Consider the following 143,009-nt stretch of genomic DNA (forward strand, 5'->3'; position numbering starts at 1 on the left):
CTTGTCTGCTGAAGCCTTTCTCTTCCCTCGATAGCCATAAAGGTTCTAAGTAAAGGATGCAGCAAGGCAAGTAAATACAAAGGAGGCGCTGTTGGATGTGGTGAAAGCCATTACTTTACCAGTGTAGCGTACAATCCCTTCAGCGAGCTTTAATTCTACAGGTGATTCTTAAAGGTGATATTTGAATTTGCCGTGCCAGCCTGTGAAAATGTAGCCTTTTAAGGCCAGGAAGATAACTTTTTTCAGTTTGTGTTCTTCAGGTTATTCTTAATTTGAAAAGGTACTCGTCTTTTTGGAATAGAAGATGAGTTTTTTGTGGCCTTATATCTGAAATTTCTCTCCTCCTTCTGCTTTAGATCCAAAAATTATTTAATAAGGAATTTGGAGAAGTGTGCAATATTGAGTTGCCTGGTAGGGCAGAGAGAGCATCTTTTTTTGAGGACCTAATTCTAAATGAAGTGGCTAAGCCTCCTGTAAAGAAAAGAGGTGAGGAGGATAGGAGAAGTACATCTAAAACTTTCCTATCGAAGTTACTAGCTCTTTGGGCTTTGCTTTGGTGGTCATTTTCTGTCAGTAATTTGTCGTATGCTTGTATTTGAGTACTGTAAATTGGCTAATTTTTCCTGATGAATTGAAGTTGATTGGACATTGGAAGTCGTGCCTGTAGCACCACCAGCTGAGCCTCAGAAGCCACAAGAGGAAGAAGTAGGGATGCTGGAGGAGGAAGAGGAGGATACCTTGCGTGACCTTAGAATTTTCTTGAGGGACGTTACTCACAGACTTGCCACTGACAGACGTTTCAGGGAATTTGCAAAGCCCTTTGACCCACAGAAGGTAAAGTAGTGCTGATCTGTGTGTGTCTGTAACTTCTCAGTGTTCGTACTTCTCAGCGTTTTGGGGAAGGTTCAACTTTGTTTTTAGGGCTGCACTGTTAGGATTTTGCAAGAAGCAGAGGCAGTGCTTTTACTTCTGCTGACTCTCAAATGTGTCTTATGGGATTATTCGCTGAAAGCCCTGGTTTCATTCTAAAAAGCCAGTCCAAATGCCAACACAGTTTGCTCGTGAAAAAGCTTTGATATGTAGGCGTGTCACAGCACTGAAAAGCACAGAGATCTTTCCTTATAATTACAAACAGTATTTACAGGACTACTTGAGTGAAGTCTGAAGCCCTTTCTTGGACTGTCAGTTCCTGTGGGAACAGGAATGGGAGCAGCAGTTTGTAAAAATAAGTTTTGAGATCCTGTTCTCTGTTTCATCTGGAACTCCTCAATAGGAATCAACCATAAGTGCAGTGTGTTTTCTTTTTCCTCCAATTGGCTGCTTAGATGCCTTTTTCTCCTTAATTGATGAGATAAGCCTAAACTAGGGGCGTATATTTCAAAGACAGATGTAACTTGAATATACCTGCGGATCAGCAAAGTCGTCTTCATGTGGGCCTCCACTGGCTTTTCTTCCCCTTTTTTCCTAGGTTCTTGAGCTGTGAAAAATCTAGACAGATACATATGTCCTCATCTGAACTGGTCATTAGTGTCCTCTTCTGGTCTGAGGGAAGAAATGAGCACCTCAGGGCCCAGTTATCTCATTCTAAAGTAGATGCCTGCAATAGGTACTTCACAGGTGCAATTCATGCACCTTTTCCTCAATGTCGACAACAAAGAGAATGCCGGATGGCTTGCTCAGCTTGCACTGTTGTGATTTTCTGAAGCAAAGTGAAATGAATCTCCCACCCTCAGTGTTTCTTCTCTACCATGCACGTGCTTCTGACCTCCCTACTTCTTGTTGTCCTCTCGTGGCCGCGCTAATGAAAAATGAAAAAGCCCTTCCATTTTTGAGAAGCAAACTGGTTAATTTCAGCATCTTCTGATGCATCGCAAATGTTCAGAGTTTTTAGGAAGTCGTTTATTTAAAGTCTTCAGAATAATTTTGGTAGACAGTGTGCAAGGTTAAGAAAACCTCTGAATGCTTGTATTTGATCTGCAGGTACCTGACTATGCCACAAGGATTAAAGAGCCGATGGATCTTTCAACAGTTCTGACTCAAATTGACTCGCGCCAGTACCTCGCTGCCGGAGACTAGCTGAAGGACATCGATCTAATCTGTAACAATGCCTCAGAGTACTACCCGGATCAAAGATCTACAGGTGAGGATGTGCTTTTTAGCCCTAGTTTAAAAAATCTGTCGAACGTATAGATGGATAAATGCTGTGTGCGGACAATAGACTTCGGATGGATTAGATGATTTTGGACGTCCACAGAGTACATCTCTTACCACATTGTAAATATTTTATCATTTTGCTACTTGGGCATGGAATTGTGATATAAGTGTTCCCCAGGAACTTGTGTTTTTGTTTTAATTAACTTCGATGTTGTTATGCTGAAAATATTCACTGAGAGAACCTTTCGGAACCAAGCTATGAAGAAAGCAATTTTCTTCTGTGATCAAAACAGTTTCATTGGTTGGTAGACAACATTCAGTTAAAGTGTGTAAAATTTCAGATCGTCACAGCGCCTATGTTTTGCAAGACACTGCATATTCAATGGTGAGGAACGAAATGGATACAGAGTTTAGACGACTTTGTGAACAAATTAAAGAATCTCGTGAGAAAAGAGGTACGTGCTTTAACGCTAAGGATTTGAAGACTTGTCTCTGCATTTGTAACTGAAAATGCACGACGAAGATCTTTGGTATCTATTCTTTCTTGCAAGGTCGCACCTCTGCAGCGCGTGCTCCATGCGACAACTCCAAGTCACCACAGCAGAACCCTGCTACTGAAGACGAGAAACCAGATGAAGAGAGTAATGAAAATGAGGAGATGCCAGCGGCACCTGTAGATGCCAGTACACCCATTTCTAATGGCAAGTTGCATTTTATTCAGCTGCTCTTGTCATTCATACCTTCTCCGTTCTTGAGGCGCAACAGGTGTCTCTGATGCCTGGCTCTTTATGGCAGAGGTAGTTTGTTTTCAAATCGACTTCCAAATGGGAGAGAGAAATCCAGAGGTCATTCATTCAATATAGTGATGAATTAAAGTTCAAAGAAAGTTGGTTCATTTGATGTACTCTTACTGGAACTTCATTTTGTAAACAGAACGACCCCCCACTCAAGGATATCACAGCTTCCCACCCATACTAAAAATGATAGTACTCACCCTTGTAGGAGCAGCAATGTGAAGAAGGTCAAGGGCAGTAAGAAGGGTTCGAAACTTTGATATAACAAGCCTTTCACTTTTTTTGACAGAGCTCCTAATAAGCATCTTTAGCAAGGTCTGGAGATGGGAGAAAAACTCAAACTAGATTTTAATTCTAGGATGTATAATGTCAAGCTTGACTGTTCCTCTGAACAGTCAATTGAATTTAATTTTTTTTAATTTAAATTAATTAGTTTAGTTTTTTTAATTTAAATTCAACTGAATTTAAAGTTTTGAATTTAAATTCCAATTGAATTTATTGAAAAAATTCCAATTGAATTTAATGTTTTGTTGTTGTAGTTTTTCACGAAACACTAAGTTTATGTGAAAGGTTTTGCTGCAATATCTTTTTGCAAAGGATATTAAGCTTAAGTTATCCACAAGAAAACGGTGGGGAGAGGGAAGCTTTAGTTTTGAAAGCTTTTTTTTTTTTTTTTTTTTTTTTTTCTCTCCAGGTTTTTCTTGAGCACAGCAGCGTTTCAGTGTCTGCCTGCCATTAGTTGCCCCACTACCAAGTCAGGAGGGTCAATTAAACTTGCGTGAGGCAGAATTTCTTTATCTGAATCTACGTGGTTCACATAAATATATTCTTGTTTCCTTCTTTCCCTAGGATTATTCTTCTCCCAGTATTGAATGTTTCAACGGACACTGTTTAAGATCAATGAGCAAAAGCATCCTGCGGTGTTCAGTCTCCAGCTTTGAAGAAAGTATGGCGATACTGAGGGGAAATGTCAAGAGAAGACGCTTTTCAAGGTACTGTATTTCTATATGTTCAATCTCTGTTCGATTTGTAGATTGAAAAGCAAGAGAGAAAGCATGTGCAGTGAGTTGTGGCCTGATAAACCTCCGGCTAAAATCAGCAGAGGCCTAAGAGCATGCTGATGGTGTACCAGTACCTTAAAACTAGAATCCCTCTTCTCAGTGAAAGTCTTCCGCTTTTCTAAAAAAAACATGTTTTTTTCCCCAACCCCTTTGAGGTGTTGTTGTGGTTTAACCCGGCCGGCAGCTAAACACCACACAGCCCTTCTCCAACCCTCCCACCTCCCTCTCTGGGATGGGGGAGAGAAACGGGACAGTGAAGCCTGCGAGTTGAGATAAAGGCAGTTTATTAAGACAGGAAAATAATGATGATGATGATGATGATGATAGTACTGCTACTAGTAATGTGTACAAAACAAGTGATGTACAATGCAGTTGCTCACTACCCGCTGACCAGTGCCCAGCGTAACCCCTAGCAGCCCGGCTGCCCCGCCCTATCCATGGTGCAGCGTGTTGCCATAAGGCATAGAATTCTTTGGCCAGTTGGGGTCGGCCATCCTGAGTCTGTCCCCTCGCAGCTGTTGCTGTGCGCCGATTCTGATCGCTAGTAGGACAGTGAGACACCGAAAGGTCCTTGGCTTGTTGTAAGTACTGCTCTGCAGCAATCGAAACATCGGGGTGGTATCAGCACTCTTCTAAACATCCTTTCACACATTCTAAGCCAAAACATAGCAACCTACCCGCTACTAGGAGGAGAACTAACTCTGTCCTAACTGAAACCAGGACATGTATCTTTTCCACTTGGGTGCTATTGCTCATAATTTTGAGAATTCAACATGAGCAAGCTAGGAAATGTGGGTACATACAGAACCGCGTGTATATGGTACGCAACAGACTTGGGATGTGGATTCTGCGTGAGGCCTACAGGCTTCTCTTTGTATACCATGGAGCACTGGCTTGTAAACATGGTGAAATTTCCCATCCTTGATGGGTCTAATACAACAAGTCTTTTCTCCCTTCTCTGCCCGGTCCTCTTTCTTAATGTAGGCAGTTGAGAAAGCCAAAATTGGAACGAAAAAAAGAATATAACACAGGTAAGTGGCTGTAAGTCCCTGGGATACCTATTTGCGCTGGTTACTGAAGAGGATGGCACTTGGTCACTCCATGGCTTTCATTTGGCCCCAAAGCCTTCTGTAGTCAGCTGAATTCACTCCTCAGTGACTTTTCTGTGAAGAGAGGTAGGTGCAAATAGGAGATTTTATGAATTCCTTGGGGAGGGAGCAGTGTGAATTGCAGCTTGGTAGGCACAAAGCAAACTGTTCTAATTGTGCAAAGGAGATCGATACTTGATAAGTTCAAACTTAGTTTTATAGCTGGCAAGCACAAAAGTAAACCTTAGCTGTGATCCTAGCAGCACAGTGGTGTAGCTCTTCCCTTCCCCTTGTCCTCTTGGCTCTTTTAATGACAGTGCAAGCAACAAACCTGTGCCAAAGGGTGCTGTATGGCAAACAATGGGCAGGCTTTTTTCTAAAAAGCACGAGTTTGAGTTGTCTGGTGTTTGGGTGTTTCTCTTGAAACGATTCTTCCCTCCTTGAGCTGTTAGATCCTAATGCAGGAAATGGAAGTGCTGCATGCATAAACAGAGTAATCAAACATACACCTCTTAGGAAGAGGCTTGCAATGTCATAGTGTTTGTTTTGAGCACTGTTAGATACAGTTTGACATGACTGGAGTGAAAACACCTTAGAGAAAGGTGTTGATTGTTCTCACTTTTCCAAGACAGAAATAACCGGAGTAGATTTCCCTCCTGCATGGAACAAAAGTTGCACGTTTGTTTTTGTCTGGCTAGCTTTCAGTCTCTTTAAAAATTTCCCTACAGGTCCCAGTTTTAAGTAGACAGTTTAAACGTGCAGAGCGATGAAGAAGTGGAATGCAGTGGTTGTGACACCAACTTCTGATCTGAAATGTAAAGAAAACTCAATCCACTTCAGGGTGCCTTTTTTGTTTGTCTGTTTCCATTTTACAAGAGCAACAGTGAAATAAGGAGAATCCCATCTTCACTGTTTCAAAATCCTTTGTTTCTGCGTTTCAGTCACCAGAACATTGAGGAGTAGAGCTGGTGCAAAAACTGTGAGACGAGTCCACGGAGAAAACAGGGACGTGGAGCTGCGCCGCAGCTGTAGAGTCGGACACAGTCGGTACTCGACTACTAACTCGTCCATTCTATTTGACAAACTTATGACAAAGTAAGTCATCTTTTCTTGCAGACCTCTTAGAATGATCTTTCTTAGCAAGCCTTTGCACTATGGCATGATGTTGGCCTCGACTTGTTCTTTATTTTGACAGCAAAGAGGTATGGCTGCTCCTGGCATTTCCTTCATGTTTACAGGGAGACACCGTTACCTGGCTAGATAAACAGATTTTCTTGAAGGTGCTATTTCAGCATATAAGAATTGATTTAAAAAACAACAACAAAAGTGCTTCATGGCTTGCTAGTTTTGTAATCTCACGTTTCTCCAGGAATACTTGATTTGCTGCATTTCACCATTACACTCGTCAGCGCCGCTGATTCTGGTTTATCACTATTTGCATTGCAAATCTCCTTGTCCAAAGCTTAAACTGATGTATGCACTGCTTGAAAACAAAACCTGAAGTTGCAGAGCAGTAGACTCAAGTCATTATGTTAGCCGCTGTGTAACCATACTGCTTTCCAAACATAAGATGTCCAGCTTATTTTGTTTCTATGAAGAGTTTAAACGGCTCCCGTTAAGCAAAGATGTCCCCACACTGATACTATTAAGCAAGGATTCCACCTCCTTTGGCTGAGGTCTGCTCCCTTACTCACATTCGAACATTCATCCAAGTAGCCTGCAATTCCACACTCTCGGGGGAAAGTCCATAGAATAGAAAAGGTTCCTCCAGTCTCTTCCTCAGCCTTTTTTTGAAGCATGCAATAAAGCAAAACATTCACAGGCTGCCCTTCCATGCAAAACAAGGCAAATTAGTAAGACAGGAGCCACAAAACTGATTGTCCTTTAAAGTTAAAATGAGATTTGAAATAGATCGAGTTAGCAAGTGTTGTAAGTCTGTAGCTAAGTCTGGTTTTGCCAATGCAGCACAATTCCCTATCACGTCGCCAGAGCTGCTTCTGTAGCTCCAAGAAGCAAAACTGCTTTGAAAAAATACAGTGTCATCAAAGCATTCGTTGGCTCAGTAGGCACGGCTCAGGTTCAACAAGTTTGTGAAAAAATGAGTACTAACAGAAGCAGCAGGGTCCAAAGAAACACTTTATGTCCCCACTGCGAAATGAGGGGCTTTACCTTGAGTGTTATGCACACTGTCAATAGAAAAGCACTGTAACAGAATCTGCCACGGCAGTTTGCATGTTACTGAAAGACCATCAGAGTGGGACTGCAGCAAGATCATTGCGAAGTTGCAAAAAAAACATGTGGGGGTGGGAGTTTAGTTGCGTTAGATAACACAATCTTAGATAAAGATTTTGGTCTTAACGTAAAAGTAAGGATGTCTACTGATCTCTTCAACTCCAACAACTGAAGCCCAAGTCTGAAAAATCGCCTTTAAGAATGCAAAGAAAATATTTAACTCTTCTGTATGTTCATACTTTGCTATCAAGCAAAGGAATGAATGCTGATGCCTTAACTATGTAGGGCTGTAGCTTACAGAGAGACTACACCTTCCTGTTTTTTTCCCTTTAAAAACGTTAAATGCATGTGAAATTATTTGGGGGTGTTTTCACATGCAAAGCCGAATGCAGTGCATGCAAGCCCTGTCATCTTCTTCCTCTAGTAGTGTCGCGTTAAGGGGTGTAGCCGATTGACCGTCATGGGTCCCGTCGGATTCAGGGTGCTGAACTATCACGGTCACGGATTCACCAACAACGCAGTACGGCCTCGCTCTAGTCGCATTCAAGGAGAACTCTCACAGCTAGGAAGAATGCAATTAAGTGCAATTTCTTACGGCGACAGGTACACAGGTTCTTTGGATTGTCAGTGATAAATTCACCGTCTGCAAAAGCAAGCTAGCATGCATGAAATGCACAGGTACACAGCCTAGGTATTAAGACATTAAAAAGCATCAAAACTCTAGAGATTTCTAAGATTCCACAGAGACGCCTGGTATAAGCAAGCGTTCAGATCTTACCCCACGGCGTCCCAATGGAGTGGGGGTGGGGGAGTGAGAGGCTCAGCCTGTCGAGTGATGTCAGAAGGAATCCTTCCTGATAGTATCTTCCCTAACATCCCCTTTCTCTTAAAGCAAGTGATATTATTTTCTATCTTTAAGGTGGAGCTTGAGTGACTCTAGTCATGCATATCTTGGTTGTGCTTGGTAGAAATGATCTCACTTGCGTTTAAAGGTACAGGCTCTGAGAAATTCCGAGGGCGTGCTCAGTGAGGGGTGGTTGCACCTTGGAGGCGGGTAGCTTTTGGGATGGAGGTGTGCTTATGATGCCTAGTCGCTTAAGGCAATTACTCCACAAGTAGTAACTTAGTGTTGATTTAACTACAGCATATCTAAAACACAAGAAGGATGTTAGTATGGAAGAAGCCGATGAAACCAGTCCTTAAATCTTACTACTTATTGTGCGTGAGCAGACTGGCGTGAGTTTTAGCTATACTGGCAAATATCAAACCACACCTGTGTCGTCCCAAAGCTGGGAAAAAAAACAAAAACAAAAACAAGGAAATGTTGAAGCAAATAGGGAGGCCTGTAGCTTGTGCAGTCTTTTAGCTGAGAAAATAAAGAAGGAGAGAGACAGGTAGCCTTGAGCTAGCAGAAGCAAGGAAGAGAAGGGCTAAAAGGGAAAAAACAGGAAGGAGAACACCAGCTCCAGACTGACCTATAGTAACCTTTTTCTCATTAAGTGTCATTAGCACATTAAAAATCACACCTGTCAAAATGCTAATCTATGCTAATGTGGGATTCGGTGTGTGTCCCCCCTCTCCTGTTCCCCCTCCCCCCCGGTATTCCTCTGTAATGCACAAGCTCAGTGGAGATAAGTTAGGTGAGCTGTAATAACCAATCCAAAGGAGCCAAAGAGAGAGTTTTCACAAGTTTCCTGTGTATAAATGACGGTGATTCGAGTCAGAGGTGTGCTTGCTTTGCGAAAGATGGCCAAGTGCCTGACTCTGCAGAGTTCTATAAGTAATTATACAATTAAAAGACCTTCGTGTGCATTCCGACTCTGGGTGCTTATTGGCGCGGTGCACTCTGCACGAACCTGCAGACAACATCTGTACTCAGTGTCATGCCTACAGACAACCCTCTGCTGTTTATTTATTCCTGCATATTTTTCTGTGCATTCAACACAACCCCTTTGGCACAACTAGTTAACCACGTAGCTGCCAGTCCACCACTCAGTTGCACTTGTGAAGAGGAAAAGCTATTTCCATTTACTGTAGGAGCACATCCTCTAAATGCAAGCTTCACTCAGCTGGTCATTTACTGCAGGACAAGATTTGAAAACTGTTGTTGAGTTCTGGGTTTCCTGCTTACAGGAAAAATTAAGTGCTAGATCGCCCTCTACTCCGCTTTGTCTGCTGCATTTAATGGAGATTAAACTGATTTCGTTTGCTCCTCCGTTTATGGACAATGAGCTGAAGGAACAGGTACAGCACATTAGCCTGGAATGCCTTCCCTCCCAACCAAAGTAAACTGGAGCTGTAACTAAAACAAGCAGAAGCAAGGCTTCTGTGTTTTCAGCTGAATAAAGTTCCAACAAAATCATCCTCTGGGATTTGAAGCTTACTTCACATGACATGCCAACGACTCTTTTCCCTCTATTGTAAAGCGGATCCCTGCTGTTAGTTGCTCTAGAAGCAAAGGAATCGTCGGTTTGGTTAACAAATAGCCGCTTCTGCAAACGAGAAGTGTTGTGCTCTCTCTTCCCTTTGAATGACTCCACACTTCTCATCAGCTACTGGATTGCTGACCTAGAATCAGAGAACATCCCAAGGTGGAAAGGACTCCCAATAATCACCAAGTCCAACTCGTGGCTCCACACAGGACCACCCCAAACTGAGACCCGATGTCTGAGAGCACTGTTCAACACTTGTTGACCTCCGTCAGGCTCGGTGCCATGAGCAGTGCCCTGGGCAGCTGTCTCAGTAGCCAGCCACCCCCTCAGCGCAGCACCTGAGGCGCACGGGGCTCGGCGGGGCGGCCCGGGAGGGGAGGACGGCGGGGCGAAGTGGCAGCTCCCTCAGAGCCGTCTCCCCGCCGCCTCGGCCGCATGTCGGGGCTTTTTTGTGTCGGGGCTTTTTCGTGTTGCGCCCTCGGGCTCTCGCCGTGGGTGAGATGCTGCTCCCCAGCGCGGACCCCTTGCGCACGGGGCCTGCCCGCGGCGGCGGCGGGAGGGAAACCCCAACCCCAAAGCCCTCCCGGCAGGCCGATCCGGCACCGACAGTAAACACACGCCGGAGGAAACGCTCTGGTTTTAGCCATGAGCAGCGCGGCCAGGTTCAAAAGGCGTCACGCTGGAGCTCCGAGTTCGGCGGCGTTCCTCCGAGTTCGGCGGCGTTCCGAGGCCGTTGTGGCGGTTGTGGAGACGGCCCCGGCTGAGGTGGCTGCTGCTGTCGCTGCTGTCCCCTCTGTCCCTGCTGTTGCCGCTGTTGCTGCTGTTCCCGGACCTTGGAGACCCCCGGCGGCTCCCTGTGCCAGGCCCTGTGGCCCCGGGGAGCTGCCCGCCGCCTCGTCGGCCAGCCCGGCAGCAATCCTGCCAGCACAGAATAGCCCACTGCGTTTCAGGGTAAAGTGACGATTAATTTCTATTTCCTGGCCTGGGTGCTGCTTTCTTCTTTAAGGAAGCTTCAAGGTTAAAGGTTCAACTCAGTTATGTCAGGGTTCAACTCCGTTTCGTGAAGGGGCTCTTGTACGAAAGCTTAAGCTGGGATTGACTCTCTGCTAAGCGGAGGCCAAACGTGGACCTACTGAGAAGCAGGTCCTAAGTGATAACATTTTCTAAAGAGACTGCTAAACACATCTGAACAGTGCTGCTGCAGAACTCTGAATGGGGGGATAGCAACTGTCTTAACTGATCTGGAATCTTGAATTTACTTTTCAATGGACAAGAGGTGTGTCTCTCAAGGCAAACAAAGAGAGGAGTAACACCCTCTCTTGTCACTCATGTCAACATAAATTTATGCTCAGAGCGTAGGTGTAGGAACAGCATCGGTATGTATATGGAACATCGGGAGAGGAAGCTCTATCGGTATTTACAGTTTTTCTACTACCTTGCCAGAGAGACGTCATCTCCAAATGAGAAATGGATGTATTTTGAAACAGTGGTGGTGGATCGGATTTCTTCTTTCTAGTGTTAATATTTGCTCTTGAATCGTACTTAATACCTGGTAACACCTCAATCAGTTGTCAAAAATAAACTTAAAAATGTGTAAGGCTTATCTCATTGGTCAGTATAAAGATCAAGGTCTTCCCTTCCCTTCCCTTCCCTTCCCTTCCCTTCCCTTCCCTTCCCTTCCCTTCCCTTCCCTTCCCTTCCCTTCCCTTCCCTTCCCTTCCCTTCCCTTCCCTTCCCTTCCCTTCCCTTCCCTTCCCTTCCCTTCCCTTCCCTTCCCTTCCCTTCCCTTCCCTTCCCTTCCCTTCCCTTCCCTTTTTTTCTTCTTTCCTTTCCTTTCCTTTCCTTTCCTTTCCTTTCCTTTCCTTTCCTTTCCTTTCCTTTCCTTTCCTTTCCTTTCCTTTCCTTTCCTTTCCTTTCCTTTCCTTTCCTTTCCTTTCCTTTCCTTTCCTTTCCTTTCCTTTCCTTTCCTTTCCTTTCCTTTCCTTTCCTTTCCTTTCCTTTCCTTTCCTTTCCTTTCCTTTCCTTTCCCCCCAGTATTGTTTTTCTGTTCTCCTTCTCACTGCAGTCTTGATTTTGTTTCTTGTCCCTTAAGTATGTTTCCAATGTGTTGCTGAAACATTTTCCCTTTCAATCCTAAAAAAGGAGCTGTCACTGGTGAAGATCGGAGCTTATCCCTGAGCCCAGGAGCTGTCACCTTAGTCTTCCAATCGGACAAGGACGACTTCATTTCTCATGTAAATGCATTTGTCAGGTTTGCGTATTGTTTTTTCAGGAATGGAAAGTGTGTATAGAATGGATTTAAAATCAATTTTAAATGTAAAACGTCAGGGCAAAAAAGTTCTAATTACAACCTCTGCACACAATTTGCCAGCTGTGGGACTAGGAGTTTTCTTATTTACTGTGTTTTGTTTAACGTGTCTGAAGTTTAATGGACAGCAATCAAGGCGTGCTAGAAATCTGAAAGCACTTTATGCTTTGTTCTCTCCGTCATTTTGGTATAACAAACTAGCTTATGTTTTAAACCCTCCATGAGGTTAGTGGTTTCCCTGAAGGTAACAAGTCCCTGTGTGCTACAGTAAGACAGTAACAAAACATGAAGTATAGAAGTTCATCCTGTCATTATTCAGCTTCTGCCTATGGACACACAACTACGCTTATTTAAAGCGGTATCACCTTGAAACCTAATCAGCATTTTAAAAAGGACTTTGTAGCAGTTACTGGCCTTTGTCCTGGAGGGCTGAGGTTTGTTTTGTTTTGTTTTACATTCAGCATTTCCGTTTCTAGCTTACATTCCCCTGTTGTTTTGCATGAGGAAAACATGCAACTTTAGAAAGTAGAACGGAAAGAGCTGCTTTTTAGTCTAACTTTTCAGTTTGTCGTAGGAGTTTTAAATGTGGTAGGAGTAAAACACCAGAAGTACTGCTGCCAAAGTTATATTCAAACTCGTCTTTCTTGGAGAAGCAGAAGAAGCCCAGGGAGAAATAAATTTGCAAACATGCTCTTCATGCTCTCCTTTCCCAAGATTTCTCTGAGATATAGCCCATCCTCTGTGGGTTTTGAGGTATATGGTTCCCGGGAGTGAAAAGGAGGGCCAAACATCTCTCCTCTTGGATCTCAACATGCCAGGGCTTTAGTGTACTGCCACTTACGGCTCCGCTTTTTCACCTGGAAAAAGCAACCGCATGATGTAGACTGAGGAGCCCTCACAAATTAACTTGCCATCACCAAGTGACGCCCAGAAAAGGTGTATTTAAAAGCTAGGCTCATTATAGAATCACAACAAACCCCTCATGACTGGTGCAGTAGACAGTGAGGTAGAGGGCGAGCCCTGGAAAGACGGAAGAAAAGTAGCAGTGAGTTCTGGGTACCTTTGTGTAGACGAAACAGAAAAACGCAGGCAGTGAAGTAATAGTGTTCCGTTACTAATGCCAGCAATAGATAATTGCAACAATTATCTATTAGATCATAGGTACTAATTAACAGAAAATTGTGCAACTCCGGAAATCAATAAATAACTGATTCCCCTCAGAGAATGTCTTCTACATTTTTATATTAAAAAGACTCCAGAGTTGTAATGGATTAAAATCCTACGGAAGGGAAAGAAATGGCATCAGCCACTAGTTCTGCAGAAGCGAAAAGTAATACTGATAGAGTTTAGATGGAAATTTTCACTTTGTGTGTTTAGTTTGGGGATTCTTTTTAAATCATTCATACCAGCGATTTAGTTCTTAAGGCTGTTTCTTTGAGATTAAGTGACAGGACTTCTGTTACTCTTTTCTTCTTGGAATTCTTCTTGATAGTCTTACGTCAACCAGAACTTCTGTCTCTGTTGCAGATGTGAACAATGACCGTAGCTAAGAAGCCCAAATCTTCAAAGCCTAAAAAGCCCTCTTCAAGGCGGTCTGGCAAATCCAAGAAACCAAGTACTAAAATACTGATGTCACGCACCGCCAACTGGGGCCGGATAGTGCCTGCAGAAGATTCAAGCCAAGTCTCTGTGGCCCAAGGACATGGAGGTGCTATTTACTGTAGATCATCTGAAAAATCTAAGGCTTTTGCCCCAAGAGATCTAAGTAAGTGTGCGTTTTATCCTGCCTCCATTGTCTTCAAAGCAAAAGTAGAAAATGCAGTTCTTACTTGTTGCACTGATAGAGAAGGGGACTACTGTGAACAAAGACTTCAAAAGCGAATCCCCTAAGGCAACTGAAGTGACTGATGTTACAGAAATTAATTTTGATATATTTACAGTCAACAGAGAAATATGGGGAGCTTTTTGTAATGCACAGATTCCTCCATGTCTTTTCTGTTTTGCAAAGAAAAGTGTTTGATTGTTGCTATTCACAGCTTCCATTTTTCACAGGTTTTTTGAATGATAACATTGCTCAGGAAAAGATCTGGTATCTGTAGGGGTACTGTCATTCCTAGTTCCTAGTTTTTACGTTTTTACCATATAATTTCAAGTCTAAGTTTGTGGTTTAAGTTATAATAAGGAAAAAAACAGTAGTTGAGTTAATCAGGTTAAAGATTATAGATGGAGAGGAACTTGGCATTAGGTGCTACAAACAGAATGGCAGTTAGCCTTGCCTTAGAAAAATTAAAATGGTTGACTAAAGTTGTTTTTTTTTTTTTTTTTTTTTTTCCCCAAAACATTGTGTTGACCAGCCAATTTGAATTTGGTGGTATTAAAGCTGTCTGCAATAAGTTTTTCTGGTTTGGATTGTAGCTAGCCCCTCTAGGTGCTCCTGCAGAATAGCATTTTTTTAAATACCTTTCTTAGAAACAAACAAACAAGATCTCTTTTTAAATTTAACTTTCTTGCAGTCGTTAATGATGGAATTGCTCCGCCACAGAGCATTCTTTTTCCACCTGAGAAGATTTGTATGGATTGGCGAGAAACACAAAGTGTTGGAGTTGGCCTGTACAATCTTGGCAACACATGTTTTCTTAATGCTACTCTACAGTGTTTGACCTACACACCCCCACTTGCCAATTACATGCTTTCTCTTGAGCACAGCCAGTCATGTGAGTACTTTCTAACAGTATTTTGAATCTGTTGGATAGCTCTGAAGGTGAAAGAACAGCAGTGATTCTGTGAGATAAGCTTATTTGCCTGATTTTACCTGTAGAAGCTGGCTTTGAGCACTGTATTAGCAGTGGGCTCCGAATAGCATATGGAGTGCAATTAATGCACCATGGTTTATTTATTTATTTGATTGTTTGTTTGTTTGTTTATTAAAGGATCATTTATTGCTTCATGGGAATAATGAAGTGCATTGGACAGTAATGCATTTAGTAGTAATTTTAGAGAGTAATACATTTTGCAGGCTGTGGAGTTCACATTCCTGTCAGCCTTTACAACTGCGACTTTGCAGTAGTCTTTTAGATTTCTCATCACAACATGCATTTGAATACAGGCTTAGTGGATATTTTTATTCTGTAAAGTTGTGTGAAATGAAATGTTACAAGACTGTTGGGACATTGGCATCTTGGGAGAATAGAATGTAGCAAGGAGAGTGGATATTGTATCTATAGTTTAAATTGTACTTAGATGTTTGTAGTTATGGATATTTCGCTGGACTGGGATGCTTTGTTCTTTCACTCTTCAGGTCGTGAACAAGATTTTTGCATGATGTGCACGATGGAGACTCACATTAACCAGGCCCTGCGTTGCACTGTTGATGCCATCGAGCCCACGCATGTTATCAGTAATCTCAGTCGTAAGTGGCTTCAGATGTGTTTCTTTTCGATAGCTTGTAATCTTCAAATAATTATTTGATGTGTCTAAGTGGTTTTAACACTCAAATGAAGAGAGATTTTAGAAATACAAGAATGATTTCATTTTTAAATGAGGTCAATACTATCATCTTCTTGTTTAGGAATAGGACAACATTTCCGTTTTGGCAGTCAAGAAGACGCACACGAGTTCTTGCGCTATACTGTTGATGCTATGCAGGAAGCGTGCTTGAACGGAAGCACCGAGTAAGCATAAACAAGTTCACTTTCATACATTCTCTAGCACCTTCTAGTCCTTTATTTACTCTCAGAAATGATCTCTAGCACCTTTTAGCGCCTTATTTACTATCAGCAACGAAAGTCTACATCATCCTTGGTTTTCATCAAACTCTTTGAAGAGTTAACTCTGTGCCTTAAATCTTCTGAGGTCTGATTATAATTTATTTCCAGATTGGACAGATCTTCTCAAGCTACCACCATCATTCATCAAATATTTGGAGGATTTCTAAGATCGAGAGGTACTTGAAAAAATATTCCTGTCCTTAGAACTGATCTGTGTCTTTTGTCGGTAGTAAAGCAGTCCGTAGTTTGTCTAAAGTAGTATCTGTCAACAACTTGAATTTGGACAGTTAGTCTCCTTCACATAATGTTAAGCATTTATATTTTGTTTCCAGTGAAGTGCTTGAATTGCAAAGCAGTTTCGGATACGTATGAGGCATTTCTTGATATCACTTTGGATATAAAGGTAAGATGTTTTCTAAATATAATTCATGATGTTTAAGTACATGCATGACTTTCTAAATTAAACTTGTTTAACTTAAAAAAACAAACCACATATAATGTTAAAACGTAAGAGCTTGGTGGTGCTAAGGAAGTGGATTGGACTTTGTCCTTCCGTGGAACCCATGTAAATAGTCTCCACATTTGCATTGGGTTTAAGGGGAAAGAATTCTCTTTCTGCAAAAATTATAATGCTGTCATACTTCTTTGTTGTTCTACCTCAATATACATCTAATTGTTAGACTGATGAATTTGTCCCCAGTATTGATGACAAAGCACATTATAGATGCTGTCTAGGCTACTGGAAAAGTATTTGTTCCAAAGTCAAATGCCTTCCAGGTGAGGTCAATGCTGAGCATGCTCTTTCTGCCTCCTTCGTCACAGTAGATCGCTTGAGTATGTTAGTAAGATTCTCTTATAAACTACTAGTATGTCTGTGGAATTCTGAATTACGGTGACTTTACGCTCTTCTTTCTCACTGCTCTAGGCGGTTTCATCTGTTAGCAGAGCTCTGGAACTCTTTGTGAAACCTGAAGAGCTGGATGGAGAGAATTGCTATAAATGTAGCGAGTAAGATTTTGACGTCAGTTTTCTATGTTGCATGACTCTGTTGGACTACCTCTAAACTTTGGATCTACTTACAAGTTTTGTGGAAGTTTATAAAAGACTTGGATTTTTGTTTCTTTGGAGGGGGGAAGTCTTGTTCATAGGCATTCCCTATGGGTTTGCAATTCTCTGGCTTGTATTTTGCCATCAGAATTCAAAAAGAGCTACTTTTGTTCTTTCTATTTATTAGCTCTCGACAGTACTTTTCTTGATGTAAACTGCCCAGTTTCCGTTGTTCTCTGGGCTAGTGGCTGATTTTCACTGCTTACACCGTAGGTCCTACCTTGGAGCGGGCAATGTGTCAAACTGAACTATTTTGTTTCAAAGGATGGCAGATGGTTTCAGTGTCTTTCCAGACAAGCTCAGTACATGAAGACTTCCTACTGTTAAATGTTTCCCTCCTGTAGAATGACCATGTGCTTCTGTTGTATTTTTGATGTTGATAGTCGACCTATGTTGGAGATTATTTGCAATTTCTAGTCCTGGGGACCAAGGCTCTCTCGTTCCGCTTTCAGTATTTGTATTTCCCTTGAAAGCTGAAAGAATGTATCCAGGACTGGAGTTCAAATAGCCACTTTTGTAGACCAAGAAATGGTACCTTGCCATCCAACCTGGTAATACCCTTTCGTGAGAGATTCCTGTTCCCCCTATGCTCTGAGTTGTTGGGAAAATTTACCTTCTTCTGTGTATTAACAAACCTGACACGCAGTGCGTGGGTTTATGAAAAGAAAAAAGACCAACCTATTATGCAAGTAAATATCATTCAAATAGCATAGGCATGCGTGAGACATTAAAACGAGTTTGTTTGGGGGGCGAAAAAAGAAGATGCCTTCAAACACTTATCTCTGCTTGTTTTTAAGGTGTAAAAAGATGGTTCCTGCGTCCAAGAGATTTACCATACACCGTTCTTCCAAGGTTCTCACAATATCACTGAAAAGATTTGCAGATTTCACAGGTGGAAAGATCAACAAGGTATATTTACCACTGTAATGCAACTATATCATTGTGTAATGGGACATCCCCCAAAGCTGAAAGTTGTTAATATTTTCAGACAATAATTGTAGACTAACGACTATGGCTTATTCTTTCTCTTAATATCAATAAAGTTCCCGCTTGACAAGAAGCATATGCTTTCCTCTGAGAAGGCTGATTCATCAGGAAACAGTTCTCTGCAACTTCTAGTCTTAACCGTTGTTTATGGGAAGACTTATTTGTAGTGAATCAAGAAATATATTCTAGAAATATATTCTAGAAATATATTCTAGAAATAAATTCTAGTCTGTGTTTTTTGGAAGTGTTTTTCTCTGGCTAGTCCACGAAGTACTCTGGGATAATTTTTCTATCTTCTTGGTGTCTCTTTAGGAGGTGAAATATCCGGAGTATTTGGACCTGAGAGCCTACATGTCGCAGTCAATGGGAGAACCACTGCTCTATGCCTTATATGCGGTGCTGGTACATCACGGTGTCAGCTGTCACTCAGGACACTATATATGCTATGTAAAGGTAGAAGTCAACAGCATTTCTAACAGGGTAAAGGTTGTGCTGGCAAACCAATTAAAGCATGACTAGCAGCTACTGTTTCTAGGGAAAAAGATTTCATTATATTTTTATTTGACATGTGTGTATTTTGTTCCTATCCGTGATTTCAATTGGAAAACGTGCAATTCACCTAAAGAAATCGTTGTCTTTATTTGCAGGCTGGTAATGGACTTTGGTATCAGATGAATGATGCTAAAGTAGTGCGTACTGACATTAAAAGAGTTCTTGGTCAGCAAGCTTACGTACTTTTTTATATCAGGTAATAACAAATCTTAAAATGTGTTCAGAAGAGATTTACTTTCCTGTTATTGATATTTTTCTGTTTTGCAAGTGTTTTTCTTGCTATCCCAGGAGAAGATTATTATTTGTCTAATTCAGTTCTGTCTAACCTGAAATTCTCTGTGTCGTTTATTATCTTTTGTTGCTTGGCCTTAAACTGCAGCACTTGTGTAAATTGCTATCTATGTGTTATCTGTAGCTGGCTAATTTAGAGAAGGAGAGAAATGAAGGTCATCTGTGGTGTAAGAATGAATTCTTGCTGTGCAAGTGATAGTCTTAGTAGGAAGACTGTTCTCTACTTTTCAGTCTGTACTCTTGGCGAAGCCTTCTGTAGAGAAGGCTTCCATATCGTATGAGCTGTTCCTCTAAAATGATAGGATGGGATTTAATCCAAGAGTAGGCTGAAAGAAAAACTAAACTACGATCACTGCTCTTTTCTGAAGGCGCTATGATTTGACACTTGGAGAATGTGCGTTTTACTTGCCAGCACCATCTTATCCCTGTTCATTCCCTCCGGGTCAGCAGGGGGCTAATAGTAAGCAGGCTGGATTTATGGGACCACGACTTCTTCCTCATATGATTAAGGTAATTCAGGGAAGCGGGAGGGCAGATAACGGCACCAAACTGCTAGTGGGTTTGGGGTTTGGTGTGGGGTTTTTTGTTTGGTTTTCGGCATCTTAGTTTTGTTTTCCTTCCCACGCTGCAGCTTTCTTCACAGCCCTCATGCTACAGCCAGAGTCATTCAAACAGTGGTTACTGCTAAATTGTGCAGCCATGCGACTCCATTACTTTATAGCTCCAAGATAGCTTTCTAAAGCACAGAGAGCTACGCTCTTTGACTATTTAAGCAGAGTGTACTAATCCTCAAATCATTTAAAAGAGGACTTGTTTTTCCTATCCTCGTCACTTTAGCTAAGACAGGGAAAACTCATTGTCTTATTCCTGAGCACCAGAACGATTACTTCAGGCTTTTCAGGGTATGTTCAAAGGGGAAAATAAATATATTTGGGAATAGCAGCAGGTAATGTTAAGTTGCTTGGCTGGTTTTCAAAGATGATGTTAATTTGATACCAATCTGCAGTAAACCAAAAGCAGGAATTGAATACGCTTATTGGACTTGCATTTATCCTTAAAGGGCAGTGTGTTTTTCTTTTTAGGTGTTAAGACCATTTGTAGAAACACTCAGTAGGAGAGTTTTGTGTTTCAAAATGTTACATGCAGTGTTTGCGTTAATCCATCTTGCAATTTCTTCTTTTTAAATACAGAATTCAAGCCGTTTAAATGGAAATGGATCCATAAAAGAGGACGCAAAGACCACTGGTATCACCCTAAAAAGGCCATCTTCAGCACCACCAATGGCCTGTGTTCAAAACCAGGCAATTACCAGGCCTTCAATGACTGATACGTCAAGAAAACAGAAGATCACCATCAGTATTCACAATAAATTGCCTGCTCGTCAGACTGTGTCACAGCCTAACTTTCTTAGCAGTGCTGTGGAGGATGAAGATCTCTACCAGGCTGTTCCTTCATCCACAATTACAAATTTGGTAATGCAAATGAAGCAAATGCAAACAAACAAAAAAGTTTCTGATGAAATTTTTGTGGAGCCAACAGTGAATGAAAATCCTAAACTCAGCTCTGATAACACAGTCCCTTATGGTGCAGAATCTTCAGGAAAATCTGAGGAGGAGTCAAAGGGCTTATTTCAAAGGAATTTGAAATGCAATGCAATGTCCTCTAATGGAATTTTGGTTGGAAAGGTAGTCCGTACATTGCAGCATTCCGATTCTTCCTGTCAGAATGCTGACAAAGGAAGATCCCAGCATGAGCTGCCAAAAACAGATTCACTAAATGGTGCTATTAGGCTAGTTAATGAATCTAAAGAAAACGGACTGAAACTTGATGATTCCACTTGCCGAGTTGAACCTGTTAAACCTTCTGAGATGTTCTTTTCTAAAACAAATGGATTGCTTGAAACATAGATTTGCTCCATCGAGAATTTCTCACCTACGATGTATTCGGGAGTGTTTATTGTGTTCCTAATTCAGGTGAAATACTGAGAAAACACAGCACACATGTGATCGTAAGACTTTGTGGTATTATCCCCTTAGAATTTGCAGACCTGAGCTTATATTAGAACTTGTCAACTTAAGCTCAGCTGAGATAAAAATTCCTAAGTTTCATAAAGTAGATTTTGGGGGGTGAGTCGGGGTTATCTTTGAAGTGTAGATAATGCATACAACTCACAGCGGTCTTGCTTACCATTTAATGGAGAAATTCTGACAAGACTAGTCCTCAGTACTACTACAAATAGTATTTTTTTGTCTGCTGACTTGTGCGTTTTAATTGCAGATGCCTGGAGCTATGCCTTCAGTCAATCGAGAAGTCATCACGGAGTCCTTCACAGCCAGCCAGCTGAACAGCTTGTCAGAGGAAATGAGGTAAAATGAGCACAGTCTGATTAAGACAAGACTTTATGGAAGTTCGTTACAGTTTTATCTGTCTACTAATAGTATTTAATGGAAGGATTTAAATTAGTACAATTCCATACTGTGTGTCCAGTGTCACGAACAGAACTAATGATCAGCACTGAGCATATCACTCTGATGCAGGTTGGTGCCTCAAGGAGAACTTGTGTTCCTTTATAGAATGTTTTTCCGTTTTTCTCCACTGTCTGGAGAAACACTGGCTGTTCCCCGCTCGCCCCTATGCCTTTTTTCTCAGAGCAGCAGGTGGAAGGAGACAGATGCGTTTGCTTTTTTAGTGCAATGGCTTCAGAAGCAAGAGGGGAAAAAGCACTTTCTCTGGGAGCTGAAGAAGGTGTCCTAATCACAGGAGAGGTTTCTAAATGGCATATCTTTGCGAGCGTTCCTGTAGTCCGGAGGTTTTTGTTTGTTTGTTTGCCTTTGGAAGGTTTTACTCTTAATATTCACGTCCTTCAGCAGAAGTGAGAAATGGGTTTTTATTTTATGCAGTGTTGCGGAACCTCCGAAATCTCCTGGGAATGATGAATACCTCGCCCAGTACCAATGTGATGACCGTGGAGACAAGGAGAAACCAAGAAGATCAAAAGAATGTGACCTCATTTCAAAAGAAAATGTTTTGTACGGCAAAGACTCTTCTGAGCCTGGTGAGAAATTGCGGCAAACTTCCTCTCTCAAGTCTGACACTGAATGTAGCTCTAACAATCTTTCTTCCTTAGCTATTGCAGATAGACGCCGAGATACAAAGGACAAGACTAAAACCACTGACAAAGAGCATTACCGAAGAAAGAGGGAACATGCTCCTAGTGAAGAGAAGGAGAGTCAAAAAGCAGGTCCTTCCAGCAAGAGGAGGTGTTCTCAGAGCGTGGAATTTGTTGAGCAAAAGAGTCACAAGCAGGAGTACTGGGAGGGAAGCAGGTACAGATCTTTCCCTCGTGAAAGAAACAGCCCTGAGAATGGCAGAAGAGCAGTCAAATATTCAAAGTACAGATCTGGCAGCGGAGGAAGATCAGAACAAGGTAGCAATAGGTACTACCGATCCAAAGGGGAAAGAAGTTGGAGCAGAGAAAGATACTATCGAGACGAAGCACGGAGATGGGAAAGATGTAGCTATTACAAGGATTACTATTCACCTCATGCGACAGGAGACAGTAGAGAGAGAAAGTTCTCTCACGGCGATGCAGCCTTTGACAGATTGACTGCAACTTACTACAGCAGGTCACATAAGCATTATCATTACAAAAGCGGATGGCCTCACGGTTCCCTCTTGAGAGAGGAAGATGTACGTCGCTTTAGCACACCCCGAGCAGACTTGCATCGTTGCTCGGTACCTCAGCAACATTCCGGAAGACATTCTCGTGAAAGACATGCGCTTCCACCTGTGTCAGCTCATTTGGAGAACTGTCGCCAGAAAAATGAAACAGAAGGAAACAGAAAAAGAAAATATACCCGTGCAGAAGGTAGTGAAAGTGAAATAGAAAGGAAAGACAGAAAGATAGAAAAGGAGCTTGTAGGTGGTGAAAAAAATGCAAAAATATCACAAGTTCTGGAAGAAAAAGAAGTCTAAGGATAAACATGGAGAGAAGGATTCCAAGTAAGCAAGGATTCCAGCATACTCCGCATTTTTTATCCTAAGTCTTTTCTGGGTGCTTCTCATGTCTTCCTTTTTTTTTTTTTTTTTTTTTTTTTTTTTTTTTCTGGTAGTTTCTAAGTTATTTAGATAGCATCAGCTGGCTGGGGATCATGTTGTTAGGTTGATCAGTGAAGACAGGAAAGCTCTTGCTGAATTGTGTCAGAGCACTAGCTTTGGACCACATAGTTTGAATCACATCCGTACACCATTCCAGATTAGGTTAAAAGATTTTTTCTGCTTGCACATATTCCAGAGCTAGCCGTTGTTAATGATCTGTGTACAAACCAGGACCTATGGTCCTTCAATCTGACGGCTTAAGTTTGCTGCATCTAAAGTAAGTTGCGTGTGCACAAAGCACCACAAAATAGCTGACATGCTGCAAATCATCACCTGTGGTAAAATAAATCAAGTTTCACATAGGCAACAAGTGCCACATCTTTTTTTCCCTTTTTAACTTGCATGTTTCTTTCAGACTTCATGATTTGTGTTTCTGTGCGCTTCACTTTGACAATGCCAATCGCAAGCGTAAGAAAAAGAAGAAAAAGGAGAAGAAAAAGAAGAAAAAGGAGAAACACCAGGAAAACGAAAGGCTCCTTGGAACAGTTAGATCCTCGTTTCCAGAAGATAACGCGGGAGAAGAAGGAAGAATCCCATCCTCCAGATGGCTCTTCATGTCAGTAATGCAGAAGTGAGAGCAGTAAACAACCTTACAAGGAAGGGAAGACTTCCAGTGCAGGCGAAAGCAAGAAATACTGCTCCATCGCATCCAACGACTATACTAAAGGTAAGCGGCCGCAGCGTGTGTGAGGAATTCCTTTTATATTAATCTCGAGATTATTTCAAACAGTCTTGAAGTGCTTGATGACTTAACAGTCTGCAGATTTATTATCAAATCAAAAAAAAACCCCACTTGGTAGACTATTTTTTTCCCAGTTTTGAATGACCACTAGGAAAGAAGGCCTGAAATAAAGAGGTTAAAGGCAAATGGTTTTCATTTGGTTTGATGATGAAGTGGCAAACAAGATGAAGAGTTGCAAGCTCCCTTCTTAAATTCAGTCCAGCCAAGTAGGAAAAGTAAATGTGGACAGCTGTATCTTGGCAAAGAAGACAGTAGGGAGCAAGGAGGTTTAGCAGTCAAGATGGAAGGTGATGCCATGAGGCTTAGAGGCTAGTAATGTTCTAATGAACATGGCCAAGTCTTGCGCTGGGCAGCCTGCTTGGGTCCAAAGCCTGCAGTCCTCCCCAAGATGTCGGCGAGGGGCTGGTGAGCCGTTGGGACGGAACCCCCGTTGCCCGGGTTCCCCAAGCAACCGCCCCACTCTCCAGCCACCATGGCAGGTCCAGCAGCCGGCTCCCGCTCCTCCCGGGGCTGCGGCCCTGCTGGCGAGCCCAGCGCCCCAGAGCTCAGCCCAGCGGCCTTTTTCCCACAGAGGGTTTCCCCAGACGGCTTCCGCGGCTTGCGCAGACGCAAAACTCCCCCTTCGTCGTCCCAGCCGTGCCGCCAACGGTGGCTGCCTGGCTGCTGCCCTCCCTCCCCGGAGCGACGGCGCTGCCCTTGCAGCCCCCGCAGGTACCCACCCTCCCCTCCGCGCTGCCCCAGGCCACCGTCTGGCACGTGGTGCCAGGGGTCCAGGGGCAGGTGCTGCAGCTCCCCGCCGGGGTGCAGCTGCCACCTGGGGGGCACCTCCCAGCCCAGGGGCACCACCTGCAGCTTGGGCAGCTCCCCGCCGGGGGGCAGCTCCCTGCTGTGGGGCAGCTCCCCGCCGTGGGGCATAACCTGCAGCTGGTGCAGCTCCCCGCTGTGGGGCAAAACCTGCAGCTGGTGCAGCTCCCCGCTGTGGGGCAAAACCTGCAGCTGGTGCAGCTCCCAACCATGGGGCACCAGCTGCAGCTGGTGCAGCTCCCCGCCGGGGGGCAGCTCCCCCACACCGCTCCTCCCTGTGCCCCCGTCCATCAGTGGGGACAGCCCATGGTGACGGGGACACTGGTACCCCACCATGCGCTGGGGCTGGGGCCCAGGGCCGTGCTCCATGGGGAGCTCCTGCACCCCGCAGGCACCTGCCTGTTGCAGGCCCCCGCCCAGCGCAACCCCCCGCCACCCCTCGTCCCGGGGCCTCCGCTGCGGGGACAGGCGCTCCCCACGCCCCGCACCCTGAGCAGCAGCCGGGGGCAGCTGCCGGAGCCCTGCTTGCACGCCGTGGGGCTCAGCAAGGACCAGGGGACCCCGCTGCCCGGCCCCACTGCCCCCGAGCCTGCCCAGGCTCCAAGGACCGCCAGCACCCAGACGGCGACGCCTGACGGTGAGTTTGGGGCTGGCACAGCCGGCCACTGGGCGCCCCACACCCAGGGGCCATGGGAAAGCTGACATCGCCCGTCTTGGGGGATTTTCTTGCTTCGTCCTCAGCGGCGACAGCCCCGCAGGTGCCTGAGGAGCCCCCGCAGCTGCCCGAGCTGGGCCCTGATGCCTTTGCCGAGGCCTTTCCAGAGCTGGCAGGGGACAGCCAGCAGCTGCAGCACATGCAGGACGAGCTCCTGGCTGACCTGGACATCCCCATCCCCGGCATGGAGGAGCTGCTCAGCTGGCTCGATGCCGTGGAGCCCCAGGACGCCTTCCCCGATTTGCCCAGCAGTCCTGCCCTCAGCCGCTTCCTCTCGCAGCTGCCCGACCTCTGCGAGGACATCGAGGAGCCGAGCACGCAGGGACTGGAAGCCACAGGAGCCCTCGGTGAGGTCCCCTCAACCCCTGGGCTGCGCCCCGAGAAGCTTGAGGGTGGGCTGTCGCTGCAGTCCCCCGTCATGCCAGCAGTGAGCCCCCCGCTCAGCCCTGCAGCCAGTCCCCTGCCCAGTGCGCTTAGGAGCCCCCTACCCAGTCCACCCCTGAGTCCCCCCAGGAGCCTCCCTGACACCCAGCTCCTCAGTGCCCTTAGTAGACCCCAGCCCCAACCCCCCCAGCGTTCCCTCAAGACCCGCTCCAACCCCAAGGTCCCCAGTGCCCTTAGTAGACCCCAGCCCCAACCCCCCCAGCGTTCCCTCAAGACCCGCCCCAACCCCAAGGTCCCCAGTGCCCTTAGTAGACCCCAGCCCAAATCCCCCCCGAGTTCCCCCAAGAAACGCCCCAACCCCAAGGGCCGCAGTGACCATGGGAGACCCCTGCCCAAACGCCCCCTGGGTCCCCTCAAGAGCCCCCCGCCTGCCCCTGCGTCCACCGGCACCAAGCGGGGGGCCAAGCGCCCTGCGCCCAGCAGCACCCCCGGGACAGCGCAGAGCTGCCAGCACAGGAGGCCGACGACAGAGAACCCCCCCGGCAAGGAGAGGAAGACGCTGCTGGGCCAGGCTGGCCAAGGCCGCAAGAGACCGTGCCAGGGGAAGACGGGTGGCAGCAGCACGGTGGCTGGCAGCAGCAGGGAAGCAGGCAGCAGCGGGCAGCAGCTGGCGATCAACAGCACCACGGCACCCAGCAAGAGAGCGCGAAGCCCGGGGGCTGCAGGGGGGCAAGGAGCAGCGGCACCACCTCCCCGCAGAGCGCGGCTGCTGCCGGAGACTCCGAGTGGGGAGCCCCGTGCCGTGCGGCCCCAGGACAGGCTCTGTCCCCAGGCCAGCGGGGCCAAGACGCTGCAGCGCCAGCAGCCGGGGACAAAGACCCCCAGCGAGACTTTGCAGCCGCTGGGGGCCAGGGCCAAGGCGCTGGGGCCAGCGTGCCAGCTGGCCTGTGTGCAGCCGCAGCCCACCTCCAGCAGCCCCAGCAGCATGCCCAGCGCCCCGCCGACAGTGCCAGGCTCCAGCGCTGTGCCCGCTGCCCCCCGGCCCCCAGCTGGCGGCAAGGAAAAGGAGGTGCCAGCACCACCAGGCAGCACAGCATGAACAGGGGACGCTGCCATAGAGCCGGCGCCCAGAGAGCTGGGCCTGCCAGCCGCGGGGGGCCAAGCGCAGCGTCCAGCTCTGCCCATGCAGCCGCGCACGCTGCAGCGTCCGGCGCAGCCCCGCGTGGACTACGTGCCCTGCGTGGGGCCTTGGGCGGGCCGCGACGCAGCGCCCACGCCGCTGGAGGAGCAGGAGGAGTCGGTGCCCATCACGCCGCAGCAGCGTCCCGAGCGGGAGCGCCTGAAGAAGCTGGCCCAGGAGGAGCGGCAGCGGGCGGCCCACCAGACCAAGATCGGCCCCGTGCAATTCTTCGTGCAGCGGCAGAAGGACCACGCCATAGCCTACTATTACGGCTACCCGTGACCGACCTCGGGCTTCTCCTCGACGGCCCCTGCGGCACCCAGGCAGGCACAGAGACCTCTGCAGGCACCTGCTCCAGCTTCAGCCACGCTCCTCAGCCCTTGCCCCTCTCGCTTGCCCTCTCCCCTCTCTCGTGCTGGAGCTAGGGGATGGGCTTGCCACTCACAGGGATGGCAACAGCGCCAATGGCAAATGCGCGCGCGCCTCACCCAGGAAGGTGGCAATGGCAAGCTGGGGAGATGCTGGCAGCAGCTGGGCTGGGAAAGCTTGGCCATGGCAACTGCTGCTTGGGACACCAAAGGGCTGAGAGACAAGACTTGGTTCTTCTTTCGGGGCATTGCTCTTCTTTCCTGCCTTCTGGATTAAATTCCTCTCCTTAGGTGGTCACTCAGCAAGGCCTCTGCCTGCAGCTCTTCTTGCACTGGCATGCCAAGGGGATAAGAACTGGGAGGTCTTTGGGATAGCAAATGATCAGTGGGATGGGAAGTGATGATGGGGATAGCAATTCACTGGAATGGGAAAAATGGGTTTTATTTGTATTAAATTTAAATTTTTAAATTTTCATTTAATTTATTGGTTTTCTTATTTAATTAAATCCACTTTATTGACTGTGTTGTACAGTATGGCATTGTTTTATTTTTATAAAATTATAAGTATTTAATAGTATTAAATATTTTTATATATTAATATAAATTATAAATATCTTTATTTATTATTTTGTTGGGTTTTATTCCTTTTCTACCCTATTAAACTCTCTTTATCACAACGCACTGGTTTGGACTTTATTTTTCCTTCCGAGTCATTCTGGATTCACTCCGGATGGGGGGACACTAGCGAACGCCTATGTGCTTCAGATCCAAGGTCACCTTTGCCCTCAACTCAAGATACATATTTGCATCTGTTGTTGTGAAACAAAATTAACAACAGGAACAATAAAGTTACCTACTTGCTAGCAGCAGCTCTACATTTGCTGGGGTCTGCTCTATGCATTTTGAAGACCATTCCATGCTCTTCAGCCCCTCCAGGAGGAAATGTATGGTTCTAGGAAAATGCGTCTTGACCTGATGCAAAGCTGTGACGCAGCCTGCAGCCCCTGCAAGCCCTGGCATTTTACCTGCAACCCCTCCAACAACTCTGATGTTCCCTGCATCGACTTCAACCACTGCAGCGGGACCTGAGGCCCCTCAAAGCCTTGTCACTCACCCTGCAGACCCTCGAGCCCCTGGCATGTTCCCTGCAGCCCCTCCAGCCCCTGGCATGTTCCCTGCAGCCACTCCAAGCCTGGCACAGGCCCTACAGCTGGCTCCGGGGACGACCCCGTTGCTGTCTCAGGCGCCAATACACACAAGGGGAAGGAATGCATGCAGAAGTCATCTCGTTTCGGCAGGGCAGAAAGTCCTCCCAAGAAGGGGAAGGAGCAAGAGGAAGGCGAGGCAGCCAACCTCAAGGTAGGGCCATCCCAGGGCACAGGAGGCTGTTGGAAAGGAGAGCAGAGAGAAAAGCAGCTGGAAGCAGGTGATCCCCATCCCTGGGCGACCTGCGAGCCATGGGACAAGATTGCAGCTGTCCTCCAGGCAAGCACATTGTCAGCTGGCTGCTGCGCTGCTGGGATAGCAGCTGCGGGAGCCTGGCAGCAGAGGGCAGGGAAGCCAAGCAGCTGGGATCCTTCTCTGGGGAAGGGGGCACTGAGAAAGCGCTTGCAAACGGGGCACAAGCCCTCAGCCTCTGGAGGCGGCGCCTGTCAGGCGTGAAGGAAAGGGATCCCTTCTGGGAAGATGCTGTGGGGTTGCTGAGGCTCGAAGAACAGACGGTGCTGGCTGCTACCAGCGTGCTGCAGCAGCGGCAAGACAGAGCCGTGGTGGTTTTCCTCAGCTGGGCAGCTGAGCTCCAGCACAAGCGCTCTCTCCCTGCCCCTCCTCCAACGCCAAGGGGAGAAAAGAGGCTGGCAAGGGCTCAAGGGCTGCCAGAAGGACAGGGAGATCACTCCACAAGGAGCGTCACGGGCAAAGCAGGCTCAGCACAGCCTGTTCCAGTCCAGCCCGGGGCCTGCTCCTGCGGGGGCTCTCCACAGGCCGCGGCCTCCTCCAGGCCACAGCCACCTGCTCCACCGGGGGCTCCTCCAGCCACAGGGGGGCTGCAGCGTGGAGATCTGCTCCACGGGGGACCCATGGGCTGCAGGGGGACAGCCTGCTCCACCAGGGGCCTCTCCCTGCACAGGCCGCAGGGGAACTGCTGCTGTGAGCCTGGAGCACCTCCTGCCTCCTGCTGCACGGACCTTGGGGGCTGCACAGAGCTTTCTCACTCCTCCCTGAGCCAGACGCTGCTGGGCAGCAGCTTTTGTTCCCTTTCTTAGATGGGCTCTCCCCCAGGCGCAAACATCATCCTTTTGCTCTGCGTTCTGGGCAGCAGCGGGTGGGTCCCTCCTGGAAGGAGCCTCCTGGCAGCGGCCCTGAGCTCCCATGGGGCAGCTGCTGCATTCTCCTCACAGAGGACACCCCTGCAGCCCCCCGCTCCCACAGCCTGGCCACGCAAACCCAAGCCAAGACACCGAGCGAGCCTCCCTGATTGCCAGCCAGCAGCTGGCTCAGCCTGGGACCCCAGGCCAGTGCCCACAAGACTCTCCTGGGCCTTGAAAAGCAAGCCTTGTGGGGACGGAGCACCCGCAAAGAACAGACTCACACAACAGGACTCCTTGCCAACACTGCCTCACAGACACCTGGGCCTTGAGCGGGTAGCTCACCTTGAGCGAGCTCATTTCCTTCCCAGTAGCTGAAATGTGCCCTTTCGGGGGCATTTGGGGGCTACAGCGTGCTGCTGAGAGGGATGTTGGAGCTCCTGCAGGGCAGTGCTTCCACTAAGGCAAGGCCTTTTCTGCATCTTCTACTGCCCTGCAAGAGAGGATGCTTGGGGCACACAAGAAGCTGGCAGGGGACACAGCTGCAGGGATTGCAGGGATTCCTAAAGTCATAGCCAAATACAAGAAAGACAGGAGGACGTGATGCTTTTGATAGAAAGGAGCTGGGTTTTGGGTCAAAATCCATCCCTTTTTCTATCCTGGAGACCCCCAAGGGCGTAGGACAGCAGCACTGCAGGGCAGCAAGAGATGCTGTGCATTTCTCTCATCCCCCTGAGACAGCCACTGGGTGACGATGGTGCCAAGTGTCTGGAAAGAGACCTTGCTTTCTCAGGCCCAGGTGTCCAGCTGCACACCAAGGCTGTCCCTGGCTTCCAGGCGCAGTTGCCAGGCCCAAGGCCGAGCTCCCCTGCGAACCCCCAGCCCAGCAGACCTTGCTCCTGGCATTGTGGAGCAGCCATTTCACGGCAGCCTTTTCTCCTGGCAGTCAGCTTAGCGCCGAAAGCTCTGTCACCGGGACAGCCGAGAGCCGTGGTAGCTCAGCAGAGAGTCACTGTCAGCCTTGGAGCTCACAAAGGTGGGTGGCCACAAGTGCCCTGAGCGTCCAGCTCGCAATGAGGACTGCTGTGGCACTCAAATTGTCACCTGTTTGCTGCGATGCTGGGATACCTGCTCCGGTAGCCTGGCATCAGAGGCCAGGGAAGCCAAGCAGCTGGGATCCTTCTCTGAGGCAGGGGACACTGAGAGTGGAAATGGAAATGGGGCACAAGCCCTCCGCCTCTCAAAGGAACCCCTCAGATGTTTAGGTATAGTAAACTTATGTATATCTGTGTGACTCTAGACCACAACATGTTAGTGTTCTGGTTTGTCCACTGCTTTGTTGTGGGGGCTTTGAGTTGGCCTCTACTCTTTAGGGGAATGCTGACTTCATATCTATGGTGCACTTTATTCTTAAAATGGGAAGTTTCTACCAATTTCCTGTCCAAAGTTCCTCATAAGCCAACTGCAATCATCATTTCAGATGTATCTCCCAACTTACACATTTCCTAATTCTCCTTGATATTTACTCAAGAAATGCATTTTCACAGAGACATCATATTTTTCTCTCAGCTGGCATCTAGCTGAGCAGAATGATGTCCTTTAATTCCCTTCCACACAATAGGCAACTTGTTCCTTCTGTCTTGTGAACACTTCCTCCTAAGTTCAATGTGAATACAAGTGGCAGAATTTTGCCTCATGTCTTAAATGTGTGGCAGGGCTGCCCTGTCAGGTATATTTATACTGGAGAAAAAAAAAAAAAAAAAAAAAAGAATAGCCATACATACCATATAACCACTTAACTTTTTCAGTTCTTCTGTTAACAGTGCATGAACATGGGGTTTTGTTGTTTTATTGTTTGTTTTAAACTCCTGACTGCCATATAGCAAACATGACAAAAAAAAAAAAAAAAAAAAAAAAAAAAAAAAAACCACCCTTTGTTGAGAATCTCTGAGCCTGGCTCTGCTTTGTATTATCAAATGTCACTTCACCTGAACCATTTCAATCACAAGGGATATCCTTCTGTCAGGCTCAGTAGTACTTCCCAGCTTTATGTCACCTGGAAATCTCAAAGCTCATATGTAATTTTTAGTCTTCGGCCACCACGTCCATACTGAACATACCTAAATTTGAAGTCATCTCTGCTCTGAATAGGAGGTTGGGTTTTCAGAGCTCCCTTCCAGCCTACATTTCTCCATGAGTCTTTGCCTCCTTAGCAGCTGCAGTTTCAGAACTGTCTCTGAGAATCACTACAGGGAACCTCTCCTTTGCCGGTAATTCCCTCTTCGAACAATGTGAACAATTGCAAACTCCCTTGATTCACTTGCAGCCCCAAAGCCCAAATCCATAGATAAGGTATCAGAAGCTCACAGAAAGTGAAATAGATGTAGTTCATCCCCTGTGTAGGGGAGCACTGGTCCTACAAAGGCAAGCTACTAAATTCTCTGGAAACAAATTAGCTTTAATAAATTATCTTGTAAATTCCACATTACCCGCTACTTCCCTAGTCTTATCTCTTCTTGCTACAAAACTTTGCCCAGCGTTGATGTCAAACTAACAGGCCTGCACTTGTCTGGATCACTCTTTACATTCTCCTGGACAGAAGTATATTTGTTACTCTCCCATTCTGGGGACTATCCCTGATTTGCACAATTGTGATGTATTTTTCCTACTTGAGTTGTTGTTCTGTGTGCCAATGCTGTTAATAGGCTAGGTAGATATCAGCTTGTCATTTTTCACTTGAATCACTGTAGATTTTTATTTCACCTCAGATGATGTTGTGCCTAGTGCCCTACCCTCATTTGCAATGGGAATCCTGTCACTGCCCTTAATATCACATTGTTGTTGCTGTTAGATGCAGGAAATAAGATTTGCAGCATTTGAGACATCATTAACTTTTGATCTATTTTTGCCTCGAGTATGCAACTGTCCTAATTTGTTCTCTTTGTTCCCCCTGGCTTCTGTGGCTTAAGTATCATTTACTATTATTGTTTAATTTCCTATGTGAAGGAGGTTTTGGGTCATTCGTACTTTATTTTTGCGGTTTTTAACCTCTGAAATGTACCTTTTCTCATTGCTTTTTTCCCATCTGAATTTTGAATTTTAACTCTGCCTTCTCTGCACTCCAGTCCCAGAGATGCTTAGTCAGACTCAATTATTCATTTCCTTAGATTTCAAAGTTTGCATTTGTAAGCCTCAAAAATTTCATTCTAAGCCTGGTTTTGTTTTATGTTTTGTTTTATCAGTTTTATGGTATGATAAGCTTTTGCTTCCACTGAAGGGTAGAAGTCATTATGAATAGTGCCAACAAAACAGAAACATAACAATGAAAATGATATTTGAATTCAGAATAGGTATTTAAAAAGTTCACCTTCTCCAGCACAAATGGGGAAAGTAAAATAAATAAATAAATAAATAGAGCAGTCCTAAATCATCAAAACTGGCCAAAGAATTAGAAGAAGCACTATTTTTCCAAGGCTGCAATGTTTTCCATTCATCTCACTGGGCCAGCAGAGCACTAGAGAGCTGGATGCACTGAACTCCTGGCTGATACCCTAAATGACCTGCAGGAAGATCTTCTTATCTCTGTCCCCCCGTTTCTCCTTTCAATCTCTGTTTTGTCTGTTTGTATCACTAGCTATCAAAGCGCTACTGAGATATGCACGTGCAGCACCCAGCACAACCTTGTTTCAGGCTCCAGTGGGACCTTTAGGCATTACCATCCTATAAACAAGTCACAGTGATAGTGAGTGTAATTACAGTCGTCAAACTATTCCAGCTCCACATCATTAGCCATGCCCTGAGCTAAATAACATTTTAATCAGTTTGATATGTCATCTGTGGCTTTCTTCACTGTCACTTGCAATCCAGCAAACTCCTTCCTTCATGTTTCTAGATTAGACAGAGGGTTCTTAACTGCAGACATCCACTTCCCTGTTCAGGAAGCAGTGAGACCTTTCATCTTCACCCAGAATTAAGATGATATCCAAGCATCATGAGACACAGCGCGTATGTCTCCCAGGCCCATCCCATAAGAGCAGGACATTTACCTCACATGAGAAGAAGACTTAATGCAGAGGCAAAGCAAGATACTCGGTGTCAAAGCCATGTCTGGATGATCATTAAAGACAGATCAAAATTACCCAGTACAGGAGGAAAATCTATCATTCGAAGAAGATTATGGTCTCTGATTATTAGTTTCAAAATTAGTTTTTTCTTTGGATTTCCTCTGAACTTAAACTTAGTTTGGAATGCCTTTGGTTTTGAATAGTTCTGAAATTGTATTACTTCTCCTAAGTAAGTTGATAGTCTGTTCTATTTACGTGAAATTCAAATAATATTGTGAAGGATCTGCCATCAGTTTTACTGTGTGCGAGGCTGAGAGCCTTCCTGTACTTAAAGGCAACCTATAGGAAAGCTGGGGAGGGGGTCTTTATGAGGGCCTGGAGTGACAGGACATGGAGTAATAGCTTTACACTGAAAAGTTAGATTTCTGATATATGTTAGGAAGAAATTCTTTACTGATAGTACTTCACATCCAGGCACTCCAGCCCCTGGCATGTTCCCTGCAGCCCCTCCAAGCCTGGCACAGGCCCTACAGCTGGCTCCGGGGACGACCCCGTTGCTGTCTCAGGCACCAATACACACAAGGGGAAGGAATGCATGCAGAAGTCATCTCGTTTCGGCAGGGCAGAAAGTCCTCCCAAGAAGGGGAAGGAGCAAGAGGAAGGCGAGGCAGCCAACCTCAAGGTAGGGCCATCCCAGGGCACAGGAGGCTGTTGGAAAGGAGAGCAGAGAGAAAAGCAGCAGGAAGCAGGTGATCCCCATCCCTGGGCGACCTGCGAGCCATGGGACAAGATTGCAGCTGTCCTCCAGGCGAGCACATTGTCAGCTGGCTGCTGCGCTGCTGGGATAGCAGCTGCGGGAGCCTGGCAGCAGAGGGCAGGGAAGCCAAGCAGCTGGGATCCTTCTCTGGGGAAGGGGGCACTGAGAAAGCGCTTGCAAACGGGGCACAAGCCCTCAGCCTCTAGAGGCGGCGCCTGTCAGGCGTGAAGGAAAGGGATCCCTTCTGGGAAGATGCTGTGGGGTTGCTGAGGCTCGAAGAACAGACGGTGCTGGCTGCTACCAGCGTGCTGCAGCAGCGGCAAGACAGAGCCGTGGTGGTTTTCCTCAGCTGGGCAGCTGAGCTCCAGCACAAGCGCTCTCTCCCTGCCCCTCCTCCAACGCCAAGGGGAGAAAAGAGGCTGGCAAGGGCTCAAGGGCTGCCAGAAGGACAGGGAGATCACTCCACAAGGAGCGTCACGGGCAAAGCAGGCTCAGCACAGCCTGTTCCAGTCCAGCCCGGGGCCTGCTCCTGAGGGGGCTCTCCACAGGCCGCGGCCTCCTCCAGGCCACAGCCACCTGCTCCACCGGGGGCTCCTCCAGCCACAGGGGGGCTGCAGCATGGAGATCTGCTCCACGGGGGACCCATGGGCTGCAGGGGGACAGCCTGCTCCACCAGGGGCACAGCCTGCTCCACCAGGGGCCTCTCCCTGCACAGGCCGCAGGGGAACTGCTGCTGTGAGCCTGGAGCACCTCCTGCCTCCTGCTGCACGGACCTTGGGGGCTGCACAGAGCTTTCTCACTCCTCCCTGAGCCAGACGCTGCTGGGCAGCAGCTTTTGTTCCCTTTCTTAGATGGGCTCTCCCCCAGGCGCAAACATCATCCTTTTGCTCTGCGTTCTGGGCAGCAGCGGGTGGGTCCCTCCTGGAAGGAGCCTCCTGGCAGCGGCCCTGAGCTCCCATGGGGCAGCTGCTGCATTCTCCTCACAGAGGACACCCCTGCAGCCCCCCGCTCCCACAGCCTGGCCACGCAAACCCAAGCCAAGACACCAAGCGAGCCTCCCTGATTGCCAGCCAGCAGCTGGCTCAGCCTGGGACCCCAGGCCAGTGCCCACAAGACTCTCCTGGGCCTTGAAAAGCAAGCCTTGTGGGGACGAAGCACCCGCAAAGAACAGACTCACACAACAGGACTCCTTGCCAACACTGCCTCACAGACACCTGGGCCTTGAGCGGGTAGCTCACCTTGAGCGAGCTCATTTCCTTCCCAGTAGCTGAAATGTGCCCTTTCGGGGGCATTTGGGGGCTACAGCGTGCTGCTGAGAGGGATGTTGGAGCTCCTGCAGGGCAGTGCTTCCACTAAGGCAAGGCCTTTTCTGCATCTTCTACTGCCCTGCAAGAGAGGATGCTTGGGGCACACAAGAAGCTGGCAGGGGACACAGCTGCAGGGATTGCAGGGATTCCTAAAGTCATAGCCAAATACAAGAAAGACAGGAGGACGTGATGCTTTTGATAGAAAGGAGCTGGGTTTTGGGTCAAAATCCATCCCTTTTTCTATCCTGGAGACCCCCAAGGGCGTAGGACAGCAGCACTGCAGGGCAGCAAGAGATGCTGTGCATTTCTCTCATCCCCCTGAGACAGCCACTGGGTGACGATGGTGCCAAGTGTCTGGAAAGAGACCTTGCTTTCTCAGGCCCAGGTGTCCAGCTGCACACCAAGGCCGTCCCTGGCTTCCAGGCGCAGTTGCCAGGCCCAAGGCCGAGCTCCCCTGCGAACCCCCAGCCCAGCAGACCTTGCTCCTGGCATTGTGGAGCAGCCATTTCACGGCAGCCTTTTCTCCTGGCAGTCAGCTTAGCGCCGAAAGCTCTGTCACCGGGACAGCCGAGAGCCGTGGTAGCTCAGCAGAGAGTCACTGTCAGCCTTGGAGCTCACAAAGGTGGGTGGCCACAAGTGCCCTGAGCGTCCAGCTCGCAATGAGGACTGCTGTGGCACTCAAATTGTCACCTGTTTGCTGCGATGCTGGGATACCTGCTCCGGTAGCCTGGCATCAGAGGCCAGGGAAGCCAAGCAGCTGGGATCCTTCTCTGAGGCAGGGGACACTGAGAGTGGAAATGGAAATGGGGCACAAGCCCTCCGCCTCTCAAAGGAACCCCTCAGATGTTTAGGTATAGTAAACTTATGTATATCTGTGTGACTCTAGACCACAACATGTTAGTGTTCTGGTTTGTCCACTGCTTTGTTGTGGGGGCTTTGAGTTGGCCTCTACTCTTTAGGGGAATGCTGACTTCATATCTATGGTGCACTTTATTCTTAAAATGGGAAGTTTCTACCAATTTCCTGTCCAAAGTTCCTCATAAGCCAACCGCAATCATCATTTCAGATGTATCTCCCAACTTACACATTTCCTAATTCTCCTTGATATTTACTCAAGAAATGCATTTTCACAGAGACATCATATTTTTCTCTCAGCTGGCATCTGGCTGAGCAGAATGATGTCCTTTAATTCCCTTCCACACAATAGGCAACTTGTTCCTTCTGTCTTGTGAACACTTCCTCCTAAGTTCAATGTGAATACAAGTGGCAGAATTTTGCCTCATGTCTTAAATGTGTGGCAGGGCTGCCCTGTCAGGTATATTTATACTGGAGAAAAAAAAAAAAAAAAAAAAAGAATAGCCATACATACCATATAACCACTTAACTTCTTCAGTTCTTCTGTTAACAGTGCATGAACATGGGGTTTTGTTGTTTTATTGTTTGTTTTAAACTCCTGACTGCCATATAGCAAACATGACAAAAAACAAAAAACAAACAAAAAAAAAAAACACCCTTTGTTGAGAATCTCTGAGCCTGGCTCTGCTTTGTATTATCAAATGTCACTTCACCTGAACCATTTCAATCACAAGGGATATCCTTCTGTCAGGCTCAGTAGTACTTCCCAACTTTATGTCACCTGGAAATCTCAAAGCTCATATGTAATTTTTAGTCTTCGGCCACCATGTCCATACTGAACATACCTAAATTTGAAGTCATCTCTGCTCTGAATAGGAGGTTGGGTTTTCAGAGCTCCCTTCCAGCCTACATTTCTCCATGAGTCTTTGCCTCCTTAGCAGCTGCAGTTTCAGAACTGTCTCTGAGAATCACTACAGGGAACCTCTCCTTTGCTGCTAATTCCCTCTTCGAACAGTGTGAACAATTGCAAACTCCCTTGATTCACTTGCAGCCCCAAAGCCCAAATCCATAGATAAGGTATCAGAAGCTCACAGAAAGTGAAATAGATGTAGTTCATCCCCTGTGTAGGGGAGCACTGGTCCTACAAAGGCAAGCTACTAAATTCTCTGGAAACAAATTAGCTTTAATAAATTATCTTGTAAATTCCACATTACCCGCTACTTCCCTAGTCTTATCTCTTCTTGCTACAAAACTTTGCCCAGCGTTGATGTCAAACTAACAGGCCTGCACTTGTCTGGATCACTCTTTACATTCTCCTGGACAGAAGTATATTTGTTACTCTCCCATTCTGGGGACTATCCCTGATTTGCACAATTGTGATGTATTTTTCCTACTTGAGTTGTTGTTCTGTGTGCCAATGCTGTTAATAGGCTAGGTAGATATCAGCTTGTCATTTTTCACTTGAATCACTGTAGATTTTTATTTCACCTCAGATGATGTTGTGCCTAGTGCCCTACCCTCATTTGCAATGGGAATCCTGTCACTGCCCTTAATATCACATTGTTGTTGCTGTTAGATGCAGGAAATAAGATTTGCAGCATTTGAGACATCATTAACTTTTGATCTATTTTTGCCTCGAGTATGCAACTGTCCTAATTTGTTCTCTTTGTTCCCCCTGGTTTCTGTGGCTTAAGTATCATTTACTATTATTGTTTAATTTCCTATGTGAAGGAGGTTTTGGGTCATTCGTACTTTATTTCTGCAGTTTTTAACCTCTGAAATGTACCTTTTCTCATTGCTTTTTTCCCATCTGAATTTTGAATTTTAACTCTGCCTTCTCTGCACTCCAGTCCCAGAGATGCTTAGTCAGACTCAATTATTCATTTCCTTAGATTTCAAAGTTTGCATTTGTAAGCCTCAAAAATTTCATTCTAAGCCTGGTTTTGTTTTATGTTTTGTTTTATCAGTTTTATGGTATGATAAGCTTTTGCTTCCACTGAAGGGTAGAAGTCATTATGAATAGTGCCAACAAAACAGAAACATAACAATGAAAATGATATTTGAATTCAGAATAGGTATTTAAAAAGTTCACCTTCTCCAGCACAAATGGGGAAAGTAAAATAAATAAATAAATAAATAGAGCAGTCCTAAATCATCAAAACTGGCCAAAGAATTAGAAGAAGCACTATTTTTCCAAGGCTGCAATGTTTTCCATTCATCTCACTGGGCCAGCAGAGCACTAGAGAGCTGGATGCACTGAACTCCTGGCTCATACCCTAAATGACCTGCAGGAAGATCTTCTTATCTCTGTCCCCCCGTTTCTCCTTTCAATCTCTGTTTTGTCTGTTTGTATCACTAGCTATCAAAGCGCTACTGAGATATGCACGTGCAGCACCCAGCACAACCTTGTTTCAGGCTCCAGTGGGACCTTTAGGCATTACCATCCTATAAACAAGTCACAGTGATAGTGAGTGTAATTACAGTCGTCAAACTATTCCAGCTCCACATCATTAGCCATGCCCTGAGCTAAATAACATTTTAATCAGTTTGATATGTCATCTGTGGCTTTCTTCACTGTCACTTGCAATCCAGCAAACTCCTTCCTTCATGTTTCTAGATTAGACAGAGGGTTCTTAACTGCAGACATCCACTTCCCTGTTCAGGAAGCAGTGAGACCTTTCATCTTCACCCAGAATTAAGATGATATCCAAGCATCATGAGACACAGCGCGTATGTCTCCCAGGCCCATCCCATAAGAGCAGGACATTTACCTCACATGAGAAGAAGACTTAATGCAGAGGCAAAGCAAGATACTCGGTGTCAAAGCCATGTCTGGATGATCATTAAAGACAGACCAAAATTACCCAGTACAGGAGGAAAATCTATCATTCGAAGAAGATTATGGTCTCTGATTATTAGTTTCAAAATTAGTTTTTTCTTTGGATTTCCTCTGAACTTAAACTTAGTTTGGAATGCCTTTGGTTTTGAATAGTTCTGAAATTGTATTACTTCACAGAATCACAGAATCACAGAATCACAGAATTTCTAGGTTGGAAGAGACCTCAAGGTCATCGAGTCCAACCTCCAACCTAACGCTAACAGCCCTCCACTAAACCATATCCCTAAGCTCTACATCTAAACGTCTTTTGAAGACTTCCAGGGATGGTGACTCCACCACTTCCCTGGGCAGCCTGTTCCAATGTCTAACAACCCTTTCAGTGAAGAAGTTCTTCCTAACATCTAACCTAAAACTCCCCTGGCTCAACTTAAGCCCATTCCCCCTCGTCCTGTCACCAGGCACGTGGGAGAACAGGCCAACCCCCACCTCGCTACAGCCTCCCTTGAGGTACCTATAGAGAGCGATAAGGTCACCCCTGAGCCTCCTCTTCTCCAGGCTGAACAAGCCCAGCTCCCTCAGCCGCTCCTCGTAGGACTTGTTCTCCAGGCCCCTCACCAGCTTCGTCGCCCTTCTCTGCACCCGCTCAAGCACCTCGATGTCCTTCTTGTAGCGAGGGGCCCAAAACTGAACACAGTACTCGAGGTGCGGCCTCACCAGAGCTGAGTACAGGGGGACGATCACCTCCCTCGCCCTGCTGGTCACGCTGTTCCTGATACAAGCCAGGATGCCGTTGGCCTTCTTGGCCACCTGAGCACACTGCTGGCTCATATTCAGCTGACTATCCACCATCACTCCCAGGTCCTTCTCTGCCTGGCAGCTCTCCAACCATTCCTCTCCCAGCCTGTAGCTCTGCTTGGGGTTATTGCGCCCCAGGTGCAGGACCCGGCACTTGGCCTTGTTGAACTTCATGCAGTTGACCTCAGCCCATTGGTGCAGCCTATCCAGATCCTCCTGCAGAGCTTTCCTACCCTCGAGCAGATCGACACACGCACCTAACTTGGTGTCATCTGCGAACTTACTGAGGGTGCACTCGATGCCCTCGTCCAGATCATCAATGAAGATATTAAAGAGGACCGGCCCCAGCACCGAGCCCTGGGGGACGCCACTAGTGACTGGCCTCCAACTGGACTTGGCTCCATTCACCACGACTCTTTGGGCCCGGCTATCCAGCCAGTTTCTAACCCAGCGAAGCGTGCGCCAGTCCAAGCCAAGAGCAGCCAGTTTCTTGAGGAGAATGCTGTGGGAGACGGTGTCAAAAGCCTTGCTGAAGTCAAGGTAGACCACATCCACAGCCTTTCCCTCATCCACCCAGCGCGTCACTCTGTCATAGAAGGAGATCAGGTTCGTCAGGCATGACCTGCCTTTCATAAACCCATGCTGACTGGGCCTGATCGCCTGCTTCCCCTGCAATTGCTGCATGATGACTCTCAGGAGGATCTGCTCCCTGAGCTTTCCTGGCACTGAGGTCAAACTGACAGGCCTGTAGTTTCCCGGGTCTGTCCTCCGGCCCTTCTTGTAGATGGGCGTCACGTTTGCTAGCCGCCAGTCAATTGGAACCTCCCCTGATAGCCAGGACTGTTGATAAATGATGGAAAGTGGCTTGGCCAGCTCCTCTGCCAGTTCCCTCAGTACCCTTGGGTGGATCCCATCCGGCCCCATCGACTTGTGCACATCTAAGTGCCGTAGCAGGTCACCAACCAGTTCTTCATGGATAATGAGGGCCACATCCTGCTCCCCATCGCCTTCCACCAGCTCAGGGTACTGAGTATCCAGAGAACATCCGGTATTGCCGCTAAAGACTGAGGCAAAGAAGGCATTGAGCACCTCCGCCTTTTCCTCATCTCTTGTAACTAAGTTTCCCCCCGCATCCAGTAAAGGATGGAGATTCTCCTTAGTCCTCCTTTTTGTGTTGATGTATTTATAGAAACGTTTTTTGTTATCTTTAACGGCAGTAGCCAGATTGAGCTCCAGATGAGCTTTGGCCTTCCTAATTTTGTCCCTGCACAGCCTCGCTACTTCTTTAAAGTCCTCCTTAGTGGCCTGCCCACTTTTCCAAAGCTTATAAACCCTCTTTTTCCTCCTAAGATCAAGCCACAATTCTCTGTTGAGCCAGGCCGGTCTTCTTCCCCGCCAGCTCGTCTTTGGGCACGTGGGGACAGACCGTTCCTGCGCCATTAAGACTTCCCTCTTGAAGAGCGCCCAGCCTTCCTGGACCCCTCTGCCCTTCAGAACCACCTCCCAAGGGACTCCACCAACCAGTGTCCTGAGCAGCTCAAAGTCAGCCCTTCGAAAGTCCAATACAGCGGTTACTTCTCCTAAGTAAGTTGATAGTCTGTTCTATTTACGTGAAATTCAAATAATATAGTGAAGGATCTGCCATCAGTTTTACTGTGTGCCAGGCTGAGAGCCTTCCTGTACTTAAAGGCAACCTATAGGAAAGCTGGGGAGGGGGTCTTTATGAGGGCCTGGAGTGACAGGACATGGACTAATAGCTTTACACTGAAAAGTTAGATTTCTGATATATGTTAGGAAGAAATTCTTTACTGATTTCGGCAGGGCAGAAAGTCCTCCCAAGAAGGGGAAGGAGCAAGAGGAAGGCGAGGCAGCCTACCCCAAGGTAGGGCCATCCCAGGGCACAGGAGGCTGTTGGAAAGGAGAGCAGAGAGAAAAGCAGCTGGAAGCAGGTGATCCCCATCCCTGGGCGACCTGCGAGCCATGGGACAAGATTGCAGCTGTCCTCCAGGCGAGCACATTGTCAGCTGGCTGCTGCGCTGCTGGGATAGCAGCTGCGGGAGCCTGGCAGCAGAGGGCAGGGAAGCCAAGCAGCTGGGATCCTTCTCTGGGGAAGGGGGCACTGAGAAAGCGCTTGCAAACGGGGCACAAGCCCTCAGCCTCTAGAGGCGGCGCCTGTCAGGCGTGAAGGAAAGGGATCCCTTCTGGGAAGATGCTGTGGGGTTGCTGAGGCTCGAAGAACAGACGGTGCTGGCTGCTACCAGCGTGCTGCAGCAGCGGCAAGACAGAGCCGTGGTGGTTTTCCTCAGCTGGGCAGCTGAGCTCCAGCACAAGCGCTCTCTCCCTGCCCCTCCTCCAACGCCAAGGGGAGAAAAGAGGCTGGCAAGGGCTCAAGGGCTGCCAGAAGGACAGGGAGATCACTCCACAAGGAGCGTCACGGGCAAAGCAGGCTCAGCACAGCCTGTTCCAGTCCAGCCCGGGGCCTGCTCCTGCGGGGGCTCTCCACAGGCCGCGGCCTCCTCCAGGCCACAGCCACCTGCTCCACCGGGGGCTCCTCCAGCCACAGGGGGGCTGCAGCGTGGAGATCTGCTCCACGGGGGACCCATGGGCTGCAGGGGGACAGCCTGCTCCACCAGGGGCCTCTCCCTGCACAGGCCGCAGGGGAACTGCTGCTGTGAGCCTGGAGCACCTCCTGCCTCCTGCTGCACGGACCTTGGGGGCTGCACAGAGCTTTCTCACTCCTCCCTGAGCCAGACGCTGCTGGGCAGCAGCTTTTGTTCCCTTTCTTAGATGCAAGACACCTTCTTAAATTCAGTCCAGCCAAGTAGGAAAAGTAAATGTGGACAGCTGTATCTTGGCAAAGAAGATAGTAGGGAGCAAGGAGGTTCAGCAGTCAAGATGGAAGGTGATGCCATGAGGCTTACAGGCTAGTAATGTTCTAGTGAAACCCAGCCTGAAGAAGAAGAAACCTGCCTGACTACTTGATGTGAATAACAGACTCTGTTCAGCTCTTTCCTAACATAGAAACGGTGCTGACTGCTTCTTCAGAGTAACAGAAGTTCGTGATACTACTGAAATAGTTGTGGTTCAGATGTAGATCTGATTTCTCCTAAGCACACTGAATTCACAACTGTTGATCCTCCAGAGGAGGCTTTGCAATTGAACACCTGGAGAATAGGTAAATTTCCCGCTGTTGTTCTCCTCTCCTCTTGTTTTGTTTTGTTTTGTTTTGTTCCTAGTAGCATAGGCTTAAGACTCTGAAGAAACAGGCTGCTTTTTTTCATTTCCAGCACTGGCTGTTCCTCCTGAGCCCCGCCTTCTATTTTTGCAGTCATAGGATATGTGAATGTAAATTCGTGGAGAGAGGTAGAAAACTCTTTCAACTGGTGTTTTTTCGGCTATGTGGGGAGAACAAATAGAGTGGCTTTGAATATTCTGGCTTTTATTCAGAGCAGCAGGTGGAGGGAGACAGATGCGTTTGCTTTTTTAGTGCAATGGCTTCAGAAGCAAGAGGGGAAAAAGCACTTTCTCTGGGAGCTGAAGAAGGTGTCCTAATCACAGGAGAGGTTTCTAAATGGCATATCTTTGCGAGGGTTCCTGTAGTCCAGAGGTTTTTGTTTGTTTGTTTGACGTTGGAAGGTTTTACTCTTAATATTCACGTCCTTCAGCAGAAGTGAGAAATGTGATTTTATTTTGTGCAGTGTCGTGGACCCTCCGAAATCTCCTGGGAATGATGAATACCTTGCATCGTACCAATGTGATGACGGTGGAGACAAGGAGAAAGCAAGAAGATCAAAAGAACGTGACCTCATTTCAAAAGAAACCGTTTTGTACGGCAAAGAGTCTTGTGAGCCTGGTGAGAAATTGCGGCATACTTCCTCTCTCAAGTCTGACACTGAATGTAGCTCTAAAAACCTTTCCTCCTCAGCTGTTACAGAGAGATGCCAAGATACAAAGGACAAGACTAAAACCACTGAGAAAGAGCATTACCAAAGCAAGAGGGAACATGCTCCTAGTGAAGAGAAGGAGAGTCAAAAAGCAGGTCCTTCCAGCAAGAGAAGGATAAAGTTGAATACAAAGAATACAAACGTGAGCTCCTGATTGGCTTCATGCTGAACTCTGTGCTGTTCTTGTCCTAATCTTGGTCTCTCCATAGATAATATGGTTTAAATCCAAATAGAATCGTGCGGTGAGGAAGATCTCACTGCAACAAATTCAACATCTAAAATCAAAGTTGACATTTTCCGTGATTTTCTTCCTGAGCAGAAGATTGCAGTACTCCTTTTATATTAACGTAGAGATTATTTCAAACTGTCTTGAAGTGCTTGATGACTTAACAGTCTGCAGATTTATTATCAAATCAAAAAAACCCCGACTTGGTAGACTATTTTTTTCCCAGTTTTGAATGACCACTAGGAAGAAGGTTATTCCGGCATCAAGAAAGTCATGTGGAATGTAACAAAATTTACTGAACCAGTAAGTAAAACTTATATTTTTCTATTAGTTCCATTGTTTCAACTCTTCAGACACTTATGGATGGCATAGATAACAGAGGGGAGATCGTGGTAATCGGAGCTACCAACAGACTGGATTCTATAGATCCTGCTTTACGAAGACCAGGACGCTTTGGCAGACAGTTCCTCTTCAACTTGCCAAATAAAGAGGTGAGAATTTAAATTCAACGTTAGTGGTACCATGGCAAAGTCCAACTTTATAGGAAAAAAAAATAATTGACAACTTGAACAAAAGAGTGATACGTGGAGACACTGCGTTGTTCCATGGAGGGCAAATCTGGTACTGGATATATATGGTCAGGATGATACCACCAAGTAGTTAGTTCTATAATCAAACCTTTCATTCCCAAAGTTGTACCTGTTTGCTTAATTATTTAGTCCACTTGGGTGTTTTCATCATGAAGTTGTGTTTTTGGTCTCAATCCTTCACTTATGAATGAATAGGGGACGTGTTTGCATTTGATTGTGCCCCTGCTCAGTGGTAGTAGTTTGAGTCATAATTCTTTTCTTCTTTATAGTAATTGTAGCAATTGGAAGCATTGTGCCAGAAGTGCTTTCTGTGAATTTACTGACTGGAAAGCAAATGTGATGAAGTAATGAGACTGTTCCAATGAAAGCTTGCTAAGCTTTAGAGAAGTTTTTTGGACAGCAAAGAAATGTTTCTGGATAAATTTTTCATTGCAGTATTTTCCTCTGGGTCCTTAGGTCTCGTAGTTTGGAAACTTGTTATTGAAGCTATAAATGCCTTTTCTTTCACTGTAGGTTCCTAGAAAAAGTTCAGTATAACAAATAAGAAATATTCAATTTCCTGGTTGACAATGCAGAGTGTATATTAAATAACTGTAAAATACTTGAAAGTTGAGCAAGTAAGAAAAGTGTATTAGTAGATGAGGGGTTTTGAGGGAGGACTGTTTTGTTTTTTTGTTGTTTGTTTGTTTGCCTTTTGGTTTGTTTGTTTCTTGCTGGTATTTTTAAGGAAAACTTGGGACAAGCTAAAATGCAATGATTTTGCCTCCAGGCTAGAAAAGAAATTTTCAAGATTCATACTCGTGACTGGACCCCTCAGCCACCGGACATGTTGCTTGATGAACTAGCTGAGAAATGCATTGGTAAGACTGAAACAGAAACGGATTCTTGCTTGTGACCAAGTTGTAAAGAACCTTAGCTTGTACCAGGCAGTACCCATGCTCTTGTGCCTTGTTGCACAAGTAGTCAACGAGGCAGCTGGCACGCCTTCATAGCAATCTGAGTGAGATGCTTTCATCTATTTACTCTTTGTTGTCGTTCCTCTTGTTGTCTGAGAACATTAAATGGTTCTGGGGCATCTTCCTCAAGAGTATAGTTTTTGATGAGGAGTCTGCTTCAGCTGCATAAGCGCAGGATATCAGGCAGTGAGCAACATGAAACATCCTTGCAGAGCGGTAGCACTTTGAATTCCCTGTTAAGCTGTTTGGTTTTGGCATTACAAATTCCTTAAATGTTGCATGTTGTAAACCTGGGCCTTGACTGATGTAACGTTTGAATTTTGTTTGTTAGGAGACTGTGGTGCAGATATCAAATCCCTCTGTACTGAAGCTGCGCTGTGCTCTCTACGCCGATGCTATCCTCAGATTTATGCAAGTAGGGAGAAGTTGCTACTAGACGTTAATTCTATTAAAATAAAAGCAAAGGACTTTTTCATGGCTATGAAGAAGGTTGTTCCAGCTTCAAACCGGATCAAGGCTTCACCCGTACAAGCACTATCACCCATTTTCAAGCCACTTTTTCAAAGATCAGTAGAGAATATTTTACAAGTTGTGCAGAAGATCTTCCCGCATGCACAGCTTGCACTAAAGGAGGACCGACAGCAAGGTATAACCACAGCATCCACTTCTTTATAATTCTGCTAAAGCAAAAACTTGTGGTTTGTGCAATCAACTTAAACCTTTCAGACGTAATGGTGGTAGAATTTTATTATTTGCATGTGCATGTCTTTCTTTTGGGCAAGTCTGGAATACAACACATAGGTTTTATTGTGGATTCGAAACTGAAATGCCAAATGGAAGTTCTGAATGACTCAATACACAGTAAAGGACGATGCGTTCTCTACTGAAGCATCCTGCTTCTGACGGCAGCTAAGATAATTAGCATTTGTAGAGGTTGACTTGAGGTTTGAAGTATAAGGCACCTATTTTTCTTTAAAAAATCAAAACTCAGATCTTTGGAGGGGAAGCATTTCTAGGTCAATGTTTCTAATTCCTTTCTGAAGAATGTCAGGACCAGGATACAAGTATACCTGGTCTAAGCTAAATATTGTTTTAGCTATCGTCATTTTTAACCAGTCTCCTAATTTAAATGTTTGTGGATCGTACTATACACGTGAGATCAATTAGCATTGATACTTACTAGATGAATGGAATTCTGTGGCCATCACATCCTTTATCCCCGTGCTTTCATTGTGGGAACCTCCTCCAGAAAGAAATGGTCTTGTTTGTTTTTGTTTTTTTTTTTTTTTTTTTTTTATCTATTTAGCAACTGCAGAAATTGTTCGTAATCTCCTTTATTCTAAGGGGGAGAAAAAAATCACCAAGAGTAGCGTACCTTATACGTACACATCAGTGGGACTTAGTACAGCTTTGTAGGGCCTTGTGCCATCTCCTTAGATCTGTGGTGGGCTGAACTCTAGGAAATAGCTTTCAGTGTGTGCTCTCAAATGAAGAAAGGGTTTTGGCACTGATTTAGAAGCTGTATTAATGGAAGAGAAAGAGACAAAGGCTATTCAGGAAAGTTAACAAACCTCTTTTGCCTTTCAGAGCATTTCAATCCTATTTTGCAAGATGATATGTTTGACAGTGATGACGATGCATCCTTGGTTTCTGGAGATGAATTAAAAGATGGAATGCCTGACAGACCAGAGAAAAAACGCCTCTGTTTCAGCAGGTAAAGAAAGATAGATCCCTGTTACGTTTAAATTCTCAGGTCTGCTGAGTCTTTGTAAACAGTTCCAGCTGTTGAAAGTGCGAGGGGTGGTAGACGAAGGGGCAACATCAAGTTTGTGTGTTGAAGGGGTGCTTGGTATTCACAAGAAGAAAGGGTGGAGGGACTAAAGTTGTAATGAAGTTGCTCTGAATGACCAAATTGAAAAGCCCAGGCTTCTCTTCGTAAGCCAAAGTGATCCGTAGACTACCAGAACACATTGACTTAATCCATGGCATTCTTTGAAAGACTCAAGACCACATAAATGTGCTGTCTGTCCTTTTAGCTAAAAATACCCCAACTTTATGGGTTTGTGTTGCCACCTTTTGCCCTTCTGTTTTCCAGGATTGTTAAACCAGTAGTGAATTATGTAGCAGAAAGAAAACTGAGAAAGGGCTTGTTAAAACACCTTGAGAAAAAATTGAATGGTGTCTTTATTTGTTAAGCCACCAAGTTGTGTTAATCTTGTGATATTTTAGTATGGAAGTCATGCAAGCCCACAGTTGGAAAGTTAGATCATGTTGTCACAGCTGGATCAGTTATTTTTCTCAGTTTCTATTGCTGTGCTGTCCAGAAGATTTTCTGTCCTCTAGAGCAAGGCTAAGTCTCTAGCATCTTTGATTTAAGCCAGCAGAGGTACAGCCTGATTGTAGTGGGGAAACAAATGCTCCTCACCAATTTATTTCCTAGTAGTAAAGCAAGATTGCAGGGATATTAATTTGCAGTCTTGGTTTAGTAAAGAATAGGAAACACAAGGGAAGAAGATGAAACAAAGGGAAGAAGGTGAAACAATTGGAATGACTGAATAACTTAACTGGAAATCTTACATGTATTTAATGTACCGCTGCCATTTGGATTATTTGGGGAGGGAAAAGAAAGTCTATAGGAAAATTACTTGGAACATCTGTGTGTCTATTCAGCACCTCATTTATAAGCTTGTTTTCTTAACTCTTGTTCTAGGAGTGCTTTCTGTGAACCAACATCATGCCAGCCCCGTCTGCTAATAGTAGGAAAAGAAGGGTACGGCCAGGTTTCTTACGTGGCACCCGTGGTGTTGCACGCTTTGGAGAAGTTTCCTGTTCACACCCTGGACCTTTCTGTTCTGCTTACAAACGTTGCACCGCCAGAAGAAATCTGCGGACAGGTACCTTTTTTCTTTTTCTTCTCATCGGATTCACTGACTGTATGTAAAGGATCAATCGAGTTGCAAGTAAGGTGAGCAAAATTAATTGGTAATGGAGGTGGCCTTGTTTTAATGTGCCCGGATGTTTGCTTCTGTCTGAAAATCCCCTTTTCTTTTAGACAGCACCACAAACAATCTGGATGTTGTACATGTCGACATTTTCCATACCCAGTTTTACAGTGAGGCTGTTGCTAGCAGCTCAGGAAGCTGGGCGGTGTTGCTAATAAACATCTCTTTGTGGAAAGAAATGCTGCTCATGTCACTGGGATCCAGAAAGTAGTTCTCATTGCCTCCTAAGACTGTGTGCTCCCAGTAGATGGCTCTGTATCAGACTGCATGTCGGCTACTTTTTGTAGCCTTCTTCTAAATTATATTAGTAAGGCAACCAAGGTTTGGGGCTTCTGTTTGTTTTGTTTTCACATGGACATACACAACTTGTGCTGTTGCAGTATGTGCAATAAAAGCATTAACATTCAGAAAACACTTCATTTGCACGGTGATGTGGTTTTAACTAGAAAAAATGAACAGATTTGGTGTTTTTACTTTTAGGCAGGAAATCCATTTTCTTGTTTGGCATCACTATCTTAAAATATTTTTACCTTTAGTGGAAACGTTTGAGAGCCATACAAGTAAGGACAGACATGTTACACGACTGAATACTGATGTGTCCCTTAAGAGGGACTTTTCCTTTCTTTGTTATGCGATGATTGTGGCTGTGGCCATATAGCTACGGTGTCTAGCCACTGCCTGAATATATCCTTCCCATCTTCTGACTAGAGTTCTCCGAATACTGATAATCTGAAAGGGTGCACAGAGAAATTCCTTATGTGAAAGGATGCTTGCCACTCTGTTCACGCAGTTTCATTTCATGGGGCAGTCAGATGGCTATGTAGCTATGTATTAAGAGGTTATTGTACGTGTTTTAGTTTTCTTACCCAAGCTTTCCTTTTCACTAGCTGATCCGAAATGCTCAGAAGACAGCACCAAGCACAATTTATGTCCCAGATATCCATTTATGGTGGGACAACGCTGGACCTACCTTGAAACTTACTTTTCTAACTCTACTACGTAACATTCCAGCATTTTCGCCAGTTTTGCTGCTTGCTCCATCTGATGTACGTCACTCAGATCTCCCAGAAGAGGTATTTGTCAATACTTTCCTTACTATTTCTTCAGTGTCTTGTAATTTATGAATGCTTTCAGCATCAAAATGCTGTGCTTTCTTAAATGCATGCTGTTATTACTCAGGCACCCTAACAAATCACTTAAAATTTGCTTAGAGAAAAAGATACTGTGAAAGCATCTGCTTAAGGTTTTTTCTGAGTCAAGCAAGTGACTTTCACCCCCCTTCTCACACATGCAAATAATAAATTAATACAATAATTCTGGTGGCTACAAAGTGGTTCAGTCAAGAATATGCAGTGCTTGAAATGACAAGAGGATGTTTTTACTGAAGAGATTTCTTCTGACAGTCTGCCATTCCATGCTATGTTGGGTAAACTGCTAATAATGCAATTTAGTAGAGAATTGAAACACTTTGATTAAAAAAAAATAAGTAAATCAGTTTCTTTCTTCATATAGGCCAAAGCTTTCCAAGCTGGAAATCTGAGTTCCAATTTCTGCTAAAGTAACTTTGGAATCAAATTCTAGTTGTATTCCTAAATAAACTGTAGTAAAAGTAGGTGCAGAACTTCATTGACTTCTGAGAGTTTACATTAAGGGAAGGTGCCCAAAACAGGACCACGCTGTTCTCATTCTGATGATTTGGTCTCAGTCACTGGGGGAAGAGAACGGGTCTTACCTAGACGTGTTTATTATCAACTGCTTTGAAAGTGCTTGAGTTCCCACAGAAGTTTTTGTACAGGCTGTAAATTCCTTCTAAAATAAGTAGTGAAATTCCTCACCTACCTTTTAATACTAGAACTTGAAAATGGAGGAAGACGTAGAGGTACTAGCTACTTCAGACACCTTTTGGTAGAGAAATAAAAACTCAGCAAAAAGCCCTCACTTGTCTGCTGAAGCCTTTCTCTTCCCTCGATAGCCATAAAGGTTCTAAGTAAAGGATGCAGCAAGGCAAGTAAATACAAAGGAGGCGCTGTTGGATGTGGTGAAAGCCATTACTTTACCAGTGTAGCGTACAATCCCTTCAGCGAGCTTTAATTCTACAGGTGATTCTTAAAGGTGATATTTGAATTTGCCGTGCCAGCCTGTGAAAATGTAGCCTTTTAAGGCCAGGAAGATAACTTTTTTCAGTTTGTGTTCTTCAGGTTATTCTTAATTTGAAAAGGTACTCGTCTTTTTGGAATAGAAGATGAGTTTTTTGTGGCCTTATATCTGAAATTTCTCTCCTCCTTCTGCTTTAGATCCAAAAATTATTTAATAAGGAATTTGGAGAAGTGTGCAATATTGAGTTGCCTGGTAGGGCAGAGAGAGCATCTTTTTTTGAGGACCTAATTCTAAATGAAGTGGCTAAGCCTCCTGTAAAGAAAAGAGGTGAGGAGGATAGAAGAAGTACATCTAAAACTTTCCTATCGAAGTTACTAGCTCTTTGGGCTTTGCTTTGGTGGTCATTTTCTGTCAGTAATTTGTCGTATGCTTGTATTTGAGTACTGTAAATTGGCTAATTCTTCCTGATGAATTGAAGTTGATTGGACATTGGAAGTCGTGCCTGTAGCACCACCAGCTGAGCCTCAGAAGCCACAAGAGGAAGAAGTAGGGATGCTGGAGGAGGAAGAGGAGGATACCTTGCGTGACCTTAGAATTTTCTTGAGGGACGTTACTCACAGACTTGCCACTGACAGACGTTTCAGGGAATTTGCAAAGCCCTTTGACCCACAGAAGGTAAAGTAGTGCTGATCTGTGTGTGTCTGTAACTTCTCAGTGTTCGTACTTCTCAGCGTTTTGGGGAAGGTTCAACTTTGTTTTTAGGGCTGCACTGTTAGGATTTTGCAAGAAGCAGAGGCAGTGCTTTTACTTCTGCTGACTCTCAAATGTGTCTTATGGGATTATTCGCTGAAAGCCCTGGTTTCATTCTAAAAAGCCAGTCCAAATGCCAACACAGTTTGCTCGTGAAAAAGCTTTGATATGTAGGCGTGTCACAGCACTGAAAAGCACAGAGATCTTTCCTTATAATTACAAACAGTATTTACAGGACTACTTGAGTGAAGTCTGAAGCCCTTTCTTGGACTGTCGGTTCCTGTGGGAACAGGAATGGGAGCAGCAGTTTGTAAAAATAAGTTTTGAGATCCTGTTCTCTGTTTCATCTGGAACTCCTCAATAGGAATCAACCATAAGTGCAGTGTGTTTTCTTTTTCCTCCAATTGGCTGCTTAGATGCCTTTTTCTCCTTAATTGATGAGATAAGCCTAAACTAGGGGCGTATATTTCAAAGACAGATGTAACTTGAATATACCTGCGGATCAGCAAAGTCGTCTTCATGTGGGCCTCCACTGGCTTTTCTTCCCCTTTTTTCCTAGGTTCTTGAGCTGTGAAAAATCTAGACAGATACATATGTCCTCATCTGAACTGGTCATTAGTCTCCTCTTCTGGTCTGAGGGAAGAAATGAGCACCTCAGGGCCCAGTTATCTCATTCTAAAGTAGATGCCTGCAATAGGTACTTCACAGGTGCAATTCATGCACCTTTTCCTCAATGTCGACAACAAAGAGAATGCCGGATGGCTTGCTCAGCTTGCACTGTTGTGATTTTCTGAAGCAAAGTGAAATGAATCTCCCACCCTCAGTGTTTCTTCTCTACCATGCACGTGCTTCTGACCTCCCTACTTCTTGTTGTCCTCTCGTGGCCGCGCTAATGAAAAATGAAAAAGCCCTTCCATTTTTGAGAAGCAAACTGGTAAATTTCAGCATCTTCTGATGCATCGCAAATGTTCAGAGTTTTTAGGAAGTCGTTTATTTAAAGTCTTCAGAATAATTTTGGTAGACAGTGTGCAAGGTTAAGAAAACCTCTGAATGCTTGTATTTGATCTGCAGGTACCTGACTATGCCACAAGGATTAAAGAGCCGATGGATCTTTCAACAGTTCTGACTCAAATTGACTCGCGCCAGTACCTCGCTGCCGGAGACTAGCTGAAGGACATCGATCTAATCTGTAACAATGCCTTAGAGTACTACCCGGATCAAAGATCTACAGGTGAGGATGTGCTTTTTAGCCCTAGTTTAAAAAATCTGTCGAACGTATAGATGGATAAATGCTGTGTGCGGACAATAGACTTCGGATGGATTAGATGATTTTGGACGTCCACAGAGTACATCTCTTACCACATTGTAAATATTTTATCATTTTGCTACTTGGGCATGGAATTGTGATATAAGTGTTCCCCAGGAACTTGTGTTTTTGTTTTAATTAACTTCGATGTTGTTATGCTGAAAATATTCACTGAGAGAACCTTTCGGAACCAAGCTATGAAGAAAGCAATTTTCTTCTGTGATCAAAACAGTTTCATTGGTTGGTAGACAACATTCAGTTAAAGTGTGTAAAATTTCAGATCGTCACAGCGCCTATGTTTTGCAAGACACTGCATATTCAATGGTGAGGAACGAAATGGATACAGAGTTTAGACGACTTTGTGAACAAATTAAAGAATCTCGTGAGAAAAGAGGTACGTGCTTTAACGCTAAGGATTTGAAGACTTGTCTCTGCATTTGTAACTGAAAATGCACGACGAAGATCTTTGGTATCTATTCTTTCTTGCAAGGTCGCACCTCTGCAGCGCGTGCTCCATGCGACAACTCCAAGTCACCACAGCAGAACCCTGCTACTGAAGACGAGAAACCAGATGAAGAGAGTAATGAAAATGAGGAGATGCCAGCGGCACCTGTAGATGCCAGTACACCCATTTCTAATGGCAAGTTGCATTTTATTCAGCTGCTCTTGTCATTCATACCTTCTCCGTTCTTGAGGCGCAACAGGTGTCTCTGATGCCTGGCTCTTTATGGCAGAGGTAGTTTGTTTTCAAATCGACTTCCAAATGGGAGAGAGAAATCCAGAGGTCATTCATTCAATATAGTGATGAATTAAAGTTCAAAGAAAGTTGGTTCATTTGATGTACTCTTACTGGAACTTCATTTTGTAAACAGAACGACCCCCCACTCAAGGATATCACAGCTTCCCTCCCGTACTAAAAATGATAGTACTCACCCTTGTAGGAGCAGCAATGTGAAGAAGGTCAAGGGCAGTAAGAAGGGTTCGAAACTTTGATATAACAAGCCTTTCACTTTTTTTGACAGAGCTCCTAATAAGCATCTTTAGCAAGGTCTGGAGATGGGAGAAAAACTCAAACTAGATTTTAATTCTAGGATGTATAATGTCAAGCTTGACTGTTCCTCTGAACAGTCAATTGAATTTAATTTTTTTTAATTTAAATTAATTAGTTTAGTTTTTTTAATTTAAATTCAACTGAATTTAAAGTTTTGAATTTAAATTCCAATTGAATTTATTGAAAAAATTCCAATTGAATTTAATGTTTTGTTGTTGTAGTTTTTCACGAAACACTAAGTTTATGTGAAAGGTTTTGCTGCAATATCTTTTTGCCAAGGATATTAAGCTTAAGTTATCCACAAGAAAACGGTGGGGAGAGGGAAGCTTTAGTTTTGAAAGCTTTTTTTTTTTTTTTTTTTTTTTTCTCTCCAGGTTTTTCTTGAGCACAGCAGCGTTTCAGTGTCTGCCTGCCATTAGTTGCCCCACTACCAAGTCAGGAGGGTCAATTAAACTTGCGTGAGGCAGAATTTCTTTATCTGAATCTACGTGGTTCACATAAATATATTCTTGTTTCCTTCTTTCCCTAGGATTATTCTTCTCCCAGTATTGAATGTTTCAACGGACACTGTTTAAGATCAATGAGCAAAAGCATCCTGCGGTGTTCAGTCTCCAGCTTTGAAGAAAGTATGGCGATACTGAGGGGAAATGTCAAGAGAAGACGCTTTTCAAGGTACTGTATTTCTATATGTTCAATCTCTGTTCGATTTGTAGATTGAAAAGCAAGAGAGAAAGCATGTGCAGTGAGTTGTGGCCTGATAAACCTCCGGCTAAAATCAGCAGAGGCCTAAGAGCATGCTGATGGTGTACCAGTACCTTAAAACTAGAATCCCTCTTCTCAGTGAAAGTCTTCCGCTTTTCTAAAAAAAACATGTTTTTTTCCCCAACCCCTTTGAGGTGTTGTTGTGGTTTAACCCGGCCGGCAGCTAAACACCACACAGCCCTTCTCCAACCCTCCCACCTCCCTCTCTGGGATGGGGGAGAGAAACGGGACAGTGAAGCCTGCGAGTTGAGATAAAGGCAGTTTATTAAGACAGGAAAATAATGATGATGATGATGATGATGATAGTACTGCTACTAGTAATGTGTACAAAACAAGTGATGTACAATGCAGTTGCTCACTACCCGCTGACCAGTGCCCAGCGTAACCCCTAGCAGCCCGGCTGCCCCGCCCTATCCATGGTGCAGCGTGTTGCCATAAGGCATAGAATTCTTTGGCCAGTTGGGGTCGGCCATCCTGAGTCTGTCCCCTCGCAGCTGTTGCTGTGCGCCGATTCTGATCGCTAGTAGGACAGTGAGACACCGAAAGGTCCTTGGCTTGTTGTAAGTACTGCTCTGCAGCAATCGAAACATCGGGGTGGTATCAGCACTCTTCTAAACATCCTTTCACACATTCTAAGCCAAAACATAGCAACCTACCCGCTACTAGGAGGAGAACTAACTCTGCCCTAACTGAAACCAGGACATGTATCTTTTCCACTTGGGTGCTATTGCTCATAATTTTGAGAATTCAACATGAGCAAGCTAGGAAATGTGGGTACATACAGAACCGCGTGTATATGGTACGCAACAGACTTGGGATGTGGATTCTGCGTGAGGCCTACAGGCTTCTCTTTGTATACCATGGAGCATTGGCTTGTAAACATGGTGAAATTTCCCATCCTTGATGGGTCTAATACAACAAGTCTTTTCTCCCTTCTCTGCCCGGTCCTCTTTCTTAATGTAGGCAGTTGAGAAAGCCAAAATTGGAACGAAAAAAAGAATATAACACAGGTAAGTGGCTGTAAGTCCCCGGGATACCTATTTGCGCTGGTTACTGAAGAGGATGGCACTTGGTCACTCCATGGCTTTCATTTGGCCCCAAAGCCTTCTGTAGTCAGCTGAATTCACTCCTCAGTGACTTTTCTGTGAAGAGAGGTAGGTGCAAATAGGAGATTTTATGAATTCCTTGGGGAGGGAGCAGTGTGAATTGCAGCTTGGTAGGCACAAAGCAAACTGTTCTAATTGTGCAAAGGAGATCGATACTTGATAAGTTCAAACTTAGTTTTATAGCTGGCAAGCACAAAAGTAAACCTTAGCTGTGATCCTAGCAGCACAGTGGTGTAGCTCTTCCCTTCCCCTTGTCCTCTTGGCTCTTTTAATGACAGTGCAAGCAACAAACCTGTGCCAAAGGGTGCTGTATGGCAAACAATGGGCAGGCTTTTTTCTAAAAAGCACGAGTTTGAGTTGTCTGGTGTTTGGGTGTTTCTCTTGAAACGATTCTTCCCTCCTTGAGCTGTTAGATCCTAATGCAGGAAATGGAAGTGCTGCATGCATAAACAGAGTAATCAAACATACACCTCTTAGGAAGAGGCTTGCAATGTCATAGTGTTTGTTTTGAGCACTGTTAGATACAGTTTGACATGACTGGAGTGAAAACACCTTAGAGAAAGGTGTTGATTGTTCTCACTTTTCCAAGACAGAAATAACCGGAGTAGATTTCCCTCCTGCATGGAACAAAAGTTGCACGTTTGTTTTTGTCTGGCTAGCTTTCAGTCTCTTTAAAAATTTCCCTACAGGTCCCAGTTTTAAGTAGACAGTTTAAACGTGCAGAGCGATGAAGAAGTGGAATGCAGTGGTTGTGACACCAACTTCTGATCTGAAATGTAAAGAAAACTCAATCCACTTCAGGGTGCCTTTTTTGTTTGTCTGTTTCCATTTTACAAGAGCAACGGTGAAATAAGGAGAATCCCATCTTCACTGTTTCAAAATCCTTTGTTTCTGCGTTTCAGTCACCAGAACATTGAGGAGTAGAGCTGGTGCAAAAACTGTGAGACGAGTCCACGGAGAAAACAGGGACGTGGAGCTGCGCCGCAGCTGTAGAGTCGGACACAGTCGGTACTCGACTACTAACTCGTCCATTCTATTTGACAAACTTATGACAAAGTAAGTCATCTTTTCTTGCAGACCTCTTAGAATGATCTTTCTTAGCAAGCCTTTGCACTATGGCATGATGTTGGCCTCGACTTGTTCTTTATTTTGACAGCAAAGAGGTATGGCTGCTCCTGGCATTTCCTTCATGTTTACAGGGAGACACCGTTACCTGGCTAGATAAACAGATTTTCTTGAAGGTGCTATTTCAGCATATAAGAATTGATTTAAAAAACAACAACAAAAGTGCTTCATGGCTTGCTAGTTTTGTAATCTCACGTTTCTCCAGGAATACTTGATTTGCTGCATTTCACCATTACACTCGTCAGCGCCGCTGATTCTGGTTTATCACTATTTGCATTGCAAATCTCCTTGTCCAAAGCTTAAACTGATGTATGCACTGCTTGAAAACAAAACCTGAAGTTGCAGAGCAGTAGACTCAAGTCATTATGCTAGCCGCTGTGTAACCATACTGCTTTCCAAACATAAGATGTCCAGCTTATTTTGTTTCTATGAAGAGTTTAAACGGCTCCCGTTAAGCAAAGATGTCCGCACACTGATACTATTAAGCAAGGATTCCACCTCCTTTGGCTGAGGTCTGCTCCCTTACTTGCATTCGAACATTCATCCAAGTAGCCTGCAATTCCACACTCTCGGGGGAAAGTCCATAGAATAGAAAAGGTTCCTCCAGTCTCTTCCTCAGCCTTTTTTTGAAGCATGCAATAAAGCAAAACATTCACAGGCTGCCCTTCCATGCAAAACAAGGCAAATTAGTAAGACAGGAGCCACAAAACTGATTGTCCTTTAAAGTTAAAATGAGATTTGAAATAGATCGAGTTAGCAAGTGTTGTAAGTCTGTAGCTAAGTCTGGTTTTGCCAATGCAGCACAATTCCCTATCACGTCGCCAGAGCTGCTTCTGTAGCTCCAAGAAGCAAAACTGCTTTGAAAAAATACAGTGTCATCAAAGCATTCGTTGGCTCAGTAGGCACGGCTCAGGTTCAACAAGTTTGTGAAAAAATGAGTACTAACAGAAGCAGCAGGGTCCAAAGAAACACTTTATGTCCCCACTGCGAAATGAGGGGCTTTACCTTGAGTGTTATGCACACTGTCAATAGAAAAGCACTGTAACAGAATCTGCCACGGCAGTTTGCATGTTACTGAAAGACCATCAGAGTGGGACTGCAGCAAGATCATTGCGAAGTTGCAAAAAAAACATGTGGGGGTGGGAGTTTAGTTGCGTTAGATAACACAATCTTAGATAAAGATTTTGGTCTTAACGTAAAAGTAAGGATGTCTACTGATCTCTTCAACTCCAACAACTGAAGCCCAAGTCTGAAAAATCGCCTTTAAGAATGCAAAGAAAATATTTAACTCTTCTGTATGTTCATACTTTGCTATCAAGCAAAGGAATGAATGCTGATGCCTTAACTATGTAGGGCTGTAGCTTACAGAGAGACTACACCTTCCTGTTTTTTTCCCTTTAAAAACGTTAAATGCATGTGAAATTATTTGGGGGTGTTTTCACATGCAAAGCCGAATGCAGTGCATGCAAGCCCTGTCATCTTCTTCCTCTAGTAGTGTCGCGTTAAGGGGTGTAGCCGATCGACCGTCATGGGTCCCGTCGGATTCAGGGTGCTGAACTATCACGGTCACGGATTCACCAACAACGCAGTACGGCCTCGCTCTAGTCGCATTCAAGGAGAACTCTCACAGCTAGGAAGAATGCAATTAAGTGCAATTTCTTACGGCGACAGGTACACAGGTTCTTTGGATTGTCAGTGATAAATTCACCGTCTGCAAAAGCAAGCTAGCATGCATGAAATGCACAGGTACACAGCCTAGGTATTAAGACATTAAAAAGCATCAAAACTCTAGAGATTTCTAAGATTCCACAGAGACGCCTGGTATAAGCAAGCGTTCAGATCTTACCCCACGGCGTCCCAATGGAGTGGGGGTGGGGGAGTGAGAGGCTCAGCCTGTCGAGTGATGTCAGAAGGAATCCTTCCTGATAGTATCTTCCCTAACATCCCCTTTCTCTTAAAGCAAGTGATATTATTTTCTATCTTTAAGGTGGAGCTTGAGTGACTCTAGTCATGCATATCTTGGTTGTGCTTGGTAGAAATGATCTCACTTGCGTTTAAAGGTACAGGCTCTGAGAAATTCCGAGGGCGTGCTCAGTGAGGGGTGGTTGCACCTTGGAGGCGGGTAGCTTTTGGGATGGAGGTGTGCTTATGATGCCTAGTCGCTTAAGGCAATTACTCCACAAGTAGTAACTTAGTGTTGATTTAACTACAGCATATCTAAAACACAAGAAGGATGTTAGTATGGAAGAAGCCGATGAAACCAGTCCTTAAATCTTACTACTTATTGTGCGTGAGCAGACTGGCGTGAGTTTTAGCTATACTGGCAAATATCAAACCACACCTGTGTCGTCCCAAAGCTGGGAAAAAAAACAAAAACAAAAACAAAAACAAAAACAAGGAAATGTTGAAGCAAATAGGGAGGCCTGTAGCTTGTGCAGTCTTTTAGCTGAGAAAATAAAGAAGGAGAGAGACAGGTAGCCTTGAGCTAGCAGAAGCAAGGAAGAGAAGGGCTAAAAGGGAAAAAACAGGAAGGAGAACACCAGCTCCAGACTGACCTATAGTAACCTTTTTCTCATTAAGGGTCATTAGCACATTAAAAATCACACCTGTCAAAATGCTAATCTATGCTAATGTGGGATTCGGTGTGTGTCCCCCCTCTCCTGTTCCCCCTCCCCCCCGGTATTCCTCTGTAATGCACAAGCTCAGTGGAGATAAGTTAGGTGAGCTGTAATAACCAATCCAAAGGAGCCAAAGAGAGAGTTTTCACAAGTTTCCTGTGTATAAATGACGGTGATTCGAGTCAGAGGTGTGCTTGCTTTGCGAAAGATGGCCAAGTACCTGACTCTGCAGAGTTCTATAAGTAATTATACAATTAAAAGACCTTCGTGTGCATTCCGACTCTGGGTGCTTATTGGCGCGGTGCACTCTGCACGAACCTGCGGACAACATCTGTACTCAGTGTCATGCCTACAGACAACCCTCTGCTGTTTATTTATTCCTGCATATTTTTCTGTGCATTCAACACAACCCCTTTGGCACAACTAGTTAACCACGTAGCTGCCAGTCCACCACTCAGTTGCACTTGTGAAGAGGAAAAGCTATTTCCATCTACTGTAGGAGCACATCCTCTAAATGCAAGCTTCACTCAGCTGGTCATTTACTGCAGGACAAGATTTGAAAACTGTTGTTGAGTTCTGGGTTTCCTGCTTACAGGAAAAATTAAGTGCTAGATCGCCCTCTACTCCGCTTTGTCTGCTGCATTTAATGGAGATTAAACTGATTTCGTTTGCTCCTCCGTTTATGGACAATGAGCTGAAGGAACAGGTACAGCACATTAGCCTGGAATGCCTTCCCTCCCAACCAAAGTAAACTGGAGCTGTAACTAAAACAAGCAGAAGCAAGGCTTCTGTGTTTTCAGCTGAATAAAGTTCCAACAAAATCATCCTCTGGGATTTGAAGCTTACTTCACATGACATGCCAACGACTCTTTTCCCTCTATTGTAAAGCGGATCCCTGCTGTTAGTTGCTCTAGAAGCAAAGGAATCGTCGGTTTGGTTAACAAATAGCCGCTTCTGCAAACGAGAAGTGTTGTGCTCTCTCTTCCCTTTGAATGACTCCACACTTCTCATCAGCTACTGGATTGCTGACCTAGAATCAGAGAACATCCCAAGGTGGAAAGGACTCCCAATAATCACCAAGTCCTACTCGTGGCTCCACACAGGACCACCCCAAACTGAGACCCGATGTCTGAGAGCATTGTTCAACACTTGTTGACCTCCGTCAGGCTCGGTGCCATGAGCAGTGCCCTGGGCAGCTGTCTCAGTAGCCAGCCACCCCCTCAGCGCAGCACCTGAGGCGCACGGGGCTCGGCGGGGCGGCCCGGGAGGGGAGGACGGCGGGGCGAAGTGGCAGCTCCCTCAGAGCCGTCTCCCCGCCGCCTCGGCCGCATGTCGGGGCTTTTTCGTGTCGGGGCTTTTTCGTGTTGCGCCCTCGGGCTCTCGCCGTGGGTGAGATGCTGCTCCCCAGCGCGGACCCCTTGCGCGTGGGGCCTGCCCGCGGCGGCGGCGGGAGGGAAACCCCAACCCCAAAGCCCTCCCGGCAGGCCGATCCGGCACCGACAGTAAACACACGCCGGAGGAAACGCTCTGGTTTTAGCCATGAGCAGCGCGGCCAGGTTCAAAAGGCGTCACGCTGGAGCTCCAGTTCGGCGGCGTTCCGAGGCCGTTGTGGCGGTTGTGGAGACGGCCCCGGCTGAGGTGGCTGCTGCTGTCGCTGCTGTCCCCTCTGTCCCTGCTGTTGCCGCTGTTGCTGCTGTTCCCGGACCTTGGAGACCCCCGGCGGCTCCCTGTGCCAGGCCCTGTGGCCCCGGGGAGCTGCCCGCCGCCTCGTCGGCCAGCCCGGCAGCAATCCTGCCAGCACAGAATAGCCCACTGCGTTTCAGGGTAAAGTGACGATTAATTTCTATTTCCTGGCCTGGGTGCTGCTTTCTTCTTTAAGGAAGCTTCAAGGTTAAAGGTTCAACTCAGTTATGTCAGGGTTCAACTCCGTTTCGTGAAGGGGCTCTTGTACGAAAGCTTAAGCTGGGATTGACTCTCTGCTAAGCGGAGGCCAAACGTGGACCTACTGAGAAGCAGGTCCTAAGTGATAACATTTTCTAAAGAGACTGCTAAACACATCTGAACAGTGCTGCTGCAGAACTCTGAATGGGGGGATAGCAACTGTCTTAACTGATCTGGAATCTTGAATTTACTTTTCAATGGACAAGAGGTGTGTCTCTCAAGGCAAACAAAGAGAGGAGTAACACCCTCTCTTGTCACTCATGTCAACATAAATTTATGCTCAGAGCGTAGGTGTAGGAACAGCATCGGTATGTATATGGAACATCGGGAGAGGAAGCTCTATCGGTATTTACAGTTTTTCTACTACCTTGCCAGAGAGACGTCATCTCCAAATGAGAAATGGATGTATTTTGAAACAGTGGTGGTGGATCGGATTTCTTCTTTCTAGTGTTAATATTTGCTCTTGAATCGTACTTAATACCTGGTAACACCTCAATCAGTTGTCAAAAATAAACTTAAAAATGTGTAAGGCTTATCTCATTGGTCAGTATAAAGATCAAGGTCTTCCCTTCCCTTCCCTTCCCCTTCCCTTCCCTTCCCTTCCCTTCCCTTCCCTTCCCTTCCCTTCCCTTCCCTTCCCTTCCCTTCCCTTCCCTTCCCTTCCCTTCCCTTCCCTTCCCTTCCCTTCCCTTCCCTTTTTTTCTTCTTTCCTTTCCTTTCCTTTCCTTTCCTTTCCTTTCCTTTCCTTTCCTTTCCTTTCCTTTCCTTTCCTTTCCTTTCCTTTCCTTTCCTTTCCTTTCCTTTCCTTTCCTTTCCTTTCCTTTCCTTTCCTTTCCTTTCCTTTCCTTTCCTTTCCTTTCCTTTTCCTTTCCTTTCCTTTCCTTTCCCCCCAGTATTGTTTTTCTGTTCTCCTTCTCACTGCAGTCTTGATTTTGTTTCTTGTCCCTTAAGTATGTTTCCAATGTGTTGCTGAAACATTTTCCCTTTCAATCCTAAAAAAGGAGCTGTCACTGGTGAAGATCGGAGCTTATCCCTGAGCCCAGGAGCTGTCACCTTAGTCTTCCAATCGGACAAGGACGACTTCATTTCTCATGTAAATGCATTTGTCAGGTTTGCGTATTGTTTTTTCAGGAATGGAAAGTGTGTATAGAATGGATTTAAAATCAATTTTAAATGTAAAACGTCAGGGCAAAAAAGTTCTAATTACAACCTCTGCACACAATTTGCCAGCTGTGGGACTAGGAGTTTTCTTATTTACTGTGTTTTGTTTAACGTGTCTGAAGTTTAATGGACAGCAATCAAGGCGTGCTAGAAATCTGAAAGCACTTTATGCTTTGTTCTCTCCGTCATTTTGGTATAACAAACTAGCTTATGTTTTAAACCCTCCATGAGGTTAGTGGTTTCCCTGAAGGTAACAAGTCCCTGTGTGCTACAGTAAGACAGTAACAAAACATGAAGTATAGAAGTTCATCCTGTCATTATTCAGCTTCTGCCTATGGACACACAACTACGCTTATTTAAAGCGGTATCACCTTGAAACCTAATCAGCATTTTAAAAAGGACTTTGTAGCAGTTACTGGCCTTTGTCCTGGAGGGCTGAGGTTTGTTTTGTTTTGTTTTACATTCAGCATTTCCGTTTCTAGCTTACATTCCCCTGTTGTTTTGCATGAGGAAAACGTGCAACTTTAGAAAGGAGAACGGAAAGAGCTGCTTTTTAGTCTAACTTTTCAGTTTGTCGTAGGAGTTTTAAATGTGGTAGGAGTAAAACACCAGAAGTACTGCTGCCAAAGTTATATTCAAACTCGTCTTTCTTGGAGAAGCAGAAGAAGCCCAGGGAGAAATAAATTTGCAAACATGCTCTTCATGCTCTCCTTTCCCAAGATTTCTCTGAGATATAGCCCATCCTCTGTGGGTTTTGAGGTATATGGTTCCCGGGAGTGAAAAGGAGGGCCAAACATCTCTCCTCTTGGATCTCAACATGCCAGGGCTTTAGTGTACTGCCACTTACGGCTCCGCTTTTTCACCTGGAAAAAGCAACCGCATGATGTAGACTGAGGAGCCCTCACAAATTAACTTGCCATCACCAAGTGACGCCCAGAAAAGGTGTATTTAAAAGCTAGGCTCATTATAGAATCACAACAAACCCCTCATGACTGGTGCAGTAGACAGTGAGGTAGAGGGCGAGCCCTGGAAAGACGGAAGAAAAGTAGCAGTGAGTTCTGGGTACCTTTGTGTAGACGAAACAGAAAAACGCAGGCAGTGAAGTAATAGTGTTCCGTTACTAATGCCAGCAATAGATAATTGCAACAATTATCTATTAGATCATAGGTACTAATTAACAGAAAATTGTGCAACTCCGGAAATCAATAAATAACTGATTCCCCTCAGAGAATGTCTTCTACATTTTTATATTAAAAAGACTCCAGAGTTGTAATGGATTAAAATCCTACGGAAGGGAAAGAAATGGCATCAGCCACTAGTTCTGCAGAAGCGAAAAGTAATACTGATAGAGTTTAGATGGAAATTTTCACTTTGTGTGTTTAGTTTGGGGATTCTTTTTAAATCATTCATACCAGCGATTTAGTTCTTAAGGCTGTTTCTTTGAGATTAAGTGACAGGACTTCTGTTACTCTTTTCTTCTTGGAATTCTTCTTGATAGTCTTACGTCAACCAGAACTTCTGTCTCTGTTGCAGATGTGAACAATGACCGTAGCTAAGAAGCCCAAATCTTCAAAGCCTAAAAAGCCCTCTTCAAGGCGGTCTGGCAAATCCAAGAAACCAAGTACTAAAATACTGATGTCACGCACCGCCAACTGGGGCCGGATAGTGCCTGCAGAAGATTCAAGCCAAGTCTCTGTGGCCCAAGGACGTGGAGGTGCTATTTACTGTAGATCATCTGAAAAATCTAAGGCTTTTGCCCCAAGAGATCTAAGTAAGTGTGCGTTTTATCCTGCCTCCATTGTCTTCAAAGCAAAAGTAGAAAATGCAGTTCTTACTTGTTGCACTGATAGAGAAGGGGACTACTGTGAACAAAGACTTCAAAAGCGAATCCCCTAAGGCAACTGAAGTGACTGATGTTACAGAAATTAATTTTGATATATTTACAGTCAACAGAGAAATATGGGGAGCTTTTTGTAATGCACAGATTCCTCCATGTCTTTTCTGTTTTGCAAAGAAAAGTGTTTGATTGTTGCTATTCACAGCTTCCATTTTTCACAGGTTTTTTGAATGATAACATTGCTCAGGAAAAGATCTGGTATCTGTAGGGGTACTGTCATTCCTAGTTCCTAGTTTTTACGTTTTTACCATATAATTTCAAGTCTAAGTTTGTGGTTTAAGTTATAATAAGGAAAAAAACAGTAGTTGAGTTAATCAGGTTAAAGATTATAGATGGAGAGGAACTTGGCATTAGGTGCTACAAACAGAATGGCAGTTAGCCTTGCCTTAGAAAAATTAAAATGGTTGACTAAAGTTGTTTGTTTTTTTTTTTTTTTTTTTCCCCAAAACATTGTGTTGACCAGCCAATTTGAATTTGGTGGTATTAAAGCTGTCTGCAATAAGTTTTTCTGGTTTGGATTGTAGCTAGCCCCTCTAGGTGCTCCTGCAGAATAGCATTTTTTTAAATACCTTTCTTAGAAACAAACAAACAAGATCTCTTTTTAAATTTAACTTTCTTGCAGTCGTTAATGATGGAATTGCTCCGCCACAGAGCATTCTTTTTCCACCTGAGAAGATTTGTATGGATTGGCGAGAAACACAAAGTGTTGGAGTTGGCCTGTACAATCTTGGCAACACATGTTTTCTTAATGCTACTCTACAGTGTTTGACCTACACACCCCCACTTGCCAATTACATGCTTTCTCTTGAGCACAGCCAGTCATGTGAGTACTTTCTAACAGTATTTTGAATCTGTTGGATAGCTCTGAAGGTGAAAGAACAGCAGTGATTCTGTGAGATAAGCTTATTTGCCTGATTTTACCTGTAGAAGCTGGCTTTGAGCACTGTATTAGCAGTGGGCTCCGAATAGCATATGGAGTGCAATTAATGCACCATGGTTTATTTATTTAGTTATTTATTTGATTGTTTGTTTGTTTGTTTATTAAAGGATCATTTATTGCTTCATGGGAATAATGAAGTGCATTGGACAGTAATGCATTTAGTAGTAATTTTAGAGAGTAATACATTTTGCAGGCTGTGGAGTTCACATTCCTGTCAGCCTTTACAACTGCGACTTTGCAGTAGTCTTTTAGATTTCTCATCACAACATGCATTTGAATACAGGCTTAGTGGATATTTTTATTCTGTAAAGTTGTGTGAAATGAAATGTTACAAGACTGTTGGGACATTGGCATCTTGGGAGAATAGAATGTAGCAAGGAGAGTGGATATTGTATCTATAGTTTAAATTGTACTTAGATGTTTGTAGTTATGGATATTTCGCTGGACTGGGATGCTTTGTTCTTTCACTCTTCAGGTCGTGAACAAGATTTTTGCATGATGTGCACGATGGAGACTCACATTAACCAGGCCCTGCGTTGCACTGTTGATGCCATCGAGCCCACGCATGTTATCAGTAATCTCAGTCGTAAGTGGCTTCAGATGTGTTTCTTTTCGATAGCTTGTAATCTTCAAATAATTATTTGATGTGTCTAAGTGGTTTTAACACTCAAATGAAGAGAGATTTTAGAAATACAAGAATGATTTCATTTTTAAATGAGGTCAATACTATCATCTTCTTGTTTAGGAATAGGACAACATTTCCGTTTTGGCAGTCAAGAAGACGCACACGAGTTCTTGCGCTATACTGTTGATGCTATGCAGGAAGCGTGCTTGAACGGAAGCACCGAGTAAGCATAAACAAGTTCACTTTCATACATTCTCTAGCACCTTCTAGTCCTTTATTTACTCTCAGAAATGATCTCTAGCACCTTTTAGCGCCTTATTTACTATCAGCAACGAAAGTCTACATCATCCTTGGTTTTCATCAAACTCTTTGAAGAGTTAACTCTGTGCCTTAAATCTTCTGAGGTCTGATTATAATTTATTTCCAGATTGGACAGATCTTCTCAAGCTACCACCATCATTCATCAAATATTTGGAGGATTTCTAAGATCGAGAGGTACTTGAAAAAATATTCCTGTCCTTAGAACTGATCTGTGTCTTTTGTCGGTAGTAAAGCAGTCCGTAGTTTGTCTAAAGTAGTATCTGTCAACAACTTGAATTTGGACAGTTAGTCTCCTTCACATAATGTTAAGCATTTATATTTTGTTTCCAGTGAAGTGCTTGAATTGCAAAGCAGTTTCGGATACGTATGAGGCATTTCTTGATATCACTTTGGATATAAAGGTAAGATGTTTTGTAAATATAATTCATGATGTTTAAGTACATGCATGACTTTCTAAATTAAACTTGTTTAACTTAAAAAAACAAACCACATATAATGTTAAAACGTAAGAGCTTGGTGGTGCTAAGGAAGTGGATTGGACTTTGTCCTTCCGTGGAACCCATGTAAATAGTCTCCACATTTGCATTGGGTTTAAGGGGAAAGAATTCTCTTTCTGCAAAAATTATAATGCTGTCATACTTCTTTGTTGTTCTACCTCAATATACATCTAATTGTTAGACTGATGAATTTGTCCCCAGTATTGATGACAAAGCACATTATAGATGCTGTCTAGGCTACTGGAAAAGTATTTGTTCCAAAGTCAAATGCCTTCCAGGTGAGGTCAATGCTGAGCATGCTCTTTCTGCCTCCTTCGTCACAGTAGATCGCTTGAGTATGTTAGTAAGATTCTCTTATAAACTACTAGTATGTCTGTGGAATTCTGAATTACGGTGACTTTACGCTCTTCTTTCTCACTGCTCTAGGCGGTTTCATCTGTTAGCAGAGCTCTGGAACTCTTTGTGAAACCTGAAGAGCTGGATGGAGAGAATTCCTATAAATGTAGCGAGTAAGATTTTGACGTCAGTTTTCTATGTTGCATGACTCTGTTGGACTACCTCTAAACTTTGGATCTACTTACAAGTTTTGTGGAAGTTTATAAAAGACTTGGATTTTTGTTTCTTTGGAGGGGGGAAGTCTTGTTCATAGGCATTCCCTATGGGTTTGCAATTCTCTGGCTTGTATTTTGCCATCAGAATTCAAAAAGAGCTACTTTTGTTCTTTCTATTTATTAGCTCTCGACAGTACTTTTCTTGATGTAAACTGCCCAGTTTCCGTTGTTCTCTGGGCTAGTGGCTGATTTTCACTGCTTACACCGTAGGTCCTACCTTGGAGCGGGCAATGTGTCAAACTGAACTATTTTGTTTCAAAGGATGGCAGATGGTTTCAGTGTCTTTCCAGACAAGCTCAGTACATGAAGACTTCCTACTGTTAAATGTCTCCCTCCTGTAGAATGACCATGTGCTTCTGTTGTATTTTTGATGTTGATAGTCGACCTATGTTGGAGATTATTTGCAATTTCTAGTCCTGGGGACCAAGGCTCTCTCGTTCCGCTTTCAGTATTTGTATTTCCCTTGAAAGCTGAAAGAATGTATCCAGGACTGGAGTTCAAATAGCCACTTTTGTAGACCAAGAAATGGTACCTTGCCATCCAACCTGGTAATACCCTTTCGTGAGAGATTCCTGTTCCCCCTATGCTCTGAGTTGTTGGGAAAATTGACCTTCTTCTGTGTATTAACAAACCTGACACGCAGTGCGTGGGTTTATGAAAAGAAAAAAGACCAACCTATTATGCAAGTAAATATCATTCAAATAGCATAGGCATGCGTGAGACATTAAAACGAGTTTGTTTGGGGGGCGAAAAAAGAAGATGCCTTCAAACACTTATCTCTGCTTGTTTTTAAGGTGTAAAAAGATGGTTCCTGCGTCCAAGAGATTTACCATACACCGTTCTTCCAAGGTTCTCACAATATCACTGAAAAGATTTGCAGATTTCACAGGTGGAAAGATCAACAAGGTATATTTACCACTGTAATGCAACTATATCATTGTGTAATGGGACATCCCCCAAAGCTGAAAGTTGTTAATATTTTCAGACAATAATTGTAGACTAACGACTATGGCTTATTCTTTCTCTTAATATCAATAAAGTTCCCGCTTGACAAGAAGCATATGCTTTCCTCTGAGAAGGCTGATTCATCAGGAAACAGTTCTCTGCAACTTCTAGTCTTAACCGTTGTTTATGGGAAGACTTATTTGTAGTGAATCAAGAAATATATTCTAGAAATATATTCTAGAAATATATTCTAGAAATAAATTCTAGTCTGTGTTTTTTGGAAGTGTTTTTCTCTGGCTAGTCCACGAAGTACTCTGGGATAATTTTTCTATCTTCTTGGTGTCTCTTTAGGAGGTGAAATATCCGGAGTATTTGGACCTGAGAGCCTACATGTCGCAGTCAATGGGAGAACCACTGCTCTATGCCTTATACGCGGTGCTGGTACATCACGGTGTCAGCTGTCACTCAGGACACTATATATGCTATGTAAAGGTAGAAGTCAACAGCATTTCTAACAGGGTAAAGGTTGTGCTGGCAAACCAATTAAAGCATGACTAGCAGCTACTGTTTCTAGGGAAAAAGATTTCATTATATTTTTATTTGACATGTGTGTATTTTGTTCCTATCCGTGATTTCAATTGGAAAACGTGCAATTCACCTAAAGAAATCGTTGTCTTTATTTGCAGGCTGGTAATGGACTTTGGTATCAGATGAATGATGCTAAAGTAGTGCGTACTGACATTAAAAGAGTTCTTGGTCAGCAAGCTTACGTACTTTTTTATATCAGGTAATAACAAATCTTAAAATGTGTTCAGAAGAGATTTACTTTCCTGTTATTGATATTTTTCTGTTTTGCAAGTGTTTTTCTTGCTATCCCAGGAGAAGATTATTATTTGTCTAATTCAGTTCTGTCTAACCTGAAATTCTCTGTGTCGTTTATTATCTTTTGTTGCTTGGCCTTAAACTGCAGCACTTGTGTAAATTGCTATCTATGTGTTATCTGTAGCTGGCTAATTTAGAGAAGGAGAGAAATGAAGGTCATCTGTAGAGAAGGCTTCCATATCGTATGAGCTGTTCCTCTAAAATGATAGGATGGGATTTAATCCAAGAGTAGGCTGAAAGAAAAACTAAACTACGATCACTGCTCTTTTCTGAAGGCGCTATGATTTGACACTTGGAGAATGTGCGTTTTACTTGCCAGCACCATCTTATCCCTGTTCATTCCCTCCGGGTCAGCAGGGGGCTAATAGTAAGCAGGCTGGATTTATGGGACCACGACTTCTTCCTCATATGATTAAGGTAATTCAGGGAAGCGGGAGGGCAGATAACGGCACCAAACTGCTAGTGGGTTTGGGGTTTGGTGTGGGGTTTTTTGTTTGGTTTTCGGCATCTTAGTTTTGTTTTCCTTCCCACGCCGCAGCTTTCTTCACAGCCCTCATGCTACAGCCAGAGTCATTCAAACAGTGGTTACTGCTAAATTGTGCAGCCATGCGACTCCATTACTTTATAGCTCCAAGATAGCTTTCTAAAGCACAGAGAGCTACGCTCTTTGACTATTTAAGCAGAGTGTACTAATCCTCAAATCATTTAAAAGAGGACTTGTTTTTCCTATCCTCGTCACTTTAGCTAAGACAGGGAAAACTCATTGTCTTATTCCTGAGCACCAGAACGATTACTTCAGGCTTTTCAGGGTATGTTCAAAGGGGAAAATAAATATATTTGGGAATAGCAGCAGGTAATGTTAAGTTGCTTGGCTGGTTTTCAAAGATGATGTTAATTTGATACCAATCTGCAGTAAACCAAAAGCAGGAATTGAATACGCTTATTGGACTTGCATTTATCCTTAAAGGGCAGTGTGTTTTTCTTTTTAGGTGTTAAGACCATTTGTAGAAACACTCAGTAGGAGAGTTTTGTGTTTCAAAATGTTACATGCAGTGTTTGCGTTAATCCATCTTGCAATTTCTTCTTTTTAAATACAGAATTCAAGCCGTTTAAATGGAAATGGATCCATAAAAGAGGACGCAAAGACCACTGGTATCACCCTAAAAAGGCCATCTTCAGCACCACCAATGGCCTGTGTTCAAAACCAGGCAATTACCAGGCCTTCAATGACTGATACGTCAAGAAAACAGAAGATCACCATCAGTATTCACAATAAATTGCCTGCTCGTCAGACTGTGTCACAGCCTAACTTTCTTAGCAGTGCTGTGGAGGATGAAGATCTCTACCAGGCTGTTCCTTCATCCACAATTACAAATTTGGTAATGCAAATGAAGCAAATGCAAACAAACAAAAAAGTTTCTGATGAAATTTTTGTGGAGCCAACAGTGAATGAAAATCCTAAACTCAGCTCTGATAACACAGTCCCTTATGGTGCAGAATCTTCAGGAAAATCTGAGGAGGAGTCAAAGGGCTTATTTCAAAGGAATTTGAAATGCAATGCAATGTCCTCTAATGGAATTTTGGTTGGAAAGGTAGTCCGTACATTGCAGCATTCCAATTCTTCCTGTCAGAATGCTGACAAAGGAAGATCCCAGCATGAGCTGCCAAAAAGAGATTCACTAAATGGTGCTATTAGGCTAGTTAATGAATCTAAAGAAAACGGACTGAAACTTGATGATTCCACTTGCCGAGTTGAACCTGTTAAACCTTCTGAGATGTTCTTTTCTAAAACAAATGGATTGCTTGAAACATAGATTTGCTCCATCGAGAATTTCTCACCTACGATGTATTCGGGAGTGTTTATTGTGTTCCTAATTCAGGTGAAATACTGAGAAAACACAGCACACATGTGATCGTAAGACTTTGTGGTATTATCCCCTTAGAATTTGCAGACCTGAGCTTATATTAGAACTTGTCAACTTAAGCTCAGCTGAGATAAAAATTCCTAAGTTTCATAAAGTAGATTTTGGGGGGTGAGTCGGGGTTATCTTTGAAGTGTAGATAATGCATACAACTCACAGCGGTCTTGCTTACCATTTAATGGAGAAATTCTGACAAGACTAGTCCTCAGTACTACTACAAATAGTATTTTTTTGTCTGCTGACTTGTGCGTTTTAATTGCAGATGCCTGGAGCTATGCCTTCAGTCAATCGAGAAGTCATCACGGAGTCCTTCACAGCCAGCCAGCTGAACAGCTTGTCAGAGGAAATGAGGTAAAATGAGCACAGTCTGATTAAGACAAGACTTTATGGAAGTTCGTTACAGTTTTATCTGTCTACTAATAGTATTTAATGGAAGGATTTAAATTAGTACAATTCCATACTGTGTGTCCAGTGTCACGAACAGAACTAATGATCAGCACTGAGCATATCACTCTGATGCAGGTTGGTGCCTCAAGGAGAACTTGTGTTCCTTTATAGAATGTTTTTCTCCACTGTCTGGAGAAACACTGGCTGTTCCCCGCTCGCCCCTATGCCTTTTTTCTCAGAGCAGCAGGTGGAAGGAGACAGATGCGTTTGCTTTTTTAGTGCAATGGCTTCAGAAGCAAGAGGGGAAAAAGCACTTTCTCTGGGAGCTGAAGAAGGTGTCCTAATCACAGGAGAGGTTTCTAAATGGCATATCTTTGCGAGCGTTCCTGTAGTCCGGAGGTTTTTGTTTGTTTGTTTGCCTTTGGAAGGTTTTACTCTTAATATTCACGTCCTTCAGCAGAAGTGAGAAATGGGTTTTTATTTTATGCAGTGTTGCGGAACCTCCGAAATCTCCTGGGAATGATGAATACCTCGCCCAGTACCAATGTGATGACCGTGGAGACAAGGAGAAACCAAGAAGATCAAAAGAATGTGACCTCATTTCAAAAGAAAATGTTTTGTACGGCAAAGACTCTTCTGAGCCTGGTGAGAAATTGCGGCAAACTTCCTCTCTCAAGTCTGACACTGAATGTAGCTCTAACAATCTTTCTTCCTTAGCTATTGCAGATAGACGCCAAGATACAAAGGACAAGACTAAAACCACTGACAAAGAGCATTACCGAAGAAAGAGGGAACATGCTCCTAGTGAAGAGAAGGAGAGTCAAAAAGCAGGTCCTTCCAGCAAGAGGAGGTGTTCTCAGAGCGTGGAATTTGTTGAGCAAAAGAGTCACAAGCAGGAGTACTGGGAGGGAAGCAGGTACAGATCTTTCCCTCGTGAAAGAAACAGCCCTGAGAATGGCAGAAGAGCAGTCAAATATTCAAAGTACAGATCTGGCAGCGGAGGAAGATCAGAACAAGGTAGCAATAGGTACTACCGATCCAAAGGGGAAAGAAGTTGGAGCAGAGAAAGATACTATCGAGACGAAGCACGGAGATGGGAAAGATGTAGCTATTACAAGGATTACTATTCACCTCATGCGACAGGAGACAGTAGAGAGAGAAAGTTCTCTCACGGCGATGCAGCCTTTGACAGATTGACTGCAACTTACTACAGCAGGTCACATAAGCATTATCATTACAAAAGCGGATGGCCTCACGGTTCCCTCTTGAGAGAGGAAGATGTACGTCGCTTTAGCACACCCCGAGCAGACTTGCATCGTTGCTCGGTACCTCAGCAACATTCCGGAAGACATTCTCGTGAAAGACATGCGCTTCCACCTGTGTCAGCTCATTTGGAGAACTGTCGCCAGAAAAATGAAACAGAAGGAAACAGAAAAAGAAAATATACCCGTGCAGAAGGTAGTGAAAGTGAAATAGAAAGGAAAGACAGAAAGATAGAAAAGGAGCTTGTAGGTGGTGAAAAAAATGCAAAAATATCACAAGTTCTGGAAGAAAAAGAAGTCTAAGGATAAACATGGAGAGAAGGATTCCAAGTAAGCAAGGATTCCAGCATACTCCGCATTTTTTATCCTAAGTCTTTTCTGGGTGCTTCTCATGTCTTCCTTTTTTTTTTTTTTTTTTTTTTTTTCTGGTAGTTTCTAAGTTATTTAGATAGCATCAGCTGGCTGGGGATCATGTTGTTAGGTTGATCAGTGAAGACAGGAAAGCTCTTGCTGAATTGTGTCAGAGCACTAGCTTTGGACCACATAGTTTGAATCACATCCGTACACCATTCCAGATTAGGTTAAAAGATTTTTTCTGCTTGCACATATTCCAGAGCTAGCCGTTGTTAATGATCTGTGTACAAACCAGGACCTATGGTCCTTCAATCTGACGGCTTAAGTTTGCTGCATCTAAAGTAAGTTGTGTGTGCACAAAGCACCACAAAATAGCTGACATGCTGCAAATCATCACCTGTGGTAAAATAAATCAAGTTTCATATAGGCAACAAGTGCCACATCTTTTTTTCCCTTTTTAACTTGCATGTTTCTTTCAGACTTCATGATTTGTGTTTCTGTGCGCTCCACTTTGACAATGCCAATCGCAAGCGTAAGAAAAAGAAGAAAAAGGAGAAGAAAAAGAAGAAAAAGGAGAAACACCAGGAAAACGAAAGGCTCCTTGGAACAGTTAGATCCTCGTTTCCAGAAGATAACGCGGGAGAAGAAGGAAGAATCCCATCCTCCAGATGGCTCTTCATGTCAGTAATGCAGAAGTGAGAGCAGTAAACAACCTTACAAGGAAGGGAAGACTTCCAGTGCAGGCGAAAGCAAGAAATACTGCTCCATCGCATCCAACGACTATACTAAAGGTAAGCGGCCGCAGCGTGTGTGAGGAATTCCTTTTATATTAATCTCGAGATTATTTCAAACAGTCTTGAAGTGCTTGATGACTTAACAGTCTGCAGATTTATTATGAAATCAAAAAAAAACCCCACTTGGTAGACTATTTTTTTCCCAGTTTTGAATGACCACTAGGAAAGAAGGCCTGAAATAAAGAGGTTAAAGGCAAATGGTTTTCATTTGGTTTGATGATGAAGTGGCAAACAAGATGAAGAGTTGCAAGCTCCCTTCTTAAATTCAGTCCAGCCAAGTAGGAAAAGTAAATGTGGACAGCTGTATCTTGGCAAAGAAGACAGTAGGGAGCAAGGAGGTTTAGCAGTCAAGATGGAAGGTGATGCCATGAGGCTTAGAGGCTAGTAATGTTCTAATGAACATGGCCAAGTCTTGCGCTGGGCAGCCTGCTTGGGTCCAAAGCCTGCAGTCCTCCCCAAGATGTCGGCGAGGGGCTGGTGAGCCGTTGGGACGGAACCCCCGTTGCCCGGGTTCCCCAAGCAACCGCCCCACTCTCCAGCCACCATGGCAGGTCCAGCAGCCGGCTCCCGCTCCTCCCGGGGCTGCGGCCCTGCTGGCGAGCCCAGCGCCCCAGAGCTCAGCCCAGCGGCCTTTTTCCCACAGAGGGTTTCCCCAGACGGCTTCCGCGGCTTGCGCAGACGCAAAACTCCCCCTTCGTCGTCCCAGCCGTGCCGCCAACGGTGGCTGCCTGGCTGCTGCCCTCCCTCCCCGGAGCGACGGCGCTGCCCTTGCAGCCCCCGCAGGTACCCACCCTCCCCTCCGCGCTGCCCCAGGCCACCGTCTGGCACGTGGTGCCAGGGGTCCAGGGGCAGGTGCTGCAGCTCCCCGCCGGGGTGCAGCTGCCACCTGGGGGGCACCTCCCAGCCCAGGGGCACCACCTGCAGCTTGGGCAGCTCCCCGCCGGGGGGCAGCTCCCTGCTGTGGGGCAGCTCCCCGCCGTGGGGCACCAGCTGCAGCTGGTGCAGCTCCCCGCTGTGGGGCAAAACCTGCAGCTGGTGCAGCTCCCCGCTGTGGAGCAAAACCTGCAGCTGGTGCAGCTCCCCGCTGTGGGGCAAAACCTGCAGCTGGTGCAGCTCCCCGCTGTGGAGCAAAACCTGCAGCTGGTGCAGCTCCCAACCATGGGGCACCAGCTGCAGCTGGTGCAGCTCCCCGCCGGGGGGCAGCTCCCCCACACCGCTCCTCCCTGTGCCCCCGTCCATCAGTGGGGACAGCCCATGGTGACGGGGACACTGGTACCCCCACCATGTGCTGGGGCTGGGGCCCAGGGCCATGCTCCATGGGGAGCTCCTGCACCCCGCAGGCACCTGCCTGTTGCAGGCCCCCGCCCAGCGCAACCCCCCGCCACCCCTCGTCCCGGGGCCTCCGCTGTGGGGACAGGCGCTCCCCACGCCCCACACCCTGAGCAGCAGCCGGGGGCAGCTGCCGGAGCCCTGCTTGCACGCCGTGGGGCTCAGCAAGGACCAGGGGACCCCGCTGCCCGGCCCCACTGCCCCCGAGCCTGCCCAGGCTCCAAGGACCGCCAGCACCCAGACGGCGACGCCTGACGGTGAGTTTGGGGCTGGCACAGCCGGCCACTGGGCGCCCCACACCCAGGGGCCATGGGAAAGCTGACATCGCCCGTCTTGGGGGATTTTCTTGCTTCGTCCTCAGCGGCGACAGCCCCGCAGGTGCCTGAGGAGCCCCCGCAGCTGCCCGAGCTGGGCCCTGATGCCTTTGCCGAGGCCTTTCCAGAGCTGGCAGGGGACAGCCAGCAGCTGCAGCACATGCAGGACGAGCTCCTGGCTGACCTGGACATCCCCATCCCCGGCATGGAGGAGCTGCTCAGCTGGCTCGATGCCGTGGAGCCCCAGGACGCCTTCCCCGATTTGCCCAGCAGTCCTGCCCTCAGCCGCTTCCTCTCGCAGCTGCCCGACCTCTGCGAGGACATCGAGGAGCCGAGCACGCAGGGACTGGAAGCCACAGGAGCCCTCGGTGAGGTCCCCTCAACCCCTGGGCTGCGCCCCGAGAAGCTTGAGGGTGGGCTGTCGCTGCAGTCCCCCGTCATGCCAGCAGTGAGCCCCCCGCTCAGCCCTGCAGCCAGTCCCCTGCCCAGTGCGCTTAGGAGCCCCCTACCCAGTCCACCCCTGAGTCCCCCCAGGAGCCTCCCTGACACCCAGCTCCTCAGTGCCCTTAGTAGACCCCAGCCCCAACCCCCCCAGCGTTCCCTCAAGACCCGCCCCAACCCCAAGGTCCCCAGTGCCCTTAGTAGACCCCAGCCCAAATCCCCCCCGAGTTCTCCCAAGAAACGCCCCAACCCCAAGGGCCGCAGTGCCTTTAGTAGACCCCAGCCCAAATCCCCCCCGAGTTCCCCCAAGAAACGCCCCAACCCCAAGGGCCGCAGTGACCATAGGAGACCCCTGCCCAAACGCCCCCTGGGTCCCCTCAAGAGCCCCCCGCCTGCCCCTGCGTCCACCGGCACCAAGCGGGGGGCCAAGCGCCCTGCGCCCAGCAGCACCCCCGGGACAGCGCAGAGCTGCCAGCACAGGAGGCCGACGACAGAGAACCCCCCCGGCAAGGAGAGGAAGACGCTGCTGGGCCAGGCTGGCCAAGGCCGCAAGAGACCGTGCCAGGGGAAGACGGGTGGCAGCAGCACGGTGGCTGGCAGCAGCAGGGAAGCAGGCAGCAGCGGGCAGCAGCTGGCGATCAACAGCACCACGGCACCCAGCAAGAGAGCGCGAAGCCCGGGGGCTGCAGGGGGGCAAGGAGCAGCGGCACCACCTCCCCGCAGAGCGCGGCTGCTGCCGGAGACTCCGAGTGGGGAGCCCCGTGCCGTGCGGCCCCAGGACAGGCTCTGTCCCCAGGCCAGCGGGGCCAAGACGCTGCAGCGCCAGCAGCCGGGGACAAAGACCCCCAGCGAGACTTTGCAGCCGCTGGGGGCCAGGGCCAAGGCGCTGGGGTCAATGCGCCAGCCGCCCTGTGTGCAGCCGCAGCCCACCTCCAGCAGCCCCAGCAGCATGCCCAGCGCCCCGCCGACAGTGCCAGGCTCCAGCGCTGTGCCCGCTGCCCCCCAGCCCCCAGCTGGCGGCAAGGAAAAGGAGGTGCCAGCACCACCAGGCAGCACAGCATGAACAGGGGATGCTGCCATAGAGCTGGCGCCCAGAGAGCTGGGCCTGCCAGCCACGGGGGGCCAAGCGCAGCGTCCAGCTCTGCCCATGCAGCCGCGCACGCTGCAGCGTCCGGCGCAGCCCCGCGTGGACTACGTGCCCTGCGTGGGGCCTTGGGCGGGCCGCGACGCAGCGCCCACGCCGCTGGAGGAGCAGGAGGAGTCGGTGCCCATCACGCCGCAGCAGCGTCCCGAGCGGGAGCGCCTGAAGAAGCTGGCCCAGGAGGAGCGGCAGCGGGCGGCCCACCAGACCAAGATCGGCCCCGTGCAATTCTTCGTGCAGCGGCAGAAGGACCACGCCATAGCCTACTATTACGGCTACCCGTGACCGACCTCGGGCTTCTCCTCGACGGCCCCTGCAGCACCCAGGCAGGCACAGAGACCTCTGCAGGCACCTGCTCCAGCTTCAGCCACGCTCCTCAGCCCTTGCCCCTCTCGCTTGCCCTCTCCCCTCTCTCGTGCTGGAGCTAGGGGATGGGCTTGCCACTCACAGGGATGGCAACAGCGCCAATGGCAAATGCGCGCGCGCCTCACCCAGGAAGGTGGCAATGGCAAGCTGGGGAGATGCTGGCAGCAGCTGGGCTGGGAAAGCTTGGCCATGGCAACTGCTGCTTGGGACACCAAAGGGCTGAGAGACAAGACTTGGTTCTTCTTTCGGGGCATTGCTCTTCTTTCCTGCCTTCTGGATTCAATTCCTCTCCTTAGGTGGTCACTCAGCAAGGCCTCTGCCTGCAGCTCTTCTTGCACTGGCATGCCAAGGGGATAAGAACTGGGAGGTCTTTGGGATAGCAAATGATCAGTGGGATGGGAAGTGATGATGGGGATAGCAATTCACTGGAATGGGAAAAATGGGTTTTATTTGTATTAAATTTAAATTTTTTAATTTTCATTTAATTTATTGGTTTTCTTATTTAATTAAATCCACTTTATTGACTGTGTTGTACAGTATGGCATTGTTTTATTTTTATAAAATTATAAGTATTTAATAGTATTAAATATTTTTATATATTAATATAAATTATAAATATCTTTATTTATTATTTTGTTGGGTTTTATTCCTTTTCTACCCTATTAAACTCTCTTTATCACAACGCACTGGTTTGGACTTTATTTTTCCTTCCGAGTCATTCTGGATTCACTCCGGATGGGGGGACACTAGCGAACGCCTATGTGCTTCAGATCCAAGGTCACCTTTGCCCTCAACTCAAGATACATATTTGCATCTGTTGTTGTGAAACAAAATTAACAACAGGAACAATAAAGTTACCTACTTGCTAGCAGCAGCTCTACATTTGCTGGGGTCTGCTCTATGCATTTTGAAGACCATTCCATGCTCTTCAGCCCCTCCAGGAGGAAATGTATGGTTCTAGGAAAATGCGTCTTGACCTGATGCAAAGCTGTGACGCAGCCTGCAGCCCCTGCAAGCCCTGGCATTTTACCTGCAACCCCTCCAACAACTCTGATGTTCCCTGCATCGACTTCAACCACTGCAGCGGGACCTGAGGCCCCTCAAAGCCTTGTCACTCACCCTGCAGACCCTCGAGCCCCTGGCATGTTCCCTGCAGCCCCTCCAGCCCCTGGCATGTTCCCTGCAGCCACTCCAAGCCTGGCACAGGCCCTACAGCTGGCTCCGGGGACGACCCCGTTGCTGTCTCAGGCGCCAATACACACAAGGGGAAGGAATGCATGCAGAAGTCATCTCGTTTCGGCAGGGCAGAAAGTCCTCCCAAGAAGGGGAAGGAGCAAGAGGAAGGCGAGGCAGCCAACCTCAAGGTAGGGCCATCCCAGGGCACAGGAGGCTGTTGGAAAGGAGAGCAGAGAGAAAAGCAGCTGGAAGCAGGTGATCCCCATCCCTGGGCGACCTGCGAGCCATGGGACAAGATTGCAGCTGTCCTCCAGGCGAGCACATTGTCAGCTGGCTGCTGCGCTGCTGGGATAGCAGCTGCGGGAGCCTGGCAGCAGAGGGCAGGGAAGCCAAGCAGCTGGGATCCTTCTCTGGGGAAGGGGGCACTGAGAAAGCGCTTGCAAACGGGGCACAAGCCCTCAGCCTCTAGAGGCGGCGCCTGTCAGGCGTGAAGGAAAGGGATCCCTTCTGGGAAGATGCTGTGGGCTTGCTGAGGCTCGAAGAACAGACGGTGCTGGCTGCTACCAGCGTGCTGCAGCAGCGGCAAGACAGAGCCGTGGTGGTTTTCCTCAGCTGGGCAGCTGAGCTCCAGCACAAGCGCTCTCTCCCTGCCCCTCCTCCAACGCCAAGGGGAGAAAAGAGGCTGGCAAGGGCTCAAGGGCTGCCAGAAGGACAGGGAGATCACTCCACAAGGAGCGTCACGGGCAAAGCAGGCTCAGCACAGCCTGTTCCAGTCCAGCCCGGGGCCTGCTCCTGCGGGGGCTCTCCACAGGCCGCGGCCTCCTCCAGGCCACAGCCACCTGCTCCACCGGGGGCTCCTCCAGCCACAGGGGGGCTGCAGCGTGGAGATCTGCTCCACGGGGGACCCATGGGCTGCAGGGGGACAGCCTGCTCCACCAGGGGCCTCTCCCTGCACAGGCCGCAGGGGAACTGCTGCTGTGAGCCTGGAGCACCTCCTGCCTCCTGCTGCACGGACCTTGGGGGCTGCACAGAGCTTTCTCACTCCTCCCTGAGCCAGACGCTGCTGGGCAGCAGCTTTTGTTCCCTTTCTTAGATGGGCTCTCCCCCAGGCGCAAACATCATCCTTTTGCTCTGCGTTCTGGGCAGCAGCGGGTGGGTCCCTCCTGGAAGGAGCCTCCTGGCAGCGGCCCTGAGCTCCCATGGGGCAGCTGCTGCATTCTCCTCACAGAGGACACCCCTGCAGCCCCCCGCTCCCACAGCCTGGCCACGCAAACCCAAGCCAAGACACCGAGCGAGCCTCCCTGATTGCCAGCCAGCAGCTGGCTCAGCCTGGGACCCCAGGCCAGTGCCCACAAGACTCTCCTGGGCCTTGAAAAGCAAGCCTTGTGGGGACGGAGCACCCGCAAAGAACAGACTCACACAACAGGACTCCTTGCCAACACTGCCTCACAGACACCTGGGCCTTGAGCGGGTAGCTCACCTTGAGCGAGCTCATTTCCTTCCCAGTAGCTGAAATGTGCCCTTTCGGGGGCATTTGGGGGCTACAGCGTGCTGCTGAGAGGGATGTTGGAGCTCCTGCAGGGCAGTGCTTCCACTAAGGCAAGGCCTTTTCTGCATCTTCTACTGCCCTGCAAGAGAGGATGCTTGGGGCACACAAGAAGCTGGCAGGGGACACAGCTGCAGGGATTGCAGGGATTCCTAAAGTCATAGCCAAATACAAGAAAGACAGGAGGACGTGATGCTTTTGATAGAAAGGAGCTGGGTTTTGGGTCAAAATCCATCCCTTTTTCTATCCTGGAGACCCCCAAGGGCGTAGGACAGCAGCACTGCAGGGCAGCAAGAGATGCTGTGCATTTCTCTCTTCGCCCTGAGACAGCCACTGGGTGACGATGGTGCCAAGTGTCTGGAAAGAGACCTTGCTTTCTCAGGCCCAGGTGTCCAGCTGCACACCAAGGCTGTCCCTGGCTTCCAGGCGCAGTTGCCAGGCCCAAGGCCGAGCTCCCCTGCGAACCCCCAGCCCAGCAGACCTTGCTCCTGGCATTGTGGAGCAGCCATTTCACGGCAGCCTTTTCTCCTGGCAGTCAGCTTAGCGCCGAAAGCTCTGTCACCGGGACAGCCGAGAGCCGTGGTAGCTCAGCAGAGAGTCACTGTCAGCCTTGGAGCTCACAAAGGTGGGTGGCCACAAGTGCCCTGAGCGTCCAGCTCGCAATGAGGACTGCTGTGGCACTCAAATTGTCACCTGTTTGCTGCGATGCTGGGATACCTGCTCTGGTAGCCTGGCATCAGAGGCCAGGGAAGCCAAGCAGCTGGGATCCTTCTCTGAGGCAGGGGACACTGAGAGTGGAAATGGAAATGGGGCACAAGCCCTCCGCCTCTCAAAGGAACCCCTCAGATGTTTAGGTATAGTAAACTTATGTATATCTGTGTGACTCTAGACCACAACATGTTAGTGTTCTGGTTTGTCCACTGCTTTGTTGTGGGGGCTTTGAGTTGGCCTCTACTCTTTAGGTGAATGCTGACTTCATATCTATGGTGCACTTTATTCTTAAAATGGGAAGTTTCTACCAATTTCCTGTCCAAAGTTCCTCATAAGCCAACTGCAATCATCATTTCAGATGTATCTCCCAACTTACACATTTCCTAATTCTCCTTGATATTTACTCAAGAAATGCATTTTCACAGAGACATCATATTTTTCTCTCAGCTGGCATCTGGCTGAGCAGAATGATGTCCTTTAATTCCCTTCCACACAATAGGCAACTTGTTCCTTCTGTCTTGTGAACACTTCCTCCTAAGTTCAATACGAATACAAGTGGCAGAATTTTGCCTCATGTCTTAAATGTGTGGCAGGGCTGCCCTGTCAGGTATATTTATACTGGAGAAAAAAAAAAAAAAAAAAAAAAGAATAGCCATACATACCATATAACCACTTAACTTTTTCAGTTCTTCTGTTAACAGTGCATGAACATGGGGTTTTGTTGTTTTATTGTTTGTTTTAAACTCCTGACTGCCATATAGCAAACATGACAAAAAAAAAAAAAAAAAAAAAAAAAAAAAAAAAAAAAACCACCCTTTGTTGAGAATCTCTGAGCCTGGCTCTGCTTTGTATTATCAAATGTCACTTCACCTGAACCATTTCAATCACAAGGGATATCCTTCTGTCAGGCTCGGTAGTACTTCCCAACTTTATGTCACCTGGAAATCTCAAAGCTCATATGTAATTTTTAGTCTTCGGCCACCACGTCCATACTGAACATACCTAAATTTGAAGTCATCTCTGCTCTGAATAGGAGGTTGGGTTTTCAGAGCTCCCTTCCAGCCTACATTTCTCCATGAGTCTTTGCCTCCTTAGCAGCTGCAGTTTCAGAACTGTCTCTGAGAATCACTACAGGGAACCTCTCCTTTGCCGGTAATTCCCTCTTCGAACAATGTGAACAATTGCAAACTCCCTTGATTCACTTGCAGCCCCAAAGCCCAAATCCATAGCTAAGGTATCAGAAGCTCACAGAAAGTGAAATAGATGTAGTTCATCCCCTGTGTAGGGGAGCACTGGTCCTACAAAGGCAAGCTACTAAATTCTCTGGAAACAAATTAGCTTTAATAAATTATCTTGTAAATTCCACATTACCCGCTACTTCCCTAGTCTTATCTCTTCTTGCTACAAAACTTTGCCCAGCGTTGATGTCAAACTAACAGGCCTGTACTTGTCTGGATCACTCTTTACATTCTCCTGGACAGAAGTATATTTGTTACTCTCCCATTCTGGGGACTATCCCTGATTTGCACAATTGTGATGTATTTTTCCTACTTGAGTTGTTGTTCTGTGTGCCAATGCTGTTAATAGGCTAGGTAGATATCAGCTTGTCATTTTTCACTTGAATCACTGTAGATTTTTATTTCACCTCAGATGATGTTGTGCCTAGTGCCCTACCCTCATTTGCAATGGGAATCCTGTCACTGCCCTTAATATCACATTGTTGTTGCTGTTAGATGCAGGAAATAAGATTTGCAGCATTTGAGACATCATTAACTTTTGATCTATTTTTGCCTCGAGTATGCAACTGTCCTAATTTGTTCTCTTTGTTCCCCCTGGCTTCTGTGGCTTAAGTATCATTTACTATTATTGTTTAATTTCCTATGTGAAGGAGGTTTTGGGTCATTCGTACTTTATTTTTGCGGTTTTTAACCTCTGAAATGTACCTTTTCTCATTGCTTTTTTCCCATCTGAATTTTGAATTTTAACTCTGCCTTCTCTGCACTCCAGTCCCAGAGATGCTTAGTCAGACTCAATTATTCATTTCCTTAGATTTCAAAGTTTGCATTTGTAAGCCTCAAAAATTTCATTCTAAGCCTGGTTTTGTTTTATGTTTTGTTTTATCAGTTTTATGGTATGATAAGCTTTTGCTTCCACTGAAGGGTAGAAGTCATTATGAATAGTGCCAACAAAACAGAAACATAACAATGAAAATGATATTTGAATTCAGAATAGGTATTTAAAAAGTTCACCTTCTCCAGCACAAATGGGGAAAGTAAAATAAATAAATAAATAAATAGAGCAGTCCTAAATCATCAAAACTGGCCAAAGAATTAGAAGAAGCACTATTTTTCCAAGGCTGCAATGTTTTCCATTCATCTCACTGGGCCAGCAGAGCACTAGAGAGCTAGATGCACTGAACTCCTGGCTGATACCCTAAATGACCTGCAGGAAGATCTTCTTATCTCTGTCCCCCCGTTTCTCCTTTCAATCTCTGTTCTGTCTGTTTGTATCACTAGCTATCAAAGCGCTACTGAGATATGCACGTGCAGCACCCTGCACAACCTTGTTTCAGGCTCCAGTGGGACCTTTAGGCATTACCATCCTATAAACAAGTCACAGTGATAGTGAGTGTAATTACAGTCGTCAAACTATTCCAGCTCCACATCATTAGCCATGCCCTGAGCTAAATAACGTTTTAATCAGTTTGATATGTCATCTGTGGCTTTCTTCACTGTCACTTGCAATCCAGCAAACTCCTTCCTTCATGTTTCTAGATTAGACAGAGGGTTCTTAACTGCAGACATCCACTTCCCTGTTCAGGAAGCAGTGAGACCTTTCATCTTCACCCAGAATTAAGATGATATCCAAGCATCATGAGACACAGCGCGTATGTCTCCCAGGCCCATCCCATAAGGGCAGGACATTTACCTCACATGAGAAGAAGACTTAATGCAGAGGCAAAGCAAGATACTCGGTGTCAAAGCCATGTCTGGATGATCATTAAAGACAGACCAAAATTACCCAGTACAGGAGGAAAATCTATCATTCGAAGAAGATTATGGTCTCTGATTATTAGTTTCAAAATTAGTTTTTTCTTTGGATTTCCTCTGAACTTAAACTTAGTTTGGAATGCCTTTGGTTTTGAATAGTTCTGAAATTGTATTACTTCTCCTAAGTAAGTTGATAGTCTGTTCTATTTACGTGAAATTCAAATAATATAGTGAAGGATCTGCCATCAGTTTTACTGTGTGCCAGGCTGAGAGCCTTCCTGTACTTAAAGGCAACCTATAGGAAAGCTGGGGAGGGGGTCTTTATGAGGGCCTGGAGTGACAGGACATGGACTAATAGCTTTACACTGAAAAGTTAGATTTCTGATATATGTTAGGAAGAAATTCTTTACTGATTTCGGCAGGGCAGAAAGTCCTCCCAAGAAGGGGAAGGAGCAAGAGGAAGGCGAGGCAGCCTACCCCAAGGTAGGGCCATCCCAGGGCACAGGAGGCTGTTGGAAAGGAGAGCAGAGAGAAAAGCAGCTGGAAGCAGGTGATCCCCATCCCTGGGCGACCTGCGAGCCATGGGACAAGATTGCAGCTGTCCTCCAGGCGAGCACATTGTCAGCTGGCTGCTGCGCTGCTGGGATAGCAGCTGCGGGAGCCTGGCAGCAGAGGGCAGGGAAGCCAAGCAGCTGGGATCCTTCTCTGGGGAAGGGGGCACTGAGAAAGCGCTTGCAAACGGGGCACAAGCCCTCAGCCTCTAGAGGCGGCGCCTGTCAGGCGTGAAGGAAAGGGATCCCTTCTGGGAAGATGCTGTGGGCTTGCTGAGGCTCGAAGAACAGACGGTGCTGGCTGCTACCAGCGTGCTGCAGCAGCGGCAAGACAGAGCCGTGGTGGTTTTCCTCAGCTGGGCAGCTGAGCTCCAGCACAAGCGCTCTCTCCCTGCCCCTCCTCCAACGCCAAGGGGAGAAAAGAGGCTGGCAAGGGCTCAAGGGCTGCCAGAAGGACAGGGAGATCACTCCACAAGGAGCGTCACGGGCAAAGCAGGCTCAGCACAGCCTGTTCCAGTCCAGCCCGGGGCCTGCTCCTGCGGGGGCTCTCCACAGGCCGCGGCCTCCTCCAGGCCACAGCCACCTGCTCCACCGGGGGCTCCTCCAGCCACAGGGGGGCTGCAGCGTGGAGATCTGCTCCACGGGGGACCCATGGGCTGCAGGGGGACAGCCTGCTCCACCAGGGGCACAGCCTGCTCCACCAGGGGCCTCTCCCTGCACAGGCCGCAGGGGAACTGCTGCTGTGAGCCTGGAGCACCTCCTGCCTCCTGCTGCACGGACCTTGGGGGCTGCACAGAGCTTTCTCACTCCTCCCTGAGCCAGACGCTGCTGGGCAGCAGATTTGTTCCCTTTCATAGATGCAAGACACCTTCTTAAATTCAGTCCAGCCAAGTAGGAAAAGTAAATGTGGACAGCTGTATCTTGGCAAAGAAGATAGTAGGGAGCAAGGAGGTTCAGCAGTCAAGATGGAAGGTGATGCCATGAGGCTTACAGGCTAGTAATGTTCTAGTGAAACCCAGCCTGAAGAAGAAGAAACCTGCCTGACTACTTGATGTGAATAACAGACTCTGTTCAGCTCTTTCCTAACATAGAAACGGTGCTGACTGCTTCTTCAGAGTAACAGAAGTTCGTGATACTACTGAAATAGTTGTGGTTCAGATGTAGATCTGATTTCTCCTAAGCACACTGAATTCACAACTGTTGATCCTCCAGAGGAGGCTTTGCAATTGAACACCTGGAGAATAGGTAAATTTCCCGCTGTTGTTCTCCTCTCCTCTTGTTTTGTTTTGTTTTGTTTTGTTCCTAGTAGCATAGGCTTAAGACTCTGAAGAAACAGGCTGCTTTTTTTCATTTCCAGCACTGGCTGTTCCTCCTGAGCCCCGCCTTCTATTTTTGCAGTCACAGGATATGTGAATGTAAATTCGTGGAGAGAGGTAGAAAACTCTTTCAACTGGTGTTTTTTCGGCTATGTGGGGAGAACAAATAGAGTGGCTTTGAATATTCTGGCTCTTATTCAGAGCAGCAGGTGGAGGGAGACAGATGCATTTGCTTTTTTAGTGCAATGGCTTCAGAAGCAAGAGGGGAAAAAGCACTTTCTCTGGGAGCTGAAGAAGGTGTCCTAATCACAGGAGAGGTTTCTAAATGGCATATCTTTGCGAGGGTTCCTGTAGTCCAGAGGTTTTTGTTTGTTTGTTTGATGTTGGAAGGTTTTACTCTTAATATTCACGTCCTTCAGCAGAAGTGAGAAATGTGATTTTATTTTGTGCAGTGTCGTGGACCCTCCGAAATCTCCTGGGAATGATGAATACCTCGCATCGTACCAATGTGATGACGGTGGAGACAAGGAGAAAGCAAGAAGATCAAAAGAACGTGACCTCATTTCAAAAGAAACCGTTTTGTACGGCAAAGAGTCTTGTGAGCCTGGTGAGAAATTGCGGCATACTTCCTCTCTCAAGTCTGACACTGAATGTAGCTCTAAAAACCTTTCCTCCTCAGCTGTTACAGAGAGATGCCAAGATACAAAGGACAAGACTAAAACCACTGAGAAAGAGCATTACCAAAGCAAGAGGGAACATGCTCCTAGTGAAGAGAAGGAGAGTCAAAAAGCAGGTCCTTCCAGCAAGAGAAGGATAAAGTTGAATACAAAGAATACAAACTTGAGCTCCTGATTGGCTTCATGCTGAACTCTGTGCTGTTCTTGTCCTAATCTTGGTCTCTCCATAGATAATATGGTTTAAATCCAAATAGAATCGTGCGATGAGGAAGATCTCACTGCAACAAATTCAACATCTAAAATCAAAGTTGACATTTTCCGTGATTTTCTTCCTGAGCAGAAGATTGCAGTACTCCTTTTATATTAACGTAGAGATTATTTCAAACAGTCTTGAAGTGCTTGATGACTTAACAGTCTGCAGATTTATTATCAAATCAAAAAAACCCCGACTTGGTAGACTATTTTTTTCCCAGTTTTGAATGACCACTAGGAAGAAGGTTATTCCGGCATCAAGAAAGTCATGTGGAATGTAACAAAATTTACTGAACCAGTAAGTAAAACTTATATTTTTCTATTAGTTCCATTGTTTCAACTCTTCAGACACTTATGGATGGCATAGATAACAGAGGGGAGATCGTGGTAATCGGAGCTACCAACAGACTGGATTCTATAGATCCTGCTTTACGAAGACCAGGACGCTTTGGCAGACAGTTCCTCTTCAACTTGCCAAATAAAGAGGTGAGAACTTAAATTCAACGTTAGTGCTACCATGGCAAAGTCCAACTTTATAGGAAAAAAAAAATAATTGACAACTTGAACAAAAGAGTGATACGTGGAGACACTGCGTTGTTCCATGGAGGGCAAATCTAGTACTGGATATATATGGTCAGGATGATACCACCAAGTAGTTAGTTCTATAACCAAACCTTTCATTCCCAAAGTTGTACCCGTTTGCTTAATTATTTAGTCCACTTGGGCGCTTTCATCATGAAGTTGTGTTTTTGGTCTCAATCCTTCACTTATGAGTGAATAGGGGACGTGTTTGCATTTGATTGTGCCCCTGCTCAGTGGTAGTAGTTTGAGTCATAATTCTTTTCTTCTTTATAGTAATTGTAGCAATTGGAAGCATTGTGCCAGAAGTGCTTTCTGTGAATTTACTGACTGGAAAGCAAATGTGATGAAGTAATGAGACTGTCCCAATGAAAGCTTGCTAAGCTTTAGAGAAGTTTTTTGGACAGCAAAGAAATGTTTCTGGATAAATTTTTCATTACAGTATTTTCCTCTGGGTCCTTAGGTCTCGTAGTTTGGAACCTTGTTATTGAAGCTATAAATGCCTTTTCTTTCACTGTAGGTTCCTAGAAAAAGTTCAGTATAACAAATAAGAAATATTCAATTTCCTGGTTGACAATGCAGAGTGTATATTAAATAACTGTAAAATACTTGAAAGTTGAGCAAGTAAGAAAAGTGTATTAGTAGATGAGGGGTTTTGAGGGAGGACTGTTTTGTTTTTTTGTTGTTTGTTTGTTTGCCTTTTGGTTTGTTTGTTTCTTGCTGGTATTTTTAAGGAAAACTTGGGACAAGCTAAAATGCAATGATTTTGCCTCCAGGCTAGAAAAGAAATTTTCAAGATTCATACTCGTGACTGGACCCCACAGCCACCGGACATGTTGCTTGATGAACTAGCTGAGAAATGCATTGGTAAGACTGAAACAGAAACGGATTCTTGCTTGTGACCAAGTTGTAAAGAACCTTAGCTTGTACCAGGCAGTACCCATGCTCTTGTGCCTTGTTGCACAACTAGTCAACGAGGCAGCTGGCACGCCTTCATAGCAATCTGAGTGAGATGCTTTCATCTATTTACTCTTTGTTGTCGTTCCTCTTGTTGTCTGAGAACATTAAATGGTTCTGGGGCATCTTCCTCAAGAGTATAGTTTTTGATGAGGAGTCTGCTTCAGCTGCATAAGTGCAGGATATCAGGCAGTGAGCAACATGAAACATCCTTGCAGAGCGGTAGCACTTTGAATTCCCTGTTAAGCTGTTTGGTTTTGGCATTACAAATTCCTTAAATGTTGCATGTTGTAAACCTGGGCCTTGACTGATGTAACGTTTGAATTTTGTTTGTTAGGAGACTGTGGTGCAGATATCAAATCCCTCTGTACTGAAGCTGCGCTGTGCTCTCTACGCCGATGCTATCCTCAGATTTATGCAAGTAGGGAGAAGTTGCTACTAGACGTTAATTCTATTAAAATAAAAGCAAAGGACTTTTTCATGGCTATGAAGAAGGTTGTTCCAGCTTCAAACCGGATCAAGGCTTCACCCGTACAAGCACTATCACCCATTTTCAAGCCACTTTTTCAAAGATCAGTAGAGAATATTTTACAAGTTGTGCAGAAGATCTTCCCGCATGCACAGCTTGCACTAAAGGAGGACCGACAGCAAGGTATAACCACAGCATCCACTTCTTTATAATTCTGCTAAAGCAAAAACTTGTGGTTTGTGCAATCAACTTAAACCTTTCAGACGTAATGGTGGTAGAATTTTATTATTTGCATGTGCATGTCTTTCTTTTGGGCAAGTCTGGAATACAACACATAGGTTTTATTGTGGATTCGAAACTGAAATGCCAAATGGAAGTTCTGAATGACTCAATACACAGTAAAGGACGATGCGTTCTCTACTGAAGCATCCTGCTTCTGACGGCAGCTAAGATAATTAGCATTTGTAGAGGTTGACTTGAGGTTTGAAGTATAAGGCACCTATTTTTCTTTAAAAAATCAAAACTCAGATCTTTGGAGGGGAAGCATTTCTAGGTCAATGTTTCTAATTCCTTTCTGAAGAATGTCAGGACCAGGATACAAGTATACCTGGTCTAAGCTAAATATTGTTTTAGCTATCGTCATTTTTAACCAGTCTCCTAATTTAAATGTTTGTGGATCATACTATACACGTGAGATCAATTAGCATTGATACTTACTAGATGAATGGAATTCTGTGGCCATCACATCCTTTATCCCCGTGCTTTCATTGTGGGAACCTCCTCCAGAAAGAAATGGTCTTGTTTGTTTTTGTTTTTTTTTTTTTATCTATTTAGCAACTGCAGAAATTGTTCGTAATCTCCTTTATTCTAAGGGGGAGAAAAAAATCACCAAGAGTAGCGTACCTTATACGTACACATCAGTGGGACTTAGTACAGCTTTGTAGGGCCTTGTGCCATCTCCTTAGATCTGTGGTGGGCTGAACTCTAGGAAATAGCTTTCAGTGTGTGCTCTCAAATGAAGAAAGGGTTTTGGCACTGATTTAGAAGCTGTATTAATGGAAGAGAAAGAGACAAAGGCTATTCAGGAAAGTTAACAAACCTCTTTTGACTTTCAGAGCATTTCAATCCTATTTTGCAAGATGATATGTTTGACAGTGATGACGATGCATCCTTGGTTTCTGGAGATGAATTAAAAGATGGAATGCCTGACAGACCAGAGAAAAAACGCCTCTGTTTCAGCAGGTAAAGAAAGATAGATCCCTGTTACGTTTAAATTCTCAGGTCTGCTGAGTCTTTGTAAACAGTTCCAGCTGTTGAAAGTGCGAGGGGTGGTAGACGAAGGGGCAACATCAAGTTTGTGTGTTGAAGGGGTGCTTGGTATTCACAAGAAGAAAGGGTGGAGGGACTAAAGTTGTAATGAAGTTGCTCTGAATGACCAAATTGAAAAGCCCAGGCTTCTCTTCGTAAGCCAAAGTGATCCGTAGACTACCAGAACACATTGACTTAATCCATGGCATTCTTTGAAAGACTCAAGACCACATAAATGTGCTGTCTGTCCTTTTAGCTAAAAATACCCCAACTTTATGGGTTTGTGTTGCCACCTTTTGCCCTTCTGTTTTCCAGGATTGTTAAACCAGTAGTGAATTATGTAGCAGAAAGAAAACTGAGAAAGGGCTTGTTAAAACACCTTGAGAAAAAATTGAATGGTGTCTTTATTTGTTAAGCCACCAAGTTGTGTTAATCTTGTGATATTTTAGTATGGAAGTCATGCAAGCCCACAATTGGAAAGTTAGATCATGTTGTCACAGCTGGATCAGTTATTTTTCTCAGTTTCTATTGCTGTGCTGTCCAGAAGATTTTCTGTCCTCTAGAGCAAGGCTAAGTCTCTAGCATCTTTGATTTAAGCCAGCAGAGGTACAGCCTGATTGTAGTGGGGAAACAAATGCTCCTCACCAATTTATTTCCTAGTAGTAAAGCAAGATTGCAGGGATATTAATTTGCAGTCTTGGTTTAGTAAAGAATAGGAAACACAAGGGAAGAAGATGAAACAAAGGGAAGAAGGTGAAACAATTGGAATGACTGAATAACTTAACTGGAAATCTTACATGTATTTAATGTACCGCTGCCATTTGGAGTATTTGGGGAGGGAAAAGAAAGTCTATAGGAAAATTACTTGGAACATCTGTGTGTCTATTCAGCACCTCATTTATAAGCTTGTTTTCTTAACTCTTGTTCTAGGAGTGCTTTCTGTGAACCAACATCATGCCAGCCCCGTCTGCTAATAGTAGGAAAAGAAGGGTACGGCCAGGTTTCTTACGTGGCACCCGTGGTGTTGCACGCTTTGGAGAAGTTTCCTGTTCACACCCTGGACCTTTCTGTTCTGCTTACAAACGTTGCACCGCCAGAAGAAATCTGCGGACAGGTACCTTTTTTCTTTTTCTTCTCATCGGATTCACTGACTGTATGTAAAGGATCAATCGAGTTGCAAGTAAGGTGAGCAAAATTAATTGGTAATGGAGGTGGCCTTGTTTTAATGTGCCCGGATGTTTGCTTCTGTCTGAAAATCCCCTTTTCTTTTAGACAGCACCACAAACAATCTGGATGTTGTACATGTCGACATTTTCCATACCCAGTTTTACAGTGAGGCTGTTGCTAGCAGCTCAGGAAGCTGGGCGGTGTTGCTAATAAACATCTCTTTGTGGAAAGAAATGCTGCTCATGTCACTGGGATCCAGAAAGTAGTTCTCATTGCCTCCTAAGACTGTGTGCTCCCAGTAGATGGCTCTGTATCAGACTGCATGTCGGCTACTTTTTGTAGCCTTCTTCTAAATTATATTAGTAAGGCAACCAAGGTTTGGGGCTTCTGTTTGTTTTGTTTTCACATGGACATACACAACTTGTGCTGTTGCAGTATGTGCAATAAAAGCATTAACATTCAGAAAACACTTCATTTGCACGGTGATGTGGTTTTAACTAGAAAAAATGAACAGATTTGGTGTTTTTACTTTTAGGCAGGAAATCCATTTTCTTGTTTGGCATCACTATCTTAAAATATTTTTACCTTTAGTGGAAACGTTTGAGAGCCATACAAGTAAGGACAGACATGTTACACGACTGAATACTGATGTGTCCCTTAAGAGGGACTTTTCCTTTCTTTGTTATGCGATGATTGTGGCTGTGGCCATATAGCTACGGTGTCTAGCCACTGCCTGAATATATCCTTCCCATCTTCTGACTAGAGTTCTCCGAATACTGATAATCTGAAAGGGTGCACAGAGAAATTCCTTATGTGAAAGGATGCTTGCCACTCTGTTCACGCAGTTTCATTTCATGGGGCAGTCAGATGGCTATGTAGCTATGTATTAAGAGGTTCTTGTACGTGTTTTAGTTTTCTTACCCAAGCTTTCCTTTTCACTAGCTGATCCGAAATGCTCAGAAGACAGCACCAAGCACAATTTATGTCCCAGATATCCATTTATGGTGGGACAACGCTGGACCTGCCTTGAAACTTACTTTTCTAACTCTACTACGTAACATTCCAGCATTTTCGCCAGTTTTGCTGCTTGCTCCATCTGATGTACGTCACTCAGATCTCCCAGAAGAGGTATTTGTCAATACTTTCCTTACTATTTCTTCAGTGTCTTGTAATTTATGAATGCTTTCAGCATCAAAATGCTGTGCTTTCTTAAATGCATGCTGTTATTACTCAGGCACCCTAACAAATCACTTAAAATTTGCTTAGAGAAAAAGATACTGTGAAAGCATCTGCTTAAGGTTTTTTCTGAGTCAAGCAAGTGACTTTCACCCCCCTTCTCACACATGCAAATAATAAATTAATACAATAATTCTGGTGGCTACAAAGTGGTTCAGTCAAGAATATGCAGTGCTTGAAATGACAAGAGGATGTTTTTACTGAAGAGATTTCTTCTGACAGTCTGCCATTCCATGCTATGTTGGGTAAACTGCTAATAATGCAATTTAGTAGAGAATTGAAACACTTTGATTAAAAAAAATAAGTAAATCAGTTTCTTTCTTCATAGAGGCCAAAGCTTTCCAAGCTGGAAATCTGAGTTCCAATTTCTGCTAAAGTAACTTTGGAATCAAATTCTAGTTGTATTCCTAAATAAACTGTAGTAAAAGTAGGTGCAGAACTTCATTGACTTCTGAGAGTTTACATTAAGGGAAGGTGCCCAAAACAGGACCACGCTGTTCTCATTCTGATGATTTGGTCTCAGTCACTGGGGGAAGAGAACGGGTCTTACCTAGACGTGTTTATTATCAACTGCTTTGAAAGTGCTTGAGTTCCCACAGAAGTTTTTGTACAGGCTGTAAATTCCTTCTAAAATAAGTAGTGAAATTCCTCACCTACCTTTTAATACTAGAACTTGAAAATGGAGGAAGACGTAGAGGTACTAGCTACTTCAGACACCTTTTGGTAGAGAAATAAAAACTCAGCAAAAAGCCCTCACTTGTCTGCTGAAGCCTTTCTCTTCCCTCGATAGCCATAAAGGTTCTAAGTAAAGGATGCAGCAAGGCAAGTAAATACAAAGGAGGCGCTGTTGGATGTGGTGAAAGCCATTACTTTACCAGTGTAGCGTACAATCCCTTCAGCGAGCTTTAATTCTACAGGTGATTCTTAAAGGTGATATTTGAATTTGCCGTGCCAGCCTGTGAAAATGTAGCCTTTTAAGGCCAGGAAGATAACTTTTTTCAGTTTGTGTTCTTCAGGTTATTCTTAATTTGAAAAGGTACTCGTCTTTTTGGAATAGAAGATGAGTTTTTTGTGGCCTTATATCTGAAATGTCTCTCCTCCTTCTGCTTTAGATGCAAAAATTATTTAATACGGAATTTGGAGAAGTGTGCAATATTGAGTTGCCTGGTAGGGCAGAGAGAGCATCTTTTTTTGAGGACCTAATTCTAAATGAAGTGGCTAAGCCTCCTGTAAAGAAAAGAGGTGAGGAGGATAGGAGAAGTACATCTAAAACTTTCCTATCGAAGTTACTAGCTCTTTGGGCTTTGCTTTGGTGGTCATTTTCTGTCAGTAATTTGTCGTATGCTTGTATTTGAGTACTGTAAATTGGCTAATTTTTCCTGATGAATTGAAGTTGATTGGACATTGGAAGTTGTGCCTGTAGCACCACCAGCTGAGCCTCAGAAGCCACAAGAGGAAGAAGTAGGGATGCTGGAGGAGGAAGAGGAGGATACCTTGCGTGACCTTAGAATTTTCTTGAGGGACGTTACTCACAGACTTGCCGCTGACAGACGTTTCAGGGAATTTGCAAAGCCCTTTGACCCACAGAAGGTAAAGTAGTGCTGATCCGCGTGTGTCTGTAACTTCTCAGTGTTCATACTTCTCAGCGTTTTGGGGAAGGTTCAACTTTGTTTTTAGGGCTGCACTGTTAGGATTTTGCAAGAAGCAGAGGCAGTGCTTTTACTTCTGCTGACTCTCAAATGTGTCTTATGGGATTATTCGCTGAAAGCCCTGGTTTCATTCTAAAAAGCCAGTCCAAATGCCAACACAGTTTGCTCGTGAAAACGCTTTGATATGTAGGCGTGTCACAGCACTGAAAAGCACAGAGATCTTTCCTTATAATTACAAACAGTATTTACAGGACTACTTGAGTGAACTCTGAAGCCCTTTCTTGGACTGTCAGTTCCTGTGGGAACAGGAATGGGAGCAGCAGTTTGTAAAAATAAGTTTTGAGATCCTGTTCTCTGTTTCATCTGGAACTCCTCAATAGGAATCAACCATAAGTGCAGTGTGTTTTCTTTTTCCTCCAATTGGCTGCTTAGATGCCTTTTTCTCCTTAATTGATGAGATAAGCCTAAACTAGGGGCGTATATTTCAAAGACAGATGTAACTTGAATATACCTGCGGATCAGCAAAGTCGTCTTCATGTGGGCCTCCACTGGCTTTTCTTCCCCTTTTTTCCTAGGTTCTTGAGCTGTGAAAAATCTAGACAGATACATATGTCCTCATCTGAACTGGTCATTAGTGTCCTCTTCTGGTCTGAGGGAAGAAATGAGCACCTCAGGGCCCAGTTATCTCATTCTAAAGTAGATGCCTGCAATAGGTACTTCACAGGTGCAATTCATGCACCTTTTCCTCAATGTCGACAACAAAGAGAATGCCGGATGGCTTGCTCAGCTTGCACTGTTGTGATTTTCTGAAGCAAAGTGAAATGAATCTCCCACCCTCAGTGTTTCTTCTCTACCATGCACGTGCTTCTGACCTCCCTACTTCTTGTTGTCCTCTCGTGGCCGCGCTAATGAAAAATGAAAAAGCCCTTCCATTTTTGAGAAGCAAACTGGTTAATTTCAGCATCTTCTGATGCATCGCAAATGTTCAGAGTTTTTAGGAAGTCGTTTATTTAAAGTCTTCAGAATAATTTTGGTAGACAGTGTGCAAGGTTAAGAAAACCTCTGAATGCTTGTATTTGATCTGCAGGTACCTGACTATGCCACAAGGATTAAAGAGCCGATGGATCTTTCAACAGTTCTGACTCAAATTGACTCGCGCCAGTACCTCGCTGCCGGAGACTAGCTGAAGGACATCGATCTAATCTGTAACAATGCCTTAGAGTACTACCCGGATCAAAGATCTACAGGTGAGGATGTGCTTTTTAGCCCTAGTTTAAAAAATCTGTCGAACGTATAGATGGATAAATGCTGTGTGCGGACAATAGACTTCGGATGGATTAGATGATTTTGGACGTCCACAGAGTACATCTCTTACCACATTGTAAATATTTTATCATTTTGCTACTTGGGCATGGAATTGTGATATAAGTGTTCCCCAGGAACTTGTGTTTTTGTTTTAATTAACTTCGATGTTGTTATGCTGAAAATATTCACTGAGAGAACCTTTCGGAACCAAGCTATGAAGAAAGCAATTTTCTTCTGTGATCAAAACAGTTTCATTGGTTGGTAGACAACATTCAGTTAAAGTGTGTAAAATTTCAGATCGTCACAGCGCCTATGTTTTGCAAGACACTGCATATTCAATGGTGAGGAACGAAATGGATACAGAGTTTAGACGACTTTGTGAACAAATTAAAGAATCTCGTGAGAAAAGAGGTACGTGCTTTAACGCTAAGGATTTGAAGACTTGTCTCTGCATTTGTAACTGAAAATGCACGACGAAGATCTTTGGTATCTATTCTTTCTTGCAAGGTCGCACCTCTGCAGCGCGTGCTCCATGCGACAACTCCAAGTCACCACAGCAGAACCCTGCTACTGAAGACGAGAAACCAGATGAAGAGAGTAATGAAAATGAGGAGATGCCAGCGGCACCTGTAGATGCCAGTACACCCATTTCTAATGGCAAGTTGCATTTTATTCAGCTGCTCTTGTCATTCATACCTTCTCCGTTCTTGAGGCGCAACAGGTGTCTCTGATGCCTGGCTCTTTATGGCAGAGGTAGTTTGTTTTCAAATCGACTTCCAAATGGGAGAGAGAAATCCAGAGGTCATTCATTCAATATAGTGATGAATTAAAGTTCAAAGAAAGTTGGTTCATTTGATGTACTCTTACTGGAACTTCATTTTGTAAACAGAACGACCCCCCACTCAAGGATATCACAGCTTCCCTCCCGTACTAAAAATGATAGTACTCACCCTTGTAGGAGCAGCAATGTGAAGAAGGTCAAGGGCAGTAAGAAGGGTTCGAAGCTTTGATATAACAAGCCTTACACTTTTTTTGACAGAGCTCCTAATAAGCATCTTTAGCAAGGTCTGGAGATGGGAGAAAAACTCAAACTAGATTTTAATTCTAGGATGTATAATGTCAAGCTTGACTGTTCCTCTGAACAGTCAATTGAATTTAATTTTTTTTAATTTAAATTAATTAGTTTAGTTTTTTTAATTTAAATTCAACTGAATTTAAAGTTTTGAATTTAAATTCCAATTGAATTTATTGAAAAAATTCCAATTTAATTTAATGTTTTGTTGTTGTAGTTTTTCACGAAACACTAAGTTTATGTGAAAGGTTTTGCTGCAATATCTTTTTGCCAAGGATATTAAGCTTAAGTTATCCACAAGAAAACGGTGGGGAGAGGGAAGCTTTAGTTTTGAAAGCTTTTTTTTTTTTTTTTTTTTTTTTTTCTCTCCAGGTTTTTCTTGAGCACAGCAGCGTTTCAGTGTCTGCCTGACATTAGTTGCCCCACTACCAAGTCAGGAGGGTCAATTAAACTTGCGTGAGGCAGAATTTCTTTATCTGAATCTACGTGGTTCACATAAATATATTCTTGTTTCCTTCTTTCCCTAGGATTATTCTTCTCCCAGTATTGAATGTTTCAACGGACACTGTTTAAGATCAATGAGCAAAAGCATCCTGCGGTGTTCAGTCTCCAGCTTTGAAGAAAGTATGGCGATACTGAGGGGAAATGTCAAGAGAAGACGCTTTTCAAGGTACTGTATTTCTATATGTTCAATCTCTGTTCGATTTGTAGATTGAAAAGCAAGAGAGAAAGCATGTGCAGTGAGTTGTGGCCTGATAAACCTCCGGCTAAAATCAGCAGAGGCCTAAGAGCATGCTGATGGTGTACCAGTACCTTAAAACTAGAATCCCTCTTCTCAGTGAAAGTCTTCCGCTTTTCTAAAAAAAACATGTTTTTTTCCCCAACCCCTTTGAGGTGTTGTTGTGGTTTAACCCGGCCGGCAGCAAAACACCACACAGCCCTTCTGCAACCCTCCCACCTCCCTCTCTGGGATGGGGGAGAGAAACGGGAAAGTGAAGCCTGCGAGTTGAGATAAAGGCAGTTTATTAAGACAGGAAAATAATAATGGTGATGATGATGATGATAGTACTGCTACTAGTAATGTGTACAAAACAAGTGATGTACAATGCAGTTGCTCACTACCCGCTGACCAGTGCCCAGCGTAACCCCTAGCAGCCCGGCTGCCCCGCCCTATCCATGGTGCAGCGTGTTGCCATAAGGCATAGAATTCTTTGGCCAGTTGGGGTCGGCCATCCTGAGTCTGTCCCCTCGCAGCTGTTGCTGTGCGCCGATTCTGATCGCTAGTAGGACAGTGAGACACCGAAAGGTCCTTGGCTTGTTGTAAGTACTGCTCTGCAGCAATTGAAACATCGGGGTGGTATCAGCACTCTTCTAAACATCCTTTCACACATCCTCAGCCAAAACATAGCAACCTACCCGCTACTAGGAGGAGAACTAACTCTGTCCTAACTGAAACCAGGACATGTATCTTTTCCACTTGGGTGCTATTGCTCATAATTTTGAGAATTCAACATGAGCAAGCTAGGAAATGTGGGTACATACAGAACCGCGTGTATATGGTACGCAACAGACTTGGGATGTGGATTCTGCGTGAGGCCTACAGGCTTCTCTTTGTATACCATGGAGCATTGGCTTGTAAACATGGTGAAATTTCCCATCCTTGATGGGTCTAATACAACAAGTCTTTTCTCCCTTCTCTGCCCTGTCCTCTTTCTTAATGTAGGCAGTTGAGAAAGCCAAAATTGGAACGAAAAAAAGAATATAACACAGGTAAGTGGCTGTAAGTCCCCGGGATACCTATTTGCGCTGGTTACTGAAGAGGATGGCACTTGGTCACTCCATGGCTTTCATTTGGCCCCAAAGCCTTCTGTAGTCAGCTGAATTCACTCCTCAGTGACTTTTCTGTGAAGAGAGGTAGGTGCAAATAGGAGATTTTATGAATTCCTTGGGGAGGGAGCAGTGTGAATTGCAGCTTGGTAGGCACAAAGCAAACTGTTCTAATTGTGCAAAGTAAATCGATACTTGATAAGTTCAAACTTAGTTTTATAGCTGGCAAGCACAAAAGTAAACCTTAGCTGTGATCCTAGCAGCACAGTGGTGTAGCTCTTCCCTTCCCCTTGTCCTCTTGGCTCTTTTAATGACAGTGCAAGCAACAAACCTGTGCCAAAGGGTGCTGTATGGCAAACAATGGGCAGGCTTTTTTCTAAAAAGCACGAGTTTGAGTTATCTGGTGTTTGGGTGTTTCTCTTGAAACGATTCTTCCCTCCTTGAGCTGTTAGATCCTAATGCAGGAAATGGAAGTGCTGCATGCATAAACAGAGTAATCAAACATACACCTCTTAGGAAGAGGCTTGCAATGTCATAGTGTTTGTTTTGAGCACTGTTAGATACAGTTTGACATGACTGGAGTGAAAACACCTTAGAGAAAGGTGTTGATTGTTCTCACTTTTCCAAGACAGAAATAACCGGAGTAGATTTCCCTCCTGCATGGAACAAAAGTTGCACGTTTGTTTTTGTCTGGCTAGCTTTCAGTCTCTTTAAAAATTTCCCTACAGGTCCCAGTTTTAAGTAGACAGTTTAAACGTGCAGAGCGATGAAGAAGTGGAATGCAGTGGTTGTGACACCAACTTCTGATCTGAAATGTAAAGAAAACTCAATCCACTTCAGGGTGCCTTTTTTGTTTGTCTGTTTCCATTTTACAAGAGCAACGGTGAAATAAGGAGAATCCCATCTTCACTGTTTCAAAATCCTTTGTTTCTGCGTTTCAGTCACCAGAACATTGAGGAGTAGAGCTGGTGCAAAAACTGTGAGACGAGTCCACGGAGAAAACAGGGACGTGGAGCTGCGCCGCAGCTGTAGAGTCGGACACAGTCGGTACTCGACTACTAACTCGTCCATTCTATTTGACAAACTTATGACAAAGTAAGTCATCTTTTCTTGCAGACCTCTTAGAATGATCTTTCTTAGCAAGCCTTTGCACTATGGCATGATGTTGGCCTCGACTTGCTCTTTATTTTGACAGCAAAGAGGTATGGCTGCTCCTGGCATTTCCTTCATGTTTACAGGGAGACACCGTTACCTGGCTAGATAAACAGATTTTCTTGAAGGTGCTATTTCAGCATATAAGAATTGATTTAAAAAACAACAACAAAAGTGCTTCATGGCTTGCTAGTTTTGTAATCTCACATTTCTCCAGGAATACTTGATTTGCTGCATTTCACCATTACACTCGTCAGCGCCGCTGATTCTGGTTTATCACTATTTGCATTGCAAATCTCCTTGTCCAAAGCTTAAACTGATGTATGCACTGCTTGAAAACAAAACCTGAAGTTGCAGAGCAGTAGACTCAAGTCATTATGTTAGCCGCTGTGTAACCATACTGCTTTCCAAACATAAGATGTCCAGCTTATTTTGTTTCTATGAAGAGTTTAAACGGCTCCCGTTAAGCAAAGATGTCCCCACACTGATACTATTAAGCAAGGATTCCACCTCCTTTGGCTGAGGTCTGCTCCCTTACTCACATTCGAACATTCATCCAAGTAGCCTGCAATTCCACACTCTCGGGGGAAAGTCCATAGAATAGAAAAGGTTCCTCCAGTCTCTTCCTCAGCCTTTTTTTGAAGCATGCAATAAAGCAAAACATTCACAGGCTGCCCTTCCATGCAAAACAAGGCAAATTAGTAAGACAGGAGCCACAAAACTGATTGTCCTTTAAAGTTAAAATGAGATTTGAAATAGATCGAGTTAGCAAGTGTTGTAAGTCTGTAGCTAAGTCTGGTTTTGCCAATGCAGCACAATTCCCTATCACGTCGCCAGAGCTGCTTCTGTAGCTCCAAGAAGCAAAACTGCTTTGAAAAAATACAGTGTCATCAAAGCATTCGTTGGCTCAGTAGGCACGGCTCAGGTTCAACAAGTTTGTGAAAAAATGAGTACTAACAGAAGCAGCAGGGTCCAAAGAAACACTTTATGTCCCCACTGCGAAATGAGGGGCTTTACCTTGAGTGTTATGCACACTGTCAATAGAAAAGCACTGTAACAGAATCTGCCACGGCAGTTTGCATGTTACTGAAAGACCATCAGAGTGGGACTGCAGCAAGATCATTGCGAAGTTGCAAAAAAAACATGTGGGGGTGGGAGTTTAGTTGCGTTAGATAACACAATCTTAGATAAAGATTTTGGTCTTAACGTAAAAGTAAGGATGTCTACTGATCTCTTCAACTCCAACAACTGAAGCCCAAGTCTGAAAAATCGCCTTTAAGAATGCAAAGAAAATATTTAACTCTTCTGTATGTTCATACTTTGCTATCAAGCAAAGGAATGAATGCTGATGCCTTAACTATGTAGGGCTGTAGCTTACAGAGAGACTACACCTTCCTGTTTTTTTCCCTTTAAAAACGTTAAATGCATGTGAAATTATTTGGGGGTGTTTTCACATGCAAAGCCGAATGCAGTGCATGCAAGCCCTGTCATCTTCTTCCTCTAGTAGTGTCGCGTTAAGGGGTGTAGCCGATTGACCGTCATGGGTCCCGTCGGATTCAGGGTGCTGAACTATCACGGTCACGGATTCACCAACAACGCAGTACGGCCTCGCTCTAGTCGCATTCAAGGAGAACTCTCACAGCTAGGAAGAATGCAATTAAGTGCAATTTCTTACGGCGACAGGTACACAGGTTCTTTGGATTGTCAGTGATAAATTCACTGTCTGCAAAAGCAAGCTAGCATGCATGAAATGCACAGGTACACAGCCTAGGTATTAAGACATTAAAAAGCATCAAAACTCTAGAGATTTCTAAGATTCCACAGAGACGCCTGGTATAAGCAAGCGTTCAGATCTTACCCCACGGCGTCCCAATGGAGTGGGGGTGGGGGAGTGAGAGGCTCAGCCTGTCGAGTGATGTCAGAAGGAATCCTTCCTGATAGTATCTTCCCTAACATCCCCTTTCTCTTAAAGCAAGTGATATTATTTTCTATCTTTAAGGTGGAGCTTGAGTGACTCTAGTCATGCATATCTTGGTTGTGCTTGGTAGAAATGATCTCACTTGCGTTTAAAGGTACAGGCTCTGAGAAATTCCGAGGGCGTGCTCAGTGAGGGGTGGTTGCACCTTGGAGGCGGGTAGCTTTTGGGATGGAGGTGTGCTTATGATGCCTAGTCGCTTAAGGCAATTACTCCACAAGTAGTAACTTAGTGTTGATTTAACTACAGCATATCTAAAACACAAGAAGGATGTTAGTATGGAAGAAGCCGATGAAACCAGTCCTTAAATCTTACTACTTATTGTGCGTGAGCAGACTGGCGTGAGTTTTAGCTATACTGGCAAATATCAAACCACACCTGTGTCGTCCCAAAGCTGGGAAAAAAAACAAAAACAAAAACAAGGAAATGTTGAAGCAAATAGGGAGGCCTGTAGCTTGTGCAGTCTTTTAGCTGAGAAAATAAAGAAGGAGAGAGACAGGTAGCCTTGAGCTAGCAGAAGCAAGGAAGAGAAGGGCTAAAAGGGAAAAAACAGGAAGGAGAACACCAGCTCCAGACTGACCTATAGTAACCTTTTTCTCATTAAGGGTCATTAGCACATTAAAAATCACACCTGTCAAAATGCTAATCTATGCTAATGTGGGATTCGGTGTGTGTCCCCCCTCTCCTGTTCCCCCTCCCCCCCGGTATTCCTCTGTAATGCACAAGCTCAGTGGAGATAAGTTAGGTGAGCTGTAATAACCAATCCAAAGGAGCCAAAGAGAGAGTTTTCACAAGTTTCCTGTGTATAAATGACGGTGATTCGAGTCAGAGGTGTGCTTGCTTTGCGAAAGATGGCCAAGTACCTGACTCTGCAGAGTTCTATAAGTAATTATACAATTAAAAGACCTTCGTGTGCATTCCGACTCTGGGTGCTTATTGGCACGGTGCACTCTGCACGAACCTGCGGACAACATCTGTACTCAGTGTCATGCCTACAGACAACCCTCTGCTGTTTATTTATTCCTGCATATTTTTCTGTGCATTCAACACAACCCCTTTGGCACAACTAGTTAACCACGTAGCTGCCAGTCCACCACTCAGTTGCACTTGTGAAGAGGAAAAGCTATTTCCGTCTACTGTAGGAGCACATCCTCTAAATGCAAGCTTCACTCAGCTGGTCATTTACTGCAGGACAAGATTTGAAAACTGTTGTTGAGTTCTGGGTTTCCTGCTTACAGGAAAAATTAAGTGCTAGATCACCCTCTACTCCGCTTTGTCTGCTGCATTTAATGAGATTAAACTGATTTTGTTTGCTCCTCCGTTTATGGACAATGAGCTGAAGGAACAGGTACAGCACATTAGCCTGGAATGCCTTCCCTCCCAGCCAAAGTAAACTGGAGCTGTAACTAACACAAGCAAAAGCAAGGCTTCTGTGTTTTCAGCTGAATAAAGTTCCAAAAAAATCATCCTCTGGGACTTGAAGCTTACTTCACATGACATGCCAACGACTCTTTTCCCTCTATTGTAAAGCGGATCCCTGCTGTTAGTTGCTCTAGAAGCAAAGGAATCGTCGGTTTGGTTAACAAATAGCCGCTTCTGCAAACGAGAAGTGTTGTGCTGTCTCTTCCCTTTGAATGACTCCACACTTCTCATCAGCTACTGGATTGCTGACCTAGAATCAGAGAACATCCCAAGGTGGAAAGGACTCCCAATAATCACCAAGTCCTACTCGTGGCTCCACACAGGACCACCCCAAACTGAGACCCGATGTCTGAGAGCATTGTTCAACACTTGTTGACCTCCGTCAGGCTCGGTGCCATGAGCAGTGCCCTGGGCAGCTGTCTCAGTAGCCAGCCACCCCCTCAGCGCAGCACCTGAGGCGCACGGGGCTCGGCGGGGCGGCCCGGGAGGGGAGGACGGCGGGGCGAAGTGGCAGCTCCCTCAGAGCCGTCTCCCCGCCGCCTCGGCCGCATGTCGGGGCTTTTTTGTGTCGGGGCTTTTTCGTGTTGCGCCCTCGGGCTCTCGCCGTGGGTGAGATGCTGCTCCCCAGCGCGGACCCCTTGCGCACGGGGCCTGCCCGCGGCGGCGGCGGGAGGGAAACCCCAACCCCAAAGCCCTCCCGGCAGGCCGATCCAGCACCGACAGTAAACACACGCCGGAGGAAACGCTCTGGTTTTAGCCGTGAGCAGCGCGGCCAGAAAAGGCGTCACGCTGGAGCTCCGAGTTCGGCGGCGTTCCGAGGCCGTTGTGGCGGTTGTGGAGACGGCCCCGGCTGAGGTGGCTGCTGCTGTCGCTGCTGTCCCCTCTGTCCCTGCTGTTGCCGCTGTTGCTGCTGTTCCCGGACCTTGGAGACCCCCGGCGGCTCCCTGTGCCAGGCCCTGTGGCCCCGGGGAGCTGCCCGCCGCCTCGTCGGCCAGCCCGGCAGCAATCCTGCCAGCACAGAATAGCCCACTGCGTTTCAGGGTAAAGTGACGATTAATTTCTATTTCCTGGCCTGGGTGCTGCTTTCTTCTTTAAGGAAGCTTCAAGGTTAAAGGTTCAACTCAGTTATGTCAGGGTTCAACTCCGTTTCGTGAAGGGGCTCTTGTACGAAAGCTTAAGCTGGGATTGACTCTCTGCTAAGCGGAGGCCAAACGTGGACCTACTGAGAAGCAGGTCCTAAGTGATAACATTTTCTAAAGAGACTGCTAAACACATCTGAACAGTGCTGCTGCAGAACTCTGAATGGGGGGATAGCAACTGTCTTAACTGATCTGGAATCTTGAATTTACTTTTCAATGGACAAGAGGTGTGTCTCTCAAGGCAAACAAAGAGAGGAGTAACACCCTCTCTTGTCACTCATGTCAACATAAATTTATGCTCAGAGCGTAGGTGTAGGAACAGCATCGGTATGTATATGGAACATCGGGAGAGGAAGCTCTATCGGTATTTACAGTTTTTCTACTACCTTGCCAGAGAGACGTCATCTCCAAATGAGAAATGGATGTATTTTGAAACAGTGGTGGTGGATCGGATTTCTTCTTTCTAGTGTTAATATTTGCTCTTGAATCGTACTTAATACCTGGTAACACCTCAATCAGTTGTCAAAAATAAACTTAAAAATGTGTAAGGCTTATCTCATTGGTCAGTATAAAGATCAAGGTCTTCCCTTCCCTTCCCTTCCCTTCCCTTCCCTTCCCTTCCCTTCCCTTCCCTTCCCTTCCCTTCCCTTCCCTTCCCTTCCCTTCCCTTCCCTTCCCTTCCCTTCCCTTCCCTTCCCTTCCCTTCCCTTCCCTTCCCTTCCCTTCCCTTCCCTTCCTTTCCCTTCCCTTCCCTTCCCTTCCCTTCCCTTCCCTTCCCTTCCCTTCCCTTCCCTTCCCTTCCCTTCCCTTCCCTTCCCTTCCCTTCCCTTCCCTTCCCTTCCCTTTTTTCTTTTTTTCTTCTTTTCTCCTTTCCTTTCCTTTCCTTTCCTTTCCTTTCCTTTCCTTTCCTTTCCTTTCCTTTCCTTTCCTTTCCTTTCCTTTCCTTTCCTTTCCTTTCCTTTCCTTTCCTTTCCTTTCCTTTCCTTTCCTTTCCTTTCCTTTCCTTTCCTTTCCTTTCCTTTCCCCCCAGTATTGTTTTTCTGTTCTCCTTCTCACTGCAGTCTTGATTTTGTTCTTGTCCCTTAAGGATGTTTCCAATGTGTTGCTGAAACATTTTCCCTTTCAATCCTAAAAAAGGAGCTGTCACTGGTGAAGATCGGAGCTTATCCCTGAGCCCAGGAGCTGTCACCTTAGTCTTCCAATCGGACAAGGACGACTTCATTTCTCATGTAAATGCATTTGTCAGGTTTGCGTATTGTTTTTTCAGGAATGGAAAGTGTGTATAGAATGGATTTAAAATCAATTTTAAATGTAAAACGTCAGGGCAAAAAAGTTCTAATTACAACCTCTGCACACAATTTGCCAGCTGTGGGACTAGGAGTTTTCTTATTTACTGTGTTTTGTTTAACGTGTCTGAAGTTTAATGGACAGCAATCAAGGCGTGCTAGAAATCTGAAAGCACTTTATGCTTTGTTCTCTCCGTCATTTTGGTATAACAAACTAGCTTATGTTTTAAACCCTCCATGAGGTTAGTGGTTTCCCTGAAGGTAACAAGTCCCTGTGTGCTACAGTAAGACAGTAACAAAACATGAAGTATAGAAGTTCATCCTGTCATTATTCAGCTTCTGCCTATGGACACACAACTACGCTTATTTAAAGCGGTATCACCTTGAAACCTAATCAGCATTTTAAAAAGGACTTTGTAGCAGTTACTGGCTTTTGTCCTGGAGGGCTGAGGTTTGTTTTGTTTTGTTTTACATTCAGCATTTCCATTTCTAGCTTACATTCCCCTGTTGTTTTGCATGAGGAAAACGTGCAACTTTAGAAAGGAGAACGGAAAGAGCTGCTTTTTAGTCTAACTTTTCAGTTTGTCGTAGGAGTTTTAAATGTGGTAGGAGTAAAACACCAGAAGTACTGCTGCCAAAGTTATATTCAAACTCGTCTTTCTTGGAGAAGCAGAAGAAGCCCAGGGAGAAATAAATTTGCAAACATGCTCTTCATGCTCTCCTTTCCCAAGATTTCTCTGAGATATAGCCCATCCTCTGTGGGTTTTGAGGTATATGGTTCCCAGGAGTGAAAAGGAGGGCCAAACATCTCTCCTCTTGGATCTCAACATGCCAGGGCTTTAGTGTACTGCCACTTACGGCTCCGCTTTTTCACCTGGAAAAAGCAACCGCATGATGTAGACTGAGGAGCCCTCACAAATTAACTTGCCATCACCAAGTGATGCCCAGAAAAGGTGTATTTAAAAGCTAGGCTCATTATAGAATCACAACAAACCCCTCATGACTGGTGCAGTAGACAGTGAGGTAGAGGGCGAGCCCTGGAAAGACAGAAGAAAAGTAGCAGTGAGTTCTGGGTACCTTTGTGCAGACGAAACAGAAAAACGCAGGCAGTGAAGTAATAGTGTTCCGTTACTAATGCCAGCAATAGATAATTGCAACAATTATCTATTAGATCATAGGTACTAATTAACAGATAATTGCGAAACTCCGGAAATCAATAAATAACTGATTCCCCTCAGAGAATGTCTTCTACATTTTTATATTAAAAAGACTCCAGAGTTGTAATGGATTAAAATCCTACGGAAGGGAAAGAAATGGCATCAGCCACTAGTTCTGCAGAAGCGAAAAGTAATACTGATAGAGTTTAGATGGAAATTTTCACTTTGTGTGTTTAGTTTGGGGATTCTTTTTAAATCATTCATACCAGCGATTTAGTTCTTAAGGCTGTTTCTTTGAGATTAAGTGACAGGACTTCTGTTACTCTTTTCTTCTTGGAATGCTTCTTGATATTCTTACGTCAACCAGAACTTCTGTCTCTGTTGCAGATGTGAACAATGACCGTAGCTAAGAAGCCCAAATCTTCAAAGCCTAAAAAGCCCTCTTCAAGGCGGTCTGGCAAATCCAAGAAACCAAGTACTAAAATACTGATGTCACGCACCGCCAACTGGGGCCGGATAGTGCCTGCAGAAGATTCAAGCCAAGTCTCTGTGGCCCAAGGACGTGGAGGTGCTATTTACTGTAGATCATCTGAAAAATCTAAGGCTTTTGCCCCAAGAGATCTAAGTAAGTGTGCGTTTTATCCTGCCTCCATTGTCTTCAAAGCAAAAGTAGAAAATGCAGTTCTTACTTGTTGCACTGATAGAGAAGGGGACTACTGTGAACAAAGACTTCAAAAGCGAATCCCCTAAGGCAACTGAAGTGACTGATGTTACAGAAATTAATTTTGATATATTTACAGTCAACAGAGAAATATGGGGAGCTTTTTGTAATGCACAGATTCCTCCATGTCTTTTCTGTTTTGCAAAGAAAAGTGTTTGATTGTTGCTATTCACAGCTTCCATTTTTCACAGGTTTTTTGAAGGATAACATTCCTCAGGAAAAGATCTGGTATCTGTAGGGGTACCGTCATTCCTAGTTCCTAGTTTTTACGTTTTTACCATATAATTTCAAGTCTAAGTTTGTGGTTTAAGTTATAATAAGGAAAAAAACAGTAGTTGAGTTAATCAGGTTAAAGATTATAGATGGAGAGGAACTTGGCATTAGGTGCTACAAACAGAATGGCAGTTAGCCTTGCCTTAGAAAAATTAAAATGGTTGACTAAAGTTGTTTGTTTTTTTTTTTTTTTTTTTCCCCAAAACATTGTGTTGACCAGCCAATTTGAATTTGGTGGTATTAAAGCTGTCTGCAATAAGTTTTTCTGGTTTGGATTGTAGCTAGCCCCTCTAGGTGCTCCTGCAGAATAGCATTTTTTTAAATACCTTTCTTAGAAACAAACAAACAAGATCTCTTTTTAAATTTAACTTTCTTGCAGTCGTTAATGATGGAATTGCTCCGCCACAGAGCCTTCTTTTTCCACCTGAGAAGATTTGTATGGATTGGCGAGAAACACAAAGTGTTGGAGTTGGCCTGTACAATCTTGGCAACACATGTTTTCTTAATGCTACTCTACAGTGTTTGACCTACACACCCCCACTTGCCAATTACATGCTTTCTCTTGAGCACAGCCAGTCATGTGAGTACTTTCTAACAGTATTTTGAATCTGTTGGATAGCTCTGAAGGTGAAAGAACAGCAGTGATTCTGTGAGATAAGCTTATTTGCCTGATTTTACCTGTAGAAGCTGGCTTTGAGCACTGTATTAGCAGTGGGCTCCGAATAGCATATGGAGTGCAATTAATGCACCATGGTTTATTTATTTATTTGATTGTTTGTTTGTTTGTTTATTAAAGGATCATTTATTGCTTCATGGGAATAATGAAGTGCATTGGACAGTAATGCATTTAGTAGTAATTTTAGAGAGTAATACATTTTGCAGGCTGTGGAGTTCACATTCCTGTCAGCCTTTACAACTGCGACTTTGCAGTAGTCTTTTAGATTTCTCATCACAACATGCATTTGAATACAGGCTTAGTGGATATTTTTATTCTGTAAAGTTGTGTGAAATGAAATGTTACAAGACTGTTGGGACATTGGCATCTTGGGAGAATAGAATGTAGCAAGGAGAGTGGATATTGTATCTATAGTTTAAATTGTACTTAGATGTTTGTAGTTATGGATATTTCGCTGGACTGGGATGCTTTGTTCTTTCACTCTTCAGGTCGTGAACAAGATTTTTGCATGATGTGCACGATGGAGACTCACATTAACCAGGCCCTGCGTTGCACTGTTGATGCCATCGAGCCCACGCATGTTATCAGTAATCTCAGTCGTAAGTGGCTTCAGATGTGTTTCTTTTCGATAGCTTGTAATCTTCAAATAATTATTTGATGTGTCTAAGTGGTTTTAACACTCAAATGAAGAGAGATTTTAGAAATACAAGAACGATTTCATTTTTAAATGAGGTCAATACTATCATCTTCTTGTTTAGGAATAGGACAACATTTCCGTTTTGGCAGTCAAGAAGACGCACACGAGTTCTTGCGCTATACTGTTGATGCTATGCAGGAAGCGTGCTTGAACGGAAGCACCGAGTAAGCATAAACAAGTTCACTTTCATACATTCTCTAGCACCTTCTAGTCCTTTATTTACTCTCAGAAATGATCTCTAGCACCTTTTAGTGCCTTATTTACTATCAGCAACGAAAGTCTACATCATCCTTGGTTTTCATCAAACTCTTTGAAGAGTTAACTCTGTGCCTTAAATCTTCTGAGGTCTGATTATAATTTATTTCCAGATTGGACAGATCTTCTCAAGCTACCACCATCATTCATCAAATATTTGGAGGATTTCTAAGATCGAGAGGTACTTGAAAAAATATTCCTGTCCTTAGAACTGATCTGTGTCTTTTGTCGGTAGTAAAGCAGTCTGTAGTTTGTCTAAAGTAGTATCTGTCAACAACTTGAATTTGGACAGTTAGTCTCCTTCACATAATGTTAAGCATTTATATTTTGTTTCCAGTGAAGTGCTTGAATTGCAAAGCAGTTTCGGATACGTATGAGGCATTTCTTGATATCACTTTGGATATAAAGGTAAGATGTTTTCTAAATATAATTCATGATGTTTAAGTACATGCATAACTTTCTAAATTAAACTTGTTTAACTTAAAAAACCAAACCACATATAATGTTAAAACGTAAGAGCTTGGTGGTGCTAAGGAAGTGGATTGGACTTTGTCCTTCCGTGGAACCCATGTAAATAGTCTCCACATTTGCATTGGGTTTAAGGGGAAAGAATTCTCTTTCTGCAAAAATTATAATGCTGTCATACTTCTTTGTTGTTCTACCTCAATATACATCTAATTGTTAGACTGATGAATTTGTCCCCAGTATTGATGACAAAGCACACTATAGATGCTGTCTAGGCAACTGGAAAAGTATTTGTTCCAAAGTCAAATGCCTTCCAGGTGAGGTCAATGCTGAGCATGCTCTTTCTGCCTCCTTCTTCACAGTGCTCCTAGTAGATCGCTTGAGTATGTTAGTAAGATTCTCTTATAAACTACTAGTATGTCTGTGGAATTCTGAATTACGGTGACTTTACGCTCTTCTTTCTCACTGCTCTAGGCGGTTTCATCTGTTAGCAGAGCTCTGGAACTCTTTGTGAAACCTGAAGAGCTGGATGGAGAGAATTCCTATAAATGTAGCGAGTAAGATTTTGACGTCAGTTTTCTATGTTGCATGACTCTGTTGGACTACCTCTAAACTTTGGATCTACTTACAAGTTTTGTGGAAGTTTATAAAAGACTTGGATTTTTGTTTCTTTGGAGGGGGGAAGTCTTGTTCATAGGCATTCCCTATGGGTTTGCAATTCTCTGGCTTGTATTTTGCCATCAGAATTCAAAAAGAGCTACTTTTGTTCTTTCTATTTATTAGCTCTCGACAGTACTTTTCTTGATGTAAACTGCCCAGTTTCCGTTGTTCTCTGGGCTAGTGGCTGATTTTCACTGCTTACACCGTAGGTCCTACCTTGGAGCGGGCAATGTGTCAAACTGAACTATTTTGTTTCAAAGGATGGCAGATGGTTTCAGTGTCTTTCCAGACAAGCTCAGTACATGAAGACTTCCTACTGTTAAATGTCTCCCTCCTGTAGAATGACCATGTGCTTCTGTTGTATTTTTGATGTTGATAGTCGACCTATGTTGGAGATTATTTGCAATTTCTAGTCCTGGGGACCAAGGCTCTCTCGTTCCGCTTTCAGTATTTGTATTTCCCTTGAAAGCTGAAAGAATGTATCCAGGACTGGAGTTCAAATAGCCACTTTTGTAGACCAAGAAATGGTACCTTGCCATCCAACCTGGTAATACCCTTTCGTGAGAGATTCCTGTTCCCCCTATGCTCTGAGTTGTTGGGAAAATTGACCTTCTTCTGTGTATTAACAAACCTGACACGCAGTGCGTGGGTTTATGAAAAGAAAAAAGACCAACCTATTATGCAAGTAAATATCATTCAAATAGCATAGGCATGCGTGAGACATTAAAACGAGTTTGTTTGGGGGGCGAAAAAAGAAGATGCCTTCAAACACTTATCTCTGCTTGTTTTTAAGGTGTAAAAAGATGGTTCCTGCGTCCAAGAGATTTACCATACACCGTTCTTCCAAGGTTCTCACAATATCACTGAAAAGATTTGCAGATTTCACAGGTGGAAAGATCAACAAGGTATATTTACCACTGTAATGCAACTATATCATTGTGTAATGGGACATCCCCCAAAGCTGAAAGTTGTTAATATTTTCAGACAATAATTGTAGACTAACGACTATGGCTTATTCTTTCTCTTAATATCAATAAAGTTCCCGCTTGACAAGAAGCATATGCTTTCCTCTGAGAAGGCTGATTCATCAGGAAACAGTTCTCTGCAACTTCTTGTCTTAACCATTGTTTATGGGAAGACTTATTTGTAGTGAATCAAGAAATATATTCTAGAAATATATTCTAGAAATAAATTCTAGTCTGTGTTTTTTGGAAGTGTTTTTCTCTGGCTAGTCCACGAAGTACTCTGGGATAATTTTTCTATCTTCTTGGTGTCTCTTTAGGAGGTGAAATATCCGGAGTATTTGGACCTGAGAGCCTACATGTCGCAGTCAATGGGAGAACCACTGCTCTATGCCTTATATGCGGTGCTGGTACATCACGGTGTCAGCTGTCACTCAGGACACTATATATGCTATGTAAAGGTAGAAGTCAACAGCATTTCTAACAGGGTAAAGGTTGTGCTGGCAAACCAATTAAAGCATGACTAGCAGCTACTGTTTCTAGGGAAAAAGATTTCATTATATTTTTATTTGACATGTGTGTATTTTGTTCCTATCCGTGATTTCAATTGGAAAACGTGCAATTCACCTAAAGAAATCGTTGTCTTTATTTGCAGGCTGGTAATGGACTTTGGTATCAGATGAATGATGCTAAAGTAGTGCGTACTGACATTAAAAGAGTTCTTGGTCAGCAAGCTTACGTACTTTTTTATATCAGGTAATAACAAATCTTAAAATGTGTTCAGAAGAGATTTACTTTCCTGTTATTGATATTTTTCTGTTTTGCAAGTGTTTTTCTTGCTATCCCAGGAGAAGATTATTATTTGTCTAATTCAGTTCTGTCTAACCTGAAATTCTCTGTGTCGTTTATTATCTTTTGTTGCTTGGCCTTAAACTGCAGCACTTGTGTAAATTGCTATCTATGTGTTATCTGTAGCTGGCTAATTTAGAGAAGGAGAGAAATGAAGGTCATCTGTGGTGTAAGAATGAATTCTTGCTGTGCAAGTGATAGTCTTAGTAGGAAGACTGTTCTCTACTTTTCAGTCTGTACTCTTGGCGAAGCCTTCTGTAGAGAAGGCTTCCATATCGTATGAGCTGTTCCTCTAAAATGATAGGATGGGATTTAATCCAAGAGTAGGCTGAAAGAAAAACTAAACTACGATCACTGCTCTTTTCTGAAGGCGCTATGATTTGACACTTGGAGAACGTGCGTTTTACTTGCCAGCACCATCTTATCCCTGTTCATTCCCTCCTGGTCAGCAGGGGGCTAATAGTAAGCAGGCTGGATTTATGGGACCACGACTTCTTCCTCATATGATTAAGGTAATTCAGGGAAGCGGGAGGGCAGATAACGGCACCAAACTGCTAGTGGGTTTGGGGTTTGGTGTGGGGTTTTTTGTTTGGTTTTCGGCATCTTAGTTTTGTTTTCCTTCCCACGCCGCAGCTTTCTTCACAGCCCTCATGCTACAGCCAGAGTCATTCAAACAGTGGTTACTGCTAAATTGTGCAGCCATGCGACTCCATTACTTTATAGCTCCAAGATAGCTTTCTAAAGCACAGAGAGCTACGCTCTTTGACTATTTAAGCAGAGTGTACTAATCCTCAAATCATTTAAAAGAGGACTTGTTTTTCCTATCCTCGTCACTTTAGCTAAGACAGGGAAAACTCATTGTCTTATTCCTGAGCACCAGAACGATTACTTCAGGCTTTTCAGGGTATGTTCAAAGGGGAAAATAAATATATTTGGGAATAGCAGCAGGTAATGTTAAGTTGCTTGGCTGGTTTTCAAAGATGATGTTAATTTGATACCAATCTGCAGTAAACCAAAAGCAGGAATTGAATACGCTTATTGGACTTGCATTTATCCTTAAAGGGCAGTGTGTTTTTCTTTTTAGGTGTTAAGACCATTTGTAGAAACACTCAGTAGGAGAGTTTTGTGTTTCAAAATGTTACATGCAGTGTTTGCGTTAATCCATCTTGCAATTTCTTCTTTTTAAATACAGAATTCAAGCCGTTTAAATGGAAATGGATCCATAAAAGAGGACGCAAAGACCACTGGTGTCACCCTAAAAAGGCCATCTTCAGCACCACCAATGGCCTGTGTTCAAAACCAGGCAATTACCAGGCCTTCAATGACTGATACGTCAAGAAAACAGAAGATCACCATCAGTATTCACAATAAATTGCCTGCTCGTCAGACTGTGTCACAGCCTGACTTTCTTAGCAGTGCTGTGGAGGATGAAGATCTCTACCAGGCTGTTCCTTCATCCACAATTACAAATTTGGTAATGCAAATGAAGCAAATGCAAACAAACAAAAAAGTTTCTGATGAAATTTTTGTGGAGCCAACAGTGAATGAAAATCCTAAACTCAGCTCTGATAACACAGTCCCTTATGGTGCAGAATCTTCAGGAAAATCTGAGGAGGAGTCAAAGGGCTTATTTCAAAGGAATTTGAAATGCAATGCAATGTCCTCTAATGGAATTTTGGTTGGAAAGGTAGTCCGTACATTGCAGCATTCCGATTCTTCCTGTCAGAATGCTGACAAAGGAAGATCCCAGCATGAGCTGCCAAAAAGAGATTCACTAAATGGTGCTATTAGGCTAGTTAATGAATCTAAATAAAACGGACTGAAACTTGATGATTCCACTTGCCGAGTTGAACCTGTTAAACCTTCTGAGATGTTCTTTTCTAAAACAAATGGATTGCTTGAAACATAGATTTGCTCCATCAAGAATTTCTCACCTACGATGTATTCGGGAGTGTTTATTGTGTTCCTAATTCAGGTGAAATACTGAGAAAACACAGCACACATGTGATCGTAAGACTTTGTGGTATTATCCCCTTAGAATTTGCAGACCTGAGCTTACATTAGAACTTGTCAACTTAAGCTCAGCTGAGATAAAAATTCCTAAGTTTCATAAAGTAGATTTTGGGGGGTGAGTCGGGGTTATCTTTGAAGTGTAGATAATGCATACAACTCACAGCGGTCTTGCTTACCATTTAATGGAGAAATTCTGACAAGACTAGTCCTCAGTACTACTACAAATAGTATTTTTTTGTCTGCTGACTTGTGCGTTTTAATTGCAGATGCCTGGAGCTATGCCTTCAGTCAATCGAGAAGTCATCACGGAGTCCTTCACAGCCAGCCAGCTGAACAGCTTGTCAGAGGAAATGAGGTAAAATGAGCACAGTCTGATTAAGACAAGACTTTATGGGAGTTCGTTACAGTTTTATCTGTCTACTAATAGTATTTAATGGAAGGATTTAAATTAGTACAATTCCATACTGTGTGTCCAGTGTCACGAACAGAACTAATGATCAGCACTGAGCATATCACTCTGATGCAGGTTGGTGCCTCAAGGAGAACTTGTGTTCCTTTATAGAATGTTTTTCCATTTTTCTCCACTGTCTGGAGAAACACTGGCTGTTCCCCGCTCGCCCCTATGCCTTTTTTCTCAGAGCAGCAGGTGGAAGGAGACAGATGCGTTTGCTTTTTTAGTGCAATGGCTTCAGAAGCAAGAGGGGAAAAAGCACTTTCTCTGGGAGCTGAAGAAGGTGTCCTAATCACAGGAGAGGTTTCTAAATGGCATATCTTTGCGAGGGTTCCTGTAGTCCAGAGGTTTTTGTTTGTTTGTTTGCCTTTGGAAGGTTTTACTCTTAATATTCACGTCCTTCAGCAGAAGTGAGAAATGGGTTTTTATTTTATGCAGTGTTGCGGAACCTCCGAAATCTCCTGGGAATGATGAATACCTCGCCCAGTACCAATGTGATGACCGTGGAGACAAGGAGAAACAAAGAAGATCAAAAGAACGTGACCTCGTTTCAAAAGAAAATGTTTTGTACGGCAAAGACTCTTCTGAGCCTGGTGAGAAATTGCGGCAAACTTCCTCTCTCAAGTCTGACACTGAATGTAGCTCTAACAATCTTTCCTCCTTAGCTATTGCAGATAGACGCCAAGATACAAAGGACAAGACTAAAACCACTGACAAAGAGCATTACCGAAGAAAGAGGGAACATGCTCCTAGTGAAGAGAAGGAGAGTCAAAAAGCAGGTCCTTCCAGCAAGAGGAGGTGTTCTCAGAGCGTGGAATTTGTTGAGCAAAAGAGTCACAAGCAGGAGTACTGGGAGGGAAGCAGGTACAGATCTTTCCCTCGTGAAAGAAACAGCCCTGAGAATGGCAGAAGAGCAGTCAAATATTCAAAGTACAGATCTGGCAGCGGAGGAAGATCAGAACAAGATAGCAATAGGTACTACCGATCCAAAGGGGAAAGAAGTTGGAGCAGAGAAAGATACTATCGAGACGAAGCACGGAGATGGGAAAGATGTAGCTATTACAAGGATTACTATTCACCTCATGCGACAGGAGACAGTAGAGAGAGAAAGTTCTCTCACGGCGATGCAGCCTTTGACAGATTGACTGCAACTTACTACAGCAGGTCACATAAGCATTATCATTACAAAAGCGGATGGCCTCACGGTTCCCTCTTGAGAGAGGAAGATGTACGTCGCTTTAGCACACCCCGAGCAGACTTGCATCGTTGCTCGGTACCTCAGCAACATTCCAGAAGACATTCTCGTGAAAGACATGCGCTTCCACCTGTGTCAGCTCATTTGGAGAACTGTCGCCAGAAAAATGAAACAGAAGGAAACAGAAAAAGAAAATATACCCGTGCAGAAGGTAGTGAAAGTGAAATAGAAAGGAAAGACAGAAAGATAGAAAAGGAGCTTGTAGGTGGTGAAAAAAATGCAAAAATATCACAAGTTCTGGAAGAAAAAGAAGTCTAAGGATAAACATGGAGAGAAGGATTCCAAGTAAGCAAGGATTCCAGCATACTCTGCATTTTTTATCCTAAGTCTTTTCTGGGTGCTTCTCATGTCTTCCTTTTTTTTTTTTTTTTTTTTTTTTTCTGGTAGTTTCTAAGTTATTTAGATAGCATCAGCTGGCTGGGGATCATGTTGTTAGGTTGATCAGTGAAGACAGGAAAGCTCTTGCTGAATTGTGTCAGAGCACTAGCTTTGGACCACATAGTTTGAATCACATCCGTACACCATTCCAGATTAGGTTAAAAGATTTTTTCTGCTTGCACATATTCCAGAGCTAGCCGTTGTTAATGATCTGTGTACAAACCAGGACCTATGGTCCTTCAATCTGACGGCTTAAGTTTGCTGCATCTAAAGTAAGTTGCGTGTGCACAAAGCACCACAAAATAGCTGACATGCTGCAAATCATCACCTGTGGTAAAATAAATCAAGTTTCACATAGGCAACAAGTGCCACATCTTTTTTTCCCTTTTTAACTTGCATGTTTCTTTCAGACTTCATGATTTGTGTTTCTGTGCGCTCCACTTTGACAATGCCAATCGCAAGCGTAAGAAAAAGAAGAAAAAGGAGAAGAAAAAGAAGAAAAAGGAGAAACACCAGGAAAGCGAAAGGCTCCTTGGAACAGTTAGATCCTCGTTTCCAGAAGATAACGCGGGAGAAGAAGGAAGAATCCCATCCTCCAGATGGCTCTTCATGTCAGTAATGCAGAAGTGAGAGCAGTAAACAACCTTACAAGGAAGGGAAGACTTCCAGTGCAGGCGAAAGCAAGAAATACTGCTCCATTGCATCCAACGACTATACTAAAGGTAAGCGGCCGCAGCGTGTGTGAGGAATTCCTTTTATATTAATCTTGAGATTATTTCAAACAGTCTTGAAGTGCTTGATGACTTAACAGTCTGCAGATTTATTATCAAATCAAAAAAAAACCCCACTTGGTAGACTATTTTTTTCCCAGTTTTGAATGGCCACTAGGAAAGAAGGCCTGAAATAAAGAGGTTAAAGGCAAATGGTTTTCATTTGGTTTGATGATGAAGTGGCAAACAAGATGAAGAGTTGCAAGCTCCCTTCTTAAATTCAGTCCAGCCAAGTAGGAAAAGTAAATGTGGACAGCTGTATCTTGGCAAAGAAGATAGTAGGGAGCAAGGAGGTTTAGCAGTCAAGATGGAAGGTGATGCCATGAGGCTTAGAGGCTAGTAATGTTCTAATGAACATGGCCAAGTCTTGCGCTGGGCAGCCTGCTTGGGTCCAAAGCCTGCAGTCCTCCCCAAGATGTCGGCGAGGGGCTGGTGAGCCGTTGGGACGGAACCCCCGTTGCCCGGGTTCCCCAAGCAACCGCCCCACTCTCCAGCCACCATGGCAGGTCCAGCAGCCGGCTCCCGCTCCTCCCGGGGCTGCGGCCCTGCTGGCGAGCCCAGCGCCCCAGAGCTCAGCCCAGCGGCCTTTTTCCCACAGAGGGTTTCCCCAGACGGCTTCCGCGGCTTGCGCAGACGCAAAACTCCCCCTTCGTCGTCCCAGCCGTGCCGCCAACGGTGGCTGCCTGGCTGCTGCCCTCCCTCCCTGGAGCGACGGCGCTGCCCTTGCAGCCCCCGCAGGTACCCACCCTCCCCTCCGCGCTGCCCCAGGCCACCGTCTGGCACGTGGTGCCAGGGGTCCAGGGGCAGGTGCTGCAGCTCCCCGCCGGGGTGCAGCTGCCACCTGGGGGGCACCTCCCAGCCCAGGGGCACCACCTGCAGCTTGGGCAGCTCCCCGCCGGGGGGCAGCTCCCTGCTGTGGGGCAGCTCCCCGCCGTGGGGCACCAGCTGCAGCTGGTGCAGCTCCCCGCTGTGGGGCAAAACCTGCAGCTGGTGCAGCTCCCCGCTGTGGAGCAAAACCTGCAGCTGGTGCAGCTCCCCGCTGTGGGGCAAAACCTGCAGCTGGTGCAGCTCCCCGCTGTGGAGCAAAACCTGCAGCTGGTGCAGCTCCCAACCATGGGGCACCAGCTGCAGCTGGTGCAGCTCCCCGCCGGGGGGCAGCTCCCCCACACCGCTCCTCCCTGTGCCCCCGTCCATCAGTGGGGACAGCCCATGGTGACGGGGACACTGGTACCCCACCATGCGCTGGGGCTGGGGCCCAGGGCCGTGCTCCATGGGGAGCTCCTGCACCCCGCAGGCACCTGCCTGTTGCAGGCCCCGCCCAGCGCAACCCCCCGCCACCCCTCGTCCCGGGGCCTCCGCTGTGGGGACAGGCGCTCCCCACGCCCCACACCCTGAGCAGCAGCCGGGGGCAGCTGCCGGAGCCCTGCTTGCACGCCGTGGGGCTCAGCAAGGACCAGGGGACCCCGCTGCCCGGCCCCACTGCCCCCGAGCCTGCCCAGGCTCCAAGGACCGCCAGCACCCAGACGGCGACGCCTGACGGTGAGTTTGGGGCTGGCACAGCCGGCCACTGGGCGCCCCACACCCAGGGGCCATGGGAAAGCTGACATCGCCCGTCTTGGGGGATTTTCTTGCTTCGTCCTCAGCGGCGACAGCCCCGCAGGTGCCTGAGGAGCCCCCGCAGCTGCCCGAGCTGGGCCCTGATGCCTTTGCCGAGGCCTTTCCAGAGCTGGCAGGGGACAGCCAGCAGCTGCAGCACATGCAGGACGAGCTCCTGGCTGACCTGGACATCCCCATCCCCGGCATGGAGGAGCTGCTCAGCTGGCTCGATGCCGTGGAGCCCCAGGATGCCTTCCCCGATTTGCCCAGCAGTCCTGCCCTCAGCCACTTCCTCTCGCAGCTGCCCGACCTCTGCGAGGACATCGAGGAGCCGAGCACGCAGGGACTGGAAGCCACAGGAGCCCTCGGTGAGGTCCCCAAAACCCCTGGGCTGCGCCCCGAGAAGCTTGAGGGTGGGCTGTCGCTGCAGTCCCCCGTCATGCCAGCAGTGAGCCCCCCGCTCAGCCCTGCAGCCAGTCCCCTGCCCAGTGCGCTTAGGAGCCCCCTACCCAGTCCACCCCTGAGTCCCCCCAGGAGCCTCCCTGACACCCAGCTCTTCAGTGCCCTTAGTAGACCCCTGCCCCAACCCCCCAGCGTTCCCTCAAGACCCGCTCCAACCCCAAGGTCCCCAGTGCCCTTAGTAGACCCCAGCCCCAACCCCCCCAGCGTTCCCTCAAGACCCGCCCCAACCCCAAGGTCCCCAGTGCCCTTAGTAGACCCCAGCCCAAATCCCCCCCGAGTTCCCCCGAGAAACGCCCCAACCCCAAGGGCCGCAGTGCCTTTAGTAGACCCCAGCCCAAATCCCCCCCGAGTTCCCCCAAGAAACGCCCCAACCCCAAGGGCCGCAGTGACCATGGGAGACCCCTGCCCAAACGCCCCCTGGGTCCCCTCAAGAGCCCCCCGCCTGCCCCTGCGTCCACCGGCACCAAGCGGGGGGCCAAGCGCCCTGCGCCCAGCAGCACCCCCGGGACAGCGCAGAGCTGCCAGCACAGGAGGCCGACGACAGAGAACCCCCCCGGCAAGGAGAGGAAGACGCTGCTGGGCCAGGCTGGCCAAGGCCGCAAGAGACCGTGCCAGGGGAAGACGGGTGGCAGCAGCACGGTGGCTGGCAGCAGCAGGGAAGCAGGCAGCAGCGGGCAGCAGCTGGCGATCAACAGCACCACGGCACCCAGCAAGAGAGCGCGAAGCCCGGGGGCTGCAGGGGGGCAAGGAGCAGCGGCACCACCTCCCCGCAGAGCGCGGCTGCTGCCGGAGACTCCGAGTGGGGAGCCCCGTGCCGTGCGGCCCCAGGACAGGCTCTGTCCCCAGGCCAGCGGGGCCAAGACGCTGCAGCGCCAGCAGCCGGGGACAAAGACCCCCAGCGAGACTTTGCAGCCGCTGGGGGCCAGGGCCAAGGCGCTGGGGCCAGCGTGCCAGCTGGCCTGTGTGCAGCCGCAGCCCACCTCCAGCAGCCCCAGCAGCATGCCCAGCGCCCCGCCGACAGTGCCAGGCTCCAGCGCTGTGCCCGCTGCCCCCCGGCCCCCAGCTGGCGGCAAGGAAAAGGAGGTGCCAGCACCACCAGGCAGCACAGCATGAACAGGGAACGCTGCCATAGAGCCGGCGCCCAGAGAGCTGGGCCTGCCAGCCGCGGGGGGCCAAGCGCAGCGTCCAGCTCTGCCCATGCAGCCGCGCACGCTGCAGCGTCCGGCGCAGCCCCGCGTGGACTACGTGCCCTGCGTGGGGCCTTGGGCGGGCCGCGACGCAGCGCCCACGCCGCTGGAGGAGCAGGAGGAGTCGGTGCCCATCACGCCGCAGCAGCGTCCCGAGCGGGAGCGCCTGAAGAAGCTGGCCCAGGAGGAGCGGCAGCGGGCGGCCCACCAGACCAAGATCGGCCCCGTGCAATTCTTCGTGCAGCGGCAGAAGGACCACGCCATAGCCTACTATTACGGCTACCCGTGACCGACCTCGGGCTTCTCCTCGACGGCCCCTGCAGCACCCAGGCAGGCACAGAGACCTCTGCAGGCACCTGCTCCAGCTTCAGCCACGCTCCTCAGCCCTTGCCCCTCTCGCTTGCCCTCTCCCCTCTCTCGTGCTGGAGCTAGGGGATGGGCTTGCCACTCACAGGGATGGCAACAGCGCCAATGGCAAATGCGCGCGCGCCTCACCCAGGAAGGTGGCAATGGCAAGCTGGGGAGATGCTGGCAGCAGCTGGGCTGGGAAAGCTTGGCCATGGCAACTGCTGCTTGGGACACCAAAGGGCTGAGAGACAAGACTTGGTTCTTCTTTCGGGGCATTGCTCTTCTTTCCTGCCTTCTGGATTAAATTCCTCTCCTTAGGTGGTCACTCAGCAAGGCCTCTGCCTGCAGCTCTTCTTGCACTGGCATGCCAAGGGGATAAGAACTGGGAGGTCTTTGGGACAGCAAATGATCAGTGGGATGGGAAGTGATGATGGGGATAGCAATTCACTGGAATGGGAAAAATGGGTTTTATTTGTATTAAATTTAAATTTTTTAATTTTCATTTAATTTATTGGTTTTCTTATTTATTTAATTAAATCCACTTTATTGACTGTGTTGTACAGTATGGCATTGTTTTATTATTATAAAATTATAAGTATTTAATAGTATTAAATATTTTTATATATTAATATATTATAAACTATAAGTATCATTATTTATTATTTTGTTGGTTTTTATTCCTTTTCTACCCTATTAAACTCTCTTTATCACAACGCACTGGTTTGGACTTTATTTTTCCTTCCAAGTCATTCTGGATTCACTCCGGATGGGGGGACACTAGCGAACGCCTGTGTGCTTCAGATCCAAGGTCACCTTTGCCCTCAACTCAAGATACATATTTGCATCTGTTGTTGTGAAACAAAATTAACAACAGGAACAATAAAGTTACCTACTTGCTAGCAGCAGCTCTACATTTGCTGGGGTCTGCTCTGTGCATTTTGAAGACCATTCCATGCTCTTCAGCCCCTCCAGGAGGAAATGTATGGTTCTAGGAAAATGCGTCTTGACCTAATGCAAAGCTGTGACGCAGCCTGCAGCCCCTGCAAGCCCTGGCATTTTACCTGCAGCCCCTCCAACAACTCTGATGTTCCCTGCATCGACTTCAACCACTGCGGCAGGACCTGAGGCCCCTCAAAGCATTGTCACTCACCCTGCAGCCCCTCGAGCCCCTGGCATGTTCCCTGCAGCCCCTCCAGCCCCTGGCATGTTCCCTGCAGCCACTCCAAGCCTGGCACAGGCCCTGAGAGCTGGCTCCGGGGACGACCCTGTTGCTGTCTCAGGCGCCAATACACACAAGGGGAAGGAATGCATGCAGAAGTCATCTCGTTTCGGCAGGGCAGAAAGTCCTCCCAAGAAGGGGAAGGAGCAAGAGGAAGGCGAGGCAGCCTACCCCAAGGTAGGGCCATCCCAGGGCACAGGAGGCTGTTGGAAAGGAGAGCAGAGAGAAAAGCAGCAGGAAGCAGGTGATCCCCATCCCTGGGCGAGCTGCGAGCCATGGGACAAGATTGCAGCTGTCCTCCAGGCGAGCACATTGTCAGCTGGCTGCTGCGCTGCTGGGATAGCAGCTGCGGGAGCCTGGCAGCAGAGGGCAGGGAAGCCAAGCAGCTGGGATCCTTCTCTGGGGAAGGGGGCACTGAGAAAGCGCTTGCAAACGGGGCACAAGCCCTCAGCCTCTAGAGGCGGCGCCTGTCAGGCGTGAAGGAAAGGGATCCCTTCTGGGAAGATGCTGTGGGCTTGCTGAGGCTCGAAGAACAGACGGTGCTGGCTGCTACCAGCGTGCTGCAGCAGCGGCAAGACAGAGCCGTGGTGGTTTTCCTCAGCTGGGCAGCTGAGCTCTAGCACAAGCGCTCTCTCCCTGCCCCTCCTCCAACGCCAAGGGGAGAAAAGAGGCTGGCAAGGGCTCAAGGGCTGCCAGAAGGACAGGGAGATCACTCCACAAGGAGCGTCACGGGCAAAGCAGGCTCAGCACAGCCTGTTCCAGTCCAGCCCGGGGCCTGCTCCTGCGGGGGCTCTCCACAGGCCGCGGCCTCCTCCAGGCCACAGCCACCTGCGCCACCGGGGGCTCCTCCAGCCACAGGGGGGCTGCAGCGTGGAGATCTGCTCCACGGGGGACCCATGGGCTGCAGGGGGACAGCCTGCTCCACCAGGGGCACAGCCTGCTCCACCAGGGGCCTCTCCCTGCACAGGCCGCAGGGGAACTGCTGCTGTGAGCCTGGAGCACCTCCTGCCTCCTGCTGCACGGACCTTGGGGGCTGCACAGAGCTTTCTCACTCCTCCCTGAGCCAGACGCTGCTGGGCAGCAGCTTTTGTTCCCTTTCTTAGATGGGCTCTCCCCCAGGCGCAAACATCATCCTTTTGCTCTGCTTTCTGGGCAGCTGCGGGTGGGTCCCTCCTGGAAGGAGCCTCCTGGCAGCGGCCCTGAGCTCCCATGGGGCAGCTGCTGCATTCTCCTCACAGAGGACACCCCTGCAGCCCCCCGCTCCCACAGCCTGGCCACGCAAACCCAAGCCAAGACACTGAGCGAGCCTCCCTGATTGCCAGCCAGCAGCTGGCTCAGCCTGGGGCCCCAGGCCAGTGCCCACAAGACTCTCCTGGGCCTTGAAAAGCAAGCCTTGTGGGGACGGAGCACCCGCAAAGAACAGACTCACACAACAGGACTCCTTGCCAAGACCGCCTCACAGACACCTGGGCCTTGAGCGGGTAGCTCACCTTGAGCGAGCTCATTTCCTTCCCAGTAGCTGAAATGTGCCCTTTCGGGGGCATTTGGGGGCTACAGCGTGCTGCTGAGAGGGATGTTGGAGCTCCTGCAGGGCAGTGCTTCCACTAAGGCAAGGCCTTTTCTGCATCTTCTACTGCCCTGCAAGCGAGGATGCTTGGGGCACACAAGAAGCTGGCAGGGGACACAGCTGCAGGGATTGCAGGGATTCCTAAAGTCATAGCCAAATACAAGAAAGACAGGAGGACGTGATGCTTTTGATAGAAAGGAGCTGGGTTTTGGGTCAAAATCCATCCCTTTTTCTATCCCGGAGACCCCCAAGGGCGTAGGACAGCAGCACTGCAGGGCAGCAAGAGATGCTGTGCATTTCTCTCTTCCCCCTGAGACAGCCACTGGGTGACGATGGTACCAAGTGTCTGGAAAGAGACCTTGCTTTCTCAGGCCCAGGTGTCCAGCTGCACACCAAGGCCGTCCCTGGCTTCCAGGCGCAGTTGCCAGGCCCAAGGCCGAGCTCCCCTGCGAACCCCCAGCCCAGCAGACCTTGCTCCTGGCATTGTGGAGCAGCCATTTCACGGCAGCCTTTTCTCCTGGCAGTCAGCTTAGCGCCGAAAGCTCTGTCACCGGGACAGCCGAGAGCCGTGGTAGCTCAGCAGAGAGTCACTGTCAGCCTTGGAGCTCACAAAGGTGGGTGGCCACAAGTGCCCTGAGCGTCCAGCTCGCAATGAGGACTGCTGTGGCACTCAAATTGTCACCTGTTTGCTGCGATGCTGGGATACCTGCTCCGGTAGCCTGGCATCAGAGGCCAGGGAAGCCAAGCAGCTGGGATCCTTCTCTGAGGCAGGGGACACTGAGAGTGGAAATGGAAATGGGGCACAAGCCCTCCGCCTCTCAAAGGAACCCCTCAGATGTTTAGGTATAGTAAACTTATGTATATCTGTGTGACTCTAGACCACAACATGTTAGTGTTCTGGTTTGTCCACTGCTTTGTTGTGGGGGCTTTGAGTTGGCCTCTACTCTTTAGGTGAATGCTGACTTCATATCTATGGTGCACTTTATTCTTAAAATGGGAAGTTTCTACCAATTTCCTGTCCAAAGTTCCTCATAAGCCAACTGCAATCATCATTTCAGAGGTATCTCCCAACTTACACATTTCCTAATTCTCCTTGATATTTACTCAAGAAATGCATTTTCACAGAGACATCATATTTTTCTCTCAGCTGGCATCTGGCTGAGCAGAATGATGTCCTTTAATTCCCTTCCACACAATAGGCAACTTGTTCCTTCTGTCTTGTGAACACTTCCTCCTAAGTTCAATAAGAATACAAGTGGCAGAATTTTGCCTCATGTCTTAAATGTGTGGCAGGGCTGCCCTGTCAGGTATATTTATACTGGAGAAAAAAAAAAAAAAAAAAAAGAATAGCCATACATACCATATAACCACTTAACTTTTTCAGTTCTTCTGTTAACAGTGCATGAACATGGGGTTTTGTTGTTTTATTGTTTGTTTTAAACTCCTGAATAGCAAACATGACAAAAAAAAAAAAAAAAAAAAAAAAAAAAAAAAAAAACACCCTTTGTTGAGAATCTCTGAGCCTGGCTCTGCTTTGTATTATCAAATGTCACTTCACCTGAACCATTTCAATCACAAGGGATATCCTTCTGTCAGGCTCAGTAGTACTTCCCAACTTTATGTCACCTGGAAATCTCAAAGCTCATATGTAATTTTTAGTCTTCGGCCACCACGTCCATACTGAACATACCTAAATTTGAAGTCATCTCTGCTCTGAATAGGAGGTTGGGTTTTCAGAGCTCCCTTCCAGCCTACATTTCTCCATGAGTCTTTGCCTCCTTAGCAGCTGCAGTTTCAGAACTGTCTCTGAGAATCACTACAGGGAACCTCTCCTTTGCCGGTAATTCCCTCTTCGAACAGTGTGAACAATTGCAAACTCCCTTGATTCACTTGCAGCCCCAAAGCCCAAATCCATAGCTAAGGTATCAGAAGCTCACAGAAAGTGAAATAGATGTAGTTCATCCCCTGTGTAGGGGAGCACTGGTCCTACAAAGGCAAGCTACTAAATTCTCTGGAAACAAATTAGCTTTAATAAATTATCTTGTAAATTCCACATTACCCGCTACTTCCCTAGTCTTATCTCTTCTTGCTACAAAACTTTGCCCAGCGTTGATGTCAAACTAACAGGCCTGCACTTGTCTGGATCACTCTTTACATTCTCCTGGACAGAAGTATATTTGTTACTCTCCCATTCTGGGGACTAGCCCTGATTTGCACAATTGTGATGTATTTTTCCTACTTGAGTTGTTGTTCTGTGTGCCAATGCTGTTAATAGGCTAGGTAGATATCAGCTTGTCATTTTTCACTTGAATCACTGTAGATTTTTATTTCACCTCAGATGATGTTGTGCCTAGTGCCCTACCCTCATTTGCAATGGGAATCCTGTCACTGCCCTTAATATCACATTGTTGTTGCTGTTAGATGCAGGAAATAAGATTTGCAGCATTTGAGACATCATTAACTTTTGATCTATTTTTGCCTCGAGTATGCAACTGTCCTAATTTGTTCTCTTTGTTCCCCCTGGTTTCTGTGGCTTAAGTATCATTTACTATTATTGTTTAATTTCCTATGTGAAGGAGGTTTTGGGTCATTCGTACTTTATTTCTGCAGTTTTTAACCTCTGAAATGTACCTTTTCTCATTGCTTTTTTCCCATCTGAATTTTGAATTTTAACTCTGCCTTCTCTGCACTCCAGTCCCAGAGATGCTTAGTCAGACTCAATTATTCATTTCCTTAGATTTCAAAGTTTGCATTTGTAAGCCTCAAAAATTTCATTCTAAGCCTGGTTTTGTTTTATGTTTTGTTTTATCAGTTTTATGGTATGATAAGCTTTTGCTTCCACTGAAGGGTAGAAGTCATTATGAATAGTGCCAACAAAACAGAAACATAACAATGAAAATGATATTTGAATTCAGAATAGGTATTTAAAAAGTTCACCTTCTCCAGCACAAATGGGGAAAGTAAAATAAATAAATAAATAAATAGAGCAGTCCTAAATCATCAAAACTGGCCAAAGAATTAGAAGAAGCACTATTTTTCCAAGGCTGCAATGTTTTCCATTCATCTCACTGGGCCAGCAGAGCACTAGAGAGCTGGATGCACTGAACTCCTGGCTGATACCCTAAATGACCTGCAGGAAGATCTTCTTATCTCTGTCCCCCCGTTTCTCCTTTCAATCTCTGTTCTGTCTGTTTGTATCACTAGCTATCAAAGCGCTACTGAGATATGCACGTGCAGTGCCCAGCACAACCTTGTTTCAGGCTCCAGTGGGACCTTTAGGCATTACCATCCTATAAACAAGTCACAGTGATAGTGAGTGTAATTACAGTCGTCAAACTATTCCAGCTCCACATCATTAGCCATGCCCTGAGCTAAATAACATTTTAATCAGTTTGATATGTCATCTGTGGCTTTCTTCACTGTCACTTGCAATCCAGCAAACTCCTTCCTTCATGTTGCTAGATTAGACAGAGGGTTCTTAACTGCAGACATCCACTTCCCTGTTCAGGAAGCAGTGAGACCTTTCATCTTCACCCAGAATTAAGATGATATCCAAGCATCATGAGACACAGCGCGTATGTCTCCCAGGCCCATCCCATAAGAGCAGGACATTTACCTCACATGAGAAGAAGACTTAATGCAGAGGCAAAGCAAGATACTCGGTGTCAAAGCCATGTCTGGATGATCATTAAAGACAGACCAAAATTACCCAGTACAGGAGGAAAATCTATCATTCGAAGAAGATTATGGTCTCTGATTATTAGTTTCAAAATTAGTTTTTTCTTTGGATTTCCTCTGAACTTAAACTTAGTTTGGAATGCCTTTGGTTTTGAATAGTTCTGAAATTGTATTACTTCTCCTAAGTAAGTTGATAGTCTGTTCTATTTAGGTGAAATTCAAATAATATAGTGAAGGATCTGCCATCAGTTTTACTGTGTGCCAGGCTGAGAGCCTTCCTGTACTTAAAGGCAACCTATAGGAAAGCTGGGGAGGGGGTCTTTATCAGGGCCTGGAGTGACAGGACATGGAGTAATAGCTTTACACTGAAAAGTTAGATTTCTGATATATGTTAGGAAGAAATTCTTTACTGATAGTACTTCACATCCAGGCACTCCAGCCCCTGGCATGTTCCCTGCAGCCCCTCCAAGCCTGGCACAGGCCCTACAGCTGGCTCCGGTGACGACCCCGTTGCTGTCTCAGGCACCAATACACACAAGGGGAAGGAATGCATGCAGAAGTCATCTCGTTTCGGCAGGGCAGAAAGTCCTCCCAAGAAGGGGAAGGAGCAAGAGGAAGGCGAGGCAGCCAACCTCAAGGTAGGGCCATCCCAGGGCACAGGAGGCTGTTGGAAAGGAGAGCAGAGAGAAAAGCAGCTGGAAGCAGGTGATCCCCATCCCTGGGCGAGCTGCGAGCCATGGGACAAGATTGCAGCTGTCCTCCAGGCGAGCACATTGTCAGCTGGCTGCTGCGCTGCTGGGATAGCAGCTGCGGGAGCCTGGCAGCAGAGGGCAGGGAAGCCAAGCAGCTGGGATCCTTCTCTGGGGAAGGGGGCACTGAGAAAGCGCTTGCAAACGGGGCACAAGCCCTCAGCCTCTGGAGGCGGCGCCTGTCAGGCGTGAAGGAAAGGGATCCCTTCTGGGAAGATGCTGTGGGCTTGCTGAGGCTCGAAGAACAGACGGTGCTGGCTGCTACCAGCGTGCTGCAGCAGCGGCAAGACAGAGCCGTGGTGGTTTTCCTCAGCTGGGCAGCTGAGCTCCAGCACAAGCGCTCTCTCCCTGCCCCTCCTCCAACGCCAAGGGGAGAAAAGAGGCTGGCAAGGGCTCAAGGGCTGCCAGAAGGACAGGGAGATCACTCCACAAGGAGCGTCACGGGCAAAGCAGGCTCAGCACAGCCTGTTCCAGTCCAGCCCGGGGCCTGCTCCTGCGGGGGCTCTCCACAGGCCGCGGCCTCCTCCAGGCCACAGCCACCTGCTCCACCGGGGGCTCCTCCAGCCACAGGGGGGCTGCAGCGTGGAGATCTGCTCCACGGGGGACCCATGGGCTGCAGGGGGACAGCCTGCTCCACCAGGGGCCTCTCCCTGCACAGGCCGCAGGGGAAGTGCTGCTGTGAGCCTGGAGCACCTCCTGCTGCACGGACCTTGGGGGCTGCACAGAGCTTTCTCACTCCTCCCTGAGCCAGACGCTGCTGGGCAGCAGCTTTTGTTCCCTTTCTTAGATGCAAGACACCTTCTTAAATTCAGTCCAGCCAAGTAGGAAAAGTAAATGTGGACAGCTGTATCTTGGCAAAGAAGATAGTAGGGAGCAAGGAGGTTCAGCAGTCAAGATGGAAGGTGATGCCATGAGGCTTACAGGCTAGTAATGTTCTAGTGAAACCCAGCCTGAAGAAGAAGAAACCTGCCTGACTACTTGATGTGAATAACAGACTCTGTTCAGCTCTTTCCTAACATAGAAACGGTGCTGACTGCTTCTTCAGAGTAACAGAAGTTCGTGATACTACTGAAATAGTTGTGGTTCAGATGTAGATCTGATTTCTCCTAAGCACACTGAATTCACAACTGTTGATCCTCCAGAGGAGGCTTTGCAATTGAACACCTGGAGAATAGGTAAATTTCCCGCTGTTGCTCTCCTCTCCTCTTGTTTTGTTTTGTTTTGTTTTGTTTTGTTCCTAGTAGCATAGGCTTAAGACTCTGAAGAAACAGGCTGCTTTTTTTCATTTCCAGCACTGGCTGTTCCTCCTGAGCCCCGCCTTCTATTTTTGCAGTCACAGGATATGTGAATGTAAATTCGTGGAGAGAGGTAGAAAACTCTTTCAACTGGTGTTTTTTCGGCTATGTGGGGAGAACAAATAGAGTGGCTTTGAATATTCTGGCTCTTATTCAGAGCAGCAGGTGGAGGGAGACAGATGCGTTTGCTTTTTTAGTGCAATGGCTTCAGAAGCAAGAGGGGAAAAAGCACTTTCTCTGGGAGCTGAAGAAGGTGTCCTAATCACAGGAGAGGTTTCTAAATGGCATATCTTTGCGAGGGTTCCTGTAGTCCAGAGGTTTTTGTTTGTTTGTTTGACGTTGGAAGGTTTTACTCTTAATATTCACGTCCTTCAGCAGAAGTGAGAAATGTGATTTTATTTTGTGCAGTGTCGTGGACCCTCCGAAATCTCCTGGGAATGATGAATACCTCGCATCGTACCAATGTGATGACGGTGGAGACAAGGAGAAAGCAAGAAGATCAAAAGAACGTGACCTCATTTCAAAAGAAACCGTTTTGTACGGCAAAGAGTCTTGTGAGCCTGGTGAGAAATTGCGGCATACTTCCTCTCTCAAGTCTGACACTGAATGTAGCTCTAAAAACCTTTCCTCCTCAGCTGTTACAGAGAGATGCCAAGATACAAAGGACAAGACTAAAACCACTGAGAAAGAGCATTACCAAAGCAAGAGGGAACATGCTCCTAGTGAAGAGAAGGAGACTCAAAAAGCAGGTCCTTCCAGCAAGAGAAGGATAAAGTTGAATACAAAGAATACAAACGTGAGCTCCTGATTGGCTTCATGCTGAACTCTGTGCTGTTCTTGTCCTAATCTTGGTCTCTCCATAGATAATATGGTTTAAATCCAAATAGAATCGTGCGATGAGGAAGATCTCACTGCAACAAATTCAACATCTAAAATCAAAGTTGACATTTTCCGTGATTTTCTTCCTGAGCAGAAGATTGCAGTACTCCTTTTATATTAACGTAGAGATTATTTCAAACTGTCTTGAAGTGCTTGATGACTTAACAGTCTGCAGATTTATTATCAAATCAAAAAAACCCCGACTTGGTAGACTATTTTTTTCCCAGTTTTGAATGACCACTAGGAAGAAGGTTATTCCGGCATCAAGAAAGTCATGTGGAATGTAACAAAATTTACTGAACCAGTAAGTAAAACTTATATTTTTCTATTAGTTCCATTGTTTCAACTCTTCAGACACTTATGGATGGCATAGATAACAGAGGGGAGATCGTGGTAATCGGAGCTACCAACAGACTGGATTCTATAGATCCTGCTTTACGAAGACCAGGACGCTTTGGCAGACAGTTCCTCTTCAACTTGCCAAATAAAGAGGTGAGAACTTAAATTCAACGTTAGTGCTACCATGGCAAAGTCCAACTTTATAGGAAAAAAAAATAATTGACAACTTGAACAAAAGAGTGATACGTGGAGACACTGCGTTGTTCCATGGAGGGCAAATCTGGTACTGGATATATATGGTCAGGATGATACCACCAAGTAGTTAGTTCTATAATCAAACCTTTCATTCCCAAAGTTGTACCTGTTTGCTTAATTATTTAGTCCACTTGGGTGTTTTCATCATGAAGTTGTGTTTTTGGTCTCAATCCTTCACTTATGAATGAATAGGGGACGTGTTTGCATTTGATTGTGCCCCTGCTCAGTGGTAGTAGTTTGAGTCATAATTCTTTTCTTCTTTATAGTAATTGTAGCAATTGGAAGCATTGTGCCAGAAGTGCTTTCTGTGAATTTACTGACTGGAAAGCAAATGTGATGAAGTAATGAGACTGTCCCAATGAAAGCTTGCTAAGCTTTAGAGAAGTTTTTTGGACAGCAAAGAAATGTTTCTGGATAAATTTTTCATTGCAGTATTTTCCTCTGGGTCCTTAGGTCTCGTAGTTTGGAAACTTGTTATTGAAGCTATAAATGCCTTTTCTTTCATTGTAGGTTCCTAGAAAAAGTTCAGTATAACAAATAAGAAATATTCAATTTCCTGGTTGACAATGCAGAGTGTATATTAAATAACTGTAAAATACTTGAAAGTTGAGCAAGTAAGAAAAGTGTATTAGTAGATGAGGGGTTTTGAGGGAGGACTGTTTTGTTTTTTTGTTGTTTGTTTGTTTGCCTTTTGGTTTGTTTGTTTCTTGCTGGTATTTTTAAGGAAAACTTGGGACAAGCTAAAATGCAATGATTTTGCCTCCAGGCTAGAAAAGAAATTTTCAAGATTCATACTCGTGACTGGACCCCTCAGCCACCGGACATGTTGCTTGATGAACTAGCTGAGAAATGCATTGGTAAGACTGAAACAGAAACGGATTCTTGCTTGTGACCAAGTTGTAAAGAACCTTAGCTTGTACCAGGCAGTACCCATGCTCTTGTGCCTTGTTGCACAACTAGTCAACGAGGCAGCTGGCACGCCTTCATAGCAATCTGAATGAGATGCTTTCATCTATTTACTCTTTGTTGTCGTTCCTCTTGTTGTCTGAGAACATTAAATGGTTCTGGGGCATCTTCCTCAAGAGTATAGTTTTTGATGAGGAGTCTGCTTCAGCTGCATAAGCGCAGGATATCAGGCAGTGAGCAACATGAAACATCCTTGCAGAGCGGTAGCACTTTGAATTCCCTGTTAAGCTGTTTGGTTTTGGCATTACAAATTCCTTAAATGTTGCATGTTGTAAACCTGGGCCTTGACTGATGTAACGTTTGATTTTTGTTTGTTAGGATACTGTGGTGCAGATATCAAATCCCTCTGTACTGAAGCTGCGCTGTGCTCTCTACGCCGATGCTATCCTCAGATTTATGCAAGTAGGGAGAAGTTGCTACTAGACGTTAATTCTATTAAAATAAAAGCAAAGGACTTTTTCATGGCTATGAAGAAGGTTGTTCCATCTTCAAACCGGATCAAGGCTTCACCCGTACAAGCACTATCACCCATTTTCAAGACACTTTTTCAAAGATCAGTAGAGAATACTTTACAAGTTGTGCAGAAGATCTTCCCGCATGCACAGCTTGCACTAAAGGAGGACCGACAGCAAGGTATAACCACAGCATCCACTTCTTTATAATTCTGCTAAAGCAAAAACTTGTGGTTTGTGCAATCAACTTATACCTTTCAGACATAATGGTGGTAGAATTTTATTATTTGCATGTGCATGTCTTTCTTTTGGGCAAGTCTGGAATACAACACATAGGTTTTATTGTGGATTCGAAACTGAAATGCCAAATGGAAGCTCTGAATGACACAATACACAGTAAAGGACGATGCGTTGTCTACTGAAGCATCCTGCTTCTGACGGCAGCTAAGATAATTAGCATTTGTAGAGGTTGACTTGAGGTTTGAAGTACAAGGCACCTATTTTTCTTTAAAAAATCAAAACTGAGATCTTTGGAGGGGAAGCATTTCTAGGTCAATGTTTCTAATTCCTTTCTGAAGAATGTCAGGACCAGGATACAAGTATACCTGGTCTAAGCTAAATATTGTTTTAGCTATCGTCATTTTTAACCAGTCTCCTAATTTAAATGTTTGTGGATCGTACTATACACGTGAGATCAATTAGCATTGATACTTACTAGATGAATGGAATTCTGTGGCCATCACATCCTTTATCCCCGTGCTTTCATTGTGGGAACCTCCTCCAGAAAGAAATGGTCTTGTTTGTTTGTTTGTTTTGTTTTTTTTTTTTATCTATTTAGCAACTGCAGAAATTGTTCGTAATCTCCTTTATTCTAAGGGGGAGAAAAAAATCACCAAGAGTAGCGTACCTTATACGTACACATCAGTGGGACTTAGTACAGCTTTGTAGGGCCTTGTGCCATCTCCTTAGATCTGTGGTGGGCTGAACTCTAGGAAATAGCTTTCAGTGTGTGCTCTCAAATGAAGAAAGGGTTTTGGCACTGATTTAGAAGCTGTATTAATGGAAGAGAAAGAGACAAAGGCTATTCAGGAAAGTTAACAAACCTCTTTTGCCTTTCAGAGCATTTCAATCCTATTTTACAAGGTGATATGTTCAACGGTGATGACGATGTATCCTTGGTTTCTGGAGATGAATTAAAAGATGGAATGCCTAACGGACCAGAGAAAAAATGCCTCTGTTTCAGCAGGTAAAGAAAGATAGATCCCTGTTACGTTTAAATTCTCAGGTCTGCTGAGTCTTTGTAAACAGTTCCAGCTGTTGAAAGTGCGAGGGGTGGTAGACGAAGGAGCAACATCAAGTTTGTGTGTTGAAGGGGTGCTTGGTATTCACAAGAAGAAAGGGTGGAGGGACTAAAGTTGTAATGAAGTTGCTCTGAATGACCAAATTGAAAAGCCCAGGCTTCTCTTCGTAAGCCAAAGTGATCCGTAGACTACCAGAACACGTTGACTTAATCCATGGCATTCTTTGAAAGACTCAAGACCACATAAATGTGCTGTCTGTCCTTTTAGCTAAAAATACCCCAACTTTATGGGTTTGTGTTGCCACCTTTTGCCCTTCTGTTTTCCAGGATTGTTAAACCAGTAGTGAATTATGTAGCAGAAAGAAAACTGAGAAATGGCTTGTTAAAACACCTTGAGAAAAAATTGAATGGTGTCTTTATTTGTTAAGCCACCAAGTTGTGTTAATCTTGTGATATTTTAGTATGGAAGTCATGCAAGCCCACAGTTGGAAAGTTAGATCATGTTGTCACAGCTGGATCAGTTATTTTTCTCCGTTTCTATTGCTGTGCTGTCCAGAAGATTTTCTGTCCTCTAGAGCAAGGCTAAGTCTCTAGCATCTTTGATTTAAGCCAGCAGAGGTACAGCCTGATTGTAGTGGGGAAACAAATGCTCCTCACCAATTTATTTCCTAGTAGTAAAGCAAGATTGCAGGGATATTAATTTGCAGTCTTGGTTTAGTAAGGAATAGGAAACACAAGGGAAGAAGATGAAACAAAGGGAAGACGGTGAAACAATTGGAATGAGTGAATAACTTAACTGGAAATCTTACATGTATTTAATGTACCGCTGCCATTTGGAGTATTTGGGGAAGGAAATGAAAGTCTATAGGAAAATTACTTGGAACATCTGTGTGTCTATTCAGCACCTCATTTATAAGCTTGTTTTCTTAACTCTTGTTCTAGGAGTGCTTTCTGCGAACCAACATCATGCCAGCCCCGTCTGCTAATAGTAGGAAAAGAAGGGTACGGCCAGGTTTCTTACGTGGCACCCGTGGTGTTGCATGCTTTGGAGAAGTTTCCTGTTCACACCCTGGACCTTTCTGTTCTGCTTACAAACGTTGCACCGCCAGAAGAAATCTGTGGACAGGTACCTTTTTTCTTTTTCTTCTCATCGGATTCACTGACTGTATGTAAAGGATCAATCGAGTTGCAAGTAAGGTGAGCAAAATTAATTGGTAATGGAGGTGGCCTTGTTTTAATGTGCCCGGATGTTTGCTTCTGTCTGAAAATCCCCTTTTCTTTTAGACAGCACCACAAACAATCTGGATGTTGTACATGTCGACATTTTCCATACCCAGTTTTACAGTGAGGCTGTTGCTAGCAGCTCAGGAAGCTGGGCGGTGTTGCTAATAAACATCTCTTCGTGGAAAGAAATGCTGCTCATGTCACTGGGATCCAGAAAGTAGTTCTCATTGCCTCCTAAGACTGTGTGCTCCCAGTAGATGGCTCTGTATCAGACTGCATGTCGGCTACTTTTTGTAGCTTTCTTCTAAATTATATTAGTAAGGCAACCAAGGTTTGGGGCTTCTGTTTCTTTTGTTTTCACATGGACATACACAACTTGTGCTGTTGCAGTATGTGCAATAAAAGCATTAACATTCAGAAAACACTTCATTTGCACGGTGATGTGGTTTTAACTAGAAAAAATGAACAGATTTGGTGTTTTTACTTTTAGGCAGGAAATCCATTTTCTTGTTTGGCATCACTACCTTAAAATATTTTTACCTTTAGTGGAAACGTTTGAGAGCCATACAAGTAACGACAGACATGTTACACGACTGAATACTGATGGGTCCCATAAGAGGGACTTTTCCTTTCTTTGTTATGCGATGATTGTGGCTGTGGCCATATAGCTACGGTGTCTAGCCACTGCCTGAATATATCCTTCCCATCTTCTGACTAGAGTTCTCCAAATACTGATAATCTGAAAGGGTGCACAGAGAAATTCCTTATGTGAAAGGATGCTTGCCACTCTGTTCACGTAGTTTCATTTCATGGGGCAGTCAGATGGCTATGTAGCTATGTATTAAGAGGTTATTGTACGTGTTTTAGTTTTCTTACCCAAGCTTTCCTTTTCACTAGCTGATCCGAAATGCTCAGAAGACAGCACCAAGCACAATTTATGTCCCAGATATCCATTTATGGTAGGACAACGCTGGACCTGCCTTGAAACTTACTTTTCTAACTCTACTACGTAACATTCCAGCATTTTTGCCAGTTTTGCTGCTTGCTCCATCTGATGTACGTCACTCAGATCTCCCAGAAGAGGTATTTGTCAATACTTTCCTTACTATTTCTTCAGTGTCTTGTAATTTATGAATGCTTTCAGCATCAAAATGCTGGGCTTTCTTAAATGCATGCTGTTATTACTCAGGCACCCTAACAAATCACTTAAAATTTGCTTAGAGAAAAAGATACTGTGAAAGCATCTGCTTAAGGTTTTTTCTGAGTCAAGCAAGTGACTTTCACCCCCCTTCTCACACATGCAAATAATAAATTAATACAATAATTCTGGTGGCTACAAAGTGGTTCAGTCAAGAATATGCAGTGCTTGAAATGACAAGAGGATGTTTTTACTGAAGAGATTTCTTCTGACAGTCTGCCATTCCATGCTATGTTGGGTAAACTGCTAATAATGCAATTTAGTAGAGAATTGAAACACTTTGATTAAAAAAAAATAAGTAAATCAGTTTCTTTCTTCATATAGGCCAAAGCTTTCCAAGCTGGAAAGCTGAGTTCCAATTTCTGCTAAAGTAACTTTGGAATCAAATTCTAGTTGTATTCCTAAATAAACTGTAGTAAAAGTAGGTGCAGAACTTCATTGACTTCTGAGAGTTTACATTAAGGGAAGGTGCCCAAAACAGGACCACGCTGTTCTCATTCTGATGATTTGGTCTCAGTCATTGGGGGAAGAGAACGGGTCTTACCTAGACATGTTTATTATCAACTGCTTTGAAAGTGCTTGAGTTCCCACAGAAGTTTTTGTACAGGCTGTAAATTCCTTCTAAAATAAGTAGTGAAATTCCTCACCTACCTTTTATTACTAGAACTTGAAAATGGAGGAAGACGTAGAGGTACTAGCTACTTCAGACACCTTTTGGTAGAGAAATAAAAACTCAGCAAAAAGCCCTCACTTGTCTGCTGAAGCCTTTCTCTTCCCTCGATAGCCATAAAGGTTCTAAGTAAAGGATGCAGCAAGGCAAGTAAATACAAAGGAGGCGCTGTTGGATGTGGTGAAAGCCATTACTTTACCAGTGTAGCGTACAATCCCTTCAGCGAGCTTTAATTCTACAGGTGATTCTTAAAGGTGATATTTGAATTTGCCGTGCCAGCCTGTGAAAATGTAGCCTTTTAAGGCCAGGAAGATAACTTTTTTCAGTTTGTGTTCTTCAGGTTATTCTTAATTTGAAAAGGTACTCGTCTTTTTGGAATAGAAGATGAGTTTTTTGTGGCCTTATATCTGAAATGTCTCTCCTCCTTCTGCTTTAGATCCAAAAATTATTTAATACGGAATTTGGAGAAGTGTGCAATATTGAGTTGCCTGGTAGGGCAGAGAGAGCATCTTTTTTTGAGGACCTAATTCTAAATGAAGTGGCTAAGCCTCCTGTAAAGAAAAGAGGTGAGGAGGATATAAGAAGTACATCTAAAACTTTCCTATCGAAGTTACTAGCTCTTCGGGCTTTGCTTTGGTGGTCATTTTCTGTCAGTAATTTGTCATATGCTTGTATTTGAGTACTGTAAATTGGCTAATTCTTCCTGATGAATTGAAGTTGATTGGACATTGGAAGTCGTGCCTGTAGCACCACCAGCTGAGCCTCAGAAGCCACAAGAGGAAGAAGTAGGGATGCTGGAGGAGGAAGAGGAGGATACCTTGCGTGACCTTAGAATTTTCTTGAGGGACGTTACTCACAGACTTGCCACTGACAGACGTTTCAGGGAATTTGCAAAGCCTGTTGACCCACAGAAGGTAAAGTAGTGCTGATCTGTGTGTGTCTGTAACTTCTCAGTGTTCGTACTTCTCAGCGTTTTGGGGAAGGTTCAACTTTGTTTTTAGGGCTGCACTGTAAGGATTTTGCAAGAAGCAGAGGCAGTGCTTTTACTTCTGCTGACTCTCAAATGTGTCTTATGGGATTATTCGCTGAAAGCCCTGGTTTCATTCTAAAAAGCCAGTCCAAATGCCAACACAGTTTGCTCGTGAAAAGGCTTTGATATGTAGGCGTGTCACAGCACTGAAAAGCACAGAGATCTTTCCTTATAATTACAAACAGTATTTACAGGACTACTTGAGTGAAGTCTGAAGCCCTTTCTTGGACTGTCAGTTCCTGTGGGAACAGGAATGGGAGCAGCAGTTTGTAAAAATAAGTTTTGAGATCCTGTTCTCTGTTTCATCTGGAACTCCTCAATAGGAATCAACCATAAGTGCAGTGTGTTTTCTTTTTCCTCCAATTGGCTGCTTAGATGCCTTTTTCTCCTTAATTGATGAGATAAGCCTAAACTAGGGGCGTATATTTCAAAGACAGATGTAACTTGAATATACCTGCGGATCAGCAAAGTCGTCTTCATGTGGGCCTCCACTGGCTTTTCTTCCCCTTTTTTCCTAGGTTCTTGAGCTGTGAAAAATCTAGACAGATACATATGTCCTCATCTGAACTGGTCATTAGTCTCCTCTTCTGGTCTGAGGGAAGAAATGAGCACCTCAGGGCCCAGTTATCTCATTCTAAAGTAGATGCCTGCAATAGGTACTTCACAGGTGCAATTCATGCACCTTTTCCTCAATGTCGACAACAAAGAGAATGCCGGATGGCTTGCTCAGCTTTCACTGTTGTGATTTTCTGAAGCAAAGTGAAATGAATCTCCCACCCTCAGTGTTTCTTCTCTACCATGCACGTGCTTCTGACCTCCCTACTTCTTGTTGTCCTCTCGTGGCCGCGCTAATGAAAAATGAAAAAGCCCTTCCATTTTTGAGAAGCAAACTGGTAAATTTCAGCATCTTCTGATGCATCGCAAATGTTCAGAGTTTTTAGGAAGTCGTTTATTTAAAGTCTTCAGAATAATTTTGGTAGACAGTGTGCAAGGTTAAGAAAACCTCTGAATGCTTGTATTTGATCTGCAGGTACCTGACTATGCCACAAGGATTAAAGAGCCGATGGATCTTTCAACAGTTCTGACTCAAATTGACTCGCGCCAGTACCTCGCTGCCGGAGACTAGCTGAAGGACATCGATCTAATCTGTAACAATGCCTTAGAGTACTACCCGGATCAAAGATCTACAGGTGAGGATGTGCTTTTTAGCCCTAGTTTAAAAAATCTGTCGAACGTATAGATGGATAAATGCTGTGTGCGGACAATAGACTTCGGATGGATTAGATGATTTTGGACATCCACAGAGTACATCTCTTACCACATTGTAAATATTTTATCATTTTGCTACTTGGGCATGGAATTGTGATATAAGTGTTCCCCAGGAACTTGTGTTTTTGTTTTAATTAACTTCAATGTTGTTATGCTGAAAATATTCACTGAGAGAACCTTTCGGAACCAAGCTATGAAGAAAGCAATTTTCTTCTGTGATCAAAACAGTTTCATTGGTTGGTAGACAACATTCAGTTAAAGTGTGTAAAATTTCAGATCGTCACAGCGCCTATGTTTTGCAAGACACTGCATATTCAATGGTGAGGAACGAAATGGATACAGAGTTTAGACGACTTTGTGAACAAATTAAAGAATCTCGTGAGAAAAGAGGTACGTGCTTTAACGCTAAGGATTTGAAGACTTGTCTCTGCATTTGTAACTGAAAATGCATGACGAAGATCTTTGGTATCTATTCTTTCTTGCAAGGTCGCACCTCTGCAGCGTGTGCTCCATGCGACAACTCCAAGTCACCACAGCAGAACCCTGCTACTGAAGACGAGAAACCAGATGAAGAGAGTAATGAAAATGAGGAGATGCCAGCGGCACCTGTAGATGCCAGTACACCCATTTCTAATGGCAAGTTGCATTTTATTCAGCTGCTCTTGTCATTCATACCTTCTCCGTTCTTGAGGCGCAACAGGTGTCTCTGATGCCTGGCTCTTTATGGCAGAGGTAGTTTGTTTTCAAATTGACTTCCAAATGGGAGAGAGAAATCCAGAGGTCATTCATTCAATATAGTGATGAATTAAAGTTCAAAGAAAGTTGGTTCATTTGATGTACTCTTACTGGAACTTCATTTTGTAAACAGAACGACCCCCCACTCAAGGATATCACAGCTTCCCACCCATACTAAAAATGATAGTACTCACCCTTGTAGGAGCAGCAATGTGAAGAAGGTCAAGGGCAGTAAGAAGGGTTCGAAGCTTTGATATAACAAGCCTTTCACTTTTTTTGACAGAGCTCCTAATAAGCATCTTTAGCAAGGTCTGGAGATGGGAGAAAAACTCAAACTAGATTTTAATTCTAGGATGTATAATGTCAAGCTTGACTGTTCCTCTGAACAGTCAATTGAATTTAATTTTTTTTAATTTAAATTAATTAGTTTAGTTTTTTTAATTTAAATTCAACTGAATTTAAAGTTTTGAATTTAAATTCCAATTGAATTTATTGAAAAAATTCCAATTGAATTTAATGTTTTGTTGTTGTAGTTTTTCACGAAACACTAAGTTTATGTGAAAGGTTTTGCTGCAATATCTTTTTGCCAAGGATATTGAGCTTAAGTTATCCACAAGAAAACGGTGGGGAGAGGGAAGCTTTAGTTTTGAAAGCTTTTTTTTCTTTTTTTTTTTTTTCTCTCCAGGTTTTTCTTGAGCACAGCAGCGTTTCAGTGTCTGCCTGCCATTAGTTGCCCCACTACCAAGTCAGGAGGGTCAATTAAACTTGCGTGAGGCAGAATTTCTTTATCTGAATCTACGTGGTTCACATAAATATATTCTTGTTTCCTTCTTTCCCTAGGATTATTCTTCTCCCAGTATTGAATGTTTCAACGGACACTGTTTAAGATCAATGAGCAAAAGCATCCTGCGGTGTTCAGTCTCCAGCTTTGAAGAAAGTATGGCGATACTGAGGGGAAAAGACAAGAGAAGACGCTTTTCAAGGTACTGTATTTCTATATGTTCAATCTCTGTTCGATTTGTAGATTGAAAAGCAAGAGAGAAAGCGTGTGCAGTGAGTTGTGGCCTGATAAACCTCCGGCTAAAATCAGCAGAGGCCTAAGAGCATGCTGATGGCGTACCAGTACCTTAAAACTAGAATCCCTCTTCTCAGTGAAAGTCTTCTGCTTTTCTAAAAAAAAACATGTTTTTTTCCCCAACCCCTTTGAGGTGTTGTTGTGGTTTAACCCGGCCGGCAGCAAAACACCACACAGCCCTTCTGCAACCCTCCCACCTCCCTCTCTGGGATGGGGGAGAGAAATGGGAAAGTGAAGCCTGCGAGTTGAGATAAAGACAGTTCATTAAGACAGGAAAATAATAATGATGATGATGATGATGATAGTACTGCTACTAGTAATGTGTACAAAACAAGTGATGTACAATGCAGTTGCTCACTACCCGCTGACCAGTGCCCAGCGTAACCCCTAGCAGCCCGGCTGCCCCGCCCTATCCATGGTGCAGCGTGTTGCCATAAGGCATAGAATTCTTTGGCCAGTTGGGGTCGGCCATCCTGAGTCTGTCCCCTCGCAGCTGTTGCTGTGCGCCGATTCTGATCGCTAGTAGGACAGTGAGACACCGAAAGGTCCTTGGCTTGTTGTAAGTACTGCTCTGCAGCAATTGAAACATCGGGGTGGTATCAGCACTCTTCTAAACATCCTTTCACACATCCTCAGCCAAAACATAGCAACCTACCCGCTACTAGGAGGAGAACTAACTCTGTCCTAACTGAAACCAGGACATGTATCTTTTCCACTTGGGTGCTATTGCTCATAATTTTGAGAATTCAACATGAGCAAGCTAGGAAATGTGGGTACATACAGAACCGCGTGTATATGGTACGCAACAGACTTGGGATGTGGATTCTGCGTGAGGCCTACAGGCTTCTCTTTGTATACCATGGAGCATTGGCTTGTAAACATGGTGAAATTTCCCATCCTTGATGGGTCTAATACAACAAGTCTTTTCTCCCTTCTCTGCCCGGTCCTCTTTCTTAATGTAGGCAGTTGAGAAAGCCAAAATTGGAACGAAAAAAAGAATATAACACAGGTAAGTGGCTGTAAGTCCCCGGGATACCTATTTGCGCTGGTTACTGAAGAGGATGGCACTTGGTCACTCCATGGCTTTCATTTGGCCCCAAAGCCTTCTGTAGTCAGCTGAATTCACTCCTCAGTGACTTTTCTGTGAAGAGAGGTAGGTGCAAATAGGAGATTTTATGAATTCCTTGGGGAGGGAGCAGTGTGAATTGCAGCTTGGTAGGCACAAAGCAAACTGTTCTAATTGTGCAAAGTAAATCGATACTTGATAAGTTCAAACTTAGTTTTATAGCTGGCAAGCACAAAAGTAAACCTTAGCTATGATCCTAGCAGCACAGTGGTGTAGCTCTTCCCTTCCCCTTGTCCTCTTGGCTCTTTTAATGACAGTGCAAGCAACAAACCTGTGCCAAAGGGTGCTGTATGGCAAACAATGGGCAGGCTTTTTTCTAAAAAGCACGAGTTTGAGTTATCTGGTGTTTGGGTGTTTCTCTTGAAACGATTCTTCCCTCCTTGAGCTGTTAGATCCTAATGCAGGAAATGGAAGTGCTGCATGCATAAACAGAGTAATCAAACATACACCTCTTAGGAAGAGGCTTGCAATGTCATAGTGTTTGTTTTGAGCACTGTTAGATACAGTTTGACATGACTGGAGTGAAAACACCTTAGAGAAAGGTGTTGATTGTTCTCACTTTTCCAAGACAGAAATAACTGGAGTAGATTTCCCTCCTGCATGGAACAAAAGTTGCACGTTTGTTTTTGTCTGGCTAGCTTTCAGTCTCTTTAAAAATTTCCCTACAGGTCCCAGTTTTAAGTAGACAGTTTAAACGTGCAGAGCGATGAAGAAGTGGAATGCAGTGGTTGTGACACCAACTTCTGATCTGAAATGTAAAGAAAACTCAATCCACTTCAGGGTGCCTTTTTTGTTTGTCTGTTTCCATTTTACAAGAGCAACGGTGAAATAAGGAGAATCCCATCTTCACTGTTTCAAAATCCTTTGTTTCTGCGTTTCAGTCACCAGAACATTGAGGAGTAGAGCTGGTGCAAAAACTGTGAGACGAGTCCACGGAGAAAACAGGGACTTGGAGCTGCGCCGCAGCTGTAGAGTCGGACACAGTCGGTACTCGACTACTAACTCGTCCATTCTATTTGACAAACTTATGACAAAGTAAGTCATCTTTTCTTGCAGACCTCTTAGAATGATCTTTCTTAGCAAGCCTTTGCACTATGGCATGATGTTGGCCTCGACTTGCTCTTTATTTTGACAGCAAAGAGGTATGGCTGCTCCTGGCATTTCCTTCATGTTTACAGGGAGACACCGTTACCTGGCTAGATAAACAGATTTTCTTGAAGGTGCTATTTCAGCATATAAGAATTGATTTAAAAAACAACAACAAAAGTGCTTCATGGCTTGCTAGTTTTGTAATCTCACATTTCTCCAGGAATACTTGATTTGCTGCATTTCACCA

General features: G+C 45.3%; 1 protein-coding gene and 2 pseudogenes across 3 annotated transcripts; all 3 read left to right on the forward strand.

The window, feature by feature from the left end:
- Positions 1–13,605: 13,605 nt before the first annotated feature.
- On the forward strand, positions 13,606–20,680 carry LOC311216093 (ubiquitin carboxyl-terminal hydrolase 42-like; the record flags this gene model as incomplete). The annotated part of the gene is made up of 12 exons (XM_084297643.1): positions 13,606–13,834; positions 14,583–14,783; positions 15,368–15,478; positions 15,638–15,740; positions 15,945–16,012; positions 16,169–16,239; positions 16,762–16,844; positions 17,741–17,852; positions 18,243–18,383; positions 18,578–18,678; positions 19,142–19,283; positions 19,964–20,680. 12 exons carry the CDS (start codon positions 13,606–13,608, stop codon positions 20,678–20,680), a joined length of 2,079 nt encoding a protein of 692 aa, XP_084153769.1.
- A 43,544-nt stretch (positions 20,681–64,224) lies between these two features.
- LOC311216094 (ubiquitin carboxyl-terminal hydrolase 42-like) lies at positions 64,225–73,510 on the forward strand (annotated as a pseudogene). The gene is made up of 14 exons: positions 64,225–64,453; positions 65,202–65,402; positions 65,995–66,105; positions 66,265–66,367; positions 66,572–66,639; positions 66,796–66,866; positions 67,389–67,471; positions 68,368–68,479; positions 68,870–69,010; positions 69,205–69,305; positions 69,676–69,817; positions 70,498–71,205; positions 71,585–71,673; positions 72,671–73,510. The product of its transcript is annotated as a ubiquitin carboxyl-terminal hydrolase 42-like (transcript).
- Positions 73,511–107,025: 33,515 nt separating this feature from the next.
- On the forward strand, positions 107,026–116,343 carry LOC311216095 (ubiquitin carboxyl-terminal hydrolase 42-like; annotated as a pseudogene). Its single transcript has 14 exons — positions 107,026–107,254; positions 108,003–108,203; positions 108,788–108,898; positions 109,058–109,160; positions 109,365–109,432; positions 109,589–109,659; positions 110,191–110,273; positions 111,170–111,281; positions 111,659–111,799; positions 111,994–112,094; positions 112,558–112,699; positions 113,380–114,087; positions 114,467–114,555; positions 115,561–116,343. The product of its transcript is annotated as a ubiquitin carboxyl-terminal hydrolase 42-like (transcript).
- The last annotated feature ends 26,666 nt before the right edge of the window (positions 116,344–143,009 follow it).

Source organism: Netta rufina (assembly GCF_964035555.1).
Source record: "Netta rufina genome assembly, chromosome: 18".
Lineage (NCBI taxonomy): Eukaryota > Metazoa > Chordata > Aves > Anseriformes > Anatidae > Netta > Netta rufina.